The sequence below is a fragment of the Populus nigra genome, chromosome 8 (assembly GCF_951802175.1).
Source record: "Populus nigra chromosome 8, ddPopNigr1.1, whole genome shotgun sequence".
Lineage (NCBI taxonomy): Eukaryota > Viridiplantae > Streptophyta > Magnoliopsida > Malpighiales > Salicaceae > Populus > Populus nigra.
In genome coordinates, this window is record NC_084859.1 from 11385373 (window position 1) to 11528707 (window position 143335).

At 34.1% G+C, this 143335-nt stretch overlaps 12 protein-coding genes and 1 long non-coding RNA gene across 18 annotated transcripts; 5 read left to right on the plus strand and 8 right to left on the minus strand.

The window, feature by feature from the left end:
• Positions 1–5539: 5539 nt before the first annotated feature.
• On the minus strand, positions 5540–7998 carry LOC133701838 (BOI-related E3 ubiquitin-protein ligase 1-like). The gene is made up of 4 exons (XM_062125961.1): positions 7167–7998; positions 6983–7068; positions 6477–6835; positions 5540–6393 (listed from the first exon to the last, which is right to left on the minus strand). The coding sequence occupies exons 1-4, from the start codon at positions 7211–7213 to the stop codon at positions 5848–5850; spliced, it is 1038 nt and encodes a 345-aa protein (XP_061981945.1). The 5' UTR covers positions 7214–7998; the 3' UTR covers positions 5540–5847.
• Positions 7999–28115: 20117 nt separating this feature from the next.
• On the minus strand, positions 28116–34013 carry LOC133701036 (uncharacterized). Its single transcript, XM_062124800.1, has 5 exons — positions 33719–34013; positions 32706–32767; positions 29740–29830; positions 29117–29219; positions 28116–29013 (listed from the first exon to the last, which is right to left on the minus strand). Exons 1-5 carry the CDS (start codon positions 33880–33882, stop codon positions 28312–28314), a joined length of 1122 nt encoding a protein of 373 aa, XP_061980784.1. The 5' UTR covers positions 33883–34013; the 3' UTR covers positions 28116–28311.
• An 8771-nt stretch (positions 34014–42784) lies between these two features.
• On the plus strand, positions 42785–53085 carry LOC133701707 (lon protease homolog 2, peroxisomal). Of its 2 annotated transcripts, none has more exons than XM_062125740.1 (17): positions 42785–43126; positions 43306–43433; positions 43515–43645; positions 43745–43914; positions 44039–44130; positions 44370–44549; positions 44655–44738; positions 45667–45794; positions 46494–46695; positions 46787–46993; positions 48046–48176; positions 48490–48703; positions 49561–49863; positions 50493–50687; positions 50970–51215; positions 52057–52158; positions 52619–53085. In XM_062125740.1, exons 2-17 carry the CDS (start codon positions 43377–43379, stop codon positions 52700–52702), a joined length of 2526 nt encoding a protein of 841 aa, XP_061981724.1. In that variant the 5' UTR covers positions 42785–43126; positions 43306–43376; the 3' UTR covers positions 52703–53085. The 2 variants fall into 2 exon arrangements, with proteins under 2 accessions (XP_061981724.1, XP_061981723.1); XM_062125739.1 differs by having other exon boundaries at positions 43534–43645.
• Positions 53086–53866: 781 nt separating this feature from the next.
• On the minus strand, positions 53867–56574 carry LOC133701708 (ATP synthase subunit delta', mitochondrial-like). The gene is made up of 2 exons (XM_062125741.1): positions 56179–56574; positions 53867–54377 (listed from the first exon to the last, which is right to left on the minus strand). Exons 1-2 carry the CDS (start codon positions 56455–56457, stop codon positions 54033–54035), a joined length of 624 nt encoding a protein of 207 aa, XP_061981725.1. The 5' UTR covers positions 56458–56574; the 3' UTR covers positions 53867–54032.
• Positions 56575–59354: 2780 nt separating this feature from the next.
• LOC133701273 (uncharacterized) lies at positions 59355–79613 on the minus strand. Of its 3 annotated transcripts, XM_062125134.1 has the most exons (24): positions 79361–79612; positions 79173–79263; positions 77446–78470; positions 75951–76066; positions 75212–75420; positions 73083–73202; positions 71732–71860; positions 71503–71628; positions 70830–70885; positions 70618–70717; positions 69566–69683; positions 69212–69421; positions 68657–68981; positions 66630–66723; positions 65525–65633; positions 65164–65429; positions 64936–65060; positions 64291–64525; positions 62457–62645; positions 62085–62371; positions 61489–61717; positions 61147–61386; positions 60766–60851; positions 59355–59855 (listed from the first exon to the last, which is right to left on the minus strand). In XM_062125134.1, exons 3-24 carry the CDS (start codon positions 78300–78302, stop codon positions 59696–59698), a joined length of 4386 nt encoding a protein of 1461 aa, XP_061981118.1. In that variant the 5' UTR covers positions 78303–78470; positions 79173–79263; positions 79361–79612; the 3' UTR covers positions 59355–59695. The 3 variants fall into 3 exon arrangements, with proteins under 3 accessions (XP_061981118.1, XP_061981119.1, XP_061981117.1); XM_062125135.1 differs by lacking the exon at positions 79173–79263 and having other exon boundaries at positions 61489–61696; positions 79361–79613; XM_062125133.1 differs by lacking the exon at positions 79173–79263.
• Positions 79614–83760: 4147 nt separating this feature from the next.
• LOC133700355 (regulator of nonsense transcripts 1 homolog) lies at positions 83761–97193 on the minus strand. The gene is made up of 29 exons (XM_062123855.1): positions 96538–97193; positions 95373–95624; positions 95129–95299; positions 94958–95008; positions 94743–94835; positions 94418–94513; positions 94214–94264; positions 94004–94122; positions 93541–93649; positions 92707–92829; positions 92554–92625; positions 91223–91294; positions 91056–91122; positions 90473–90615; positions 90332–90403; positions 90126–90254; positions 88679–88834; positions 88260–88373; positions 88080–88178; positions 87920–87997; positions 87013–87147; positions 86749–86823; positions 86475–86592; positions 85909–86273; positions 85750–85812; positions 85583–85654; positions 85108–85239; positions 84899–85018; positions 83761–84711 (listed from the first exon to the last, which is right to left on the minus strand). The coding sequence occupies exons 1-29, from the start codon at positions 97066–97068 to the stop codon at positions 84580–84582; spliced, it is 3810 nt and encodes a 1269-aa protein (XP_061979839.1). The 5' UTR covers positions 97069–97193; the 3' UTR covers positions 83761–84579.
• Positions 97194–112537: 15344 nt separating this feature from the next.
• Positions 112538–113578, plus strand: LOC133700625 (putative invertase inhibitor). The gene has a single exon (XM_062124202.1). It carries the CDS (start codon positions 112794–112796, stop codon positions 113460–113462), a length of 669 nt encoding a protein of 222 aa, XP_061980186.1. The 5' UTR covers positions 112538–112793; the 3' UTR covers positions 113463–113578.
• A 2434-nt stretch (positions 113579–116012) lies between these two features.
• Positions 116013–116738, plus strand: LOC133701938 (putative invertase inhibitor). Its single transcript, XM_062126136.1, has 2 exons — positions 116013–116595; positions 116692–116738. Exons 1-2 carry the CDS (start codon positions 116013–116015, stop codon positions 116736–116738), a joined length of 630 nt encoding a protein of 209 aa, XP_061982120.1.
• A 1651-nt stretch (positions 116739–118389) lies between these two features.
• LOC133702183 (ras-related protein RABH1b-like) lies at positions 118390–122276 on the minus strand. The gene is made up of 6 exons (XM_062126442.1): positions 121900–122276; positions 121379–121449; positions 120610–120698; positions 120229–120340; positions 119839–119929; positions 118390–118876 (listed from the first exon to the last, which is right to left on the minus strand). The coding sequence occupies exons 1-6, from the start codon at positions 122014–122016 to the stop codon at positions 118730–118732; spliced, it is 627 nt and encodes a 208-aa protein (XP_061982426.1). The 5' UTR covers positions 122017–122276; the 3' UTR covers positions 118390–118729.
• Positions 122277–124812: 2536 nt separating this feature from the next.
• Positions 124813–129474, plus strand: LOC133700558 (nuclear intron maturase 2, mitochondrial-like). Of its 3 annotated transcripts, none has more exons than XR_009843433.1 (3): positions 124813–127500; positions 128420–128928; positions 129275–129474. XR_009843433.1 is itself a non-coding variant. In XM_062124125.1 (3 exons), exon 2 carries the CDS (start codon positions 125496–125498, stop codon positions 127497–127499), a length of 2004 nt encoding a protein of 667 aa, XP_061980109.1. In that variant the 5' UTR covers positions 124815–125113; positions 125462–125495; the 3' UTR covers position 127500; positions 128420–129101. The 3 variants fall into 3 exon arrangements, 2 of the variants coding, with proteins under 2 accessions (XP_061980108.1, XP_061980109.1); XM_062124125.1 differs by lacking the exon at positions 129275–129474 and having other exon boundaries at positions 124815–125113; positions 125462–127500; positions 128420–129101; XM_062124124.1 differs by lacking the exon at positions 129275–129474 and having other exon boundaries at positions 128420–129101.
• Positions 129475–133072: 3598 nt separating this feature from the next.
• LOC133700621 (uncharacterized) lies at positions 133073–133809 on the minus strand. Its single transcript, XR_009843448.1, has 2 exons — positions 133556–133809; positions 133073–133452 (listed from the first exon to the last, which is right to left on the minus strand). It is a non-coding gene; the product is annotated as an uncharacterized LOC133700621 (long non-coding RNA).
• A 323-nt stretch (positions 133810–134132) lies between these two features.
• On the minus strand, positions 134133–136836 carry LOC133700776 (haloacid dehalogenase-like hydrolase domain-containing protein Sgpp). The gene is made up of 5 exons (XM_062124438.1): positions 136694–136836; positions 135394–135508; positions 135006–135157; positions 134666–134927; positions 134133–134577 (listed from the first exon to the last, which is right to left on the minus strand). Exons 1-5 carry the CDS (start codon positions 136708–136710, stop codon positions 134401–134403), a joined length of 723 nt encoding a protein of 240 aa, XP_061980422.1. The 5' UTR covers positions 136711–136836; the 3' UTR covers positions 134133–134400.
• A 2615-nt stretch (positions 136837–139451) lies between these two features.
• LOC133700375 (expansin-like B1) lies at positions 139452–141293 on the plus strand. Its single transcript, XM_062123881.1, has 5 exons — positions 139452–139654; positions 139763–139869; positions 140035–140216; positions 140544–140676; positions 140918–141293. Exons 1-5 carry the CDS (start codon positions 139510–139512, stop codon positions 141119–141121), a joined length of 771 nt encoding a protein of 256 aa, XP_061979865.1. The 5' UTR covers positions 139452–139509; the 3' UTR covers positions 141122–141293.
• The last annotated feature ends 2042 nt before the right edge of the window (positions 141294–143335 follow it).

Sequence of the window (143335 nt, forward strand, 5' to 3'; positions counted from 1 at the left end):
CTCTTAAGCTACCTCTTTCGCAATCGCATGCTAAATACCCAATCAAATATGGGGAAAAACAAAAGAAAAAAAAAAGATTTGGGTCAACTTGACCGAGCAAGCTAAGTTATAAGACTAGAATAAACAAATAGATAATATAAAAAATATTTCAAAATCAAATCCCCAACAAATCTAGTGTTAAAAGCTGATATTGAAAAGAGAGTAAAAAAAAAATGATAAAAAAAACAAAACAAAGTAAAATAAATTCTACAATTCAGATCATGTGAACAAAACAACCATATAAAAGGCAAACCGAGACATATTATGCAGCTCAATTCCAAAACAACTTAATTCTAAAGGATAGAGCACAAAGAATATTAAGTTTAAAAAGAGCGACCCTAATAAAAAAAATAAAGTTAACCTAGGCCAGCCTAGAAAACTCATGGTCTAAGCGATGAGATCGAGATAGATGAATAGAAAGAAAATCAGAGAAAATCACAAAACCTAATATAAAAAAACCTCAATCTTGATTGATGGAATCAAAAAAATAAAATTATTTCCCAACAAATACACTATTGAAAGATGAAATTGAAAAAAAAAATATCAATTTAAAAAACTTGTTAAAGTAAATCCAACCACAAATGACAAATAAAAAGACCCAAAACAATCATATAAAAAGGCATATAAAGAAAAAATAGAGCCTAATCATTAATGATATAAATGATGAATAATAAAATTGAAACAATATCAGTTTAAAAAAGAAAAAATAAATAAACCAAGAAAATCACAGTAAACCTTCTAAACTTGTGCTAAGGTGTTACCTATTAAATCCTGAACTTGAGATGAAACGAGAAACTCAATTTCTAACTATTTAATGTTGATTTGCCAAAATAAATTCAATAAAAAACAACAAATAAAAAGACTAGAGAAAACCTAGATCATTTTTAAAATTAGTAAAAAATCTCATGTAAAGCAAATAAATAAAAAAATAAAGCTTAGTTTCCAATTAAATAAATATTGAAGGATGAGACTTAAAAAACATAAGTTTAAAAAAAGGAAAAAAATAAATAAAATATACCCTGATCGTTCAATTTAAGATGGACAGAGAGAGAATAAGAAAAAAAAATAGTTACCAGCGTCAAACCAAAGGTCCTTTTGAAGCATACACCGCTCCATCATGGAGGGGGAGTCAATATCTTTCAAATGCCACTGTGAAAGGTGGTGTTTGGTGATTGAAAGACCCCACATATGTCAATAGGTTTTTTTTAATAATATTTAATATATAGTCAAATACAATAATGCTTCAAGTAACCTTTGTATTAAAAAAACAGATGTGGTAAAATGACCAAAGAAAACTATGTACGAGAGTTTAGTTGATTTTTTTATTTTTAGTTGATTTTTTTTATTTAAGGGTAATAAAATAATTTAACAATTTAAAAAAAAAATGAAAAAGACCAGAACATCCATCAATGTGTTTTCTAGGTTCAAAATATTTTTTTAACCATAAATAGAAAATTTGGCACCCGTGTTTAATAAAATAAATTTAGAATTATATGTGTTAATAAATATTAATTTTTGTTTTGTTAAAGCTAATTAAAAAAATAAGTTAGAAAGCTAAAAGATGTAGATTAAGCTGTATGATCTCATGCCATGAAGGAGCCTTTTGAATTTTTTTTTATTAATTAAGTGGTAATAAATATAGAAGCAATAAGAAAATTACATGATTTCACTTAAGGATAAAAAATAAATATTTCTAATTAAACTCTTTTATCTTATCAACACACTCTATTTTTTCAAGTGTTTTTTTAGCAAAATATTTGTTTTTTAAACAACATCTTATTATAATCATGGATGAAAGTTTTCATTATAAAAATATTTTTATAATTTTGACGCATATGTATTAAAAAAAATATAAGAATAAAACACTACTCACGCGTTGCTATGGAAATGTTTTAGTAGTGTTATTAAACTTGGCTCGGATCAGCGGGTCAACTTGGATATCCACTTACACGACCCCTTGTCTAGTCTAGATTTCAAATTAAATAGGATAAAAATTGACTTGATATGACTAAATTGACCTGATTGATTCAAATACAACCAAATTAATTCGTCTAAAACTCGATTTGACTTAAAAAAATAATCCAAAATGATGTTATTTTAACATCTTTTTTTAAAAATTGAGATAACTATATTTCAGATCGATCCTAGTTAACCCCACAAACCCACGACCTAAGTCATGAATCCAATTAAGTTCAATAATATTTTTTTGAAATATATTTTTATTTAATTATACAACAATAAAAATAGATATATAAAATTTTGAAAACAAATCATGAAGGGATGTATAAAAATAGTTCTTGTTATCATTATAAAAAGAATGATATAATCTTATTAAAAAATAAATTTTAAATTAAATGGTACTTAGTAAAATCATATACCAAATATACTTTTAATTAATTTATTTTAATATTTTTAATTAAAATTTAAGAAAAAAAAAGTTAGCGCTCTTGACCATTAAGAAAAAAGGCCAGGTTAATAGGCACGTATGTTTGCCCTTGCTCTCTTTTTTATTATTATTATTTGTTTTCTTCTAAAAAACAGCATTAAGCAACTCACTTATTTTATTCCAAAAGTTGAGTCCTAACTGGATCTAAAAATCTTTTTTTTTATAATTTTTTTCACCTATAAATATCTATGAAATACTCTTAAAAACTTTAATAAATACATATCTAACCTTAATACAATTTTCAATCAATCAAAAACAAAAAATCAATGTAAATAAAAAAAATTATCACTCTTAATTTTTTTTTTCTCAGCAAAATATGAGGTCAAAAAGGTTTGATGGAACTCTTCTAACCAAGTGGATCCTATTGACATCAAGATAGTTTCTTATGGTTGTCGCAACATATACAACAAACAATTTTTAATATTCTGTCTTATTTTTTATTGACTCTCTCTTCTTACAAGATTTAGAAATTGAAATGTAAAATAAATAAATCATAGGACTGAAATGTCAAAACCTTAATAAATAAAGATCAAAATTAAAACAAAAACTTTTAGGATCAAAATTTTTTAGAAAACCTTATAAACCTAATTGAAACAAACTATCTACCTTAATTTCTAGTTAACATAATATAAAAAAGTTTCACGATTGAAATAAAAAATTACTTTTAAAAAAATATATAGTTTTCAATCCATCTATAAGTGGATATACAACGTTTTTCCCACAAAAATTATATTTCTTCTTAATGTTGCATTTACATACAGAATCAACTGTCTCCTCCTTTGAATGTCTGCAGTTCGCCCTCCAATCCTTAAATTTCCTCTTTTTTTTTTAATAAAAAAACCTTTAAAAAATGAAGAACCGTTAATTATATATCTTTGGTAGTTTTCGTTTCTAGTGGTGTTTGCTTTAATATATATATATATATATATATATATATATATATATATATATATATATATATATATTTTAAAGAAATAATATTTTTTATTTTATTTTTAGTATACATTAATGATCACAAGAAATTTTGTAAATTTTTTCTTTTATTTAACCCCTAAATATTATTGCCGTCATCTAGCCACCATGATAAACCGTGTCCTTGTTACCGATGTAATTGCTATTCCATCCATCATTGCTATAACTATCTCTACCTTATCATCAATGTGATCTCTATAACAATCACCATTTTATCATCATGATCATGATCATCATGATCACCACTTTTCTTCTATCACCATCCCAAAAAAACCCATCATACGACCACATTAAGATCCTCGATGATGCCACCACCACATGATTGTTATCCCCATTTCCACCACCACCATCCATACCTTCAATGCCACTAGTTTTTCCTCCATCATTTTATTTATTACCATCCTCGGTATAATCAGACGATGGATGAAAATTGAATTATTCTTGGAGTATTAATTTGTAGACTTGATTAAAGAGAAGGTTGTTAATATAATATAACGAAACATGCTTTATGCTAATGCTACAAATTCAATATCTTATTTTTTATTCGGAATTTAGGGTAATATATATTGTATTTTTTTCTTTTGGGTTTGATGATTAGGGATATCTTTTGTCTTGTTTGCACGTCAAATGAGACTACATCTTCCCACTAGATAATCTTAAAGCGCATCCTCCGTATTATTTATTTATTAGATTAATAAATCATTTAGATCATTCATTCATTCAATCACTCGTATATTTCTTTTTTTCTTAAGTGTAGTCCAATGATATAACAAAGTAATTCGATAAGACTTGGTATTTAGGAAAAAAAAATATATTAAATTCTTTGAATACACCAAGCCGGTGGAAGGCACATCTTTAAGACTATCTAGAGATAAGACTTAGTCTTTAATTAGAGTTTAAGTTAATCCGAAGATACTTCTTGCCACCAATTAAAAAAAATCTATTGTTATCACTTAGATCAAACCATTAATTCCCAATTATATATATTTTTTTACAATTGATGATAATACTATATTTCCCAAATAATTATATTAACCATTAGTGTATTCTTGAAAATATAGCTAAAAGTAGCAAGTTTTCCTTTTTGTAATTAATATGGTCGGGATTTACACCCCCCCTTTTTATCATTACCTATCACAAACTTTAATTTCAATATTTTTTTTTGTATTTTCAAATATTATCCATCAATAATGTATTTATTTTAAAAAATATAATGGAATAATTAAAATTTAAAAGCTTCAATTTTTAAATATTTCTTGTTTTTAATTTGAATTAATTAGAAAAAACATTTTAAAAGAACTGGATATGTTATAATTAATAAGATAGTACTTTATAGTAATTAATTATACCAAATATAAACATAATGTAGTTGACGAATAAAACTTGTAATAAATGCGGAGCGAGATTAATGGTTTATGGAGGGGGAATAAATGATAAACGACCATCCCTCCCTCTCAACCCTAAAAACAAAGTTATAAGGTTTTGGTAAGATGACAAATTATGACAGCTACGTCCAGGCAATGAGAAACAGATACTTAATTCCCACCCAGATTCATGTGTTCTGGTCTTGTGATTCGATCATAGCTTATAATAAAAATCCAAAGACATCAGCTGTAACACATGACAATAGTGCTACTTCGGAAGCATTTAAGAATATTATAACAAATAAAACCAGCACGGGCAAAGGAAAATTAAGATTTTTTTTTTGTCCTTTCAGGAGGTTATAGTATAACAGATATTAATCAGATGCGATTTTCATTAATTTTCTAAAATGTGCAGTATAGTAGTATTTACTTTTTAAATTATTTTTTATTTAAAAATTAACATTTAGTCAATTAAAACAATTTAAAATTAAAAAAATCTTTTTAATTTGAAAAAAAACATTTTAAAAAACAAAAATAAATAAGCTTTAATAACACTTTCATGTTCTACCACATTCCCATGATCATGGATAGATAACCCATCTGCAATTTCTAGGAATGTGAAACTTTGTTGCATCTTCTTTTGTGCCTAAGCTAAACTAACAAACGTCACCAACAAAATCACCATTGTCATCAAGAGATCAAAAGAAACTAATGCAGCTTCTACTAAATAAAAGAATTTATATAGGATTGAATTTTTTTTAAAAAAAAGAATAAAGACAAAAAACTGCTCATGAGGCCATGTACACTACCTCTAGGTAGAGGTACTTCACTCCAAGAAAATTTGGGTTATTTTAAAATACCCCAAAAAAAAAAAAACACAAAAGAAAGAAAGAAATAAATTGTGATTTATTAATTAGGCATTATTTTTCCTGTTTTTCATTTTTCTTCTCTCTTTGTGGCGTTTGCCCACATGTGGGCTGGGCATTTTGTATGGGCCTCGACCATCTGCATTGGGCTTAGCCCTCGTTAGCAAAGAAATACCTCAACACTGGAATTTCTAACATGGAGGCATAGTGGGCAGGCTGGGACCACTTGGTCACATTCTGTACAGACACAAAGATGCCGACATGGCAGAAGCACCACAGAAGCCATCCGTTTCCGACACGCTTTGCAGCTCGGTCCGCCTGGCAAGACTGTAACCCGGTCCGGGTCAACATAAGCCGACTCAGCATCCTCAGCCTGGGTCTGGCCTTCTACTCCCCCGGGACATCCTATTCCATCGTCCCCTCTCCTGCTATCTTGCGCCAGCCCCCCATTCATGATAGCTTGCTGCAGTTGGGCCTGCAAGGAAGCTGCTGTTACCTCCTGGGTCCTGACCTTTGCCTGCCAAACCTGTGCATCGATGCTAAGTTGTGTAGCACGTGCTTCTAACTCGGCGTTTCTGCGAGTGGCCTTCTCAATTTCCATTTCCTTTTCCCTCAATCTCCTGGCTATTGATTCCTCCGCTGCTCCTAATAGTGCATGGTAGTGCCGCTGTCTTTTCTCTGCTAATGTGCGCCTCAGCTGCTCTCCCTGCATAAAGCGAAATCTTCTCGTTCATTTATGCACGGCCATAAAAAAAATCTGCCCCATCTGAGAAGAGAGAATTTTGGTACCTGGGCTTGAAGGAATTGATCAATTTCATCTCGTTGTCGTTTGATTTGGATGGAGAAATCTTCTGATGATAACGATAACAGAGCAGAGGATTGACATGCACCGGTGCCAAAATTCTGCTGTTGGTAATGATGATTCTGTTGTTGTTGGTCACCAAAAGATAAACGGAGGCCAGTAGACACGACATTTGGATTTGGTTGAGGCTGATGATGACGATGATTGTGGAGTTGAGAGAGGTCTATTAACTGAGTTGTTGACAGAGGCTGAGGCTGAGGTTGCATACAGAACTGATTGATTGTTGTGGTTGTAGCAGTAGTACCTGTTGGCGCTGCTCTTCCTCTCTTGCGTTGATTATTGCCACCTGCGTCAAATTTGATGTTATCAGATTTATATTTATATATAAATATAAAAACTTTGCATGAATTTTCCAATCAATGTTGGTATTCAAAATAAGAAGAATCCCACTAAAATCAAAGCATCGATTAAGAGGACTGGGCTAATCAGGTACCTCCATTGTTGAGTAACATAGAGGATTGATCAAGATATCCTCCAGGCCGTGGTTGCAATGAATAATCCTGACCCTCTTGCCCGTTTCTATATACAAAAGGAGGAAATGAAGGAAGGATTAATTAGCGGAAGTTTTGGAAATGCAGAGAGAGATTTTAAGGATTTTTTTAAAGCAAGCAAATTACCTGTTTAGGAGGAGGATATTAGAGGGATATTGAGCTTGGACAGCCATTATAGATTATCAATCAATAGATAACAGCAGCGAGATAGGCCAAGGTTGAGACTTGTGAGAGAAATGAATAGGTTGCAGTAAAGCTAGAAATATGTGTTTCTGAGCTGGGCGTGAATATGTATAGAAGGTAAAGAAAGGTGGGAGAGAGAGAGAGGTATGGCGCGACTGTGATGAGCAATGAACGCTAGCACATACGAAGCATGAAAAGATGCCCCTCAAGCTAAGGCAGACTCTTCAATGAGAGGAAAACGAATGGGACATAAAATTGCACTAGTCCAGCAACAACTAGTTCTCAGAATCGAGAATCGAGAATCGGAAAAAAGAAGGAGAAAGAGAATCAATGAAAGAATCAAGAAATATAATTATGTTATATCGAGGAGAAGAAGAGACCACCACCACCACCAAAAACTAGAAACCAATACGCACTAGCACTAGCTAGATAATAGTAATCTTCATCATCACTTAAACCCGTTTATCTGCCGATCATCATCATCTTTTTCTTGGTTTTGATTTACCTCTTGTAGTCTATGCTTTGTATTTTCTTCTGGTGTTATATATCTTTCTTTCTTTCCCTTCTGTCTCTCTTTAGATACAAGGTGGATGGATGAAAAGAGAGGGAGAGATGCGATTGAAACGAATCAGTCCAAGAGAGAGACACCTTATTCTGCTCTTTCTTTCATTGTTTTGTTGGCTTTGCCTTTGCTTAATTCTCTCCTCATCTTCGCGTGGGGCTGGCTTTTCTTCAAGGGGAGTCTCGTGTTTGTCACCACCAACACCATGACTACTCCTACTTATTTAATTTCATTTGTCCTTCTTTCCACTATTTATATATTTAAACATTTTATTTTCTTTTTTACTTTATTTTTTTCCCACCAGAAAGAAAACAACCTTGATAACTGTAACGTTGTATTTTTACCTTTGTTTTCTAAGAAAAAAGATGGAAAGCTATTAATAAATGTGTGGAGAGGTTGAGAAAATCAATGGTGTTAGTTAAATAGGATGATGCGCGGTTGTTGTGAGTTGGAGGGGTGTGTGTCCATCAGCACTCTCCTCGGTTGTTAAAATAAATAAATAAATAAATTTGGATATTTATTTAATATAGCTATATATACCCAGATATATATTATTATTCTTTATTCTACATCAAATAATACATATCAATGGATAATATCTGTAGGGTATAAACATAATAAAAATCTGATTTTTAGATATTCATTATCATCTCTAACCTATAGTTGCCTCTATTTTATTTTTGTATTTTTATTTTGTTTTTGCCGCCTGCTTCTCTAGCTAGCTTTCCCAACAATCGCAATTTTTTCTTTTTCCCTTTCCCCTTTCAATCTATTTTATTTTTATTTCTCTCTTTTGATAAGTTTTTTTTATTAATGAGAAACCGTAATTTGTAAGGAAAATCCCATGTACCAAAATAATAGAGTTTAATAGGATATATATATATATATATATATATATATATATATATATATATATATATGAAAAAAAGTATACTTGGTTAACTTAGCTTTGGGGTTTTTGGTAGTACCGAATTCATGGTTCTAGCTAGGTTCAAGGATTTGCTTTGAAATGGAGCACCTCTTTTATTTCTACTCCTTGTTGCTTTGTTGTCAACCCAAATCATTTCACTGTCTTATCGTCTTTTTATATTGCACAAATGAAAAAACTAAAGGAATCAAATACAATGGACCTTCAGCCATGAACACATCGCTTCGGGATGGGTGGCATGGATCATGGATGTGAACATTGTATTTGGCGTTGTACATCATTGAAAAATCTATTATCTAACCGATATTCATGGTTTAATTTTCTTGTTTTCATACTTATCTTAGAAAATATAGAAAAGATCACAGTTACCTCCAAACAAATTGCAAGATTTTGGCTCTTTTTTCTTCTTTTTTTTTCCTTTTCAAATGGTTGGTGATTGGTAAGTTTTCTCCTCCCGAGACTACATCAAACAACTATTTTCTAGCCTTTATGCACCTTGATTTGAGGATGCGAATGAGGAGGTTTTCAAAATGTGTACAGATTATGAATAATATAAATCTTTATGAGAATATTTACAGTTCCTCTTCCTCCTCTTCTTTTCTTTTTTTATCCAGAGGATCTTTAATTAGTTTGCCGCTCCATCTCTTATTTTTTTACTGTAAGAATGAATTAAATTGTAAACTATAAAAACATGCAAGTTTTACTCTTCTTGTAACAACTCAAACCTCTTATTTTTCCCTTGAAAAGGTCATGAAGAGGCATGTAAAATTAAAAAAAACAAAACAAAACAAAAGAAGAAAAAGAAAGAGAGCCGGGGGGGCAACTGACAAAGAGCATCTATATATATATTTTTTCCAATGACAAGAAAGAAAAATATAGAGAGGGGGGCATATCGAGTGAGCCACACAAGAAAAGTTAAGTTTGTAGAGGTGATCTTCCTCAAAACCAAGAATGGGGTGATAAAGAAAGAGGGAAGCCACCAAAAAAGAGAAGGAAAGGAGAGGAAATGTGAAGGAGAGTGCTTCGTCTTTGTCTCTCATTTGGCCCCACCTCATGTAAGGGTCGGCTCTATTACCTCCTCGTCTCCTCTAATCGATTCTCTCCTATCCTAGTAATTCAATCCACCACGGCAATATATTTTTGTGTCCATTAAAACTCTCTAGCGCCCAGCTGAGACCCATTGTTTTTTTCTCCCCATTAATGCATCCTTTCGTTTTCTTCGCATTCGTTTGTTTGTTCATTCGTTGATCCTGGCTTGTAATATTGGGCTAAAAATACAATTGACTTGTTTATTTTACTAGGGTTGCTTGGGCATCAGCAACTCAACATGGCCCTAGTTGGCTCCCATTATAAACCAACAGGCTAACACACGTAATAAAGTTCAAATATAACCATACATGAGTTAATTAGGCAGTGTGAATTTGGTGAAGGTAATTGAATTGACCATTTATTTCATGGGGTCATATTATGCATAAAGATTGATTGAATTGAACCTACAAAAAAAGATTGATTGAGTCAATAAAAAGCCAAATCTATTGGTCTCCCACCTAGTTTTACTTTATAAAATGAATCAATAATCTTTAATTAGCCTTGGGACAGCCAAGTCCTACATATATAACTTGGCATAATCCAAACATATAATTCGCACAATTAGGGCGACTAAGCTGAACACTTGAAGTCTTGAACAGTCTGCTGACAACCCTTCATTCTTAGTATATGGTAATGGTACAATGGTTAGCGCTTATATATATATATTAGCTATCTTTGAGGGTGTATTTGTGGTTGTAAAATTTGAAAAGAACAAAGGAGATATCGAGTCAATGCAGAAGAAGACAAGTCAGCCCAATTAACGAGCACTGTTCAGCTTTAGAATTCTGAGCTGGTACTTGCATCTAACATGTTCTTTGAATTCTCTTTTGGTTTTGTCTCCTTGAATCTAATGAACTTGTGCTTGGGGCTCAGGCTTGTATTGCTATCTTCATGTCCCGTTGGCTAGATGCTTTGTTCTTACAACTGTGTGTGTGTATTATTCTGTTTTAATATCTATTTTTCAATTTTTCTTCTTTTCCAGAGGTTGACCGACCAAGAAAATTCGCGCACATGACCATTCTGTTCAAATAATTATATAAAACACGTCTACGGGCCTTCAAATTTTCAAATAAAGAAAATTACTGTAACATGATATATAATCGTTGTTTTTCCTTGTAGCTAAAAATCATATGATAATTTTGAACTATTTAAAGGTAGTCTTTATAGCTTTGAAGACAACAGAAGAAATTAACCATTGAACCAATTAGTTTGGAGGATTTTCAAGTAATCATAGGAGTGTTAATTTGATATTAGAAATTGTTAATTTTTTTTTTTTTTTGGGAAATTAGACGCTACTTTGAGGCACCATCATTTTCAAGATATGTGTCATGAAATCAGGCGCACTTCCTTGGGATGAAGACAACAGCAACTTTACTTTGAGACATTTCTTTAATCCCAATCCAACCATTTCCCATCTGTAAACTTCTAATTATTTATTTTTATGTTTTAAAAAAATTTATTTTTTTTATTTCAAATTTATTTTTTTAATGTTTCTAAATCATTTTAATGTGATGATGTTAAAAATAAATTTTAAAAAATAAAAAAATATTATTTTACTTTAATTTTAAACAAAAATACTTAAAAAAATAACTTCATACGTAATTGCAATAGAATTGCGGGCTCCCCTCGCTTTGATATCTTCTCCGTTTTCTTTTACTTTTTTCTTTCTTAACCCATAATTTCTCCCCTGGAATACTTTGTTTGGTTTCCATGGCATCATCCTCAATTCACACCTCCACCACATCCCAACCCACTACCTTTGCTTTTCCTCACACCAGAAACACTCCTAACCCAATCCCAGTTTGCAACTCATAAAGTGAAAGCAAGCAATTGAGTTTCACATATATTTTTAATTTTAATTACTTGTGTTAATTTTAAACATTTCCCTAAGATAGACTCTAATATCACTCACTAATCCTTGTTTAAACAGTGGCCCGCGACAAATGACCCGAGAAATGATCACTTCAGGCGATGTTTTAGTTAGTTTTTAAAATTTCTTAATCTCATAAAGTAAAATTCTCGAAAAAGTATACATGGTGTTAGTGCCACTAACCTAGAGCTACATGCCTAATCTCCAATATAAGACCATATTATACAAGATCAAATATATATTATGTTATCTTGCCCTTCATCATGGACATAATGTGAACAAATAACATGGGGAGGGAATGGAGAATTATTTATTTATGCTCGTTTGTTTATTAGTGTGCCATTACCTAAATCAATAAAGGCCTCGGTACCTATATATGCACGTAATTAAAGAAAACAGTTCGTTCAATGGTCAGTATCTCAAAACCACCCTATATATTCTTGTTTTACACCTCTAGGCGGAAGATTACACGTTAATACCCCCAACAAGAATAGTTACATGGTAGGTCGATGTTCTGTAAATTTTTTGAGTATGGAAACAAACAAAAGTTGGTTTAAAGATGTTAAAATATTATTTTTATTGTGTTTATATCTTCAAGATATAACTAGAAAAAGAAAAAGAAAAGGCAAAAAAAATAATACGGTTTTTATATATATAATTTTTCTCCATGTGATAGTAAGTTTATATAGATTTTAAATATTATAATTGTTAATGAAATAATTATATATTTATTGCTATTCAATTTTATTCTAATATCGAAAATATCAAAATTAATTAAAAAATTAAAGAAATAAACTTTAAATGCTATCTTTTTTATATTATAAATAGTTATATAATAATATTAGAAATCTCACTACAAAAACTTATCTATCATTACTTTGATCTAATTTAATACATAATAAAGACTCCCACTTAATTAGAAGCAAATAGAATAGAGTATTTCTTTCTGATATAAAATATAAATCTTTTCCATCGTTGTTAACTTGCAAACTACACCAACAGTCAAATCAAGGAATCACATTACATTTCCAAAGACGGAGACCTTTTCTGAAAGCAAGGAAAATAAGTAAATAGTGAACGAAAGTTATGAAGATAGAGAAAAGAGGAGAAGGGTGGTAGAAATTTTATTTATGAAGATGTCAGTAGAAGAGGTTGGGTCGTATATATTTGGTGGTGCCATAATTTATGAGTCTCTCCATAAGAATGCTAGTACTTAGGCATATGTTCCTCAGATGCTATAATGGCAGTCACAAGAGGAGCAGCAGAGAAAAAGAGGAACTCAGTGCTTGAGTTAATTAGGAAGCAAGATCAGAGCGTGGGGTGGTGGTGGTGGTGGGTGGGGGTCTCTCTCTTTGTATTTGCTGCAAGAATCAAAGATCTCACTGCAAATCCAACCTCCCTCCCCGTATTATTGTGGGCACGCTTATGGAGCCATCTATAGGGCCCATGTTGTCGGGTTTTGTCTGTTGTCCAAATTTTCTTGTGCGTGTCTATTTGGAGTACTATGGCATGAAGATGTTAGGTGACTTCTTGATGTTGCGTTTACCATGGTTTGGTAATTTCCTGAATATATGCATAATTCTCCCTTTTGAATTTGGAATTTCAAAAGCGGGGACATGATTCGAGATAAAAATATATGTGTGTAAAAGTAGAACGATCCTATGGCTAGGACCTAGGATATTTAGGTGAGAAAATCAGATACTATTAACTATAGACACACACACAAAACCAAACCGCTATAGAAATGAATGAATACTGAAAGAAATTAATCAAGGCATGCATGAAACTACCTCATCTTTTTCCTTCCAGGACACCTAGTCGGTGTCGTTTGGGTGGTTTTAGAATTGGTCCCACGATTAAGATGATTGATTCAATCACTATAAATGCAAAGTGACCCACAATTAAAAAGAAAAAAGAGCTAACTAGAGATTTCCTCCATTGCAGCTTGATGAAAACCTCCAAAATGTATCACAGTCTTTCGTATTCTCTAGAGCAAAATACAAACAGCACTAAAATTTACGCCATAATGGGAAAAAAATAAAAATAGCAACTTTGGTTAATGACAAAGGTTATAAATACTCGAAATCAGTGGTCACAACAACAAGTTTACTCTGTACCTATCACATAAGCATAACTGTATTATAAAGCTGGCAATTTTCCACGCAGATATGGTGTATAGCCCTAGCCTAGCCTGCCAAACACCATTACGAGCGGGCAAAGCAGAGACTCTATGTGGTTCTGGCTCTGACAGCATCTCCTTGATTAAGGGTGCGTCTATTGGGACCAACTTTGAGGAATAATGACTTTTCCATTGGTGCCAGATAAAAGATCTTTGAAGGTTAACGTCACAGACATCACCATTAGTTTTTGAATTATGATTTGCATTAAATAAGAAAAATAAAATTATAATCACTGGTTGTTATCGTTTTCACCATATACCAGATTTTATTATATACATTCAATTTGATTTCAATAATTTATATTTAATTATAGAAATATTAAAACATGATACAAGTAAATAGGAGAGGATTTAAATTCAAATTTACAATGATTTTAATATTTTATGATTTGAATTTATAATAATAAAAAACCATTGAGTTTGAGTAAAATAATTAAAGATTTTATTAAATTCATGTAATGATTCAACCAATATCAACATTTTAATTAATGATACTTGCTTTTAGTAATTAACCTCTCAAAAGGTTTTGATTGGCCCATTCAGGAGTTTACAATTACCATTAGTTCTAGTTTAACAACTGAAAAATGGGATAAATTAATTAATTACTTTTACTATGCATTGTGAAATTAATTACTTTATTGAGTTTGAGTCTTTTCTTGATAGAAAAAGAAAAATCTGTTTCTAATTTTACCATATTTTGATGGTTTAATTAATTCTTCTTAGTCATGCTTAAAGTCATGGTCGTGCACTCCTAATCCTTCCTCTAAAAGTGTAGGCTGATTTTCAGAAGTGAAAAAATTGAAGCAACGTGATGTATGGTAAAAAGCATGATCAAACTCAAACGTATTGTCCAACAGTAGAGCGGCCTCGGGTCAAAGAATGCCTGCACTCTGCATAAGAAATTGCTGGCAGACAGTTTTGCCATTCTCGAGACTGACTTGAAGAAGAACGCGAGAGTTAATATTGCAATATCTTGCCCCTCAGAAGGTCTTCAACCTCCAATATAAAAGTAGACCGAAAAAAGAGAGGCGAAGAAGGCTTTGTCTATTTATTATAAAAAGATATGATTAATGAGTTGATTTATTCGCTGTTCCAAGAAAAAAAGGTGTTCAATATTCGAAATCGAGAATCGAAAACGAAATATAAAATCATCATATAAAATCATCATTAGTCTTAATAAAATTATAATCCGAAATATATAGTTCTTCGAGAGATAAAATTATCACTCACTCGGTACACCAGTCAAAGAAAGCATTGCTCCAAATGCATATGAATCGAAAATTTAAAGTTCATGTAAATCTCCAATTGTAAACCTAAGTCAAATATTGCAGAATATTCTATAGACCTTTCAAATGAAATTAATTAACATGCATAGGAATTCAATCTTATCTTAAATTTTAAACATGACGTGAAATAAAATATAATACAGTGGCTGACATACATGCATTACTGAAATTGATGGCCTCTTCACGAGCAATTCCAAATTTATGGCCGCCCCCCTAAACCCAAATCTTCATTAAGGATAACTAGGTTCGGTAAGCATATAACATTTGAAGTTAGCAAAAACAACAATTATTCTCCTCTTTGTAATTAAGCTTTCTTGGCAAGCAAACAATTATAGCAAACAATTACGAACGGACTGTGGCGGCTTTTTCATTTGTAGCCACCGGAGAGGAGAGCACGAGGCACGAACTAAGACCAATATTTCAGCTAGCCCCTTTCACACCTACACAAGGAAAAAATGCCATTCTGTACAAGGAGTCACGGTATTCTTTATGTGCATATATATTCCGTGTCTTTGCTCTCTTGAGAATTTTCCATGGATCATGGGGACCATGTAGCTTAGATATAGATGGGCTGGATTGATTTTTTATTATTATTATTTTTTTATAATAGTCGAATTTTATTGATGGGGTTGGATTGATTGATGAGGAGGTGGAATCAGGACAAGGGCTGGCATTTCTTTTGTCACGCTTGTTGTTGATTGGCACTATGTACGTATATCGATTGACTTCGATGCATACAAGAGAAGCTTGCAACATCCTGAAATCTTGAAAATTCTCAATTTGATTCTTGATTTTTTTTTTAATTTTTTCTCAGAATAATTAAGCATTTTTCCCCATCTTATATTCGTCCTCCTAACTCTTACTCATATAAACAATTTGGAATTTTGCTTATATTATTACTCCTATACGTCCTTGTCAATTTTTAACTAGAGATACAACACAATTTTTCCATCGTCATTGCTTATGTATATTGGGTGCTTCTCGTTAACAAAGCTAACACTAATTAAAAACTACAATTACAGCCACTAAGTAATTCCTCGTGCCTAAATATCAAAGAATGAACCTCTTGATTCTTTCACTGGCGCCTGGGTTTTCTCCATTAATCTCCAACACACGTGCCTTTCCATACAGCTTCGTTAATTTACCAAAACAATTAAGAAAATTATTAATCGAAATCACACCTTGCAAATTAAGGTTCTGCAGATATGTATAGCTTTCGCGTTGTAGAACTAGCTAGACACGAAGCCCATAAGTTAATTAGATAGAGAAATTAATTACGTCCTCTTACCTTGCCCTTGTCCGGTGATCATCGATTCAGGCGAAGCTATCACTTGACACCCAAAAGAAGTTATTCGAAATTCTAATATTCGCCAGAATATTATTTCATTATATGTCAAGTTGTAAAACCAAAATCATCAACATTCCTAAGATAAAGTCGGGAATCAGGGGCTAATATACATGCACATCATTGAGAAATAACATGAGCGCTATACGTGAAACTATATAAAGTGAGGTGCCTTCAATTATGCAGCATCAGTACTGTAGTAATCAAGTTGCCAAGATATATATATGCCCGGTCCCTAAACTCAAGACACCACAGAAACCCTAACAACTATACCTTAATTTCTTGACGGGTATTGAGTGTGTGTGTGTGTGTGTGTGTGTATGCAGGCTACAAATACCGATTTCTTCCCATCACTCTAATAATCTTGTTGTTCCTTTCTAATAAATCCTGTCAATGTGTCCAGTTCAATTAACAACATGCAAACGTTTTTAACTAGTAGAATGAGAAGATCCACACGCACGCATAATATATATATATATATATGAGAGAGAGAAAGAGAGATCGAGAGAGTTATCAGTTTAGTTTATTTAATTAGATACTTGCATAAATCTTTTTATTTATATTTTGAAATTTTTTATATAAAAAAACACATTATGTTATTACCTATTTTTTACCCCATAAAAAATCAAGGAAAAAAAAAGAAAAAAAAAAGAAAAAGAAAATCCAAAAATACAAGAGGATACACATGAAAGCCTAGAAAATTATCCAAGGGTGAATGACCAGAATAACAAATGAAAAAGTTGAAGGACTAGGATGTATAAGATTGGTAAAACTAGCAACCAAATTCTGATTGATAAAACACACATTCGGTGTAAATATTTTTATTTGAGGTAAATAAATATAAATTTAGATGAGTAAATACTTAATGAGGATTTTATAAGGCTTAATGAATTTTATTTAGGACTCAATTGCAAGAAAAATTACTTTTTTTAGTCAATTTAGGTGTTAATTGGATGAAATTAAAGTTTAGGGACTGAAATTGAACTTTGAAAAGTTTAATTGGTCAAATTAAAGGCTTAATTTTGAAAAACAAATAAAGTTTGATAACCAATTAGGGGTTTGATTAAAGAAATTCAAAACCAATGACCAAATCGTAAAAGACGCTAGGCTTCAGGACTGAAATTGACCAAATATAGGGTCAAATTAAAGACAATTAAAGGTCCAAGTGTACAAATCAGAAACCAGAGACCAATATAAAAATGACGCTAAACTTTAAGGTTGATGGTTGAGTTTGGCATTGATAAAATTGCATGAAACTAAGAGTTTGAAATGCAATTACGGGTGCAATTAAAAGCAATTGAAAAAATAGAGACTAAAATGAAATATGTCAAATCTCAAATTAAAAACCCTAATATCTAAGGGTTTAACCTAGATGACACGTTGTTCACCCACTATTCATCTCCTTCCTTGATAATTTTGGATGATCAGGTTGGCACCTTCTAAGAGCTCAATATGGAGTTCTAAACCTTCAAATAGCACAAGGTTTTTTGCAAATGAAAAAAAAATCGTTTTACAACCCTATTTTTATGAAATTGGATGTTTAGCTCCCAATTCTTTCATAAAAATCTCTAACATCTTGTCCCTGATTAGTCATTATTGCCTTTTCAGATTCTAAACTAATAGAGTTGGCACCTTCAAACATATGAATGTGAAGCTACATGCCTTATAATTAAGTAAAGATGGATCCATACAAAATATGTGCATCTTCTCTATCAAGTTCAAGTAGTCTCCTATGATGTTTATATCATAGTTGCTTCGGCAAAATATTAAAAGTGGCCACCTCAGTTAGCCTTGACTTAGATACCTATTTGCATAAAACCACCCCAACTTTTTCATGTGTTTAAACTTAGAAACTCCTAAAAGGTTGTTATCAAAGGCCATAAATCTTTCATTCAAGATCAGAAGGTGAGAAATATATGTCTTTGTCTCAAAAAAAAATCATCTAGGCAAAACCATCATCCTCAAAATCGAAACCAATCTCATTTTCATTTGATTTTGGCTTATGTAAGTTCTTATATCATAATTAGTAAATAATCTAGGGTTTTCATGTATCAATAACATGTTTTTATGGGTTTTAATACTAGGGTTTTGGTTTTGAACTGAAACTCTTTTTTGATAAAAAAACGTGATGTTTGAATAATAATTGAAGAAAATTGATTCTTGAACTATACTTGATTGTGAACAAAAACTTGTATTTTATTGCTTGAAATCTAGTTTGATTTGATGTTTATGTTTTTGAGTTTGAGTTTAAATGTTCTTCATGTTCTTCGTTTTCCTTGATGTTTGATATGTTTTCGTTAGAAAATTTTATGTTTTTTGTGTTTTTCTTAGTTTTGATTTGTTTCGGTTTAAATATCTATTTTGGTTTAATTTTGGATTCTTGATTTTCGATTCGGTTAATGGTTGAACTAGTATTTTCGGGTCGACCCGAACAAGTCAAAATCATGTCAAATACTTAAGGCTTTATTTGGTTTACGACTATTTTGATAAAATAAATTTTAGCTGAAGGGCGTGTTTGGCAAACACGTCCTTAAACCTGTTTTGACAGTTTCGTTTTTTTTTAAAAAAATATGGTTTTATCCAACGTAACCCTAAAAAAAACAATTCTTGTAAAAATAATAAAAAAAAATTATTTTTGCTTATTACATACTACTCAATCCGTATAACAAATTGTATTTTTTTATAAAAAAGAAAAAAAAAATTAGCATGGTTTTAGAAAATAACTGTATTGATTTTTCTTTGTATTTTTTTTATTTATACCAAGTTTGTAAAATTCTTTATAGATTTGATCAATATTTCATTAACTCTAAAAAATTTAATTCATGAAAATTAATGGTCAACATTCTAATATAAGTGATGAACCTATAAGTAGGTTGATATTTAAATATAAGAAGTTGACTAGAAAATTTTCAGGATTATTTAGAAATTCATCAATTTTAATTGGGAATAATTTTTACCATAATATACAAGTTCTGGAGAAACCTTATCATATGTGAACCCTATTATGGTACCTACATAGATCCTTCCCATAAAAACTTATCTGAGCATATGAGTCCATATTAAATTTAAAATGTCAGATTTATTTATAGGAATAAATTTTTATTTTGAGTTATAAATATTATATCGGTTAGGAATCCATTAAAATCTTTAAATCATATCTAAATCACACAATACAATGTGATTAGGGGTGTTAAATACCTTTCCTAATCATAACTAGTTTTTACATTTGAAATTTCTAATAAAATCTATACACCCAAAACTTTTAATGATCCTAAACAAAATAATTAGATGATTTCTTAAATCTCGGCATTGAATTCACCACACGCCCATGTGTTCGAGACATTAACATTAAAATGACCTACATATCCAGATTTTTTTAGTAAAATATATAACCCACGTAGAAAGTCTAAAATCTTACCTATGGATGTACTTTTGAAAAATGATTATATGGTGTATTATAATTAAGTTAAATATAATTTAAAAAAAATGCAATTTTTTCTTTTAGATTCTCACTTATCAGCTGTTTGTTAAAGTGGAAAGAGTGAAGGGCAGCTTGAATAGTGGAGTCCTATTGGAGCAATAATGCTTTGGTAAGCTGAGACTTTGAGACGTCAGAAACTGTGAGTATTGATTAATACACAAACACAGCTAGGCCTCTCTCTCTCTCTCTCTCGCTCTCTCGCCAAGCCTAGGAAAACGAGGCGCATTAATAACGTTCAGGCGTCAGACACACGCAAATACATGCAAGCAATAATCAAATATATAGAGCAAGCAATATATTCTTGTAGTTACAAAGAAGAAAGAACCAAAGAACCACACAAGTCACGCACGCTCTCCTGTTTTCTTTTCTAGCAGTTGAATGTGAAATCGTGAAATTAAAAAATTGTTACATAAAGTTTTTGTTGGAATAAAGTGAACGATTCTTATGGATGGATATGGAATAAGTCAGCTAACTAGTTCACATATCTTCATTTTCACAAGTTTTTCTTATTTCAATCCCTTAATTTTCCCATGCTAGCTTATTGCTGTAGAGGTCTCCTTCGGTTAGGCATTCTCCCATTAATTCTTGTTCGATTGGAAGCTCGGTTAATATTGTTTTCATGGAGATTAGGTCATTTTCTGATGGAGTACGCTGACATGTTTGGTTTAGGTCATTTTCTTTTCTTTAAAGAAAAAAGCCATTACTTATTGATGGGATGAGATTTGAGTCTCCATTTACTCACCCACACTCCATCCACGTTCACATCTAATTTTAAAGGGTGTAACTCAACTAGTTAGATTTTATATTTACTTTCTAGATATTACCAGTTCGAGTGCAACAAATCTTAAAGTTATTAAAAATTTATATGGTCGTTAACTTCAAGGCCTTAAAGAATTAATTACAATGCACATAAACTGGTCCAGACATCTACTATTAACAAAATAAAAATAAAAATCCTTGACACATATAATTGATTAGAAGCCGAGTAAATATCACATATGCCATGTGGCGTTTTTCCTCGCATCAAAATACTTTTTCTTTTAATTTCTTTCAAAATTGTTACGCAAAAGAGAAAGGAAAAGGTCCAACTTCTCTATATATTGTTCAAGAAATTAAGAGTTCAAAAGCATTATGGTTCTCATGAATTTAGCCGTTTCGTTTTCAATCAATTGTGATCCCGGCCCATATTAATTTTGACTAATCAAAGTATCCCAGCTTAAGGAAATTATGGATGATACGCAATTTCGCTTTAAAAATATCTAAGATAGGCATAGATCAGATTTGTTAATTAGTAGAGGTCTAGTCTTCTTGCATCAGCCAAAAAATAATATATATAAAAAAAACAGTCTATTGCGTAGTGCTAGCTAGCCATTTGGTGCGCTACCAAAGTCCTAGCCAAGAAATAAAATGAAATGAATGTCAACCAAATGGGTCGCCCTTGAAACAGAATTATGTGATACTTTGTAGATGGTTTGGCATGGCTCATCCTTTCATGCATGATCCAGGCATTAGTGCTAGCCAGCCACCATGAGTCATACACTTTGCTAACGCCCAAAGGAAATGTTGAAATATATATTGGTCTTAATCATATACCCTCTTTTTTTTCTCTTTTCTCAAATAATTTTGTATCTAGTGATTACCTAGAAACCTCATTTATCTTTCTAGTGAATTCTCAAAGATGTCTCTGTAATATTTCCCAATGATCATATAGCTAGATAAAGTTTATTTCGGGAGTTTTTCCAGCTATAGTCATAGCCTGTGAGTGTGTGTGTGTGTGTGTGTGTGATCAACATGTTTTGATTAGCTATCTGCTTGCAGGAAAGAACATGGAAACCTCAATTAAGTAATCAACGTCTTTCCTGGACTTCAACAGCAAAAGAAACTTCATTTGCAAGGAATAAGAAAATCTGCGACACTGGGTTTTTATTATTATTATTTGTCATTGATCATACTGATCATGAATAGGATGGAGAGGCTAATTGGTGCTGTATTTTTTACAGCGAGAGGGGAAAAACTTGGACTTTTAACTTTAATTCTACACCTATAAGAGTGGAGAAACTTCAGACAAAAGATAGATTCACTGTGATACATGAATAAAGGGGAAATGGGCATATAAGCTTTTGAATCAGATGTTTCTTTCGTATATTAGTTTTATGATCTTCGAAGATACATACCAATAATCCCTCCTCACACACGAATTACCACTCCAAGTGCTCATGAACCGACATTATTATTAAGTTAAATTAGAAGACGAACTATTACTATATCAAATTAAGAAAGTCCTATCTAGCTCGTAGTACAACTCCGCCCCACCTCAGCTCTCTTTCCATCTCTCAAAGCATATACATGTTGTCAGTGTTTCTTTCCTTTGCCTCCACGTCGCTTTGTTGCCCTGTTGAGTGATGACCTCTCCTACATGCATGCTCCATTATTTATGCTTCTTTCTTCCTATCCATCTACCATATTTAGTTTGGCACGTATCCCCATTTCAAATCACCTCCTGATGTCACTCTTGCATGCTTCCTTTAACCATACCTTGGTAAAAAGAAATGATGGAAAATAAAAGGAAAAGGACTGGCATTATAGAATCTCTTTTCAATCTAGCGTATTTCATGCCTGCTGATGATTTGTAAATGGGTTCTGATGCTTCGAACTTCCCTAGGCTTCCAAAGAAGTTTTTCCTCGACTTCCCATCACATGCATTGTAAGCATCTTCGCGTTCTCGTGCCCTCCTTTGAAGACTGGATCCATTTCTCAAGTATCCAAATTGACATTAGAGCCAAGTTTTAATTAAAGAAAATACCCATCAGGATTCTTTCTTGTAATTGATGCCCCGGTTTCTGTTTGAACCTGAAAATAATAATGAAATTGACGACGACGACAGCAATAATAATCATCATCGAGGGGGGAAGGTCTGCAAAATTTATTTGTAACTAGCTAGCTATATTATTGTACCAATCAATATCTGCGATGTTTTCCTACCATGTTCGACTCTCATAAGAGCTTTATTATTTCTCAAGTAAATGGCTATCATGTCAGGAGTTATTTAATAAGGTAATTAAAAGTAAGTTGCGCATGGATTTTTATTTTTCTTATTTTTTTAATTTTTTGCTTTGAACAGTAGGTATATGATCGTGCAAAGCAATAAGAACTTGAACTTTTCCTGATTTCAAGTTCTTCCATCCTTCAATTGTGAAATTCCTTGCAAGTTGTTAATCTAGAAATGAAAAACTCATATATTGTCATTCACGATAAATAGTTCCCGATCAATTATACATACATACATATATATACATATATATATATATATAGAGAAAGATTTAGATTTAATATGAATCAATCTAGTTATAAGTGAATAAAAATCATAAGGAGGTTCATAATATATATTTATCTATTTATTTTTCCTTCATAAAATTAAAAATTTCATTTCGAACCACATATATACATCCCTCCTCTTTATAATTATGTTTTTTTTTTTCTTAGAATTCTCATGCCATTGGTTTTTATCTTTGGTTTATTCTTCCAGAGGGGAAAGATAACTACGACTCGTAAACATCAAAAAAATTAAAATAAAAGGGGCATTAAATATTGGTGAAATAATATTTTGCTTGGCGTCCTAGGAATTAAAAGGGGCCCAATTATGTGCTCAATCGAAGGCATCTTAAGGATTGCAAATCTCTTACAGCAACTATAAAATAGGTGAGGTGGCAATTAAAATCAAGCATGTCATGTGCTCTATATGGACATGTGACATGGGACACATGCAAGACAAAGTGTTGGTACAAAATCTAGTAAATTTGGATCGATATATCGCTTTGCCCACCCTCTACTTTAGACAGGTAAGGTAAAGTAACATGCGTATATATTTTGATGTTAATCCTATAACAGCCCAATCTCTCTCTCTCTCTAGATCTCTGGCTAAACTCTCTCTCTCCTTTTCTTTTTCATGTCTTTTGCTTAGTTGATGTGCGGTTTTTTGGCTTTGTTATGGTGGACTAGGCCTTGTTTATATTACTCCTTAGTGATCATGATTCATGTCAACAACCCAAATTACAAGATTAGGTTTACTTGGTTGCAAAGCATAACATTACCTCTTTTTTTTCATTCTTTTTTAAAATTCAATACTAGTGGCTCGGACGACAGAATCAACTATAGCATGTTTGTTTTTAATTAGTGGCGTGGCCGTGCTTTTTAAAAATTCTTAATTTTTTTATTTTAAATTAATTATTTTTTGGTATTTTTGAATTTTTTGATATATATATATATATATATAAACACTTTGAAATAAAATACAAAACATTACCTAAACCATATTTTTGTTTCTTATTAAAGCTGTTTGAGGTCAAAGCCTTCTTGGCCGCTCTCTCCAAGTGCCCATATATATATATATATATATATATGTAAGTGCGCGGGCGCACTTGTAATTAACACAAACAAGTAAGGATCTCATGATCTAAAACCAAAACAAAACAAAACAAGATATTATTAATGATAATAACAAATCAAAATTGTCCACTTTTCTCTTTTTGGCATTTGTGGTTTTGTCCTTACATATCAAAAGCTGGACACAGTGACCGAATACATAAGCAATGACCCTAGGAGGGAGTTCCACACAAGGCAACAACAACACATGTGACCATGATGCATCCCAGAAAAACAAATCAAAAATTTAGCTAGCCAGACTAATCATACCAAAATTAACTGCTTATTCGGAGCTAGGTGTGTCTGAGAAGTCTAATTTTAAAGAGTTAATCTAAATGGAAGAGCATTTAGAAGCCCCATTAATCAACGGCATGCATGAATTGATCACAATCAAATATTTGCGTCGGCCAATTCATTAATTAATTTCTAACATATGGAACACCTAGCCAACTCTAGCTAATTAAGTTTTCAAATTAATCGACGGGTAGATTATAGCATGATTTTGCTCTAAAATAAAGTCTCGGGGTAAATTAGTATGAATGAAATGTGAATCTATCAAGAACAAGGAGGAAGAAAAAGAAAGGGAAAGGGAAGAAGGAAAGAAAGAGACGAAGGGGTAGAAGAGAAGCCAATTTACATGCTTGTACATATTAATGCACGTTTTGCGGTATATTATATGATTATTTGAAGAAGATGCTGCATACTATCCAAATCCTTAACCCATATGCATGTTGACGTGTCAATATTGCACTCGATCGGCTATTAATTATTTAAATCGTTTTCCTTTCTCGGCCGATCGAGGGGTTCATTGCCTTTGTGGAGGTGAAGAAGCTCTCGGTCGATCGAGGGGTTTATATCCCTGTCGTTACGCTGTTGCTCTAATTAAAATAAACATGCCAAGAAACCTCCTCCAAATAAAAATCTAAGTATGGAGGTTATCAAGCAGAAAGACTTAGACTTCACGAGCCATATATTATTATTGTTTAAGGCATATATCATGATCATCATACAATCGTGGTCTAATGGAATTGAGAAATTAACATGCTTGGCTGGGAGGTTACCTCTCGAAAGCTTGATTAGGGTTTGGAATTTCTTGCTTGGAATGGTCTCAATAAATCATTCATCACGGAACATTAAGCGTGTACTATCGCAACGTGTCATGTGGCGTGGATTGTCTGTCACCTGCCTCTCTTGACTAAATCCCACAAACCCCAATTTTCACCTCGTCAATTACGCATTAATATTCAATTGATTAAAGATATCTCGAACCGTTGGGCACAAGGGGAAGCCACTCCCCTTGGAATACATGTATGGTTGATGGCTCGGGAGGGACAGGTTGCGGCAGCAGCTACTTGGGGGAGTTTCAAGCCCATGTAGGGACCATGCATGCTCTAATCTTTTTCAGCATTATTTTCTTTCATTTGGATCATGTCCTCTGGTTAGTTTGCCTATCTAACTTGACCTAATTGATGGGTCGCTGTATATTTTGTCAGTGTCATGGTGGGTAGATTAATTAAGAGCTGTGCCTACGTCCGAGCACTTGTATTTCAAATTGAGGGGGCAAAGTCACCGTCATTCACACCCGAGAGAGAGAGTATATTAGGGAAGGCTTCCTTATTTTTAAACCAGGCATTAACCTAACCAAGGAATCAAACAAGCTAAGCATGGGTGGCCCTGGTTATATGTAATTATTACAGGGTTTGGAGTAGCGTGCCGAAACCATGTGGTCCTCTGCGACTGTGAGACTTGACAAGCAGAACAAAACCATCGTGAAAGCTTTAAGTGGCATGCATATATGGTTGAAATGGAAGGGCATCAATCACAGCTCGAACAGTGCCGAAATACACAATTATAGAGAAACCATGATTCTTGGCTGCACATACACATGGGGAAGACTTTTTTAAAAAGAGGAATATATATATATAACGGAACATCACAGAAAATGATGCTGCCTTGCCGATCTGAGCTTTCTTGACAGCCACCAGGGATCTACTCTTTTTTTAATACAAACAATCAAGGTGTTAGGAAATGACCATTACATGTGATATTCTTATAGCTTTAGTCTGTTTAATTAATCCTGTATCAAAAACATAATTATTACGGTGCGTCTTTCATGATCTGTGAATCAAGAAAGGTCCAGATGGAAAGCATGTGGAAATGGAACTCCAGGAAATGGGATATAGTTGAAGGATTTGATTTTTGCTTGTATATGCCACAGATCCATGCTTTGTTAAAAAAAAACAACAATTTGCTGACAGGACTTTGCCAAGTTGGATCTTGAGAGCTCAAGCTCAAGCTCAAGCTTTGGGGGAGGCAAATATATCTCACTTTCATCCTAAAGGTGGATTATCCATTGAGAATTCCCCACTTAGTAGTGGCATTTTATGTCACAAGGGAACAACTTTTAAAGCTTGGAAATGGATTTCTCTCTTGCATTATTATCATTGCCAAAAGTCATTTACTCCATTTTCCTTTTCTTTTATTGGCGAGCTAATAATTTAGTCTACAATGAACCAAAAATCGATCAAGAAGAATCATGATTGAGATCAACTGGCTGCCATGATAATGGGGTTGATAAAAACACAAATTAAAGGTCCTTGAAAAAGTGATGTTGAGATGAGTATAGCCATAGAAATTGAAAGCAATGACACCCTTATTTCAAGGGAAAATGATCAGGAGATATCCACCAAGAAAGGTGGTTGTGAGTCGAGAAGTGTATATAGGAGAATAAAGGCTAGAAAAAAGCAAAACCCATTAAGAAACCAACAAGATTTAATGGCTCGAAGAAGACCTTTGAGGGGAAATCTCAGAAAGTTGGGATTTCTTTGTCATAATGGTATGTATGTTCCTTTAGAAAGCCACCTCTTCAGGATTCGTTCTCTACAAAACCAGTATGACTTTGATTCAAAGATAAATAATTCAACAAGGGATTGTTCACTTGTTCCATATATAATTATAGATATATCAGATTAGACCATAGCTGTGGAATTTTTTATTTTCTGTCTCTCCGGGCCATTTTTTTCTGTCTTTGGTGGGTTCCACTGTAATGTTTTCAAAGCAAAACAAGAGGTTGAACCATCAGATTCTCTCAAGAACAGGACTCCACAAACTCAATTCATTGAAGAGAGCACCACCCAAACAAACCCTAAATTATGACCCGAGAGAAAAGCAATATTTTTTTGTTAAAGCTTTGGCATATGATATCATTTGAAAATCACGTATTCCAAATTAAGATTTCTTAAGATCAAGAGGTAAAGAAGACGAGAGAGATCAACCGCGAGTACTGCTGGATTATACAAAACTGCTGCTTTGAAAATATCTTGCTAAAGAAAAAATATTGCTGGCCATCGACCCAGTTTCCCTTCAGATTTCATGTCTACATGTACGTATGCTAGATTACTCAAAATTATCCCTAAGTTTTGGGTTAGCCTAAACTTAGTTTTTTAACTTTTTTATTATTATTATTTGAGTATTTCAAACATTTTTGGACCAGTCACTGGAGCTGCGTTTCATTCTTTAGGGCTGGTCCTGCTGGAGCCCACTGGGTCCAAATCCAAATATGAAGTGCAGCTCAGCTCCAAATCATCTTTCCTATCCCATGATCAAGCAGGTTCGGGGCCTGCTCCATTTTAACCTTTCCAGTTGCTTTTCATTTTAAAATAATAATTTTTTATTATTTTTTAAAAATTATTTTTAACCCTGATCCAAAAAAACATATGCAACGGGCAAATTGTCTATGCAACATGAATTTTACTAATTGCCATATCAACTGGAATAATTTTCACACAACGATGACATCCAAGAATGGACAAAAACTAAATGAGAAGTTCAGGCCACCAGAGTAGATCAGTATTAAAGCATAACTTTGAAACCTTCAATCTTCTAGACTAACCTCATCACTATCCTCTAAGAAAGACCTAACCACATCACAGATCTTCTATCTTTTCGAGGGACGAGAAGTGTGCATCTATGCTAGCCAGAGCTTCGTGGTCAATTTCCACTGCTCTAAATAATTTTTGTGAAAAAAAATCCATTTCTTTTTGGGGTGCCACGTCTTTTTTGGCAGTCTGCTCCCTCAATACCTCAAAATCTTTGATTTCCGTTCTAGACCTAGCGTGCTGACTATACAGTTGGGCCTTTGTCTCCGAGCAAGACTTTAGGTCCTCTTCATTGCGGGCTTTGTTTAACTTGTCCATCAGATCACTTAAAGCTGAGGCCCTCTCTGCCCGCAAACTTTTTGCCTTCTCCGGCCTTTTATCAACTTCTTTTTGGTTATTAACACTGCCATTATTCAACTCAAGTTTCTGAAGCTTCTTCAACCCCACATCAACAATTTGTTGTAACCTCTTACGGTCATTCTCACTCCTGCTCAGATTTGACCTAAGCTTCAACTTCTGCTCTGAAACCATCTTTTCTTCAGTGTCCTCTTTTGCAGAAGCGTGGTCGTGGTTTGAAGAGAGTGATTCGTCCTCAGTGGAGCCTTCTAGGAAAGATTTCAAAGAAAATACCTCCTCCAGCAGGCTAATATTGTGCATATACCGATCAAAAGCTTCATTTTCCACTTCAATGTTTCTGTCCCTGAATTCCTTCAATCTGGAAAACCTCCATTCATTTATAGCCGCAGCTTCCTAAAATAGATCCTTTGGATCAGGTAAAAAGAAAAAAAAAACCCTTTTTGCACCAAAATATAACACAATCAGCAAGATATAACATCAGCTTATTATAATGCACCTTTCTGGTCAGTGGCTTTCTTGAGCGGAGTGGGGAATGCAAATTGTTGAATTGAGAAAAATTGCTAGAAAGTTGCCGAAGTGATGCAGCTCTATGCGAACTCCTGAAACAAATCCCAATGAAAAGAAACAACCATGGTTCAAAACAAACAAGAAACCAAACCAGAAATAGGATACAGCGAAGAAAGTAAGCAATACAGAGTACAGACAACCGAGTCAAAGAAGTTAAAAAGGAAAAAAAAAGAAAAGAAACGTTTAGGGAGCATTTAGCAAACAAGAACTTTAGAAAAGCAAGGTGAATTTTGAAGAAACAAAGGAATTCAATGGAAAATACAGAGAATTAAATGATTCACTATTTCACATAACTAAAAGAAATATGCCCCATATACCTGTTTTGAGTCGCATGGCAATTTTTATGACCTACCCTCAGTTAAAAAATCATTAATATAGATATCTACAGTAGTAAAAATATCTGACTATCATGTAAGGTAGTTTCTTGCTTGATATTTTAATACTTTGTCAAGCATCAAAGTTACAACACGACACAAGAATCAACAAGGATGTATACAACACAAAAGAATCATGTAAGGTAGTTTCTTGCTTAGAGACAGGAATTTGACTTACACTGCAGGAGGCGCTTCATTAACCTGCTGCTCAAAGAGTGGGGCACTTGAAGCTGGACTCTTGTCCGGAAATGTTGCATTTGCTTTAAGAACTGCATTTAAAAAAATGAGGATGTAATACAGACCAAAAATAAAATGGCATGCAGACAATTTAGTAATTCTTTACAGATGGACTGCAGCAAACTAGAATTTAAATTTATAATGCATCATCCATGAAGGTGAAATTTCTTAGACAATTGCAATACTGAAAATATTAGGTAAAATTTTCTTCCCGCCATCAAAATCATGTAGCATCTGCATTTTTAAGTTCTTACAATTTGTGAGACAATGCATCCAATCTTGGCATCTAATTTTTTGCTACTATTCTACATATACATACACCCACACACAAATATGGGAACTTAGGAGTTGGGACTTTAAACCTGTGTCCACATGCAACATGACTTTGCATAATTAGTTCAAACATAAATCTAAAGTGAGCTATACGAATCCTTGTATCAGCTGTGGCAGCAGAGTCGCTAGGTGAAATAAATGATTTTATCTGCATGATAAGAGCTTGCATAATTCAGTTGTTTCTATATGTCCTGGGCATATTTTCTTCAACTTTGGGGTGGTCCTTTAAGCGTTTATCTTTTAGTTTTCAACTAAGGAATACTGAGCACGTTTAACTAAAGATAACTTTAACTCACATGACTTGCTTTTGTAGGTCTCTATATGTATTAGTAATGTTTTCATCAACTTCAGGAGATTCCTTTAGGTGTTTATCTGATAGCTTTGAACTAAGCGATCATTACACCCTATCTAAACAGTGAAAAGTACATAAGTTTTCGTGTGATCTTAAAGTTACGAGACTTTGATTGATGGAAATTCAACCTCTTTTAATTTAGGAAGAAATGTGTCCAGAGTTCAAACACTCTCTCCTTTTTTCTCTTAGTTATAATACCTCTTATTTAATTTTCTGCTGTTTTTATTCAGTTACTTCCAACCAAGGAAGCAGGAGGTGCAACAGAATATGACATGTTGATAAATGATAAAGTTACACCATGTCAAAGAGCTCATCTCTTCAAACATTCAAATGAAGCTTCCAGTAATAAAAATAAATATTAGAAACAAAAAATGAAAACAGAACATTCTTCTACACGGAATCTCTCCAAAATCATTCCCAAAACATCAACCAAGACCTATCGGCAAAATATTAATTACATAGTCTCCTTACCCTTTAAAACTATATATTATCATGCACTCAAGCCCCTTCATTAAATTAAGAACCTAAAAGCAATCAAGTTACAAGTCTACTAAGGATAATCTTGAGCTCAGAATTTTGCCAATCTTTACCCCTTTTTTTTCTTATCCTTTGTGTTTCAAGTTAAATTTCTCTTTATATCAAAAGTAAAAAATTTTAAAAATAAGAATGAGAAACTAATTCGCTAATTATGGGAAATTCTCAGACAGGGTTCAGAGTGTACCCAACTCATATCCATAGGCAGGCTCCTTATGTCATGTATTGGAGTATCCACATTTCATAGAGTAACATCCTGAACTCAACCAACAGTTTCTCTTTTACAGTATCAATTTTTCACTTCACCACCAGCCAGCCTTATTCCTCTATTTTCTAAAGCTCAATATCCGATTTCTTAAAACTCTTTTGGTATTTACATGATTACGTCACACCAAAAAAAATCAAATTCTGTTAGGACTTGCCAGCAACTTGATTTCTCAAGTATCATCTACCTTTCCCCTTTAAATCTTAAGCTTACTCAAGTTCTTTACAAGCCCAAACCATTCATCTATGAATACCCTAAAATCACATGAATTCAAAAGAGTAGATTACCACACAACTGACCTTAAGATATCTTAGGGTGTCTTTTTTTTCCGTGAGATTGACACTGATCAATAATCAATGCAACAAAGACCGGGCACCACTTCTTGTAAACTAAATGCATAAGGGGCATTATCAATGTCTATTTACTCCCTAGTCCATCCGAACCAACACAAATGGAACATAAGAAAGAAAATCCCATAGTTTCCTTTCCATGGACAACCTTTCATTGCCATCTTTCTAGAATAAAGTGATTGAACATGGAAGCACACAACATATTCCAACTGAAGAAATGATGGCAGTCCCAAACTACACCACCAAATTCAACTGAACTTAATCCAAGTAGCCAGGTGAAAATCAATTGTTCATGCATCTTCATCAGGGAGGAAATTCAGTCAGGGGCTAAACTTACTGTAAAATATGTGACACTAGATCATCTTATCACTTCAGCCCCAACTGTTGATTAACCAAAGATAAACCCTTTTCTTCAGATATCTACTATCAAATCAAGTTTAAGAAAGTTTATGAGGTAAAAAAGGCCCATCAATGTGTCTACATATAAATTGATCAATGCGCAAAATCTGAGAAGAAATTATCATTGTTACATCTGAAGATCAAGGATTACCAGAGTGGATTCTCCCAAAAAATCAATGAATATTCATTGCAATCTCAAATATGAACATGTACCCATATATGATCATTTAGTCATTTGAAAAACATACTTCCCAGATGATATGACATTAGCAATGGTGGAATGAGAGTATTTCCCTAACTAGCTAAAAAGAAAATGTGTTTGGATGGCTTGACATGATATAACATTAGTAATGGTGGAATGAGAGCACTTCCCTAACTAGCTAAAAAGAAAATATGGTTGGATGCCTTGACACTGTCATTTATCACCAAAAAAAAAAATCCTTCCAAGCTATGTTTAACAAAACGTATGAAGATAGATACTAACCAAGGAGTATCCTCAGATTTAGAATATTTTTTTAATGAAGAATCGTTACTAAGTTTGTCCCATAAGTTGCTTCTTTCCATAGTAAGACAAGGAACCTCCAAGAACTTCATTTTAAACTCAACGTTGGGAAAATAACATGCAAAACAAAAGAATAGTTGTCTGCATGATTTACAGAAGAAAATTGGCATACCATGAATGTGGCATGGATTTTGAGCTCTTGAGCAGCAACTCTTGCACGACTGATAAGGGCACCTGCATAGACAATTCCATTGATGAAAGGTTTAAACAATGGAAAAGATGTCAATTTTTTAAAGATATCTACACGATAATAAAAGGCAAGTGATTATCATGATAAATATGTACTTCTCTAACACCCATGCACACTGGAGTAGCATCTTCAACAATCACAAACCAATCCACTATGCATGCATAGTTTTAAATATCAGCACTAACACTAATAATGACATTTACTAAGTGACTCTCTAGAAATCAATATATCAAACACTAAAAGATAAGCCGATCAACACACCATCGGAATCTCTATATACCAAATTGAGTCGGTCAGTTTCCATTGGACTTGGAAAGCAAGTAAAAAATGTGCCTCTCTTCTCGAATAGCAATCTGTACAGACAAACCTTGTATAACCTAATAGTAAATACCCGAGGACAAAAAAAAGAGGGAAGCCTATCTCCAAATACTCTGTTGAGAACCCCACTTAAACTGGTTCACAGCTACATAACAGCATTTTTTAACCTATACACCTAGGAAAATCTCACCATGTTTAAAGATCACAAGCTCGAGAATGGGTATAAAATTTCACTAGAGATGGCTAAAATTCCCAGACAGATAATCATTCACATTATGAATTTTCAAGACGACAGAGAAAGTAAATCACCAATTCTTTTTCTCCCCAAGTGAATTAACTCCTCTATTGACCAGCGCCATCCAAAAGGATACACTGATATCAACCAATACAATACTACTAGGGCTAGGGCTAGGGCTAGACACCTACCATGCACATTTGTTTCAGTAACTATCTTCATAAATAACCCATACAATTTTCACCTCTTAAATTCAATACTACGATTTGTATTTTTTAAGTAATTCCAAGGTGAAACCAACAATACCTAACTGCAAAAGCGAAACGATATCGTATAACATTATAAAGTACACATATGCGCGTGCACATGTACATGTGTGTACCTGGAGCGGGCAACGTTGCCGCACTGAATACACTTGGGTTTGTTGAGGCCGCGGAGAGTCTTCGGTGGTGCGCTGAAAGATACCGTGCCTCCGGCGGCGGTGGAGATGGAGGTTTGGCCGGTGTCGGAGCTGTTATTGCTCATGACCGGAGAAGAGGCTGCCATTTAAGTGTGAGTGCTGCAGTTGTTCGGGTGGACTATTGTAATTTTACGGTTAATTTCGTTTGGGTTGCAGAGGGAGAGAGGGCGATTTGATTTTTAACGTTTTATTATTTCGTTTTTATTTATTTATTTTTATCAGGGGAGGGATTAGAAATGTATATGTATCGGGGGTGATGTTAGGAGAAATAGATAATGGGCCGGGTATGGGCCCTTAGGGTATAAAAGGAAATCGACCCACGAACACGTAGATTTCTAGATCCGTCTATTAATGGGCCCCTAATCTGGATGGGACTTCAATCGGTCTAATCAAATTTTATTGATATGATTCTCTAATTAATCTTTGTTTGTTTGAACTGGTGCTCGAGTTTTTGTCAAATCGAATATCTTCTATCTGCTGCTGCTGTTGTTTTCACTCGGAAAAAAGGAAGAAAATTTCTCAAATCCTCAGACACTCACTGAGAGAGTCAGGTCCTTCTAAACTCCCTACCACCACAGGTTCATTCTTCTTCTTCTTCTTCTTCTTCTTCTTCTCCAGATCCTTCTCAGTCAAACCTTAATTTCTGTTTTTTTTTTTTAGGTAATTTTCTGCTTAATTATTTAATATCATTCAATTTCTCTCGCTTTTAAGCTCACCACTCGCTATAGAAATATTCTTGACTTGGAAGTAAAAAATGAATACTTTTAACCAAAAAAAACTGTAAAAATTTAAAAATAAGGATCAAGATTTAAATAAAAAATAAAATAAAATTTTAATTAAATGATAAAATTAAAAATAAAAATTAATTTAATAAAAAGCCTAAAAAATTAAAAGAATGATGATTAAATTGAAAAAAATAAAAAGAAATTACAAATTGAGATTGAAATATGAAATTGAAAATAAATCAAAATTCTACAAAAATACCAAAGAACAAAAATTAAAAATAAAAATAAAAATGATCAAATTTGATATATTAATAAAAAAATGTACCGCAATACTTCCAATGACACAATAGAGTCCGGTGTTTGGCCATCAAGAAATGTCACACACACTGCTTAAAGAGCTTGACCATCCTCCCACATGCTAGCGCATGCGTTGCATGCATCAATAATTTTTTATTTTTTTAATAATATTTATATTATAAAAATATCAAATTATTTTTAATCTAATATAATAATGAAAAAAAATAGTGTAAAAATACTAAAAATATCGTGAAACTAGTTTATAAAATTTTACTTTTAAAAATATTTTGATTGTTTCATTATATTTTTAAAATTAAAAAATATATATCACTGATGAATTTAATAATAATAATAATAATAATAGAACTTTAGAAATAGCCTATTCAATATTTTTTTTTTTAAATGAACAAAACTATTTTTTATACTATTCCAGTACACATAGCATCCGAGGCTGCATGAATAATGCTTTTCCTAGCTGTGTTAGTTTTGGTTAATGTCACGTGTCGTCACCCTTACCTGTTCACAATCGTTAGATTAATTTATATCATCAGCACTAATCAAGTCTTCGAAAGAATCTATTTACCTAACCTGGATTTTACATTAAAAGTTTCAAAAATTTAATAACACAAAATACAGGATGCGATGATTCATTGGTCTGGATTTAAAAAATATATATTATCTATTTATTAGAGATATCAAAATCTTTTCACATGATCTATATTTTTTATATAAAATAATCTTTTATATCCTTCCTATATAAATATAAATTTTGAAATAAATAATAAGGAAACATTTTTTTTGCAGGTAAACCACATAGGTGGCAGTGAGTGGTGGAGTACAGTTGTAGTGATTGAAATAGTTATATAAATACGAGTTAATTATTCTTAATAACATATTTTATAAAACTTCACGTGCTCAAAATATTTTTAATGAATAAACTAATTATATAAATTGATTATAAAATATTTCAAGTTAATATTTCTTATATAAATTTTTTTATGCAAAACAATCATAGCAATAGAAAAACAATTTTCTTGTAAACAATTTCAGACAAAAGAAACGCTACCAAAAAGTTTACTTGATTGGAGATTTAAATTGTACTAATCATGGTCCCTTCCTAGTTCCACGGACGATTTTTTTGGCATCTGTACTTCGCCTGTTTATTTTTTATTTTAAAAAATAATATTTTTTTTATTTTTTCTTGTTTCAAGATATTTTTTGATGTCAAACAATACTGATCATAACATGCTTTGAGTTTTTTTTTTTAATTCTACTTAACCTTTTCAAATCAATTAAAAAATTAAAGTAATTATTTAATAGGTGATACAATAATAAATATTTAGAATTAAAAGGTTTGCTTTTCATATAATTTCATATTCAAGTTTTATGGTTGTTAATATAATAACTACTAAAAGTTTATATGATCATTAACTTTAGGATCCATAAAATTAGTCGAGGTATGAATAAATCGGTCCAAACACACATATTAATAAAAAAAAACAAAATCTAAAGTGAATTAATGTCAAACTTATATTTTTAACTAATGAGATGGATTTGACTAATCCTATGGTCAAAATAATAGTGAATCCACAGCTTTAGTACTCGTTCAAAATTGACGGCGAGATTGGTTTTATGGTAAAAAGCTAAGCAAATCTTTTTGATAGCTAAAAGATGGTTGTGAATTACAGACGGATCTCATGTTAAAAAACTAGAAATGTCAGAGAAGTTACGAAATTGTTTAAAAACAGAACAGTAATTTAATTTTCTAAAATAGTTAGAGTAAGATAAAAAAAATGAATTTCTGTTAAAATATAATATTTTTTCATTCAAAAAACTAAAATGTATGTATTTAGTTTGGAGAAGACCTTTTTAATGTTTTTGAAATTTTTATTTGAAATTGTTTTCACTAGTTTTTAAATGAAAAAACAAATATGTTGATGAACAAATGCTATTCTTCTTTTGTTTGAAGCATTTTTTTCGAGATAAAATATTAAAATTATTTTCCTTTGCATTTCCATATTCTATTATTGTCAAAGATTTGTTTTTTTATTATAAATTTAATATACAGTTTTTTCAGAGTTAATAAATAACTTTTTCGTGATAAATTCTAATTTGAATAAAATAATATAAATATTTTATAGTTAAACTATTGCAAATACAAAATAATAATAATAATAAGATGACTATTATAATATCATGATTTAGAAATTTTATAAAAAATAGTTATAAACTTGATGCATTTTAATATTTTTCTAGTTTCATTTTCCCTGTATTATTTGCTACATCTACTTCAACATTTTTTTAACCAAACATTACTGTATTTAAACAATAAAATATAAATATGGTCAAAGCCACAGTACAACCCCTAACCCAAACTGACCTTAAAGTGCTTAGTTCAATGGAATCGAAGAAAAAGATCCATGTATGATCGCATCATCAATCATCGTCAAACAACGACTTTAAATCATCGGTGACTTCAGTTTTTCGTGATGGAGCAGGCAAATGAAGTGTAAGAGATTCAAGTCACTTTTTTTGTGATGGAAAAGGCAAGTGAAGTGTAAGAGATTCATATATTGAAATCTCAAAAAAAAAAAAAATTAATCAAATATTAATTTAATTTTTTTTTTTCAAATAACTACCTCAATTTAATAATTTAAATGGTTAGATAAAGTTCCAGAATATAATTTATATTATTATCTAACACACTCCCTTTCTAACATACTCTCTCAAGTGAAAGTCATTTGGATTTGTTCTTAATTTTTATCAAATAAATAGGAATTGTGAGATTTGAACTCGTGACCGATTAGTTATAAAAGCTCTGATATCATGTTAAAGAATCATCTCAACCCAATAGCTTAAGTTGTTAGGTGATGTCTCAGAATATGATTTATATTATTCTCTAACAATCTCAATCCGACAGCTTTGATATGTTTGAAATTATAAAATATAATTTATATTATTTTTTAATATTTATTAAAAAATCATTTTATAATATAAATTATATTTTAAAAACTCGTATAAAGACTTAAGCTATTATGTTTAAATTTCAAGAAATAATTTATATTATCCTCTAATATTTATCAAAGAATTATCTTAACCTTTAAACTGCATCAAGATATAATTTATATTATTCTCTAACATATTTTTTAAAGTAAAAAATTTTTAAATTTGAAATTTGCACAGATTCATATTATCTAATGTTTAGTTTTTATCAAATAAACTAGAATGATGAGATTTAAAATTATCTGAAGTGTCACCTGCACTGCTGGCAACCATTGCTTGAGAATCAAGAGAAGAAGGTACATTAAAGTTCAATTAAGGCACTCACCAAATTAACCTAATTCGCTGGTGATGGGACACATTCCAAACAATTCACTGGTGACGTGTCCGTCATCTCACGCCATGTGGCAAAAAATGGATCCTATAGAAAATTATAAAAGATAAAATTGTAATTTGGTGCCTGATTCTTTATTTTTTTCCATTTGAATATCTCGCATTGAAGTTTACTTATTTGAGATAAGATCGTGAAAGATAAAGTAGAGCTGGATATTGATGCGTTAGTTATCTCATGACTCATGCTAAAATAATTTCAATAAGAAATTAAAGATCAAAAAATAAAAAATATAAGGTGATAGGCAAGTGAAAATTAAAATTCTATTAAAAATAGTGCCGATTTAATTTTATTTTCAAGATGCAGGTGTTTGAGACTTGAAAATTAAATTTGATCTTTCACTCTTTTTGTATTTTATTTTTGGATCTTTACTCTTCTTTTTCTTGTTTTCTTGCTTTGCATAAATTTTTTTTATTGAAACTCAGTTTTTTATCATGACTAATGAAATAACATAGATATTAGGACCTGATATATGAAGTAACAACATACAACCTAATATATAAAGTTTAATTGAGGTACGCGCAAGCTGACCTGGATATCTGTATTAATAAAAAAAAAAGTATTGACATACATATAATAAGATAAACAAAAATAAAGGGATATATCTATAATAAGAAAAATTAAAGACAAGACATTTAAATAAAAAATAATAAAAGGTTAGGTATACAATTTTTTATTGAAGGCATTTTGTCACGTGGTGAAGTTAATTTATTGATAAATCACATTAACACTTAATGGACTAGATTAACAATGGAAGCTAAAATATAAAAAAGGTTTGCAACTCGAATAGATGTAATTAAAGGTAAGGCAATAAAAAAAAATTAAACGGTCGGGTACCAAACATAGTCTTGTCATTTCGTTGTTGCTCATTCCCGTTAGGCGTTTAAAGATATATGATAAATCAACTATGGATGGGGCAAAGAAAAATTAAGTTTAATTGCATGTAAATCCTGTTTTGTTCTTCCTCTTCTTTTTTAAACCATTGCTATTGGCGATGTTAATTTTCTACCTTTTTAATACATACATATTTTTAATAATTCTACATCTAGGTTCTATCTCGGTAGACATTTAAGTTTTTTTTCTTATTATCCAACTTATATATGGTTCTGATTTTTTCTTACATCGTGAGGTTTCTTTATAGAGGTTAACTAGTAATCTGATATGCGTTCTGGATCAAATATTTTTAATTTTTATAAAAAAGTTATATATACAAGTTTTTTCAATGTATTTCTATAGTTTGAAGAATTTAACAAATTAAAAAGTTTATTCATGCATGTAATTAAATTAACCGGAAACTATATGCACTAATAAATAAATAAAAAATTATTAATGACACCTAAAAATAAAATTTAAAAAACCAAGAGACAAATGTAAATTAAGATATTTTATCTCATAATATAAGATATTTACTCGATTATTTTTGCTAATTTTTTATCATTAAAATATTTTTTATTTAATCAAACTATAATAGAAATAGAAGATCATATTAAATTTATTGAATAAAATAAAAGAAAAAAATAATAATATGTAAGGCTATATATATTAAAAATATCATCGGAAAATAAATGTTTTTTTTTTTAAAAAAACATAGTTCATCCATACAGAATATTAAAAAAAAAATCATAGATGAATTAGAAAAATCTCTTCAAAAATTAAACGCATAATCAAAAAATCATCATTATTTAAAAGAGGTCATCTAAATAAAATAAAAAAGAGAAGGGGTATTAATATAAATATAATAAGTTTTTTATTTTTTCAAGTAAAAATAATATGAAAATGAGTTTTTAGTGTCCAAAAGCTTGAACTTCTATTTTTCAGTCGTCAAAGATGATCAAAAAACTTTTCAGCAAGCAACAACTCAGCTAGTTATAAAAAAACCTCGGAGTAGATGATGCTTGAGAAAAAAATACCAAGCATGCCTAGGCTTTTATATTAGAGGTTAGGTGTGTTGGTCTAGCTTGTCAGGCCCATCAATACCTAGTTTATTTTTTATTTTTTATTCACATCTATTTTTTTATTTAAATATTCATTAATGCTCTGTCTCTTAATTCCTAAACCTTTTGGTTGAATTTTATTTTTAAATAGTGATTGATTTCTTCATATCTTTTTAGTTTTATAATATTTTAAAATATTTATTTTAATTTATCTTCCATCTTTTTACTTTTAAATTTTATATAAAATAGTTGTATTTATATGACATAACTATAAAAATAGAATTTTTATTTCAGCAACAACGATAATTAGAATCTAAGATAAAATAAAAGAAAATTTACCTCGAATTCCGTGTAGTTTAATCATTTTTTCACTTTATTTTTATTCTTTTAAAAATTATAGTTTTAAATCCTAGAATTTACAAGCTTATAATACTTTACATCTTCACTTATCCGGGGAAAAAAATCATCTTATTTTTCAAATTATAATTATTTTCCAATTAATAACTATTTTTTTATATTAAATATTATAATTTTACCATCAAATAGGAGAAGGAGGCACCTTCCACCTTCCTCGTCATTTTCTCCTCCACGAAATCTCGCTACCCAAACCTAACAAATCCCCTTTATTGAAACACTAATTCTCTAGAGTCCAGACCATCCATTATCTTCTCTGCAATTTTTTCTAGCCAAGAAAATTAGTGTTTTTTCTAGCCAAGAAAAAACACTATTTTTTTCCAAAGAAGCTCCACCTTGCAAATCAATCCCAGGACGTGTGGTTGGTTTATTGGTAAGATACCCATCAATGCTGGGCTGACATCCCTTCACCAACTGCAAATCCATGACATGGAAAAGCAACACGGGAAAGATAATATCTGGGTTTACTATCCATAAATCAATCAATGGATGTAGTATTAGAAATAGCAGATCATTGAAAATCTATCTAATTATTAATTTTAGACTTTCATTAGAGTAATCAAGTACGTGTAAGTTAGCTGAATACTCATAATTACAAAAAAATAAATAATTTATCACCACAATTACATGAATACTAGCACGTTTGAAAACGTAGTTGAAACCGTATTCTCTTAAAATTAAAAATATATTTTTTTTGTTATTTTTTTTGTATTTTTAGATTATTTTGATGTGTTGATTTAAAAAATAATTTTAAAAAATAAACAAACATCATTTTAAAACATTTCAAAACAAAAATCACTTTAAATAACACCGATACTACAATTCCAAACATGTGTTTTTTGATCATGATTTGTCCACCACATTGCTACTTCAATATTGATAAAACACTCGCTTCATGTTCAATTCCGTTTCGAGGCCGTGCTTGTTGCATCTCAATAGTTACTCCTCATGGGCAGCCAACTTGAACAGTTTCAAGCAGCGAAACGAGATCCTAAGATCCTGCAATGCTTTAAATTGCAGATTAACTTGGTTACCTTTTGGATCATCTATTCCAAGAGTAAAATACCCAAGTATGAATTTTTTTGGAAATTTCTAAAATTCATGATATGTTTTTTCTTCAAAATAAATATCGGACATTTGCTGGAAATTTATTGAGTCGAAGCCTAAGCTCTCCCTCTCTACCAAAACACCACTCAGATCTAACAAAACATCCCTGGATCTCTGTACTTGGTCATGATTTAGGTGAAACTATATTAGATTTTGATTTTTGTTAAATTGTGTTCGAGAAGAGAGATAAATTATGTACAAAGAGAGAAATTTCGTTAAACTAATGTCATTTGTGGTTGTTACAAAACATCTTTAAATGCTCTTACATGATTTTGATTTAGGTTAAACTATATTAGATTTTAATTCTGGTTAAAAAGTATTCGGAAAGAGAGAAATTATATTAAAATAATATGTTATTATTATACATGAGGATAGATTTATTTTTAATTCAAATTGAAATATTGCATTGATCTAAAATATAAATTGTAATTTATAAAAGAATAAAGGCAAAGTTAAAAGATAACCAAGCCATAGATTAATTAAGACAATTTTCCTTAAAATAAATGAAAACAAAGGAAGATAATGTAAATATTTGTATGTGCATCAAAATTTCCCTTTAACTATGAAAATTAAGATTTTATTTTGGTATTTATTAATATTAACATTTTTTAATTTATCATTTTTTATATATATTTTTAATTATTTTATAAAACATTAATAATATCTCTTATATTAGAAATTGAATAGAAACACGTGTAAATTATGTTCTAAACAAAAAAAAAATTGGAAATGTGATAATAATTACTTTTCAAAGTGTTTTATCTCATAAATATATTAAAATAATATATATATATATATTTTATTTTTTATAAATTATTTTTGACATCAAAATAATAAAAAAATTAATTTTAAATATGAAATTTATTTTTTTAAAAAATACAATTTCAAATATGTTTCGAAACATGATAAAGCTAGAATTAGCATAAAACAGTAATCGGAACATTCCATCTTACACATCTGAATAATAAATAGATATATACCCAAAATAAAAATGTTACATAAAATTGTGAGAAAATAAATAAACAAATAAATTAAAAGTAAAAGTAAATCCATAACAAAATTCACATGGTAGCTTTTACATGCAGATAGCAAAAAGGAGATTGAGAAGAGCTAGGGGCGTGGATATTTTCATTAGTTGACCTCTTGACTGATCACCATCTCTCACCAAACTCCGTCGCCCGCCTACCCGCCCTATTTCCATGATTCTTACTTTGCTAATATATTATCTGTCTCGTCCTTCTTTCTCTATTTTAACGAAACTATCTCTTTATAAACAAAAATCCTCTCCCTTGAAAACTGATTATTGTCCCCTCTCTCTCTTCCTTTCTCTTCTGTAATTTGAGCTACGAAAAAAAATGGCTGAATCGGTGGAGTTGCCAAGTCGGTTAGCGATCCTTCCGTTTAGAAACAAGGTTCTTTTACCTGGCGCCATAATTCGCATTCGCTGTACTTCTCCCAGCAGGTACTCATTTTCTTTTATTTGATTCTCTCTCTCTCTCTCTCTCTCTAATTTAGAACTACACTTATGGATTCAAGATTCTATATATTCGGAATTTTATAAATTTTTCGATTTTCTTCATGATGAATTGCGTGATTATTTATTTATATTTTTATAAATGGATTGTTTTCGATGAATTCTAGTGTGAAATTGGTAGAGCAAGAGCTTTGGCAGAGAGAAGAGAAGGGGTTGATTGGTATTTTGCCAGTCAGGGATGCTGCCGCTGCTTCCTCGTCGGAGACAGCATCTGTGGGCCCAACGTTATCCCAAGGCAAAACTCGTGATCCTTTTGGTTTTTTAATCTCTCTTTTTGGCAGCGTTTGACTTATTTTTTGTTATATATAAATTGAAGGGAAATATGATTTGTTTAGGTGTTGGTAGTGATTCCAGCGAGAGAAGCTCGAAAACTCAAGCCAGTACCTCGTCGGATAATGTCAAGCTTGATGGGAAACACCAACAGGAAGTTTTTCACTGGCATAATAGGTTTATACTTTAATTCCAAATTCAATTTCATTGTTTTTGCTGTTTTTAAATTTTAAGTTGAAGTAAAAGTAGCGACAATGGTTGGTGAGTTCCTTTTAGGGGAGTGGCGGCTCGTGCTTTGCATCTTTCTAGAGGAGTGGAGAAACCTAGTGGGAGGGTGACGTACATAGTTGTTCTTGAAGGCTTGTGCAGATTCAACCTCAATGAACTTATTACGAGAGGAACTTATTATACTGCACGGATATCTCCACTTGAAATGACAAATGCTGGTATGTTTTGAATTAATTTCCATGCTTTCCGCATGCATTGATACTGAGTCATATACCATAATGTGTTCTATATAGTGTCGTTGATCAGTGTGCTGAATTATTTCCTCTCTTGATATTTTATTAGAGCTGGAGCAAGTGGATCAAGATCCTGATTTTATAGCACTGTCTCGCCAGTTCAAAGCAACTGCAATGGAGCTGATTTCTGTTCTTGAGCAGGTAATTTTTCTGTTGTGATATTTGGGGATTAAATTATGAAATGCAATGCACCCCCCTGTTGATATGTGAACCTTGTCATGGTAAGATACGATCGTTGGCAAATTAATCAGTAAATTGAATGTGTCTCGTTCAAGAGCGTTGATTCTTTTATTACTTGAAAAGAGTGAGCTCCTTCATATTGTTTTTCATGTTTGAATTGTCATTCTGTCACTGATTGTTGTTTCATTTTCTGCTTTTAGAAACAAAAAACTGGTGGGAGGACAAAAGTCCTTCTGGAGACAGTTCCTGTTCACAAATTAGCAGATATATTTGTTGCTAGCTTCGAGATAAGTTTTGAAGAGCAGCTATCTATGCTGGATTCAGTTGATCTAAAAGTAAGACTGTCAAAAGCTACTGAGCTGGTTGATCGACATTTACAGGTAATCAGTTCATCCTCTGATAAACATCTAATGCTTTTACATGAAGTGTTCTTGATTATCCCTCTAGCCTTCAAAAAGTCATGTTTTAATGTTTATTTGTGACAGTCAATACGTGTGGCAGAGAAGATCACGCAAAAGGTTGAAGGACAATTGTCAAAATCACAGAAAGAGTTCCTTCTGCGTCAGCAGGTTAGCTTTTCTTCTTAGGTAGTATAATATGTAGGGTACAATATGCAGGTACTGTAGCATATTTGAAGCATCTACTATGGAAATGGGAGCCTTGTTTTCTGGTTTCAATCGTGCAATTTAAATGTTGTTAGATGTAAGCTATTGTAGATGCAAGCTATGTTTTAACCAATTAGCAGAGCTTCTTAGGAGGATTCATGCTACTATCATAAGCATTTTTTTTTTCCTGTGGGGGATGGAGGTTCAGGAAATCTACAAGTCCTGTCATTTGGATTTAATTTGAAGTGTTTTTTTTTTAAATAAAGATAAAAGTGGAAGGCTAGTTGTTCTACTGTGTTAAATACACTATATTTTCATCTTTTAAGTTCATTATTCAATGTAGCATTTTATAGCTGTATTTGGAGAGAGTGTTATGATAATGTAGTTTTTACATTTGCAAGATTCCCCAAAGTTATTTTGTGATTGAAGGGGCCTGAAAGGCTCCTTAATGGAAGGGTCTCTTTTGGGTATTAAATTGACATCGACTGGTGTAGCTGATGTGGAACTTTTCATGTTAGTTTTGTATGTAATGGACCAATGGTTATAGACAAAGATGCGAAGTGCTATCGGGCTGTGTCTCATGCTTAATATTTAGAAGTGTGTGGCTGATTTCCTTGCTAAGATGGGTTCTCACCAGGCTGCTTTGGAGACTCAGTGGATAGCCTATCCTCCTAGTCTGCATAATCGCCTCCTTGGTGACTTGGTTGGGGCTGTTTCTGTTAGGCCTTAGTTTGCTTCTTCTTTTCTGCTATTTTTGTTTTTTTTTTTTTTTAAAGTGTATGGCTGCAGCTATTCAGTAAATCATTTGCTTGTAGAACATTCTTTTTTAAATCTCAGCTAGATACATTAATTGTTATAATGTTTGAGCTAATCCATTTGATATATGTTCTAGATGAGGGCTATAAAAGAGGAGCTTGGTGACAACGATGATGATGAGGATGATGTAGCTGCCCTAGAAAGGAAGATGCAAAGTGCAGGAATGCCTTCAAATATCTGGAAGCATGCCCAAAGGGAGTTGAGGTATGTGTTTTTGGATCACAATCTTTTGATTGCTGGATTTAATGTGGCAATAAAAGTAGTTGATTCTTATCTAGCCAAGGATTTTACTAAAACCACATGTTGATGCAGTGTTAAAATATCATCACTTTGGAAAGTTTGTGTGGAGAAATGTTATCAGTTTCATATGTGGATGACTCCGTTTAGAAATCTCTAAAGTCCAAGACAACTTTTATGAAGACTTGATTGTGTTAGAAAACTTAAATGTCAACATGTACATCTGAGAAAACATCTACAGACATTCCAATACATTTAGTGTGGTAACGATTGTGCAAACCCTGACACCAAGCTATACTCTGAATCAATGTTTTTTGATGCTGGTTGGACTATCGAAGCTTTAGTGTTACCCATACATAGAGGCTAGGTGGATCATTCTTGCTGACCCATTGGGCTGCTGCATTTCTAACATCTCAATGGAATATCATAGTGCTGAAAGAGGTCCTTATCCTAATGAGATTTATTTTCAATACGATACTTGCAATCATAAAACTTTGTGGTTCCTGTGTTTTACATGCATTTCCTCTGGAAAGATTTAGACTCCATTTGAATTAGAGTCTTTCCTGCTCAGAAGTGTTCTAATGCAAGACCTGGATTTTGTATTCTGGAGTTTTGAATTTTCTGTTCACCCTCTTCTTTATTTACGCTTTTTTTTCTCTGTTTCAGGAGGCTTAAGAAAATGCAACCTCAGCAACCTGGATACAATAGTTCACGCGTTTACTTGGAGCTTCTTGCTGACCTGCCCTGGCAGACAGTGAGTGAAGAACATGAATTGGATCTAAAAGCTGCAAAAGAACGTCTTGATAATGACCACTACGGTCTAGTCAAAATCAAGCAACGTATTATTGAATATCTAGCTGTTCGCAAGGTTGACATATTTAAATGTTGTTTCCTTGAGTGCCTTTAAAATTTTAAATTTCAATTGAATTTTAGTCTTGATTTATTTGTTTTGACTGCAGCTTAAACCAGATGCAAGAGGTCCAGTTTTGTGCTTTGTTGGTCCACCAGGTGTTGGAAAGACATCTCTGGCTTCGTCTATTGCTGCTGCCTTGGGCAGAAAATTTGTTCGTATATCCCTTGGTGGCATTAAGGATGAGGCTGATATTAGAGGGCACAGGAGAACATACATCGGAAGCATGCCGGGGCGTCTTATAGATGGAATAAAGGTACAGCGTGTTTTGGTGGATTATATTTTTCCAATCTTTGCTGTCTCTTGTCAATATCTTTTTTGGTACGCAAGCCTCCAGAATGTATTTTCATTAGGAAAATAATTTCCAAGTGGGGTAGCTGGAAGTTTTCTATTATGCTAGGGCATCAGATTTTTATGCCCCAGTAATTTCCATATAGCTATCTCACACAAACTAGTTTTCATTAATCGCTATCTATTTATGACTGAAATCTCACACATAAAAGATTTGCCTTAGTTCTAGAGGAGAAGGCCTAGTTGCTTTAATTCCAACCAAAAAGTTCTTTTTGATTGAAATAGTTCTCTCATCATACAACATATGGGCACCTTAAATTCTGTCACAAGGAATGCAAAAATCTGAATTTCATTCTTTTAGATTGGTGTGATTAGTGGGAGATTATTGTCCTTTATTTAATGATTGATGACATGTAGAGGAAATGAAACACGCTTTCCATCTGGACTTTAATTTATACAAATAGATTTATCCGTAGAAGGAAAAAAAATCAGGTTTGCTTTGATCAGTAACGCAGCCATTGGCCCAGTTCATGCTCCCTGATTTGTGCCAAGAATGTGATGCTGATGGATTTTGAATAGACAAATGATCTAAACTGAAGAAGGCTCAATTAATTTTCATGCTTAACCATGGAATTATGCATCTATTTATGTACAGTGTGTGTCCTGACTCAGGAACTATGTGGATTTACTTAATTTGAGCGTTGTCCCCTCTCTTGCAGTTTTTCTTTAGAGTTATTTTTAGTTAGGATAATACAGCAAGTTGATAATTGTGACCTTCTGTATTCATGTTCCCGTTTTAGTGTTTTATTTCCTTCTGAACATGATCTCTCACATGAGGTAGCATAGAACTTGGGTGTAAATTAGATCATTCACTTGCTTACCATCCTGCAATTGATTTTTTTGGTTGCACAAGATTTGAATTTTGAAGTTATGAGCCAAATTCCTCTTCGCAAACAAAGATCATGTGACCAAGTTAGTGAATGATTTTATGTTACTTTTCTGGTATTTTGGCTTTAGAGAGTGGGTGTTTGCAATCCTGTGATGCTGCTGGATGAGATTGACAAGACAGGTTCTGATGTGCGTGGGGATCCAGCTGCAGCTCTGCTGGAGGTTCTTGATCCTGAACAGAATAACACATTCAATGATCAGTATCCTTTTTTTGGCTGCAGGATGTCTTTCACTGAATCTTGGTTTTCTCTCTGGGCATGCATTTGCATCCCTAAAGTTTAATTCCATATACATATGATATCAATCTAAAGTTTTCATCACTAATGTTAATGATGCAAATTCTATTTATTTTTCTTTTTATAGGACCAGGAGAAAAATTTAAGGCGTGAAGTTCATTTGGAGGTGTTGAAATTTAGATCTGATTGATGCCATTAAATCTAAACTCTGAGTAGAATAACATCTCTCTAATGATAAGTATGTCAGAATGGTTCTACCTTAACTTAAGGTCTGTAGCTATCTGAATGTTCCATTTGACCTTTCAAAGGTGATTTTTGTGACAACTGCAAATAGGATGCAGCCTATTCCTCCACCGCTCTTAGACAGGATGGAAGTCATTGAGCTGCCTGGATACACACCTGAAGAAAAGCTTAGAATAGCAATGCAGTATTTGATTCCAAGAGTTTTGGATCAACACGGGCTGAGCTCTGAGTTCCTTCAAATTCCAGAGGTATTGAATTTATTGCTTGACCAATGCTAATGATTTACAAGGATACCTTCTTAATTTATTGTTATCAATTTCATGCTTAAGGACATCTTTTTCCTTCACAATTGCAGAATAATGCTTGTTTGTGAGATGAAATTTATTATTTTCTTATTCTCACACAATTCAATAGTTAAGCATTTCATATTGGAGCGAACAATTTTTTAATTGAAGGTCATCCATGGAAGTACTCCTATTTTTCTTTCATTAATATTTATTGTTGAAAGTTGTCAACCAGTTACTTCATCAGTCATCAAATGCGTGGAATGATGTGGTTATTTATTATCTATCAAAGGATATCATCCAATGATTGCATTTCTATCTTTCTAAGTTCTATATCCACTTGTTGCATTTTATTTCGCTGAAGTAATTTGTCCAATAGTGATCTATGAATGCTGGGATGCTATGGTAATTGTGATAAGAATGAAGTATTTGAGTGATTAGAAGGAGAGGCAGACAAAAGTTTGAAGTGAAAAATACAGATTTAGAATCATGACAACTCACTGAAAGTGGGATGGGATCCGTGCAGGTACTCCATCTTGTTTGGGATGGAGATGAGTTGAATTCAGCGTCACCATCTGGCTAACATAATACTTTTGAAATTGTCTGGTCTCACATATGACCAACTGATAACTTCTTCCCAAACTAATGTGAATCCATGTCTTCAATATCTTCCCTCTTTAGAATTATGAAGAAAATGAGAAAAAAGAAGAAGATAGGACTCGGTGAGAAATTTTCTGGACAAGATATTGCATATTCTGTAATAATCTGCACATAAGTTGTTAATGAATATACATCCTGATAGCCTTTCCAACATATTGTAGGGTATGGTGAAACTTGTCATTCAGAGATACACAAGGGAGGCAGGTGTACGCAATTTGGAGAGGAACTTGGCTGCCTTGGCTCGTGCTGCAGCTGTGAGAGTTGCAGAGCAAGAACAAGCTGTCCCGTTGAGCAAAGATATGCATCAGCTTGCTTCACCATTGCTGGATAACAGACTCGCTGAGGGAGCTGAAGTGGAAATGGAAGTTATACCAATGAATGAAAACAGTCATGAGATATCAAACACATTCAGCATCACCTCGCCTTTGGTTGTGGATGAGCCTATGCTGGAGAAAGTACTTGGGGTAATAATTCTTTTCATTGTTTCTTGATTTTCAACGGGATGATTTATGTTTGAATGCTTCTGATCTTCTGTGCATTATTCAAGTTTATTTTAATGGGTTTGAGCTTTGTGATAACCATCTGCTTAGCAATTAGATCCAGTTGGTTTACTATTGTACATAAGCGTGTTAATCTTTTCTTGCTGGAACCTAACTGTGAAGATTTTCTTTACATTGATTATTCATGGGTTGCTCGCTTGGATGATCTTAAAAAATACATTGACATTTGGTTATGCTTTGGTGGTTCCTTTTTCCAAATTGAGAATGCTGAGTATTATTGTGGTTTGGGCATTTCAGCTACTTTGATAGAATTGGCATGTGCCAAAAGTCATGCATGGCAGCTACACTGCTGGCATCATGTTTTTTGTCATGCATTGAGGAAGTTCAGCTTGCTCAACCTTCCATTATGTGTCAGATTTTGAATTATAGCATGATCTCATATTTCCTTGCTGTTGCTATGCCTTCCCATGCATTGTGTGGTCTGAAGCGAAATTTTGTATTGACCAAATACAATGGTTTTCCCAATTACATAATGCAGGCGGTAAGGTCTGTTGTAATTTGACCACTTCTGAGGATCTTTTACTTTGATGCAGCCTCCACGTTTTGATGACAAAGAAGCTGCAGAGCGTGTTGCATCCCCAGGGATATCAGTTGGGCTTGTCTGGACTGCCTTTGGTGGAGAGGTTCAGTTTGTGGAGGCTACAGCAACGGCTGGAAAGGGTGAATTACATCTTACTGGACAACTTGGTGATGTAATTAAAGAATCAGCACAAATAGCACTGACATGGGTAATTCAAAATTTTCCAGATCATCAGTTCATTCTTTTTAGGATTATGAAATGACTAATCATCACTATTGATGAAGGCCGAGCTTTAAATTGCTTTTAAATCACCTATGAAATGCTTATTTGCCCTACATTGAAGGGTGTAGCATCTTTCTCTGTTTGAAATGCATGATTGGAAATAAAATCACATTAAAAATGAGATGTTATGCAGAAAATAATCCTGTTTTCTATTAATGAATTTTTTTTTCCTCGAGATACTTGTGTTATTGAGTCTTCTATGATGTAGGTACGAGCAAGGGCAACTGATCTTAAGTTGGCAGCTGCTAATGAAACCAATTTCCTTAAGGATCGAGATATTCATATACATTTCCCTGCTGGTGCGGTACCGAAGGATGGACCCTCAGCTGGTGTGACATTGGTAACAGCTCTGGTTTCACTGTTTAGTCAGAAAAGAGTAAGAGCAGATACAGCTATGACTGGGGAGATGACTTTGAGGGGCCTTGTACTTCCTGTTGGCGGTATCAAGGATAAGGTATAGTCTCTTGATTAGTTGGTCTTGTTATTTTTATCCATTAAAAAAGAGGATCCTAAATGTGGCGTGGCATGATAGAGCTGTTGGTTTAACCTCGAGCACTACCGTTTCTTTCTTTATTTTTTCCCACCTCAAGTTGGACCATATACCACAACAAACAACATTTGTTGGCATCTTTTTTCCATTTAAAGCTTAATAAATGGAGTTCTCATGCCACGTGACTGGTTGCTCCTTTTGAATTGTGTGCTTGTTGGAAACGTTAACATTTTTGCAGTTTTATGTGGTCGTATCTGTTCTTGCTGCAAATGCAAACACATTTGCTGTTATTGTGTTTTCATACATATCGTATTTGTGTTGGATTGTATTGTGACTTCTAATTTAGGTTTTAGTTTTATGCTTGATCTTCTTCCTATAATTGGCAAATAATGGTCTGTTCCATTCAAATTATTAGGATCACCCAAAACTTAATTCTGTGTTCAATGACAGCTACCTGGCTAAGCTGTTGGGAATGCTGATTGATAGTCTCATGCCAAATTCTGTAACATTTCTTAAGAAATTCAAATCTTATTGTAAAATGGAGTGTGGTGACTGGAAAGTTTTGTAGTTGGCTGGGGATGTAACCGAAATCTTGTGCTTGTTATGTCATATATGCATGTTTAATTTGATAGCTTTTAGCTCGCATATATGGCATATTTGATTAATGGACACACGGTATCAGTTGTAAAAATTATGGACTATAATCATTAGTTTGTGTGGAACACCATCTGCTTAGGCGCTCAGCATCTCTCATGTGTGGCATGCTTGTATCAGAGGTGCAGTTTCTTAAATTGTTCTCTTGCAGATATTGGCAGCACATCGCTATGGCATCAAGAGAGTGATTCTGCCAGAGAGAAATTTGAAGGATTTGGTTGAAGTACCGGCAGCTGTGCTTGGCAGTCTTGAGGTAATGTTTAAACATGAAGCATATTGTTCGTCTGCTTTATCAGTCCATGTTGAACAGAGATTTACTGGTCTACTGTGGAACCGCAGTGTCCTTTCTTGTCCTCTTTTAGGTTCATTTACCCCTCACTTTCCTGGCCATGTTAGAAGGAATTTAGATGGCTGATATATTCTTTTTCTTAAAATGATGGCTTGGCATTTGTGAATTCAATGGTAGCGTGGAAACAATTTTCACTCGAATGTACTTTTTGAGATGAGCACAGGTCAATAGCCAGAATTTCCATATTCATCTAATTTGCACTTTGGGAAGAGTCTGATCATATGTTCGAGTGCTTATCTCTCACATTAAGAGATCTCATCTATTTAAGTTTTCCCACCATAAGAAACTTAAGCATGGTGGTCGATGGTGGATATTTGTTGTGATGCTTGCCTCACCTGTATGCATCGAACTCTCATCTTGACAGATTTTACCAGCTAAGCAAATGGAAGACGTATTGGAGCAAGCATTTGAAGGTGGTTGTCCGTGGAGACAACACTCAAAATTATGACAACCCCCTAGGCATGTATCTAAGCAATCCCTGGTGACGTGGTCGTCTGGCTTGTCCCACATCCAATTGCAGACAGAGTTCACATTTATTCCGCTGCTGCCATCGTAATCGGAGATCAAAAGGAATGCTATAAGTCCTACTGGTCAGCGCTCTAAGAAGGAAAAAGGCAAGTTCAATTGCTGGGACCTTAACACTTGTAATCTTTGAGAAAAGTTTTCATGAATCCAGTCCTTTTTCCCCTTTCACGTGGCTGTATTCATAGCGGGTAAGCCACCGCTTTCCTATTATTTCCGCACCCTTCCATGTTTCTTCTGTCTGATTATAAAAATTGTGTACAAGTTATTTATATAATGGAGCCAGGCAACGCCAGATATTTAATTAAATGGAATGGTGATCGTGAGTAGTAAATTTGTTCGGAGGCTTGCCCAACAGGTTTAATAAAGTTTCTGATTATGTCAACCACTTAATGGTGTGTGGACTATACGTGAACGAACCTCTACATCTATCTTCAATAACTAATAGCGTAAGGGTAGCTTGTGTTTGATAGACTTTGGAAAATATTCAGCTGAGATGGAGTGGAGTGGCAAAAGTTCTAAAATCTAGGGCTCGAGGCTTGGGTGATTATTGTATTAGGTAGTTTTATGTGGAGGATGCAAAACAGTCCTTGGTAACTTGCTTTCCGTTCTATCTATCAACGTATAACACAAGGTAGATCTGCTGCATGATTTGATGAAATACGAAAAGGTTTCAACTAAAATTGTTTGTTTTGGAGGTGCAATCTCAGAAATCTGGGACTCTACACTGGACTTCCGTTGTGCTATAATATCACCGCATTATCAATCGGGGGTCTCAATGTTATCACCAACATCAGAAAAGAGAAGAAGCTCTGCGCAGTGCCTGCAACGGCATGCAAAATGAAGGAGAACACGAGAACTCTCAAACAAATCTTCTAATAATTTGTGTTATTTTCAATGCATACGCTTTTGTCATATGACCATTAACGATGAGGATTCATGCAAGACGCTAATGAATTCAAAACAGAGTCATCCAAATGATCTGGCTATATAATCAACAGTCTCAATTCACCAGAGAGCAATTCCATTTGTGTTTTAAGAAACAGATTTATCAGTTGGAAGGAAACATCATCCTGAGCAGAGAGGTGTCTTGAAGGAAGGGAAAAAACATTGGACTTCTTGTTTATAAGGCTTTATTTAGATCTCTGGAAATCACAGCAAAAACATATCTCGGCAGAGCTTATCAGTTATAGAGACAAGATCAAACAGACAGGGAAGAATTGTGAGAAAAACTGAAGACAGGACCACAATGACCATCAGCCTACCAAAGCAGAGTTGAGAGCGCTGTGAACATCAATACCAATCTGTGCCTCAGCTTTCTCCAACTCGGTTGTAGCTGAGCTGAGCTTCTGTGTGAAATCTGCTAGCCCCTTTTGAACCAAGTTCTGATCAATGTGGTCAATTGGAACAGCCTCAACAACGACTATATCAGCAACCGAGTTTGCGTGGACAAAGACAAACCCACTGCTAAGGAAATATTTTTTCACATCATTTCCTTCATGGACTGATAAGACCCCAGGCTTCAGTTCCGCAATAGTAGGTACATGCCCTGGCAAAACACCCATTTGCCCAGTTGTTGCTGGTATAATGACCATGTCAACCTGCATCACATCAATAAGCATGACGATTACGAATGTATATGTATTGAAAAAAGGCCTGTACATGAGCTGCAAACTTTTGGGAATCCCTCCATTCCATATCTAGGGTACGGCATGCAGATTAACAATCCTCTTAACATGCTGATGCAAGCACACCAATGTACCATCTGATTGTTTTCCATACAACAGCCAAAATCAAATTGCTGGGAAGTACATCATGCTATAACAAGGTTCAAACAAAGACAGAAAATGGTTATGACTGGGTGTGAAAATGTAGAAGATCAACTTAAACACTCCACCAAGCACATCAAAGGGCTTTGGTTTATTTGGATTATAATTTTGACTGTAATCGCTCTCCTCTAACATAGAAGCATGATCAAATTTTTATTTCGTCTCCTGCGTTCTCTTCTTAAAGTGAATGGCTAACTTAATAGTAAGAACAACTTCAGTGGGTGAGAAATTAGAAAGCACATGCACAAAATTACAAGCAGTCACTGACAGAATCACAGGGAGTTTAGACACATACAAAAGCCTAAAGAGGTAAATGGCAGACGGGCATGACAAAAAACATAGACAACTGATCATGCACTGTCATGTGTTAAACCACGCTTGACTAGGCATGTCGCCTTTTTATCCCCAATGCTACTGTTATTAACCTCATCATGAATTACTGGAGTCGACATTGGAGTGCATGTGGTAGAAAAGGGAACAACTTGTTTTAACTCTAAATGGTTCATTTCAAAGCTTGCACTCTATACCTGGAGAGATGAGATTCAGGGACAGAACAAAAATGCAATAGAAGAAGAAAAGGGAGTTGGACAAGGAGAAGAAATAAGAGGTTGGACTCACTGGGAAGTTTTAAGAGACGTTAGACACTGCCCCTGTTAGTACCAGAGGTACCAAATTCTGGTCAAGAAAGAACCTCAAGATACTTTACTTGTCTCAATCAAGAATATCAGTAAACTAAATAACAGATTGATTGAATTGGGGCTACATGGACAGTGACTGCTCTATCAGCATAACCATGAAGATTTCAAATCAATGCTGCTCCAAACTAACCCAACATCATATGCAGTTTCACAATAAAAATAAACTCAAAGCTGGGTGAAGAAAAAGACATCCCAGTTTACTCATTGTCAGCAACGTATCTAGATCAAAAGATGATCCTAAAGCCAAATGTGAACAAAAACAAACAACTCTAATTTCATAAGCCTTTTAGATCATTAAAGTGAAAATTGAAGGTGCTGCAAGGCACATAAATGAAAAAAAAAAACAGAATAAAAGTCAAAGAAAGGAATATAGCGACCAAGATACAAGATGGTACACAGAAACACCCCCCCCCCCCCCACTCAACCCTCTGAACTTACAACATCTAACCAAAGAAAGCAGGACATGGATTTCACGCTATAACTCTTCTAACATGCAAGCCAATGCGTGCATCAAAAAAAGAAGAAATTGAAGCCAAAATACCCGCCCGCAAACGAATACCATCCGGTACGCCAAACTTTAAACTAATTTACTTAACAAAAAAATCCGGTCTTAGCTAAGCTACAATATTTATACTGCTCAAATATCTGAGATCGATCGCATAATTAAAAAAAAAATCCAATCAAATAAACCCCAAGGGAAACAACAACGGAAACAAATTTCAGCTCGATAAAAGAAAATCCCAAATAAAAATGATAAACAAATTACTCAAATCAAATGCTATAATCTCCAAATCCAAAGAAAACCCATGTGGATTAATACACACAAAAAAGAGAGGCAAAACCCTACATAAGAAAATAAAAGGAAGAAAACAAACCTCCTTGGAGGTGAGCTCTGATGCATATGGAAGAACAAAATTGACAGTGATCTTAGAAGGAATAGTAGATGGAGTAGGAGGACGAGGCTTCATAAAAGCCGATGGAGTCTTTGGTGGATCAATGTTTGGTGCCACTTTTTTCCATGATTCAATAAATGCTGAGTCCTGGACGGGTGTGTCTGGCAAGTTCGTCGACATGGGTCGAGCCCCCATCACCCTAATCGGTTGTTGAGTGGTGGCGATGGATCGAGTCAGTAGGCGTGATGCTTGGCGTAACATGGTTGCTGCTGACGGCTGCTTTTGGAAGAAATAAAGGTCGGCCTGTGTCTCTGAGGAAGGAATTGCCGAATAGTAGAATTGCTAGCCTACTGCTGTAAGTTATTTTCCACCAGTGGATTTTATCTCACGTGCCTCGCGCGTGAATCTTATAGGGATTATTGTGCAGGTTCTAGGAGCCTAGAGACTGGAGTGCAATTGAATAAAAACTTAAGGGCTTAAACATAATTTACCTTAAATTCTCGGTTATTTTTTAAATTTTTTTAAAGAACTTGGCGATACCCAAGATAAACAAAAGGATATGCGATATTATTGTATTTTCTTGATAAAAGGATTTATAACATAATTGGAACTGGTATAAAGGCCGATAACAATTAGAGATCAAGGATCAGGATGATCGAAATCTTGGGAATTGCTTAATGGGCTTGGAACGCTTCATGGGCCGAATGATCTAGTGAAAGATTTTCTTGTTCAAGGTTGACTATTATTTTTCCTATTTTTTAGACAAGAACCAGGGCTGAAGAATAGTTTTTAAAGAACACGTTTTTTTATAATTCTTCGGCGTGCAATTTAGCTTTCTTGCAATTTGCTCTGTAAATTATTTATAGCTTTATGATTTATCTTTTATTCAATTTACTTTCTTAGGTTTATTGTTTTCTTTACAATTCATATGTTTATTTATTTTTACTATTTTATTTACATGTTTTTATTTACTTTCTTAACCAAATAATGTTTTCTCTTAGTCTTGTTGGCAAGAAACTTTACTAGTTCGCGTAATAATAAATCGTGATGATTTATTATGGGGACTAGCAATAGTTTCTTGCCAACAAGTAAATTTGACCAATAACTAATGTGAACTCTTCTAGTTTCATTAAGATTGGTTTGCACGATACTCAACAAAACTCTTGGTTTTTTTTTTTTTTTTGATGAATCAATATAGCTTAGTACCAGAGTAAACTATATATTTTTTTTTGGCTGAAGTAAAACTTAAAAGAACTGATGACCATTTGGACATAATTATTTAAGATTTAATGAGAATATAGGCTTGTAATTTGTTTACCTTTAAGTCCTTTGATTTATTTTTTTTCTCACTTTTCATACTTTCTTCTCTTTAAATTGAAATTTATTCTTGTAAATATCATGTTTTTTTCTCAACAAAACCAACTTATTATCTCATATACAGGCCAGGGCTTAAAAAATTTATTTCATCCTAAACCTATAATTTGTGGGAGCTTTACTTTCTCTAGAGAGGCTAGTTATGCTTTTTTGTAAACTTGTGCTTAATAATTTATTTCAAAGATAATTTATAAACCAGTTTTTGCTATTAACTTTTAATAGTTTCAAACAATAACTGAAAATATTGAGTATTGCTATTAACTTTTAATAGTTTCAAAAAATCCAAATGACCCACGGCGACCACACCCAAATTAATTATTTTGCAGTCATTTTGTAAAAAAATTGATCAAATTTTGTGGCCAAACAACTCATCTTCTTTGCCAGTAGTCTTGCAAATCAAATCTAACCAAGGTAGGAAAGGGCGCCACCAATACCTCAGTCACGTCTAAAAATAATGGCTTCAATTTTTTTTATTGTGGGTTTGCTAGAGATTGAAAAGGAAAAGAAAGAAAAATAAGAAGAAAAAGAAAAGGAAAAGGCTAGTCACAATGGCTAGGGATTTTTAGTTTAATAAAAAAGTTGTAATATTAATATTTTAGTGACTCTTTAGTCATTAAATAAAATATAATAAAAATTCTTTAATTTTTTTTGTTTTTTTTAAGCGCGAGCTTGAGGATGTAAATTGTTATTAACATATAAATTAACTTTACAACATAAAGTGTAATTTTTAAAAAAATAAATGTAATGTTAAAATATAAGTAAACTAAAAGATTTTTTTTAATTATCCCTATAATAATTTATACATTGCTTTTCTTTAAAAAGTTTGGTCTCTCACCAATTTACTATACTTTCAAAGTTTAAAAAATCTTTTATGTTAGGCTTCTAGATCTTTATACTTAAGTTTCTTATGAATATTTTTTTTCTTTTTCTCTTTTCCTTTTCTTTTTTTCTAGCTCTCTTTTTAAGGGGATATTTATAAAGTTTTTCTAGAATTTTAAGAGGTTTTAAGTCTATTTTTTACATCTTGATCTTAGGGTGATAAAAACCTATTTAGAAGTCTTTGTGTATGGGCACACGAAAAAAAAATTTGGTTATTGTATAAATATGTTTCAGTCATGATTGACTAAGTTGTCTACTTTCGAGATCTCGTCAAAGCAATTTTAACATCATCATAACTTGAGAACACTTGAAGATGGTATATAGATTTTACACATTTCATTTGGATCCAACCTTGTGCAATTTAGAGATGTGCACCTCCTCATTCATTTATTTAAAATTACCAACTCAATCAGCCAAAATTGTCAAAACAAAGATCAATCTATTGAACGTGTCACTTGTATTCTCTTCATTAAGTCTGTATCATTTAGGGTTTTTAATTTGAGATTCACAAATTTTATTCGAGTCTAATTTCTTTTAATTGAACTCATAATTGTTTCTAAACTTTTAATTTTCATTTAATTTCACCTCTACCAAACTTAATTGTTAGCCCCTAAGGTGACCGTCTTTTTCATTTTGATCATTGATTGTAAGTTTATACATTTCAACTCTAAATTGATTAACAACTTTTAATTTTTTCAATTTAACCATTGATTTGATCAATTCCAGGCCCTACATTCAAGCGCTTTTTTCAGTTTGGTTTTTGGTTTTGAATTTCTTTAATCAAGTCCCTAAATGCCCATCAAATTTTAATATTTATACAATTAAACTCCTGATTTGATCAAATTAACTCTTAAAAATTGCAATTAAACCCCCTTAACCTATTGTATAAGGCTTGGAAAGAGATCGAAGGGGTGGTATGGAAAACCAAAACGGTTTCTTACCAAAAAATAATCTTAATCTAGTGTAGATTCTACAATGAACTAAAAAATCTACTATACGACTGATCCTATCTTGCTCAACTTTTTTCCTCCAGTAATTCCTGTGGCATTTTACTTACAAAGACGGCAAACTGCACACCTATAATATAACCAATGCTTTACACAATTTTGAACGAATTTACACTGCAATGTTGTCTCACCTGGGGAAACAGCCTGACACAAGGTGAAAGCCTCTTCCACTGATCCTGTTGACAAGACAGAGAAACCAGGACATGTAATTCTTTCCATGTGCATCAGTTTCCTTGAAATCATGAACTAGATTCGTGGGCCCAAAAAGCATCTGGATCTGGGCAGAACAAGGAAAAGTCTTGGATTTCTAGATTAGCAATGTGCCAATCTACAAAACGAGCTTGTACTGACTTGAACAGCAAAAGGATAGTTGGCAACAGCCACCATTTATCGTCCTCCCTGTTGGCAAACATGATCAAAAGCTTTTCAGATTCTTGATAAAATATAAAAGACACAAAAGCAAAGAATGAAAAAAGGTAAGTTAATCAATTCCAACCAGCTTGGCTAAGAGATCACAGTTCAGTTTGATTACTGTGATCATTAGCGATGCAAAAAGAGGTAGCTCAATGTTCCTGGAAAATAATGTGTTATTTAAGGCATGCAACATAGGATGAGATGGTCTCTTTGGCATGAGTTAATAGATTACGTCACCTTTCAGACATATCAAGACAAAGGTAACAGATCAAGTCACATGATTCTGATTGATTTTACTATATCTCACATCTGTTGTCTCTGTTCAACATATAAAAGAAAAGGACAGCCAAGAAAACCATCTACAGAGTCTTTTCCAAAGAGTTCAGAAAAACTGGAAGAATTTGCATAAAATATACACATAAAATATACATGTAACTGTTGTTGGGTTTTGGGAACAACTGATGCAATTTTCTTTCTGCAAGCGCCAAATCTTTGTGTGGCCTTTCTTCAAATCCAACAGATAGAGAAACCAAGGGGCAGATTATTAAGAATTCCAAATGCAATAAGTAAATAAATTCCATCATTCAATATGAAATCAATATCTACACCAGCAATGAATAAAAAGGCTCAACAAATGAAACCAGTTATTTCACACCTTTGATCCAATACAAGCATTAGATAAGACAGCAAAGCATTTAGTAATCCATAGTATAACTTAATAAGACAGGTATAATTGTCATTGAACTTCCTCATATTGAGCAAATGAATGCTTAGGGACTCGTACACGTATATTGCATCAGCATGCAGCATATTACTTTGCATTGACTGGCAGCTATGATTTTTCATCTTACACTCCAACCATTTGTTTTAGGACAGATTAGATATAAAACCTCACCTTCTAATGTTCCATGTGTTTTCCTCATCAGGTGGTCGGAAAGAAGAAAATCCATAATGAAAAATACCACAAGTGAAAGCTACAGCCTGCAGGAAGCAACAAAACTGTTATATGAAGGCATTATGGGATATCAAGTCAACTAAAAGAGAGTAACTCGTGTAAGACTCGTGAAGTGAAAGCAGAGCAAGTAATTTAAGTTGAAGGCATTATGAGATATGAAGTTTGTGCCTTAGCTAATGGATTTAAAAAACTCTATTGAATGTCAACTAGGATTAAAGAGAAATTGTTTGGAAAGCCAAAGCTCTCAAGAAGCTTCACAGTAGCAAATTGTGACTAGCAAGTAATTTGAGAGAAAAGCACAGCACTTTTGGTACAACTTACAATGTTAGACAGAGATGTCGCATTCCATAATGTATATACACGAGCAAGTGAGGCTCTTCTAGGTTCCCTGCTGAATAAGGCATTCAAGCCTGCAGGGAATGGAGAAAGCAAGGATAGAGGAAGAACAAGCAGTACAGCAAGGAAAGCACCAAGAGAAATCCAATAGAACTGAAGTAGTGTGAGAAGTGTGACAGAAAGATCTGCCAAAAGCATGATAGTAATGAAAAGCTGAAGAGTATCCTGAAATAAAAAATAAATAAAAATAAATACAAGAATAAAAGAATTTGGTGAATAAAGAAAGGAAAACAAGAGAGTGGTGCTAAATGAATAGCCATCCAGTACCTGGCGACTGACAGGTCTAGTATTATGCAATAAGAGAGAGAGTGGAAAGAGAAAGTCCCTTTTAAAATCCAGAGATTTCAAGGTAGCTTCATTCAGAAGACCTCCATTAATTCCCCCCGTCATCTTTTTGCGAGATAAAGCTTGACTCAAGTATGGCCGCTCTTGCTGAAGCAGCTTAAGACTTCTGCTCGTACATGAGGCATTGTTCCTGTAATATGAATGATTGTTCCTGTAATATGAATGATGGTAACTGTATAAGATGACATATGAAGACTCAAGAACAATGAAGTCAATGAAGTCATTGCAGCAAGATGTTTGGATCACTCCATAAAAATAATATATGTGCAAGTTGCTTTGGATACAAGATTTTTCTGTCTTCACAAATGCAAGTTTTTCTCCATTTTTAAAGCATATTCCTCTATCCAATTAAAGACATTAAATAAAACAGTTTGAGAACTACTGGAAAATGCTCTTTACAACTTGACTAATCAAACATTATTCTATCTCTTGTGGCTGTCTCTGCAACTTCCAAATCGGTCTAAATTCAATGAGAACATGGACACTAACACACTATAGATTATAATTCTCAAAATTACCTTGCTGATTCACCATTGCTTTTATCTATGCAGTCAGACTGGTGCATAGAATGGAGAGAATAGTCACCAACCATTACTAAGACACCTAACTGATAGTAACCAGAAGCAGTAGCTTGGAACCATCCTAGCTCTATCTTAACTCCATGGAACTCGAGCTGGGGATTTCCATGGCTGCATATCCAATCAATTACAGGAAGTAGAGCAGAGCGGATAGATCCATGCCTCACAGTCCTCAACTGAGCATTTAAACCAGCCACCAAACGATTCCAGACAGTTGCAGGGACATGCTGCAATGATGTATTTCTGCATGTCAGAACAACTTTGGAAAAAAATAACATGGTGCTTAATCTTATTGTACATCAAAAGTCATACCTGACCAAGAAGACTGGTCAATAATGTGTCACTATGTAGATTATAAGGTGACATATAGCTCCCATCACCTCCAAATATTATGCACATGGGAAATCTCTTTTGTATCATAGACACTATATCTAAACGCTTCTCATCACCACCAAGGAAAAAGTCAATGTAAGCAACCATTAAGTCTGGTGTCGCCCCAACCTGCATCAGTTGCCACTTGTATAAAGACAATATGGGGGGGGGGGGGTGGCAGATATTCTCCCACTTCAAGAGAAAACGCAGATAAAAACTATTTGAAAAGATAAACTCAGCAAAAAGCTAAACCAGAGGCCATTTCAATTGACACCCTTGAATTGATTTTTTTTCTAATTTCAACCCTCCAATGAGAGTGTTTTGACGACACCCCTTTTGGTATATTGTGTCCAATATAGCCATTAAATATCACATGCAAATCACATGTTTTCCTTAAAAAATACTAAAAGTCAAAAAACTTTTTGAGGATTAATTTCTTGATTTGTAATCTTATTATATTATAAATGACAGTTTTATCATAGCATTAGCAGAGGTTAATTTTTTTAATGTTATTTCACCAATTATTTATGATATTTTGTAAGTAAACATGTACAACTCACATGCTAGTTAATGAAAAATACAAGGGATGTAACAGAAGCGATGTCAATAAAAACACTATAGTTTAGGGTTGAAATAAGAAAAAACAATTTAGGTGTCAATTAAATTGGCCTATAGTTCAGGAGGTGTTCGTACATATTAGCCTAAAAAAAAAAGAATCAATACGAAACACCCTAACTTGTAAAGGAGTACAATGGGCGGACCAGCCAATGGACAGCATCAATAAATTGCTTGGGCTGGGCTATGGTTTTATAGTACACAAACCAGCATGACAAAACCCATGATGGATTACCTTGCGTCCCTGTACTATATCGCTAATCTGGTCAAATCAGCTCCTCTACATGAATATGGGTAAAATTGACCTCTCTACCATATAAACAGGACCATTTCAACCCAGTTTTAGTGGAACTAGGACACTAGTCAACATCTAATTAGCTAGCAATTGGTCAACTGCAATTGCTTGGTCTAAAATGCTTTGTGGGGTCAATTATAGCCTTTTTCATGTAGAGGGGCTGATTTAACCATACGGTATAGTGATTTGAGCCTCAACCCATGATGAGCTTCTGCCAACACGGAATGGGGACTACCACAACATGACCCAAATATGTCATGCTTCAGCATAACATACTAATCAAAACAAAATTTACTTATTTCTATACACTTTAAGACATGTACGACTTATTTGTTTAAATTTTTTGATTAGCTCACAATTCATGAGTAATTAAAACCAAATAGAAAACCACTAGTAACCTATATGCATGTATAATTTGTCAACATATAAGAGGTACTTAGGTTACTTAGATTTGTATATTTTTTCTTTCCATTCAATTAAAAAATAACTTATATTTAAAAAAACCATAAAAAATAATTAAAGTGGGGTGGCACAACAAAGCAATTGCTCATGGGTCAAGGATAGCAGCATTTAACATGCATGAGCATTTCTTTATGAGCTTCACAACACAGAATTTGTTCATGAATACATTGTTTTTTGAACAAATTATGAGCTTCAAAAGACAAGAAAAACATAATTGCATGCATGAGCATTTCATATCGATTTGAAACCACCAGCAAGACAGTACTCAGTAAAGGGGTGCCAGTATCATGTCCGAGAAAATGAGAAGTGGCTGTTAGCCTGAAGTATTGAGAACTAAAAGGCCTGGAAAAAAGTGAAGTTCTGTAAATGGGACAACTGAAAAGTTAAGACAGCAAGTCAAACCTTCATCCCCTTGTATAGGGCTCGAGATCGACAAGAGCGAAGACACGAGTGGTCATATTCAGACTTGACATATTCCTGAAGTCGATGAATTTTATTTCTCTGCCGCCACTGTTTCCAGGACCATGCACAAGGATAGGCAACCACTGAAAGTATACTGTGAACCGACCCTTCCCACCAATCATAGGCAGCAACAGAATTTATATCATCAATAAATCTGTTAAAAGCATCTTCATATCTGCAAGCAGATCAAAAAGGTTTTCCCATTGTAAATAATAATTAGTAGATATAGAATACGATGGAAATGGTAGAGGATCGCACAATCTATGCTTTCACTTCTAGGGCTTGCAAAGAATGTCCAGGTATGTATTGGAACAATTCACAAAGGACCATATCTTAGTGCAAGAATAACTTTTATAGGATAAAGGTATACAGGACAGAAATGGAAAACTAGCACAAAATAAGAAAAGCTTTACAATTTACTTTATCATGTCAGCATCAAGAAGTGGATTTAGTCTACTCAGGTCAAGAATCTTGCATGAAAATATGTAATCAATGAAAATCATCTGAGGCATAAAAAATTAACCCCAAACATTATATTCAAAAATAGTCAATTATGCCATCCTTTGGTATCCTTGAATCACTTACACAATCTCAATAATTGCATTGGGAGGAGAATACGGAAGATGCCAGGGTTCCCTAAAAGTATTGGGACCCATAAAGTACATTCTGTAGACATGGCTCTGACTTTCTTCAGCTCTAGTTCCTCGCACCTAGGTTTAAAATAAGAATCAAATGTGAATTGTCAAAGTGCTGTATCCTGACCCATTTATAGCTGCAGATTATGTAGTCAAAAGCAGTTCACTATGGAAGTACCTCTGATAGGGAAAGTAGATGTGGAAAGTGGTGATGACTCTGATGCTCAACTGAACTTGCACCATAACAAGAACCTGATCCTACCAATTTGACTCTCACTGTACTCAACAATAGAGCTAGAAGCACCAAAAGGAAAGACAGAATGAGGGCAAAAGGCCAAGGGCCTCCAAATGTATACACCAACTCCTCAAGAGGAGTATAACAATTTGGCATCCTGTACTTGTCAGATATGCATTTATATGGACAAGATGGTTCACTAACTCCCCCTGCAGTGACCAGTGTCTTCAATATCAGACCACATCAGTTAAAAAATGGTAGAGATAGAGAGATTCGTGTCAATCAGTATAACACAAAAAAATACCTCGAACATATATAAAATTTGCACGATTAGGAAGAAGATCAAGAGAGCAAGGAATGCAAAGACTTTCATCAGATCCATCGACATCTTTGAAAGTACCGAGAGGGCATTCCTACAGATAAGTTGCATCATTAAATTATAGGAGACAAGTCAAGCAAACAATCTAATAATCAAGTGGGGGAAGAAAGTGGTCCAGTGAAAATTTTTCATTCATGCTTTCTATTCTTGGTACCAAATTCTTCATTTTGTGTACATATTTATGTATTGGTTTCTTTTAACTGATGGTAAGAGCTTAAAAAAAAGGTTTCACAGAATTTCTTCACATGATTCCTTTTATAATTTGATAGGATCAGAATAAGTAGTGTATATAATTGCACTAGGTATGATGGAGTAGATTTTCACTTTATCGTACAACTCTCACCAGAAAAAATAAAACATATGCCTGCTATCCCTTAAATGTTAGTGTGAAAAATTAGAAACATCCATTCTACCCTTCCACACCTATTCTGCAACTTCTCGTTTATCATTAAAAAAAAAAAAAACTAGTTTGTAACAATGACAAATTACACTTCAATGGTAGTTAAGACTAAAATGCTAGTTAGACTCGCAAGTGTTTGTGCATTTGAAAAATAGACTTCGGAGTTCATTTGTCCTGATTTATAACCTTTACATGATTCGTTGAAAATATATCATATACCCAGATTCCACTGAGTCCATTTTTTCAAGCATGATAATATTTTTGCATATTTAATTATTCATATGCCAACCATTTTAGGTTAAAGAAATTACTTCAGCATAATAATCAAGCGACCAAAGCATGGGTTACAACCAAGTTTGTAGAGATTATTTGGCTCTTCCTAGTCCTACAATTAGGAATCCCAAATAGCACCAAGAAATTAAAGACTCAAAGCTAAAGAAAACAACAGTAAACCTCTTAATGCTCCTAGAAGACTCTACATTATCAAAATCCTCTGAAAAAAATGCAGGAATTGCACATATTGTTGACCTGGCCCTGCTTATAAACTGCCCTGATTACATTAACTTCAAGAATGAAGCAACAATGAAGCAACAGACAATCACATGAAGGTTGTGTAAGAACAAAAAGTACCTTGCAAAATGTACCATATAGGCCCTTTGGGCATTTTTTCCCAGTGACCGTGCCTTCCTCCCCAAAAAGACCACCATTTTCTCCAGCACCTCCACTGTTGGACATCATGAAGTAAACTTGTTTGTTATACGTAACTCCAAATAAGACATTCCCTTATCAGAAAATTAGTTATGATAAACTGTCAACATATGTTGCATGAGAAGAGAGAGAAGGCAAAAGTGAAATGCACTATCAGCATTTCCAGCCTTGATGAAGAAGTCCACATGGTTGTTTCTATATTGGAATTTTGTCTTTCATATAACATAACATGTCTATCATGGTTTGAATTTGTAAAATTGAGAGAAGATAACGATGGTCATGGCCTGATCATATATAAATTTGAAGCAAGTACATCAAGAATATAGTTTATGCAAAAGGTTTATCCTATGATGTCACAAATCACATGAGAAATTTTTAAGATTTTAACCGATTTGTTTATAAAATTCCATGTACTAAAATTATTATTCTATATCAGAAATGCAGGCTATCATAACATTATAGACAATGCCTGCAGTTAATGCTAAATATACCTTGGGAAATATTTTAAAAGATTGTTTGGATAAATAAAGTGATCAAAAACACAGTTTGGCATCAAATCTTTCACATTGTTCAATAAAGCACCCTGGTAATTGGCTTTCATGAGGAAAAATAGTTCTTTTGAGGTTAACAATTGTCTCAAAGCATGGGATACTCATTTGTGGAGCGAGTAATCATTTCCATGCCAATGAATGGGTATTCAATGGAGCATTTTTTTACAATTTCTTTCAACTTAAATCATGAAGAGTGGTAGAAGATGTATGAAGATAACAGATAGAAAAGAAACATTTCACTTTCACTTTTATTTTAATTTTATATGAAATCTTTTTGTGAAGCTTCACCAGAAGAAATAATGTCTAAATCGAGTGATTTCCTGTGAAGTTCAGAAAATCAAAGTCCCCTCCAAATTATTTCTATTAATTTATTATGCACTTATTCTTTTATTTTCTGTATAGGAGAAGGCTTGAATTACAATTCTTTTTTTTTTAATAAAACAAAACGGCTGATACTATAACAAAGTGAAAGCTATACAAAGGAGTAAGCATCACCTGCAAAAAAGAATATGAGGATTTAGATATAAGAAAGGTATGATTTGTAAACCCATTTTATCTCAACTAAAGAAAGATTTGACCATTACTGATCTAAAAGAGAGGGGAGAGGTGTTGGTGGATCAATGATCTCTTTGTAAGGAAGCAGCTAAGGATCCTTATCTGATGTAGAACAGAGAAAAGAAGAGAAGGAATGCAAGAAAGGAGGAAGAGGAAGAGATGGAGAAGGACAAAAGAGAAGGACATAGAGAAGAGGAATTTGTTAATTTATCATTCAATATTGTCTCACAACAGAACTATTATGTGCTTTATATTGAGACAACAAAGAAACCCTAGGTCCTCCATCATTATAAGCTCTCACTACTTTGTTTTGGTGCTGAGTGCCATGGGGAGCTGGTGTTGAAGCAGTGGGTGGCACTGCCTATCAAGCTCTATGAAAGAGGTAACTGCTCAAGAGGTGGAGGATGTTCTAGAAGAAAGAGTTATGAGCTTGCAAATAGCTATTTTGTGGTTTGTTATGCAAGTATCAGCACAAAACAGCATTGCCAAAGAAGAGCCAGCCTTACCCTCTTTATTTCTAGCACACAAGGGAATCTTCACAAGGGTAGATGGTTCTGGAGTTTGTTGAATTGAAATTTTGTAGTTTGTTATGCAAGTAACAGCACAAAACAGCATTGACAGAGAAGAGCCAGCCTTACCCTCTTTATTTCTAGCATACAAGGGAATCTTCACAGGTGTAGATGGTGCCAGAGTTTGTTGAATTGTAATTTTATATCTATGTTTTGCTCTCCGTACATAGAATGCACCTTATTGGTGCCTTTTAATGGATTTTGTGGGTTTTGTTAGCTTAAAAATATATACATAGACAAGCACACACATGTAAAAAGAAAAAAAGAAGCATACCTTCTGTTAATTAAACCACTTATACTTGCAACTGGAACATATTCATCCCCAATGTCTATTTTATACCAATGAAAATGAACTCTTCCACCCCCACCTCCTCCACCACCAAGAGGACTGCCATTGCCCCCACGAACAGATAAAGACGAGTTTTCTGCAAGCATAAGCTCTTGCAGGAAAAGAAGAACCGTCCCTCCAGAACCTCCACCAAGTCCACCAATCAAAGAAGCATTACTATTTATTGATGCTTTATCAAAGCTTTGACCATCTACTCTCAAAGATCCATAAAGATTGAGCTTCAACAGCGGCCACTGGATGGATCCCATCACTAACAAACATGAAGCACAAGTTAGCAAGCATGATCTGGGAATGATGTCGAGCAGTATGCTGTAAGTGAAGAAACTCAAAGCTCACAGAATAAGATTGCTAATATCTATGGATAAGCAGACTACTGTTTAGAAATATTCAACATCACAATCAACTGTAAGCAAAAAAAATAACAACGTGAGGTAAAAATGAAAATTTTATTGCTAAACTTGTGATTTATGCAAATACTACCAATCATTCCCCCTCCAATCACATTGCCGTAGGACTGATTGGGACCTTCGGTTCCGCTTCCCAATTCACAAGGAAGATCAGCTTTACCATATTTATTGCCGCCATTACTCACAATCCCATTAAAACAACCTGAGCCCCCTCTCCCCCCATGTCCAGCACCACTACCAGCTCCTTTGGAATAGTTCCCTTTCCCAATACCACCACTGCAACCTGAAGAGGAGCTCTGCATATTAGAATTAAAAATATACAACTGTACACCAGGGATGCTCTTTAAAAAGAGCAGTTCAATTAGAACAATGATCATGCACCAGCCAAAGAAAGCAATGGAATAATGCTGGGAATACTCTTTACTACCTAACTCTGATGCAGTAATCAAGCCATCAGCATCAATAATGATAGTTCTTGCCCTGTGGATGTGGATGATACTCCCCTTTACAATGCCATTTACAAGGAGGTCCTCGACACGACAAATCTGCCAAATATAAAGTGAAATTTTTTTTTAGAGATTTCACAACTAAACACTGATAGAAACAGAAGAGCTGATAAATCAAAATAAGAGTTAAAGCCATAAAACAGTTGCAAACTAAAAGATTGCACAGAATAAAGGACCAGACAACACAGAGACATAAAAGAGAAATGACGACGTGGTTCATAAACTGATTGAAGAAATCTAAACTGTTAAAAAATAGAACTGTTTCCATCATAATGAGATAGTTGATGAGACATCAAAGAAAATTTTGAGTCCCTGAAACCAACAAAAATCCAAGAATGACATGCTGAAGATACTGTGGAACACATGCTTCAATATATGCCGATGTGAATTATATAAAGATGGTTTCCAAAGAAATGCAGCACTTCAGCTACTATTGTGGCGGTACCAAACAATTCTACCCTGAAAGCATTATAAATGGACAGGTTTTAAGAATAAATATATGTTATTTGATGCCAAAGCTGCTCAATTTATCTATGATACCAAACAATTCTACCCTGAAAGCATTATAAATGGACAGGTTTTAAGAATAAATATATGTTATTTGATGCCAAAGCTGCTCAATTTATCTATGATAGTGGCATGCAATGTGATGTTTCGTGACATTTCCAGCCAGTCTTTGTGTTGAAACATTAACTTGTTCTTAGATGACTCCACAAAACTGCAAAAGTCACAAACTTAAGCTGATGTTGCATGTAAATGATGACAATAATTTTTGACGTTCTATTAAGGGTGCCTTGGTGTCATATTTCAACATTCTCAACTTCTCCTGTATTATATTCCTTTAATTCCTTATTGCTTAAATATACTTAAACATGAGCAAGATTAGCCTTGCACAAAAAGTCATTTTCTATCTGCCTCAAGCACAGACATATACTAGTATCTGAAATAATCATGCTTTAAATTTAACTCTTACCTGAAGTGAAAACGACAGTGTGTAATTAACATGGCAATCATCTGGGGGAGTTATCAAATCTATTGGACATGTCTGACTCTCACAAAGTGATTTTGTAACCCTGCAACAACAATAAAATAAAATAAATGGTTCAATGATAAAGGGAATATTATGATGCTTTAATGTTATTAATACAGCATATCCCAGTACTTATAATAGAAGTTCATACTCACAAACTTCTGCTAGCATTATCATCCAATGGAGCTTGAACTAAAGAACCAGGTCCAACCTGTATTTGACGAGTCATAAGCAGTTATAGCAATGACAGAAAAGTCACACAAGGCTTAAAAAAATTCCCATTCATATCTCGAAAAACAAACAATGTGCTTATGGGATTAGAACTGTTCTCAGACATCATCATGAAATGTCACCCAGTACCCATAATTTCTCGTTCATAACATCCAAGAATAAAAGGAATTCATATATAATTATATTCTAATTTGAACAAGGTAAGAGTGCAAAAGCAAATAGAATAGATGACACCATATGCCATTATGTCCTCCAATGTATCAACACAGTTTTCATTATGACTTTTTTTGCATAGGGCCCATATCCAAACCACACACATCTTTTTATCAATCTCAAATGTTTGTCCTCGCTACCTTCTAGGGGGGAAATATCAACCGTCTCAAACAATTCCTTGCAACCATCTCCCAGTTGTAGAGCTTACAAATCTATGTGTGTTGCGTGACTGTTGTATTAGGCACATTACATGCTAAGAAACATTCATTAATATTTAAAGCAATTTGAGTTTCAACATGGCACAAAGGTTACAATAAACCTTAAAGAAAAACACTGCACCATAAATAAAAATGGATCAAACGTATGCATATGCTAATGGCTTACAGTTATGTTATAAAAAAGAGACAAGGAAAGTCGCTGGCCTCTAATTGTATCACCATGACCCGTCAACTTCAGTAGTCCCTGACCATATAACCCCAAATTTGAATTTGAACTGAGGACAGAGCCTGCCTGCAAATACAAGCAGATAGAAGCCTCAAATTTTCAATTCGAAAACAAAAATGATATATGTTTGAAATAATAAACTGTGACAATGAGGTTGAAAGTATTGTACCGTTAGAACAATCAGATTCCTGACTTCAAGGACAGAAGCAATAACAATAGTATTTCCACCTCCATCTATTTCAATTTTGGAGTTCCACATGAGTAGCATTTTGATAGCAACTCTAAATGCGCCAAACACCTTCATTTTTTGACGTGGAAGATTTTAGGTCCTCAATAAAAAATACAGATAGATCTATGTGACATTTGAAGCATGGAAACTCAAAACAAACCCAAAAGAGAAGTTATTTGAAGCATAGAAACTCAAAACAATCCTTAAAGAGAAAAGTCTTTAAAACACACTAAATATTGCTGCAAAAACTGGCATACAAAGGGACTTGAAAACCCACTTGATTTGATTTCTTTCACTTTTTTTCCTTCTTTCATTAATGAGATACAGTGTTCAATTACTTGTATTCACTCTTATTTACAGTGTTCAATTACTTGTATTCACTCTTATTTATTCTTGATGAGAATATGTAGGGAATATGGCTGCAATAAATGAGTAGTAATTAAAAGGCTAGACTCAATTTTTTCAATTAATTAGACAAATTATTATGTGCACTGGTAATATATTATTTTGATGGAATAAGTTCATTGACAAAAGGCGAGAGAATACAAAATTGGGCATTAGTCATAATCCAAAGCAACACAAAAGATTTCCCTGGTCTCATTGCATATTCAAGCGTACACCTCTCTCAATAGCATGAATGGGATATAAGTTGAAGTTACTGTCCTTGTTTAAGCCCTTGCAAAATTAGATCTCATTTTTTTCCTTCTCTTTGTCGATAATCTATCCAGTGCAAATTGCAAAACGACTTCAATATTCATTTTTCTTGCCAACTAGGAGGAGGTGATGCCCCTTCCTCTATAGCCTTCCCTCACGCCAATCCCCGATTCATGCATCAATGTTTTCAAGAACTTGGAAGCAGGGTGCATTTCTTCAGACCTTCAGTTTTTCAGTCCCTTTGAAGATGTCAGTGTATCCAACTTTTGGCATGACAGAATGGAGAGGAATTTGGATCTTCAAACAGAACCTTCAATCTACTCCAAATCATTGCACCCCCCCCTGCCCCCAAAAAATATGAAAGAAAGAAAGAAAAAACAAGAAATCCATTTCCTTCTACTCCTCATTTCTCTTTAATCTTAGTAAACATCTTACAGATTCATGTATCCAGTTTTCACACAAATAACATTATCTACATGTGCATGACGCATATGGCTCTGAGTGTATATCTGTTTGTGTAACTTAAGTTGCATGTTTCCCGTTAAAGGTTTTGTTTATGGATCATTTCGAGACAAACACATGCATATTGATTCAGCCTAAACAAAAAAGAGACATGAATATTCTTCAACAAAGATACCTTTATGATAGAATCGCTCATCAAAAGCTCTTCTGCTACAAGCTCAAATTCTGATACTGGGAATTCAGACAATCCAAAGACAATGCTGCCTCCATGATATAAACTAATCTGGCCTCTGACCTACATTCAAGGAGTTGGAAACAATGCTAAAGTATTATTCTTCAGAATGTGAGAAATTCATCATGCAGCAAAGAACAGTTGTTGTGAAGAGCAGTTATATTGTAATGTCAAGGGTGCTTATGTAATCTCATGCCCTTTCTCAAATATATATATATATATATATATGGTGCAGGTTGGGAACTAATCTAATCTCCAGCCTCCTTTCCTTTCATCTCTCGTTCCCCTCTCCCCTTTTCTATTCCTCACATCTTTATTGTCCTTCTCATATCTTTCTCTAATTCTTAAATAAATCTTAACAATAATGGACATTTGAGGTAGAGGCCTTCACTGAAGCTGGTTGGACTGGATCACTAGATGACATGAGGTCTACATCAAGATATTGTACTTTCATTGGTGGTAATCTAGTTTCATGGAGAAAGAAGCTATATGTGGTGGCACAATCTAGTGCAGAAGCAGGGTATCGAGCAATAGCACATGGATTGTGTGAATTCCTATGGCTTCAAAATCTAATGCATGAATTAGGAATAACAAATGACGATCCCATGTCACTATTTTGTGATAATAAAGCAACTATCAACATTGCTCACAAGCACATTGAGATTGATAGGCACTTTATTAAAGAGAAGTTGAATAATAAGACTATTTGTATTCCCTTTGTAAATTCTAAGAATCAGTTAAATGATATGATTACCAAGGGACTTGGTAGTAAGGTGATTCACTATTTCACTTGCAAGATGGGCATGAGAGATATTTATGCTCCATCTTGAGTGGGAATGTTGTGGGGAGTATTTATATTATAATGTCAAGGGTTGTTGTGTAATCTCATGCTCGTGTGTACATGATGTATGTTGTGAACTAACCTAATCTGCAGCCTCCTTTCTTTTTCAACTCTCATTTCCCTCTCCCCTTTTATCTTTCTCGCATCTTTCTTCAACTTCTCATATCTTTCTCTATTTCTTGAACAAATCTTAGCAAAACAATGACAGTAACACTTTATGAAAAACAGAGGCGACAGAAGACCAAATTTCTCCACAGAGACCACTGGAAGGCAAAGGATAACTACTCAAAAAGTAGTAGAAATGACAGCATCCACGGGTAACTATGGCAGAACAAGGGTCAAAAATATACATTTAAGTTTTCCATGTTAAGTCCAAGAAAAAGTGTCTACTGGAGAGAAGTTAACGAAATCTCCTAGGAGAAGATGTCTCCTGAACCTATCACTTTCTAAACCAAATTCTACAACAGATTCATTAATCAACTTCTTCATTAACTCAAGCTTCAAAAATCACGAATGACACAGGCTAAAACAAGCATGGATTCAAAGGAAAACCTACTATGCTAATTCAGTTAACATCGTTCACAATCTACAACAGAAATAAACATATGTTGAGTAGATGTAACGTAACCAAATTTTGAACTTGAATAATCATATAAGATTAAAATTGAAGTAAAAAATAATAATTTCAAAAGTAGCCTTTCTTCATTTTCCATCAATATGATGATAACCCCAGTGAAACATATTTTTAATTAAAATCAATCAAGTTCAAAAGTAGCCTTTCTTCATTTTCAATCAATATGATGATTAACCCCAGTGAAACATATTTTAAATTAAAATCAATCAGAAAATGGATTACAACGCTTGTTGGCATGTAATGTCAAGGTGAAAATTCGCCTCATAATTGCATTCATGTCTGGCCCATATGACAAGTCAGATATTGGGTTGCAGAGAACTAACAATGCATTGACATGTTATCTTTTCAAGAAGAACCTAGTCATCAATTACCAGGGAGAACAACCAACAAAGCACCAGTGCATCTAAGAGTTAGAGCACACAGCTTCACTTGAGAAATCAATTCCATTTTTTAAGGAAAGATCAACTTTGGGAGACGATTTATGTGAATACTAGGTGCTAAAACTTGTTGATGTCATAAGTAGGCAGAGAGCACAAACATGAGACCAATTCAACAAAATAATAAAATATGTATGCATGAAAAGACAGATTACACAACCTGAATCCTGCTCCAAACCAGGGGGACCAAAACTTTTGCATAATTCTCCACAAAAACATTTGACCATAGAATCGTGGTAGGAAAATCAAGCAAAGGGGTTTCTGTTTCTGTCATCACGTAGTCATTGCTCACTCTTAAACTGAGTAAATCTGCGTTAAAGAATGTACCAGCTGCTCCAGCATTCCCAGGACAGCCAATACTCAAACCACCTGCCACAAGAAAACATACCTATCTCAAAACAAACCAACAAAAGTTCCATCTTCTTGGAAGAAGTCCATACATGATAATAATTACAGAAAAACACATTAGCTGTTGTTCACGGTAAAGATAGAGAAAAAAGGTTCATGACTTCCAAAGGAGAAAAACAACAAAAATAAAAAGATGATGAATGCATAAGAAACTAGAAATACTAGTTAGAAAATGAGACATGAAATGTAGTGAATTCAGCTCACAGCCAACAGAACTCTTAGTACCACGCCCAGCAGGGTCCCATAACAAGAAAACTTTATTGGTTTCACATGTACCCTATTGGCCATGTATAGATCAGCTTGGCACCTTTTTATCAAATCATTGAAACAAAAGTATAGTAGCTTTTGAGTCCAAGGCTAGTAGGTAATGGCTCAATCTCATCAAAAGGAACTTCCAATATGCAAGTGGAGCCTCTTGCACATAAATGAAATATTATAAGTTAACTAAAGTTGCTTATACTACTAGATACAGATGTGTGATCAGAACAAACCATGTACAGTAACTTTCACATCTTCCTGTATGCTATAACAATCCAAAGAAATTCTTCCACCGCCACCTCCACCCCATCCCCTTCCACCTGCTGCACTGATAGTTCCATATCCCTTCCTGTGCAAGTAAAAGACGATGCAAGAAGTTGCATAAAAGAATTAACCAGGAAAAAAAAAACCTGCAAAAAAATTAGAAAAATTCTTCCCTAATCCTGATATGATAAGAAATGCATCATATAAATCTCAACAGTTTAATGCCCCATAAATAGCTCAAAAAAAGGAAATTCCAGTAAATAAAATCTCATCATTCAGCTTCCAAAACCTTTTTAAGGAATTAAAAATCTATATTTGAAGACAGTAAGAGAAGCATAAAAAAAGGGATTCTATCTTTCCATCTCTTTCGAAGAAAAATAAAAAATATTATAAACATGACAACGACAATAACATGAATTTACTTGAAAGATAGAACAAACAATGCAGAATCTGAGCTGCCTACAACCTTCTATACAGACACCTTTTGATAAGACCCATTTTGTTCTACTTATTGGAACCTTTGACTGTATTCACTGCCTTGACCTAAAGGGACAAGAAATGGCCATTAATTGATAAAACATGGTAAACTTTGACCCAAAAAGAGAGTGTTCAAAATATGATTGAAGATGTGCTCTGCTAAAATGTCACTGAACCAGACATCCAAATCAAACTGCTGCAAGCTACACAGAATTGAAGGCAAAATACTCTAGAAAATTATTTCTTGCTAACTTGAACGAGGATTAAAAAGAGGATGAACCTCTTAGACATCATAAAGCAAGAGAAGATCCAGTAAAAAAAGATGCATAAGAAGTGTCAGATCTAGGATCTATCCAATCCCCCTCCACCACTCTTTGTTTCAAACCTTATAGCCAAAGAAGTGTATGACTGGGGAGCAAAACCATGGAGGCTCCTATAGATTTGTGCAAAGTAGCAGACAATAAGAGAGAGATGATAAAGAAGGTGGGCAAGCATGCCTTAAATAGCCAAGCCAATTACATCCATTTCTAGTCAACCTTCTAAGAGTAAATAGATGATCATAAACTTTTTCTATTTCTCTGTACTCTAAAGGAATGGGGTTCCCTAATTCTTATTATGACTATCTAATAGGGATACTCGCGCACTTGAGAAAACACTTCAAGCTCCGCAACACTAGTAGAATACTCTAGACATGAATTTTTTTATTGCATTGCTCAGTTACTTGATAATAGTGTAGTTACTGATAAACCTTACTTTCAATTTGCTAGAGAATACAAAGAAGCCTATTCAAAACTCGATCTTACTTTGACAAAGTTATTTAAGGAGTTCATACAAGAGGCCTGTTGACAGTGAAAAGATAGTGAAGCCCACTAATGATGCCTAGCTATCCAACAAGTAGGTAACATCAAGACAACAAAATCCATTACCACAACAGAAAAAAAGGGCATACAAGCATGGAAATAGTCTATTCAAACAGCGAGGACTCACAGTTTCACAGCATGCACAAATATGCTTCCACCAGACCCACCTCCCCCAATCAGCCCCCCATCCCCACCTTCTGCAGCGATAGATCCATTCAAGCACACAATCTCCTTCACTTGAATCTTGATGCGTCCTCCACCATTCCCTCCAAATTTATTCCGAGAAGATGTGCCACCGCCCTTACTACCATAGCTCCATGGCTCAGCCAAGGTTGACCATGCATAAACATCACCACCCCAATTACTTGTCTTGTTCCTTTTCAAACAGGAAGCACCTCGACCACCATGCCCACCACCACCTCCATCATCCCCAACTGGTGTACCACTAGTTTGGGGTGGTGGTGATCCACCCAAGGCTGTTGTATTTATAGAAGAGTGACTATCCATGGTCAAGTTGGCAACAGCAAAAACAACTGAACCAGCAACAATTGTTGCATATTGACCAATGTTAACATTGCCAGTCATATTGATCGTCACCATACATCCTTCTATTGGGCATGCAATTGAAACATGTGGAAGTATCTCTAGGTTTCCCGTTCCATAAATATAAAGATCAGAATTCAAATACAAATTTGAGTTTACCAAGCATGTGGTATCAAATGATCCCACTCCTTCTAGGTCCTCACAGGATACAGAACTGTTTAATGGCAGAGAAAATTTTAATGTCTTGGCATAGCTAGAGATGCCACTTCTAGAGTGATTGCTTGAAATTGAACCGGAGTTATGCAACTCATTTCCTGACCAAATGCCACCCACCCCATGCTGCCCTGGCCCAAACGAAAAAGTGGACACACAAAAATTCCCTAAAAGAATGCACCAGCAATGGTACCATAGCATTAGCAAAGGACACATTACCGCCCACATGAACAAAGTACCGGGGCTTCTTTCCTGCACTTAAAACTTAAGTTCCTGAGGATCAGTTGGTTCAGTGTGGTCATACACATGCGTGGTGCAGTCATTAATGCCCCAACTCTTCAGAGATACAATTGTTTCATAAAAAAAAGCCACTGCTACGACCTGGTTGCAGTTAACCTGTCAAGTAAACAAAGAGTTTATAATAAGATTTGAAAACAACAAAATGAAATCGGCAGTCAGTCTAGCACGCTAAAGTGTGAGATTTGATTATTTTCAATAGAACATTTCACAAATAAACTTTTCAGGAAAAGTAACCAATAGCCTTAAAAATATAAAACAACATTCGACCACAAAAAAAGGGGGTACAACAACCGTTTTAAGAAACAATATTTCTCCTCGTTTATGTAAGATTTTTTCCGGTGTAAAAAAACTCAAGCATCCTTTTAGCATGTTATGTCGAGTTCAAAATGATAACTATCGTATCTTCCCATCACTGACACTTTGGCACTGGCAACACCATTTTTCATCTTTTTTTTCTTTTCAGAATTGATTTTCAACTGCCTAGATTGCCACATTTTGCTGCATAATGTTAAAATATTCTCATCCCTAATCTTCTCTATTTCGCGAAACAAGTCAACTTTAACCGCGATTCAGTAAGCATAATGTGCTTTTGATTTTTTTTTATAATTATTATAGAAAATCAATTCTGATAGCATTTCAAAAATTCAAATATGGAACTTCCGCTAAAAAAAAATACCAACTGATCATTTGAATTCATTCATTCACGCAAATCTGATCGCAAATTCAAAATTCTTCACACAGAACAAAAAAAAAGAAGCTTTAATAGCAAGAATCCAAGCTTATAAAGTAGAAACTCACATTCTCACAGACCTTTAAACAGAACAAGTGAGATTCTACTTCGAAACACTAAAACGACAACGATCTGCCGTTACAATTCTCGCTTCCAAAACTAAAAATCGAACATCAAGGACCAAAATTAAACAAAAAACTCACTTGAATCCTTAAATGGCACAGAGAGAGTACAGTGAGTGTGAGAAAGGAAGTACCGTGTTTGGCGAGAGAGAAAGAAGCGGAAATTTGTGGTGAATCTAAAGGAGCAATGCTTCGCTATTTTCGTAAATGGTTCTCTCTTTTCTTTCTGCTTAAAGCCTGTAACTGTTGTCTGTTTCTTTTGCTTTAGATTACTACCCTTTATTAGAGTATATATTTTTATTTTTAAATTGATTTGATACTGTTTTTTTCTACAAGCTGTGATAAGAGAGAGTAATACGAGTCCAAGCTACGTTTTTGCATAGCTGGCCTGAACTCTCCCAGATTTACGCCTATTTTATTTTTTATAATATTTAAAAAGCGTCTAGCTCGGAAGTACCCTCTTGTTTGTGTCAAAATAGCGAGATTGCCCCTGAAAACCCCAAGTCGGATGATATCAATATGATATAAAATTATTAAAAAAAATTAATTAAAAATAAATTAAAAAAATATTTTTAAAACATAAAAACAAATATAAACTTGGATATTTTTCAACCTGCTTTTGTGATGATAATGTTGAATCCAGGGTACAAGAAATATTTAAAATTTAAAGAACAAAGAGTAAAATATGAAAGCTTAAAGGATATCTCTTTAGACTTTGTTTCGAACATCCTATCTGAATAAAAAATGACCATATGGTCAGCATATTGATCGGATATATTAAAATCAAAAGCTTGGATGCACAAGTTGAAGCATGAACCGCATGTTAAAATTATAATATGCAGTTCAACCCTTAATTGGATGTTCGATTCTGGAATTGGTTTATTCATGTTTTTTTCATTTAAATTTCATGGTTTTTTAAGAATTTATTGCATGTTTTTAGATAAATAATAGTAGTTATCATAACATACACGATGCCATATGATGAAGTTGCTTACTATAATTAAATGAAGATTTTGAATTTAATTATAAAATTATGATTATAAAGTTCATGAGCTGCTATATAATATAATATCATTAGAAAATCTAATAGTCTGTGAAAGTCTAGGTAAAATAACTAATTATGTAAGGAGAAGATGTATTATTCCCAGTACACCCGATCCAAAAAAAAATTGTATTGTTAATTAATTATTTTTTAAAATTATATTTTTATTTATTAATTTCATATAAGATTTAAAACAGATCTCCTTTAATAATAAAAAGACGTGAAATTTAAAGTTCATTTAGCATGGCTTATAGAATATGACTTTTGACTCTAAATTATCCCAAATGTTAAAAGTTGGGTCATTTCAAGTGGTACGGGTAAGTCCGGTGAAATTGACATCTCTAACAATAAGCTCACTGCATGATAGATATATAAACTAATATGATTATTTCCTCAATCACTTAACTTTATATGAAATTAATTTGTTTCTAAAATGCAAATATAATTTACAAATATCTCAAATTTTATGATTATATAAAAGGAAAGTGAAGTTAATTATACATAAAGCTAAAACATGTGGTGTTTTTAGGATTTACAAAAACATTATTTATCATTTTCATATTTTTACATGGATTACAGTAGTATAATTTTTAAAAAATTTAAATTTAATTCTTAATTTTTTTTTCCACAATTGAGCCTCTTTAAGATTAAACTAGAGCCTAATTGCATGTGTGTTTTTTATAAGAAAGGGTTAAATTAAAAGAAATAAAACTAAAGTGAAAACCGATTTACATAGATGGCAAATTGAAATTTTTTATTAACAATTCATTTAAGTTTCTCATCTTTCTTATGTTCCTAGACTTTTACAAAATTCAATTTGGCTAGAAAACTTCATTGTAATTATTTTCAATTCTTTTTTGGTTGATGGAGAAAAGAAGGTTGTTATATTCCGGTTTAGAGATATATAATATATTTTGGTGAGGAATCCAGCTATCAAAATGCTTGTTTTTTATGTCAAATAGTTTCATATGATTAGAAGAGTTAAAATTATGTGAGTTTTTTTTTTAACCTTGAAACACCTAAAAAATCAAATATAAGCTCAAAAATATTTTTCTTGTTTCAAATGGATTTTGAGTCTTAGGGTGGTTTTTAATATTTTTTGTAGTCATGATTTGGTTTAATAAGGTCTCTAGTTTTTAAAGAGATAGGAATGATTCATTTGTGGTCTTTCTTAATGTTATATAGATTAAATTAGTTTTTTTATATTAATTCATTTTATAATATCTTTCATATGTGTAACATTGTATTTTTTTTTGTTTTTATTCAATAAATTTTATATGCATGTCAATTTCTATTACAATTATTATGTTTTTTTATTAAAAATTATTTTGATAGAGAAATGTATTAAATACAACAATATAAATTACCCGTGTTGCGATGTTAAATATTTTGATCTTTATTTGTGGTTTATTTTTTTACAGCATCTCAGTATTAGGTTGGTATTTTATTTTGCGATCATATTTTTTTATTATGTAGTTAAATAAAAAATAATCTTGAAAAAAAATTATAAAATTATAAAATATCTCAGTTTTTGATATTAAGGTATTATTTGGTTATCAATAACCAAAAATATAACCAAAATGATATTTTAATTTTGATACAATGTTTGGAATAGTAACAAGAAATCTGAATAAAATTTAAAATTCTTAATACCTCAATTTAAAAATAATAAAAAATAAAAATTAAAAAAAAACATTTTCATTTGCAGTGGTAATGATAAAAAAAGATTATGATTACAGTGGTGAAGAAGAGGAGGAGAATTAGATGGTGTGATAGTATTAATAACAAATTTTTAAAAAATAATGCCTGAAAAAAGTGATGAGATTGTAGAAGAGTGGTGGCTCAACAACAACAAAAATAATATAGTTTGTTTGGGAAAAAAATGTAATACCACTATCTATAATTATGGATGTAATTTAAGATGGTAACGGTAATAAAAATAGTTAATAAATAACGGATTGAAATAATATACCATTTTAAACAAAATCTTATCTCATTCTTTGTTTATTTTCACCTTCTCTCGTAGGAATGAACCATGTTTGATTTTCTCTCTTATTCACACTATTCATTCTCATTCTCATATTTCATTCTTTGGAAACCAAATACACACAAAGTGAAAACAAAACTTTCAATTTAATTTCCATCACTCCATTCCATGTTACGAAATAGCATCAAAAAGTCATCCACATGATGCACTTAAATGGATAAACATAAATATAAAAAACAATTTGTACCATTTTTTCTTGTGTTAAGCGCTCGTGATGTGGTTTTCAGCTATATAATATAGTTGACAAAGCCTCAATTGCATAGTTTTCATAGTTAAAGAACTGAGTTTTGGGTTTTGACCAGATCACCAGATCATTTTTTTTTAAAATCAAAACGATGTCATTTCAGTAAAAAAACAAAAATCAACGGGTTATAGCTAAGTTTTTGACCGGGTCAACCGGGTCACACCGGGTTTTTTCTTACCCTATTTTTTCTTCAAACCGACCCAATTCCAGCCCCGGATCGGCCGGGTCCCAAGTCGACCCACCGGGCCGGGTTTCAAAACCATGCTCCATTGTGCATCAAAATTATCCCCATGCCAATCATGTGAAAAATTAATAGATTTATTTATTATAGATTACACTATCATTAATATGTTCTTTGCTATGAATTGGATGAAAAAAAAATCTAGAATTTGCTAATATATTTTTTTAATAAAAATAAATAAATTATATGGTAATTAATTTGATATAATTTAATTAATTTGATAGGTCTTAAAACAACATGAATAATTGATAAAGACATAATTTAACTAAAAAAAATCAAAATTATATTTTAAGAAATTATAAAGACAACATGATATAAAATTGACCTAAATTAACATGCCAAATCAAGTTATAAAATCTTGATAACTTCATAAAAAATAAATTAAAACAAATCATAAAATCTAATTTTTTATCTACCTAATATTAAAGGATGAGATTGACAAAAATAAATAACCTAAATCAACATGTACTAATATGTCAAACCTGCAAAACACACCATAAAACTAGAATAATCTCATAGAAATATATCAAAATAATTTTTAAAATTCAATTCTCAATTAAACCAATCTCAATATTTAATAATGAAATTAAAAGAAAAAAAACATTATTTTAGCTTTTATAAAACCAAATTTTATAATACAAAATCATTGCAAAAATACAAAAACTACTAGTTAAGGAAAAGAAAAACAAAAACTGCCACAATAACAATCCCTTCCTTCTGTCTAGACATTTTACATCACGTCCTCCCACCCTTTCGTATAAAATTTAAAAACTAGCGAGCACAACCCATTAATTAACGTTGACTTTAATACATTAGTCCTTTTCTACCCCCGAGTAGCGGGTACCTAGGAGGACCCCAACCCGCCTACCCGGGTGGTGACTTTATTTTAGCATTCCTTTTTTACCCCTAAGATACCCAGGCATTCTCATACGGTAAATTTACTAGCCAATTAAAGGCATCTTCTGATCAATCCAGATATCATTTCAATCTCGATTCCATCAGTAATAATAAGGGCGGGAAATGTAAGATTACAAGTTGAAACCATCGCCACTATTAGTCAGCCTCCCAAAAGTAGAGTCTGTGACCACGCAGTCCCAATAAAACTACGGGACAAAGCCTTCAAAACAAGGCTAGTCTAACGTAAAAACCAATTCCACATTTGAAACAACATCCCAGCTAAGAGCAAGATCCCCCTGGCTGCACAGTATAAAGTTCATAGGAGATATCGTCAGCGTCTAACTACTTACAACAGAGTATAATTACATGTCAGGAAGGGCTGAATGTGTTATCCTGCGCACTTGGAAAGGGCTAGTGACTTTCCCATCGCTGTACAAAAACTTTCGGGGGCAACTGCTTTTGTATAATTATTAATAGGGGTCTCTCCCCTTTAGATCAAGTATTATATTATGTACCCCTCTCGTCTTCACGTCCACACCCTTCCAACAAACCATGCCATGTAATGCTCCTTCGGAACTTTACCTTCTCAAAACACACTACTTTATAAGCGGGCACCTGGGTTTTACCCTTTCTTTCTCAGCCTTGGATGTACGGCCCACATTTGCTCATACACCCCATTGCAGAGCTATTGCCCACTCTCTTTTATTCTTATCACCCACTGTATTCTCTGGCTTATGAAGTATACCAAACTGACCTCAAAAGCACGGCAAACTCTCCTGCCCTTTGGGCGGAGATATATTTAGGCACACATGACAGCACAAACCAGGTTGCTGAATGCGAAGATCATAACCCATCACAGCCAAAAAACCTCCCATGCACTGTTCAACCATTGTAATGGATTTTCTGGTTTTGGGTACCCTGACCCTGCTGAGGCTGCTGTTGTGGAGCCTGCAAGTTCAGCTGCTGAGTGTTGTAGTGGCCAAAGGGCTGAGAGTAAAGAGAATTCATCAAGCCCTGCACATAAAATTGACCACTGTTTTATATACTGACAAACAAAAACTGCAAAAATTGACAAAGCTGCGAGCATTCCATCAACAACGTGCAAACATACATGATGCTAAATTTCCTACATTTTGCAGTTTTGGTAATTTTTCCTATTGCAACTTCTTTATGGTTTAGTGCTTCAGGTATCAGAAAAAACCTGTGATTGAAGCTGGTTAGGGTTGGCTATGCCAAAGTGGCTTTGTGATGCATCATCTTGCGAGGGATCATTATAGCCAACCTGAGTGAATAGACCTTGTGATCCATGAGCCATGTAATCCTGCAATAAAGAGTTCATCAAGGATCAGATAACCAGCAGTCAATTGATGATTCAGGGAAGGAAAAAAAACATGTTGTCAAGAAGCAAACCTGAGACATGAAATCATTTCCAGAACCAAAACGAGAGTATCCAGGTTGAGAATTCTGATTCAAGAAGTTGCCTGGAAACCCACCTTGTGCCCCTTGTGTAACATAATCGACAGCATATCCACCTTGAGATGCCTGCAAAGAATTTGGCATTGCAATAAATCTAGCAAAACAGTAGTGACATAATTTACTACTGCAAAGTAAAACCCTGTTTAGCTGAAGCAAAACTTCAAACCCGGAAGTTTAGTGACAAATTACTCTTCTCAATTTGCCTCATTTGCTGCCTTGGCAGTGCCTACTATTATCAGGGCATAACTTCAAAGCAAACCTAGAATGGAGCATGACTAGCCTTTGGAATATAAAACTGAATATTCTGACAAGGACAAAATCATACATTCCTTTTCCATTTGCACAATATATGGAAAAAGAAAACTACAGGACATATAAAATGATCTCTACTATAGCAGGGCTTATATACCTGAGTTGAGAAATCAGCAACATTGTAAGGAACATGTGATCCCTGGCTTTTGAAGTCATCGCCCAAGAACTCCTAATTGATTTCCATTAAAATGCAAATTAGGAAAAAAAAAATGTAAAACCAAGACATGGAAAGTAATCTTTAAGCATGAAGAGCAGGGAATATACCTGGGACATACCCCCCATGGAAAATCCATCACGGAAGGTTTGGCTCGACCCTTGAACTGGAATCTATTTATGCAAAAGACACATTCATGACACAATAATACTATAATAGCAAATACAAATCAAATAGGTCAAGCAAATTGTCAAGAAACCATAGCTTACATTATTAACATATCCAGGCTGAGATAGGGGACCACCCACAGATGGCTGGCTATTTGGATTCTCTAGGGCAGGAAAGTTGAAAGATCCAATATTCCCAATGCCTTGCTGGTTGCCTTGCTGGTGAGAGAGATGACTTCCAATAGGTGCACCAGCATTGCCACGCCCAGCACTAAAACCTCGACTTCCAGGTGGAGGGACTTGAGGAACAGCTCCGATGGGCCCATGCACAGCTCCACGAGTAGGAATAGCATATGGTTGAGAAGGTGGACCATCATGAAATGGTGGAATGGGGACCCGAGGCATTGGAAACCCAGCAACACCAGGCTTATGGGTACCATTCGGTGGGCCTGGTGACAAATAAGAACCTATATTTGGGACAACACAAAATCTGACAAGTTAACATAAGGACAACAGAGTAGCTAAGCAGAGGAACTTAACTGAATGAGTGCTTTAGTCTTATTCTACTTTTGAGTATGCACACACTTGGGGACTTGTGGGACTATAGAAATGCCATCAACAAGTAAAAAAATTATAATTTCTAGCAAGACAGGTGAAATGTAGCATACCCCTGGCACGGGAGTTTCTTCTATCAGCATTTGAGCTAGCTGAGGCAACAGACCCAAAACTATCATTTGGGACAATTCCAGGTCCACCACCCAAAAACAGTCTCCGATCGTTATAAATCTGTGAGAAAACATAGCCAAACACAATCAGTTTGTATTCATTCCTGATGAGTACTTCATGATATGCTGGACAAACTAAGATAACACAAAAATAGAAACTTGGATAAATTTATCCTTAGTCAGTGACACTGCCCTTGCCTAAAATTGAACCCCATACCTTTTTGGGCTTTTGAAATTGAACCATACTCTGCTTTAAGTTATTCAAAGGTCCTTCAACCAAACATTCGTGTTCCTGGTGAAATATTCAAAGCAAAACAAAAGTTTCAGAAAAAAAAACTATTATTAGCATGTCACACGGATACGTGAAACTGAAATTTCCCAATCAATCTCAGCATCATATACTAATGCCAACATTAGCAAATTCCACCAACCAAGCAAATGAGAATTCCTAGAAAGCATAACACCAGGTAAGAAGACATACCTTGTAGTGAGTTAATAAGCTATTCCACAAAGGCTGCTTGCTTAGAACTTTAGGGTTTCCCAGGATGACAATACCATATCGAGCACGAGTTAGAGCAACATTCAGCCTCCGAGGATCATTAAGAAATCCAATGCCCTAGAAAAAGAGACAGCAGTCAAGCACCAACACGTGATCATAAATGACAATTGTTTTTATCTACTACCAGATACAGCTTTGATGGTGAATCAAATAAGAACAGGCTTAACTAAGTCAGAAAACTGCACCAAATTCTGTCCATGTGATAAAATCGAAATGAATTTCAAGAAAAAAATTTCTAGTACAATGACTTGGCAATTCTCGACATAACAGAAATATTTCCAATAGCTGAAATATGAAATTCAAGTATCCATCAAGCAAGTTCTTCTGACAATCACTCACATATATTAAGTATCAGACATATCAGACAAGTGCTTTCACATGAGCACTTTGTCAAAACTAAGATCCTTCATTCTAACATGCATGTGAGAGGGAAGAGGAAACAGCGACTACAAGGTGACCACAATGCAAATGTTAAAATGCTGAATAATAGGACCAAACCAAAATTCTCCCTTCTAAGACCACAATTTGAGAGCCACATGACCAGACATCGCCTTTTTTATTCATGTGATTACCAACAAAGGGTTTGACAATGGTCTCCATCACTGACACGATGTCAACATGCAGAAATGAGGATTGTATCCATGATAAGACGATACAGCAAACATAATAAATATAGAGCAATAAATAAATGAGCACAACCCAAACTTATAAAAATAGAACACGAGAGCAAGATAAAGCTCATGCTCTGAATATTCAGCTTCCTCATTGAAATTAACCACATAATTTTTTGTGATCTATAGAATTGGGGGGAGGGGTGTAGAGAACCAACCTGATGTTCATTGCTCCTAACACAAGACAAAATAATGTAATCTTTTTCTCTTCCTTGAAATGAATCAACACTTGCAACCTGCAAAAAACATAAACTATGTAGCAATTGCAAGTTAAGATTGAACAACATCTAGACCCAGAGTATAGAAACCATTTATGACCTCAATTTCCTTGTATAGTTGCTGTCTGAGGGCACCATTTCTTGACATATAGTTCACAATATATGCTCTCTGCCCCTCATAAGGTGTTATCACTCCAATCTGTAAAGTGTTATGAATGATAAAAATAATGTATCGTAAAAAAGAACTGCAGCTATGAAAATAAGTAGAGAAAAAAAGAACCTGGCTCGGGACTACACCGCTCCTCAAAAATGTAGTTACAATTTTTTCAACATTTGCAGCCTCCGTACGATTTAGATAGGATGTCCCACTGGCACTTATCTCTTCTTGTCCCATCTAAAGAACAGCTATCTAGTTACAAAACACATCCTTGGAAAAATATAACATCATATAAACAAATGAGACCCGTGATTGGGTGCATTAAAAGCACTTGGCGGAAAATTCTTTAAGCTAACAATTTATAAGCATATTAAAACATATATATTGTCATAGTTACTTTTTGGTGGAAGATTACACAATTCCCACACTCATTATCAGCCCAACAAAGAGAGAAAATAAGAATAAATGCAAAGAATCTACGTAATTATTCTTTTTGTTTAAAGTGATTGTAATGTAATATAACCAATAGGCAAATAACATACCTGGACATAGAAGAACATAGGACGATTAGGCACAGGCCAAGGAAAATCAATGCCTGACGATTGTCTCTCATTGACAGTCACTCCATTTTGTAGAGTGCCTTCATAAAAGTTGTTAGATGGAAATTCAGAAAGACACGGGTGCATGCGATATTGAACCTGAAATTTGAAAGCAGAAAACATAAGTACCAGCCTAGCAGCATTCTATGAACAAAATTACATCTGCCTTGATACACAATATGTGAAATTGATTTAACCTAAAAGGATCTCGGGAAAACTGAAAAATAAAAGACAACATAATTAGCATTTCTTGATAACATCCTCACCAATGACAAAAATGAGCATTCATCAGCTAAGATTTCTTGACTAAAGAAATTATCAATTGTACCAAAATTTGGAGGCATAAAAACTGGCATAAATGCAGTAACAACTTGAGTTAAGCCAAAAATCTGTTTGTGAAAGCAAAGCAAATAACAAACATCAACGATGTTTCTTTTTTTTTTATGAAGATAGTAATCTCTCTAGACTTCTTTACATGCTGTTTGGAACCTTGGAATTGAATTCTTGTGTTTGGAACCCCTTTTGAAGGTATTGATGGAATTCCAATCATAAGAAATGGACAAAAACAAATTAGAGGGGAGACCCTCTGATTGCTACTGTAATTCCAAATCAAAAATACTATTCCAAAACTACCCCTTTCTTTTTTCTCAAAAACCCTACAACTTCTCTTTACCAACACTTTCTATTCTTCAACAAAAGCTTTGGTTTTTTTGCTCAAGAAATTGCCTAAGAAGTGGAAAAGCAAGACTATAAAGTTAAATATGAATAAGGCTTTCATACATACACAAATAAAGTACTGTTTTACTCTGATTCTTCCTTTACCAATAGAACATTATCTTGACTTTCAACTTTGCACACTTAACCGTAACATAGCTACGGTAAATGAGAGCATGAAAATGATTAGAGGTGGAGGCTAGGCAGTAGGAGGAAGCATTTTGGGAAGTACAGAGTATACTCTTGCTTAAGAAGCAGTTATGGTCAAGGAGGGAATGATCTTGGCAACCCAAAAACAAACCACACTTCTAGACTGAAATTTTTGGAACCCAAAAACAAACCAATTCAATTCCACAACTATTCAAAACAGTATAATTGAATTCAATTATGTGGTTTAGTATTTTAGTCCAGACATAAAAATTGTCATAGTTTATGAATTGAAGTCAAAACACATGTGGAATTGCAAATCCACATGTGATTTGGTTCCAAACATGCTATTAGGTATATCACATAAACATATACTCCAAAACTCCTACACATCATACAGGAAAATTTATAATAGATAATGCACAGTTCCTCAGGACCAATTCACTTCCTCCAACCAGGATAAATGTGATCACCAAATGTACATGAGCAGACCACACATGGTGAGAGAACTGTCAAACAACATTATTACCTGCAATCTAATTGGTTTCACACCAAGTAAAACAAGGCGTTCAAAGAGAGACTGGGCTAACCCAGCACGAGCAGCTTTCTTGCACATAATGACAGGACCAAGCTGGCAATGGTCACCAACAAAAACAACCTAGCAGATAACTTCTCATTAGAAACTGAAGCATGTGATAGTAAAACAGGCAAGTATATCAAAATAATATCAAGTACCTGCTTCGCCCCAAGTACCAAAGGAATAAGACACTCTGGTTCTGTCGCTTGAGTTGACTCATCAATAAGTACCTAAAACAAGGTTAAGAGTGTAAGCTTCTGTAAGTCCAGCAACAAAAGGCAAATAAGGCACATTTCTACCTGGCGAAACCTAAAATTTGCCAACCGAGGATCTCCAGCACCACCACAAGTGCAACAGATGACATCAGCGCTTTGAGAAATTTCCCTTTCAGTCGCTCGTTTCAGTGCTTTGTATTTTTTCTCATCACTGCTGGACAGTTCCCCTGATGATAAAGGAACAGACAACAGGCGAAAGAAAGAAAGAAAGATAACAATATTAGAACAAGCCCCAGAGGCCCACCATAGAACCATATATAAAGACTTATACATCCAACCAGAATAAAGTCAAATCTACAACAGATACAAAATAAATTATGTTGTCAGTGAACTCCTATTTGCACATCTTCTAGTAGCAATGGGTTCAAATCCAGAAGCCAAATATAATTACTTATATGATCAGTAAGAATAAAATAAAATTCTAAAGATTGAGTGACAAATTAACAAGGCCCCAAGTCATACAATCCCTCGTATTTTAATGTATATGGATGTGTGGGTGGGTGCAAGCCTATCCAGAAACTAAGCTAATCAACCCTCAAATGAACATCTTATTTGCAACTCCTAATTAACAACTAATTTCATTTTAAATAATTAAGAAAAAGGCCACCTTGTTCATCTTTCAATTGTTGCAACTTGTGAAGTTCACTTTTCTCTGAAGTGTCCAGATGTCTGACCTGTAAGTCACTAGTAATGAGAATATATACCAGGAAAGCATAAATATGAGAAGTGCACAAATGAAAAACAAAAAAGCAAGGTGCCACTAATAGACAAAACCTGATAGTGAAGGGTGAGATGCTCAACAGGAGAACTAACAGCTTCCCTTGATTTTGCACATAGCCTAACCACCTTGGTTGAGGAAATACAATCCACAAAAACAAAAACTCAAATACATTTACTTGTTAATTTAAATGATCAGGATTACAAAAAGATTTAATTTAAGCACCCAGACGGTCAGTATAACATATAGTACCCATACATTGTTTTGTGTTACTATATAAAAATAAGAAAATACCAGCATATATTTCTAAGGACTGGTTTTCTTTTTCCAAAATTTAATTTGAACCTTCAACAAGACAACCATCAGGGAACAGCAAAAAGAGAAACTTCACGGATATAATTCGCCATGGAATTATCCACACAAATAGGGATAAAATAAAAATAAAAATAAAAAAGGCCCAAATAGTATAAAAGCCACACCGCCTTTCCAGAATCATTGTGTGCAAAATGAAAAAAAGAGAGAGGGAGAGAGGAAGAGAAAAATGCAGAACCCTAAAGAATCTTTCCAAATGGGTTAATCAGAAAACAAGTATCAGACAGCACATTGTCAAGGAGGAAGTGAGATTAAAAGGTTTGGAGATGACCAAGGACATGGCTCCTGGTCTGAAAGCATCACTATAACTTTTTCTAGTCCTGCAGGGGTATGACTAAGAAGATATCATCAGTGGTGAAGGAAGCATGGATTCTACTTTCTTGATGTTGATTCCTAAAAAATAGCTCTCCTAAAGTTAGGAACTTTACACATTTCAACCCAGTCACCAAAGTGTATAGTTTTTCACTAGCAAGTTTCGTCCAATAGGTCATAAGCAAAATATGAGGACACTATTTCTTACTGTGCAACTATTTGTAGGGGTAGATGTTATTGAATAGAGAGGGGATTTGCTGCCCGATTATTCATTTTGGGAGGGCACAGAGTGCAAAATCTTTTTTAAGGTGCTATGTTGCTGTATGTTGGATTAGATATTAAACGGTCACTTCCTCTCAAAGTAGCTTTGGTGGGATAGGATAATTTTCTTAGCATCACTTGTCATTCATGGAATCTAGAAGAGTGTCGTTAACTAGTATTGGCCAAGATGGGAAATCCCTTCTATTTTGGTCTGAGTATCTGCACTTTCAACCTAGAGGATGGTTTATTCTCTTTCTTGGCAAATCTTCTTGTCCATTCTAACAAAACTTTTTTTACTCCGAATTTTCAAATTTAGGCTCAACTAATGTGAGCTTAAATGACATACTTTGACTTTTTAAGAGACCACGCGACACAACAAAAAATTGCCAGGGAAAAATGATATGAAATTAGTAAAACAATAGGCAGGGCTTTGCTTTCTTACCTTTAAGCCAGTGGCACTTATCTTCTCAGCTAGCTGATCTACAGCCACATTACTTGGGGCACACACCAAAACCTAAAGCAGGAGTGGGGGGACCTTAAGACATACAGTCAAGTATCTGAATGAGACTGATAGAAAGCATTTTCAATGGCCTACCTGCCCTTGGCCCTGTTTGGCCATGTGATATACAATGGCTGCAGAAGTGACAGTTTTTCCTGTGCCAGGTGGACCTTGAATCAAACTAATGGGCTTTTGGAGGACATTCTTCACAGCAAGAACCTATCAAGTGGAGAAAGGTAAGGATCATTTACAGCATTGCACAATTAAAAAAGATATTCCATCAAAACAATTGAATGTCAGGAAAATGGTAATAAGCAAAACTAAACAGAGAAAAATCACAAGTTAATACAAGTGATGACAGCAATTTGCATTCCCTTATGGACACACAAATATCTCTGGAAATATCTAAGCTTCATTAAATTCAAAATGTTACAGCAGAAAGTTCATGCCATGGAATTATCTCGCATGTAAACAGCAGGGAAGTCGTTCATTTGTCCACAACAAATCAATGGAAAAACAAGGATATGCATCTGATTATCAAATATGATACTGCTCCTGGCAATAACCCTTATTTGTTCTTATCACAGATAAAGACACCTTCAGTGCAGATAGAGAGTTAAGGACAGATACCCCTTAAAAAGCTAACAGAAATAAGAAGCAACATAAAACTAAAACAATGTCAATGGGGACTCAGGACAGAAATCAATATACATCCAATAATCCATGGGACTTCCCCGGGCGTGTTAACGTATGTTTTGAGCATTCAGGAAACTAATGCACTTCTTGTCATAACAACAACATGAAACCACAGATTTTCAAGTAAAGGGATCATCTCAAGAATCATTAGTAGCCTGAACAGGAAAATCCTAGTATGAGACAAGATGAACTAGTTTAAACATGGAAATTGAATGGGAAATTGAGACATCATACTTGGGATGCATTCAGCTCTGGAAGACCAGGAGCCCCAAAACGGCGAGGCAATGCATTACGAACTGTTTGATTCTCAACCTCATGGCCCAACAAGTGGTGATATATATACCTGAAGAAGGAAACTAGCATTATATAGAAATTCAAAAATGGCAACCTGTATTCAACACACAAGAACTCTACATTGACAGCACCAAGTGAAGGAAAATGATGATATATACTAGCTCAATATTAGCCTACAGATAGAAAATAGCAACTCGTTACAAGCAAATGATAACTGCCCATTAATCATAACATAATTTTGTATACGATAGTGAATTTCCTAGCAAGGCTACTCAGCCCTATTTCAGATAGACATTATCAATAAATTTGAGATAAACCAAAGCATGGCTCGTATTCAGTTCTCATTGTCTGGTGTGTTCACAATACATAAAAAACACAAACAAAAATGAATCAGCCAACCTACCCACTGACACTAGTTTCATCCACTGCAAAAGTCTTCATTGCTCCCTGCATCCGATCAAAGCTCGTGCTCTTCCAAACAAAATCAACACTAAAACCATGGTTCACGTCAACAGGAACTCCCTGGATACAAATAATAGCACTTAGCATTAATGTCAGCTTAACTTACAGAAAACCAGAAGTGAGAAATCAAGCATGTTAGTATCAGAGCCACCTGACTAGCACGAAGCTCAAGTGCAACCTCCTCTTGTGCAGTTAGCTTGATCTGAAATAGTACAGAAGAAACTTAATATCAACATTAGAAGCATTTGGTAATGTGTTGTATTCCTATGAGAGAGATGTAAATCGCCTATTAATAATGGATTAAATTGAAAGCGAGTAGAATTTCAAGCATTGATATCAGAAAAGAGTTGCATACCACATGCCCAACTGATTGCCATGCTGGATGAGCTGCATCTCCAGAATAGCGCAGTCGTAACTCATCACCAGGTACAAGACGCAACTCATTGTCCTCCTATAACAGCACCAGTCCAATGAAATGAAAATACAGACATGCAGAAAACAGAAATCAAGCAGCACATGGAAAACAGGAAAAGAAAAGATGGTGTCAGCAAGCTAAGGCCCATGTTTCTAGACCAGCTGGACACTAATAAGTTAAACTAAGCCCCATGTTTCTAAACAAGCTAGAGACAGAAGGGAGAAAGTTTAAGAAATAAGAGAACAAAAGCAAAAGAGCAAGGCACCTTTGGAAATACAAAATATGCAACACGCTTCTTGTTAAGGCCAATATCCCATCGAATAGTGACATTATCCTTGCTTTGAGACTCTTTCATCATCTACAATAAAAAAGCATTATAAGAAGCTGCACGATCTTTTTTAAGTGTTCTGGAAAGATTTTATGATGAGAACAACAAAATCAAAACGAGATAAAGAAAGAAAAGGAAAAAAGATTGCATACTTTATCATAGTCAGCTTCAAGCTTAATAAGTGGAGCAAATACATTTTGGTACTGCAAGAAAAGAAAACTGTCAACTCATCAGCTAAGAGCCATGATGAAATTGTTATAATTCCTGGCTCGCCCAAGTTATATATCAAACCTAATTTTAAAAACTATCACTAAACGAGGCACCTGATATGCATCTTCATACTTCAATGCCACAGGCTGTGGCTCATCATCAACACCAGGCTTCTCAAGATCTTCAAGGGTGGCATCAGGATTAGTTTTCCAAAGTTCTTCTACTTTATTTATTTGTTGAGCACTAATTTGGCGAGCCCTCAACTGCTCTTGTTCAGATGGGATCTACAAAATGCAACATGTAATTAAGTTCTAGAAATAATAGAACCCTTTACAGATTTAAAGGACAACTACCAACCTTCACAAGCCATTGTAGAAAACACCTATCATCAATAAGGGGGCACCACTGGCTCAGGTCCCAATTCATGTCCTTCAGCGCATTAACATTCAAGCAAGGCTCCCTGCAGAGGAGGACAACAACACTCTCTGTCTTGGCCGATATAAATCCAAGAAGAAACACATTTCGGCAACCACAGTTGTAGCACTCAAGTATTGTTTCTCCAAGAGGGCTGTCTTTATGGAGACAGACTTCTTTATGCTTTGCTCGAACCTAAAAGGAGATTCAACAGAATAAAACTCAATTCAAAAGCAATATGAAAAATTTTTGTACACAAAATTAACCAAGAAGCCGACAGGTAAAATAGAGAATGTCAAAATCAGCTGCTTTCATTAAGTTTTGCAGACTATGAAAATGCAAAGCATGGGGGGCATGAGGTGACAAATACATTCCGAAGTACAGCACTGAAATGATTTAGGACATTTGCAAGGGTCATTATGAACTACAAACTAAAATCAATGTCACATTACTAGTTTCCTCAAGACTTCTTCTAAATTAATTTCAGTTAAGTCTAAATCTCTATGCATGATTCCAGGTAATGAACATTCAGCTGCAGATGCCTAATGCAATAACATTTTTGTGCTAGACCATCAACAATTCACACATTTTCAAGTCTAAATAGCAAGTGAGATTACCTAATTACCATATCCCTCGTAAGTAAAACCCAAAGCAACCTGAAACCCTTCACTCGTAACATCTTGCATTTCCATTCTTAGATATTTACATATAATGAACTCTTTAAGAGCTCAAAATCATGTAGTATTACAAACAAATCACTTCAATTTCAATTAAATCCAAAAAAAGCAAAACCCAATGAGACTTAACACTTCCCTACTTGGCCAACCCCCCCCCCCCTTCAAAAACAAACAAACGTCCAAAACAAATTACCCTGATTCAAAAAAAGAAGCAGGCATAAGCTAAATGGAGCCAAATTTTAAGTTTCATTTACCTAAGATCTCACGCTTTCATTTTTAAAATCCCTTGAATTCAGATCAACGAGTCTCCAAACAATTCAATTTCTATAAGCTACAGTGTAGTCAGTAGCCACTCCAATTTCAGTCCCATGAACAACAATAAAAAACCCAACACAAAAATCAAACAAAGGCAACGCGCAAACAATACTCACCAGATGATTAACAATATGCGAACCAGATGTATTCCCTCTTGAATTACAGAACCACTTCCTACATGACGGTACATTACACCTCACAACACACGCAGGATTCGAAACCCCGCAGTACCTGCAAGCGTGCTCCGTAAAATCCCCTTTCCCAAACTCATACCCGTCATCATCTCCCGTCTCTTCAAAATTCAACCCTCCTATGCTCGCCACTAACCCCTCCACCACCCCCTGGGTCCCACTGTTCGCTCCACCGCCACGCGCAGCAGATTTTGACGCGACAGGAGACGCAGCAGGAGAATCAGAGTGGAGATCGGGGGTGGAAGCGGCGGTACGGTGGTCGGACGAGGTAGGGTCTACGGCGGAGGAGGTGGCGCCGAGAGAATCAGAAGGAGTGGGCCAGGCCACCGGAGAGCGGAATTCGGGGTAGTCAAAATCGGATTCGCCTTGTGTGTTGAATTCAAGGAAGGTGTAGGCGTCTGTGGCTGTGTCTGGCTGCGAGGCCGTTTCGTACAGGTTATTGTCTTGGTTATCCATGGAGATTATAAGAGATTATGATCCGATTAGGAATTTGGTCTTTAGGGTTAGGGTTTGGAGAGCGAAATGCGAGATTGAGATAAATGGGAGGGAGAGGAGAGATTTTATTCGGGTTTTTCGGGGAGGGGGAGAAACTGAAAAGACGCGCTACACGCGCTGGTTTAATTGGGCTGTAGAGTGCGGAACCCTTAGGGTTGGGGCACGTGAAATTAAAGGTTTTGGGAAAGGATGGGCACGTGAGATAGGCAAGAGGGTGTTTGGATACGGCAATTACGTTCGGTGTCCTGACCAGAGCGCGTGGGGCTTCTAGAGCGAAGTGGCTAATTACCATGCTTTGCTTTAACAAGCGTAAACGTATTTATTGGTTTTTTTTTTAATATTTTTGTTTAAAAAATAATTTTTTTAATTTTAATTTTTAATATTAATATATCAAAATAATTTAAAAATATATAAAAAAAATAAAAAAAAATTAAAGATAACTAAAAATTAAATGGGAAAAAATAAAGAGATAAATATGAATCAAAAAATTTAATTTTACAATACGGATCATATACCCGGTTGTTTTTAATAATTTTTTTTAGAAATAATATTTTATTTAATAAAACAATAATAAACAAAATGTTTAAGAAAAAAATTGAATAAAGGGATGGTTACAAAAAAAACCTCGTAGTTTGATCGCGTTTTATTTTTCCTATATATTTTGAGAAATTATACTTTATATTTTTAGTTAAATAAATTTTAAAAAAATAAAGAAAATATGAAATTGCTCTCATATGTGATGTTATAACTCCATTTTTTACCTAATATTTTTACATATTTCAAATAAAAAAGAAAATCCAAAAAAGTGTGCCTTTTTAGTAAATTTTAATTATTTTTTATTTTTATCATTTTTATCTTTCATGTGTCAAATTAAGTTAGAAATAATTATAAAAATCATAAAAAAATAAAAAAAACAAAAAAATATAGTTAGGGGAAAATTTAGATTAATAATTGAGTTTCACAAATCAAAGATGAAGTTTGAGAGTTTAGTTAAATTCAAAAATGGCATGGATTGTAATTGGAAACTTATTGGAAGAGAAATAGAATAATAAGAACTTAATTTGACTTTAACTCCGCTAAAAGTATAAAACATGATGAATCAATGTTGAATTTAAAACATAATACCAAATTAAAAGGTCATTTACGTACTTGTTTGAAGAGGAAAATCAAAACTAGGAGTTAGATTGGTCAAAATTGTAAAAATTTTAGAAATTAATGATGAATTTATAATAAATAGTTAAATCTAAAGGTTTAAACTGATTCAATTAAGAACATAATTGAAAAGAAAAATATGATTTATGAAAAATTTAATTAAAATGTAGGAATTTGGAAATCAATGAATAAATTAAAAGTGGTTAAATTGGAAAAATCAATTAAGGGACTAAATTGAAAGAAAATCCAAGATTTAAAACCCTAATTAAATGAAATTGAAAAATCCAAAAGCAAGCGACTTTAATGAAAAAAAAGAATTTTTTTAGGGCTAGTTGGTTATCTAATTTTTGTGTCAATCCCAATTTTTTCAGTCCAATTCAGTTCATTTGATTCAATTTTATCCAATTGATTCAATTTAATCCCAAATTAATTCATGATTTATTTCAATTAAGTCCAATTTAACCAAACAATTAGAAAACCAGTCTCTCAATTCAGCTTTTCAATCCTAAATACCAAATATTTTTGCAAGATCTTAGCTCAAATTGATAGGTTATAGTCAGTTATCGAGCAAATCAAGCTCAAATTGATTTCTTCAATTAATCCCTAAAAATTTGCCTTTAATTGATTTTCCAGATTGTCAGAACTCCAGAATCAAGCTTATAATGTTTTCTATGAGGTTATCATGATCTCATGATCCAGGTTGCAGGTTTGATTGGTTAGCTTAGATAGGGGATTTTTGTCCTTTTTTAATTTAATTTTTTTTTATTTTGTCCTTCAACATTAAGTTGAATAGGAATTAACCTTTATAATTTATTTTGATTTTATTTCAATAGGATTATCATGGTCACAAGATCCGAATCACATATTTAACACGTTAACTTAGGTCAATCCAATATATTGTTGTCTTATTTTTATTTTTTAAAATATCATCCAATAATATCGTCGTATTAATATTTTAAAAAGATATCATCCAATATGCATCTTATTTGATTTAATGATTAGAAAATACGTTGTTGTTACCCAATTATTTATCTTATTTTTCAAAAACAATTTAAAAAAAATAACAAAAAACCAAAAAATAGCAAAAAAAAATAAAAACCAAAAAAATTATGTTCTTAACGTATTTGCATCATTTTTAACATCTTTTCCAAAGAATTTAAGATTAAAAAATCTACTTTTGACACGTTCAGTTTTAACACGCTCATTTTAAAATTATTGATTAAATCTTCTCATCGAATCGACATTGATGATGCTTTTTTTTCAAAAATCAAAATACAAAAAAAAATGGACAATGAGATCAAAAGTGCAAGAAAAAAAATTATGGATTAAAGTGAATTTGATTTGCTTGGTCACCAAGCAATTAAGAGGGAAGAGATAAAAATTTTTGCCTATAAAATGGTGAAGAAATCTCACATAAGAAGGAGGGAAAAAAAATTAACTCGGGGAACCATTAGAAAAATAGAGACCATAAAAAAAAAATTCTCTCCCACATAAAAAAAAACTCCTTAACCCATTTTTATTCACCCCGGTCGCCCAAACCCTCTCACGAGCCATATTCTTAATAGCATCACCCATTGACACTTTTTTATAACAAAAACTTAAAGGGGGAACATGATCCTTCTTTGTGATCCTCAAAAACCAAAACTCTTTATCTCTTCTAAACCAACCCGACAACTTATCCTCTATAAGTTATCACCCATTACTAGTTTTCCATCCTTCTCTACCATGCTACCAAAACAACCCGCGACAAGCCTCCCTACTAGCAGCTCCCTTTCTCAACCACTACGTGATCCAACCACCATAAGTGCCTCAATAAATCATCTAAACCTGTCATTGCCTCACAACTTACCTAACCATTATGATACCTGTATTGTCAATCACCAGTTATGGCAACCGGTTTCCACCTCCTCCATTTCCAATCGTGACCTATAGAACCAACATTGCTTTTTCTCCAGCTAAGACAAACGTACCCACGGTACCTCTCCATCACCATCACCACCACCACCAACAACTATTTTTTCCAACCGAGAACTACATTGCCCCTCTCCCAGCTGGCCTACCATCAACAAACCACAACCACCACAACAACATTACTTGCCCTCTTATATGGTAGTGCCTCATGGTGTTTGTTGTGGGGGGCGTGATGTCGTCTGGTGATGGCGGAGGCTTTCTGTTGTGCCATAATACTAGATGGTGACGGCAGAGGCTTTCTGTGTGAGGTGTGTTGTGTGTTAGGAAGGTTTTCAGATTTAATCATAAAATTATGATTAATGTTTAGGAGTCGCCACCTAGTATTATGGTCACTAAGAACCTATGGTCTGCGAGAGTCTGAGTAAGGGACTGGTTGTGCAAGGGGAAGACGCATCACCCCTAGTGCACCCTACCTAAGGTAAGCTGCATTGTTGTTTGATTGTTTTTTTTTTCTAAGTCGAGTTTCTATTCGTTGGTCTTTTCTAAGGCTCAAGACAGATCTCTCTTTATGAGGGAGTCTCTACCTTATCGGGTTAAATCCTAACCATTCTACAGTCTGAATTTTAGCATCGCATTTTTACACTTTGTATCTTTAATACTTGAGGGTGTACTTTATCGTGTAATTTTACACCCCACAAATATTAAAGTTTACATCTAAATTCTAAAAAAAAAGATTGGAAAAATATTTTTGACATGTTGGCCAAATCCTAATGAATAATCATAAACTGGTTATGATATCCATTTTTTGATTTTTTTTAAACATGAAAAAGATGCAATTTTTGTTTTTTTTTTTTATGAAAAATATGCTTGAAAAATTTTTAGAATTTGGCCATATGCAATAAAATATTTTTTTCTTTTTGAAAATGTTTTGAAATTTTTTTTGAAATATTTTGAAGAAAACCGAGTATTTTAATATCGAATTCGTATTTTACAGTGTACATATACAACCCGATATTATAAAAAATTAGTAGAACAATATTTGAGAAAATCATAATTTTTTTGAAATGATTTTTTTGAAAGTTTTTGGATTTTTTTTTTAAAAAAAATAGATAGAGTCCACTGCATGAATAGTAGGACGTGAATTATAATTCACGCACTGTTCATGCGTGAACAGTAGGACATGAATTATAATTCACGTCCTCTGTTCATGCAACAGGGACAACGAAGAAGAAGAAGAAGGGGAATGAGAGAAAGGGCGGACAACCTGGCGTGGTGGTGGTCTGGCCGAGGACGACGGTGTGCTGCCGGTGGTTGTAATGGTGGAGGCCGGCGTCGGCTACGGGAGGAAGAAGAAAAAGTTACAGAGGAGAGAGAAATGCTAGAAGGAGAGGAGGGAGAGAGTCGCGGTGGCTGCTTGGTGGCCGGTTGGTGGTAGAAGCGGTGAGGGGCTGACGTGAGGACGGTGGCTGAGGCTATGACAGAGATGGTGGCCGGCGGTAGAGGAAGCAAATTAAAGAAGAAAAAACACGCGGGAGGGGCTGCAAAAGGGAGAGAGAGACCAATGGTGGCTCTTGGTGGTCGGCTGGTGGTTGTGTTAGCTTCCTGTGGTGAAGGTGATGGTGGGAAGACCGGTGATGAGGGTGGTGGTGGCTGAAGACCACGGTGGAGAGAGAGAGAAAGAAGAAATGTGCAGAAACCGGAAGAAAAACTGGTTTTTTGGCTGACTTTGGATCCGATTTTCTCCTCCCTTAGGCCATAACATCAGCCTCTATTTATAGGCGGTGGAAGAGGGTAATTTCGTCTGCACTGGGGAAAAATTTCAACCCTTGATTCTGTTGGGAAGGATCCCAACCGTTAGCTCAAAGTAGGCATAGTGCACTGTCAAATCTACAGAAAAAGCTGCCTGAGTTGACATGTTTAGGCCAGATTTTGCGCCGATGGGTTGTCATTCCGACTGAAATATTCACACCATGATGTAGAGGAACTGCAGAGGATCATTTTCGTGCAAATTTGGTTAAATTTAGTGGATGTTAGGGGCATTAAATGCACCTGCAAGGTAGGTAACCGGACCAGCTGTTTCAGAGATTTAAAGAAGAAGATGAACAGTACCAAAGTTCTGATTTTGGCCAAAGTTCATTTCAGTCCTCCCTCTTTAAATTGCTTTCAATTGAGCCTCTAATTAACCTTAAACTTTTTCAATTAAGCCCCTGATGAACTTTAATTTGAGCCCCGAAGTTACGCGCCTATTGCGATATGGTCCTTAGTCTCGGATTTCTTCAATTTAGCCCCTAATTGATCCCAAAACTTCAATTTTCTTGCAATTTGGCCCCTAATTTCAATCAATTAGCTTGGTAAAAATTAAATTTGGTCTTTTAAAATTCCAATTTTCTCAATTAAGCCTAAATTAGGCTCCCAAACTTAATTTTTCACCAATTAAGTCCCAAATAAAATTAATTTGACCCTTTTAAAGTATAATTAAGTCCCTGCACTTAATTAAATCCTTCAATTGGACCCAAATTAATTCTTAAACATAATTAAAATTCAATTTGGCCCATGATTAAATCAAATTGGCCTATTAAAAATTTAATTATGTCATTGGACTTAATTTTTATGCAAATTCATCCAATAATCATTTAATTTGACCTTGAATTTGCATCTTTTTCTCTATTTTTGGGCATAATGGGTTACAATTAGGCCTTGAATTTCCTCCAAAAATTGCAGCTTGATTTCCCGGCCTACTTTCTTCATATTGCCAGCCTTTATTTTATTTTATTTATTTTTATTTTGAAAAATAATAAATTTTTTAGGAATAACCTAGAATTGGGTTATGACAGTGTTGGAAGCTAGTAGAAAGAGAGAAACAACCCTCCTAAAAAAATTGATTGTTTATGTTGATTTCTTTTTTTTTTACAAGTAATAGTAAGATTCATTAGTGACATAGAATTGTAGAGTAAGGGGAGATTTACCGAATCCACCGGTTCTACCCTTTTAATGTTGATGATGTGTGTTCCCACTCGCAGCCAGTGGTGGCGGCGCTTGGAACATACGCGCTGCCACTCCTGCATTTCCAGTGCATTCTAGCAGCTCCTTTTGACTGTCCAATTTTTTTCCAGTCAAATGATTTAATATGTTTTGATTACATGTGATAATTGTAAATGCAATCATTATTGTGTAAATTAATAAAAGATATGAGTGCGTGTGTTTGCATTTTCTTACATGTTTTTGAATATTTAAAACCAAAAAGACAAAAAAAAAATTAAATGTTTAAATTGCATATGAACAAAAATCCTGAAAATCATTTAAGAATTATTTTAAAATCTAAAATATTTTGGCATGTTTTAAAAAAGATATTGCATAGATTTCACAACAAGTTTGTAAAATTTCAAAGGATTTTGACCTATATTTCAAAAATATTAAAAATTTATTTTTGGTAGGAGAATATATTATTCACTTTTAATATAAGGATAACAAACCCTACAAAATGGTTAATATGCAAAATATTATTAGGGATAATGATTTATTACTACTCATCTTTAATATAAGAATAAAAAACTTGTATGAGGTCAATATCCAAAATATTATTGGGAGTAATAAAAATCATTCACTCATAATATAAGGATAAAAAAAAATGCAATGAATCTTATATGAAATATTATTTGAAACGACCATATAACAAAAAATTCCATGTTTATCCCGAAAAAAATCTCAATGATAATTGAGAATATTTTATCATTCCTGACTAGGTTATTGACCTAGAAAATCATGGTTTGTTTATCATAGCAAACTCAACATAATAGACTGATAGAAACACCATTAGACAATGACAAACAAAGAAAAACAATATAACTTACCTTAGGTAAAACATATTAGAAACCAAGTTATGGTTTCTAATAACCATAATACTAGGTGGTGACTCATAAACCAACCAAAGCCCATCTCAAACACGTTCGGGAAGGGTCGCCCCAACGTTGCGCTCCCGGGAGAAGGGCATGACACACATCATAAACATTTGGATTTTTTTTTACATTTAAAAAAATTGATCTAACTCACAACGTAGCGTGAGCCAATTATCTAGTATTATTTCCATGTTACATTGCATGGTTTTATTACAAAATACAACTATATGGTTCAATTAAAAAATGAAAGAACAATGGTTGGAATTAATAAACAAATGGTCATTTTTTCATTTGTTCTGTTCAATGGGCTCAACGTTTTACACATTTTTCATATTTCTTTCAAAATTATATTTAGTTATAAAATCTTATATTTTACACTTTAGTCCTTAAGGTAATGTTTGGTTACATCCTAGTATAGAAGAGACAGAAATAGTGATGATAGAAACTTGTTGTAACCCATTTCTAGGTTACTCCTCTAAATTTACCCTTTCTTTTCTTTTTAAAATAAAATTAAAAATAAAAGAGTCTGGCAATGTAGAAAAAAAAATGGTTGAGAAAGGATTTCAGGTGTGCATAAAATCGAGCTAAAATTTTGGACAAATTCGGAGCATAATTATACCCTATTGTACTCAAGACTAGAGAGTCAATACAGATTCAAGATCAAATTAAATGATTATTAGATGAATCTGCATAAAAATTAAGTCCAAGGGCATAATTAGATTTTTAATAGGCTAATTTGATTTAATTATGAGCCAAATTAAAAGTTTAATTATGTTTAAGAATTAATTTGGGTCCAATTAAAGGATTTAATTAGGTGCAAGGACATAATTATACTTTAAATGGGTCAAATTAATTTTGTTAGAGACTTAATTGGTGAAAAATTAAGTTTTGAAGCCTAATTTGGGCTTAATTGAGAAGATTGAAATTTTAGAGGATAAAATTTAATTTTTACAAAGTCAATTGGTTCAAATTATGGGTAAAATTTCAAGAAAATTAAAGTTTTGGGGTCAATTAAGGGCTAAATTGTAAAAACTTGCAACTAAGAACCATTTTGAAAAGGCGCCGAACTTCAGGGACAAAATTGAAAGAAATCAGGTGTGAAATTGAAGATATTTGAAAGTTTAATGGTCAATTAATGGCTAAGTTCAAGAAATTCACAATTACGGACCATTTTGAAAAGGCATCTAACTATGGGGACCCAATTAGCTAAAATCGGGGGTGAAATTGAAGAGATTTAAAAGTTTAATGGTCAATTAGGAGTTAAATTAAAGAAATTCAAGACCAAAGACCAAAATGAAAAATGCGTTGAAATATGGGGCTAACATTGAAGTTTGGTAAGGACAAGATTGCATAAAATTGAAAGTTTGAAGTCAATTGTTGCTACCTAATTTTTGACCCATGTTTTCAGTAAATTTTCAGAAAAAATCCAAAAATAGCGAAAAAACATTGAAAATCCAAAAAAATACATTTTTGATATATTTGCATCGTTTTTAGCATTTTCAACGTCATCTCAAAAGAATTTAAATTTTCAAAGGTATTTGGAACGCGTTCAACTTTTAACGCGTATATTTTATGATCACTGATTTTTCTTGTTGAGTTGATATTGATATTGCTCGCTTTCAAAAATATAAAAAAAAAAGAAAAATCAAAATTTACAAAAAAAAAGAGGAAAAGAGAAGGAAAGGAATGGTTGAGGGACTAGTTTGAAAACCTAGCAAAACTTTTCCTATAAATACCATACTATACTGAATTTTCAAAGGGGGATATTGTAATTTGGGAGAGGCAACACAAAAAAAAGGGTTAAACTTAACTTTTCTTTTTCCTCACCCAAAAACCAGCCGCTCCCCCCGGGTCCAACACCATTTTTCATCCCTCTCTTTTGGCTGAAAATCAGGGGAGCAGCCTAGACAGCAGCCCCACTTTCTTTTCCATTTTCCAGCCGACAGGAAGCCCCTCCCTTTGGTTTTTCTTCTTCCCCACAGCAGCTGGCAACAGGACTGATGGTCCCTGGTCCCTCTTCCTTCCCCGCTGCTCCCTTTTCCTTCATATATGCAGACCTGACTTATGGGACAAAGGGAGGGGGGAAAGAGAGCTGATTCTCTTCTGGTTTCTTCCCCAGCCGCCCTCTCCAGAGGACTTTTTTCTCTTCTCCCTCAACCAGCAGCAGCTGGCACAAGCAGCAGCCCCTCTCTTGCAAAACCAAACCGGGGCAGCCCCCTCCTCGTTGGAAAATTTTCTCTTATTCTAGCCAGCCAAGAGCTTGGCTCCTTTCACTGCCGACACTGTTCCCCTCTCCATCTCACTTCCTTCTCCCACAACCAACAGACCCAGCAGCCCCTCCCATCGCCATTTTCCCTGCAGAATCAAGGACCACTCACACCGAAGCCTTCCCCAGCAGGGGCTCCTCCCTTGCTCTCTGCCAAGACAAACCAGACCAGCCTCCCCTTACAAATCAACCTCCACTGTAACCCCATCTTCCTTTCCCCTCTCCCAGCCGGTTCCACTCTCTCCAGCTGCCGCCTCCCGTGGCCTTAGGAAAGCCAATCGGAGAGAAACCCCCACAGACCCAGCAGCGCCGTCCACACTCCCTCGGCCAGCTATCAACAGCAACAGAGAAGCAGCTCCACAGAACCGGCCTCCACCGAGCCACAAATCTTCCCCCTGGTTTCGATTTTCTTTTCCAGCCGACCAACCCCACAGAGGCGCCCTCTTCATCCGGCAGCACCCCACAGAGACGCCCTCTTCATCCGGCAGCACCCAGCAGCGCCTTCCTCCTCCAGCTCCTCCCCCACAGACGTCGTCCCACACAAGCCGGACCAGAAGAGGAGAAGACGAAAATAAAAAAGAAGGGGCAGATCGGTCGATCTAAAAGAGAAGGTAGAGGAGAAAATCCAAAAGAGAAAAGCAAAACTAAAATCAACTTCTGTTGTTGCATTGTTTCCTTTGTTGAAGGCGACAGTGACCTTCACTGCCGGCATAGGAAGACAGAGAAGAGGAAAAAGGCCCCGATCTACTGGTTCTACCACCTTCATCAGCGGCGGCATGTGAGCCCACGCGCCGCCACTGTTCTTACTGTCCTTTGGCTTCACATAACTGGTCCCAGCACTGTTATGGATTTTTGAATGGCTGTTTTGTAATTTTAGAATTGTTTAATGTAATATTTGTTTAGTTTTGAGTTTTTGGAATTTGTATTTTGTAAACATAGAAGCAAAAAAAGAAAAGAACAAGAAAAGAAAAGATACAGTAAAGAAAAAGAAAAGAAAAAATACAGTGAAAGTGTATGTGTTTGTTTGTATTTTGTTTATGAATGTTTTTTTTGTATGATAAAATTGCAAGAATAAAGAAGAATTTAAGATTTTGATTTGCTCACGGATAAAGAAATATGAACTTACATGTAAGTCGTATTTCTAAAATTCGATGAAAGAACAGAATTTTTAAAACTTCTTTAACACATCAAGTCCACGAAGCAGCTTACCTCAGGTAGGGTGCGTTAGGGGTGCTAATACCTTCCCTAACCATAACCAGTCACTTACCCGTGAATCTCTGATAAGACCAGTACCCGGGTTTCCTAGTAGCCTTCAATAAATTACTAGGTGGTGACTCCCAACGATGTAATCAAAGCAAAACGCATAAAGAAAAATCGCCAAGCCGAATCGCCACGCGGATTTTTGACGTGTGACATCAATTAGGGGTGTAATTAAGAGAATTCACAAATCAAAAGACTACATTGAACTTTACCAAAACGACGCCGTTTTGGTTATCGTTCATCTTCTTCTTTATTTTTGCCTAAAAAGATTGTTCAAGGGGTTACTTTTCAGGGGCATTTAATGCATCATCTCTTCATCAAAATTGACAAAACTTGCACAAAAATGATGGCCTGACATTTGACTACATCCCAATATGGTCCTTTTTGGCCGATTGACACCACAACGGTTATGGCACCGACCCAAAAAAGTCAACTTAGACAGCCTTTAACTATCAAATTTGACAATTCATGATGACTACTTTAAGTCTTTCGGGGCTAAATCAAAGGTCAAAATTTGACACAATTAAATACAAAATATCTCTTTTCCACTCCTTATAAATAGGGATAGATTTCATGCTCTGATGATAAAGAAATTTGGGTGTAAAATTGATTAAAAACTAGCCTCCTTCCCCATTTTTTTTTTCTGTTAACAGCTCTCTCTTCCCTCCTCTCTCCCTACCGTCTCTCCAGCCACCACAACCTCAGAACCACCATGAACAACCACAACACAACCTCTCCACCAACCCATCTCTTCGCCGGCAATAAGAACTGTCGCACCCTCGCGAGCGGAGCCCGGCATCGCGGCGATCCTCGGTTGGTTTCGGGGTCTTTGTTTTGTTTGTAAAGGAGTCGCCACCTAGTGTTATGGTCACTAGGAAACCTAACTGGTCTTTCAGAGATTCTAAAGGCAAGGGACTGGTTGCGTAAAGGGAAGGTATTAGCACCCCTAGTACGCCCTACCTAAGGTAAGCTGCTTGGTGTTTGGTTTGTCTTGTAATTGCTATGGTGTTGGTGTTTTTCTAATCCCATCAGTTTTCTAGGTTTTGATTCAAACTAAAATTATTAGGATAGAAATCCAAGGAAGTTCCATGTGCTTTAAAAGCTCATTTTCCCCTTAGTTTTTCAAGAGTTTGCGACTTGCAAATCGCAAGGAGGAGGGACAAAAATTTAGAAATCTAGGGTGCTTTAAAAACCTATTTTTTTTTGTCTTAGTGTTTTATACTCTCGCATCTCATAAACCGTGGAATAAAAAATTGAAATGTCCTCGATTATAATCAAGGCTTCTTTCAAGGATGTGTAATGACTTAATATTCCTAGAAAAATATTTTGGATATTAACCACTTTGGGTTTCTTTATCCAAACATTAACAGCTAATAATAACAAATTATTCCCAATAATATTTTGGATATTCATCCCTTTGGGGTTTCTTTATCCAAACATTAACGGTGAATAATAACAAGTTATTCCCAATAATATTTTGGATATTCATCCCTTGGGGTTTCTTTATCCAAACATTAACGGTGAATAATAGATTAATTCCCCCCAAAATAAGATTTTTATATTTTTTTGGAATATTGGCCAATACCCTTTGGAGTTTTACAAACATGTTGTAAAATCCAGAAATGCAAGAAAATAATTTTTTGTTGTGTTTAAGAAATCCATGCGAAAACACATTTTCGAAACTTCAAATATTTTTTTATATAAAAAGAACGTTCAAAACATGTTAGAGTATTGGCCGTATGCAACACATAAAAAAAACATTTTTATATTTTTCTTTGTTAAAAAACGACATATTAATCAAATTCTTAAGGCTTTAATAAATCAGTTATTAAATCCCCAAAAATATATAGAAACATGTTCTTATATTTTCACGGGAAATACAACAAGATTTTATTTATCCCTAAAATACTTGATCATATGCAAATTAAAACATTAAATTTTTTATTTTTTTTATTTTTATAATTCAACAACATCCAAACACACACACACACATCCCCTATTTCTTATGTTTTTCTCAATACAGCCATGTTTAATTACAAATAACATAAATTCAAAACAAATCTAAACGCATAATATACAATTCAGAAATTGCAAAATAGACCCCCAAATATTCAGGAATGGCAGAGGAACACTTCTGGGAATGCAGGAACAGTGGCGGCGCGTCTGCTCCATGCGCCGCACCACTGGCGGCGCGTGGGTTCACGCGCCGCCGCAAGAAAAAAACAGGGGACGGGAGGATCTGGCTTGGTTTCATCCCTTCTTCCCTTCCTCATCGACGGTGACCTTCTTCTCTATTTCAGGCGGCTGGCTGGCGAATGGGTTTCTGTCGACGGCTGTGCAGCTGCTGGTGGCCGGTTCGGGTCTGCTGGGAGAGAGGGACGGCGTCTGTGAGAGGATGAAGGGACGCTGCAACAAAGAAGGAGGCAAAATGAGGGGGTTTCTCTCTGGTTTTGGCCCGTCTATGGTGAGGTGCTGAAATGGCAGAGAAGGGCTGTTGATGCGCCAGTTCTGTGGGTCTGGGAGGCTGTTTGGCGGAGAAAAGGGGAGAGATCGACTGGCTGAGGGACCGGTCTCTTTTTACTGGTTCTGGAGCTAGGAAAAAAATGGAGTGGCCGAGGGATGTTGATGTGGGTGTGGCAGCAGTGAAGGGGAGTTGCAATCGGGGAGATAGAGGGGAGAATGTGCGGCTGCGATGGTTTTAGAGAAAAAGGGAGATGGGGCTGCTGTGCTGCAGGTTGAAGATTGAGAGGAAATGGCAGGGCGAAGATTTGTTTGACCGGCTGAGAGAGGACAGAGGTTTGTCTGCCAAGATGTTGGAAAAAAATGGCGTTGGGAGGCGGCTCGTTTAGGTTTTAGCCAAAGGAAGGGAAAGGCTTTGGTCGGCTAGAGGGGGGAACGACTCCATGAGAAAAAAACGGGTTTAGGGTTTTTTTATCTTTAGGGTTTTTTTTGTTTAGCTCCCTTTTTCTGAAAAATTGCCTCTTCTGAATCTTTTTTTTTCTCTATGATTGAGGGTTTATTTATATATAAATCTTTATATGTGTTATTCAAGGAAATATTGCAATAATTATTGCAGAGATTAATTTTCTATAACCAGCACCAACAAATCCTATATATATGGTATTTTATATTGCATTGATTATTTTCCATAACCAGCACGAATCAAATCATATATCTATGGTATTTTATATTGCAGTGGTTATTTTCTATAACCAGCACGAATCAAATCATATATCTATGGTATTTTATTTTGCAGTCATTATATATGATTCAATAATTATCTCCTTGACATATTGCTTCATTAATATAAGCCTTGATGCTCTATGTTATCGCCATATGTAAACCCTTATTATTATTATTATTTTATTTTTATTTATTTATTTTTTATTTGAAAATTTATCAAAATATGGGTCAAAAATTGGGTAGCAACAAGAACCACCACTGCCAATCTTCCATTCTTACTCTCCACCGTAGGTTTCTTCTCCAGCAATTGACACTAGCCACTAACTCCTCTACTAACGCCACCACCAACCTCACATCGGCCTCCTGTAATGACCAGTCATACCACCAGTTAGGCACCCCGAAGCCAGGTAACACTCTCATCTTCTTATTGTAACCATGACTATTGCATGCAGAATATAAATTTGTTTTGCGTGCAGCATAATTAATTAACATAGTTGTTGGGCTGGGCCAGCAACCATGTGGATCTGGACAAGACTCGTTTTGGCCCAACCCAGGCCCGAAAGGGAGAAAGTCAGGTTTGTTGGGTCGCTTTTGGCCCAACCCGACTCAGTTGGGTCTGGCCCGACCCAATTTATTTAATAATAATATAATACTATTAAAATATAAAAAAAAATAAAAAAGAAAAAAAGAAAGAAAAAATTTCAAATTTTCCAAAGGGCTTTTAAAAATATTTTGGGGGGCCCTCGCATGTTTTCCAATAATTTTGTATAATATTAGACTGTAGACTTACACTGTAAGATACATATCTAATATTAAAAATACCCAGTTTCCTCTGAAATTTCAAAACAATAAAAAAGAAAAAATTCAAAAAATAAATTTTCATTTAAAAAAATAAAAAATATTTTGTTTACGTACATATGGTCAAATCCCAAAAGTTTTCCAAGCATATTTTCTAAAAGATAAAAATCACAACATTTTTATCATGTTTTAAAAATATAAAAAAATGAATATCATAACCAATTTATGATTATCCATTAGAATTTAGCCAAAATACAAAAAAACCCATAATAATTATTCTATTCGGAACGTTAGAAATTAGTTATATTTAGGAAATAAATGCGATGCTAAAACTCGGATCTTAAAATGATTAAGATTTAACTCAATAACGTAGAGACTTCCTTACAAATAGAGATCTACCTTGAACCTTTAACAAGATCAATAGATAGAAATATAATTTTAAAAAATAAATAAATAATAATACAGTTTATTTTAAATAGGGTACATTAAAAATAATACATCTTCTCTTTATATAACTAGTTTTTTATTCAAACTCCCATAAATTATTAAATTTTCTAGTGATTATAATGAATTCGAACTCATAGTCATAATTTTAACACTCTTAAGAGATAGATCCTTCATTGCTCGACGCCGCGCACACCCCACGTTGTGTCTTTCCTTAAAACTGATCTTTTACCTAATAATTATGTATTTAGTCTTGGAAAAACAAATAAAGAGCCTATTCTATCTCCCAGCTTCTGTCATCAGTCAGAGCGTTCACCCCACATGGCCAGCTCCCCGAGCCAGTTAATCCCATTTTTATATGCATACATGAAATATAAATGGTCAAAATAAAGCTATTTGAGAAGAAGAAACGATTGCCTAAAGAAACCCAAAAAGGAAGAAGAAGAAGAAAAGTAAACGAAGACAAGCCACAGGGCAAATTCAACTCTCACCATGTTACAAGTCAGGAAGATTGCATAATCCTACGAAGAAGTCAATGTCTGTATTATATTTGATCAACGATCGAGTAACACATGCGACGACACGGCCTTCAAAAGTTTGTAGTGCCGTATAGCCAACAACAATCCATACAGAAATCAAGTGAGAACGAAAGAGGGTGTTTGGTTACAAAATCTTGCAGTGCCGTATAGCCAACAACAATCCAAACAAAAATCAAATGAGAACGTAAGAGGATGTTTGGTTTTCTGCCCACAGAAATCAAATGAGAACGAAGGAGGATGTTTGGTTTTCTGCCCATATATATATATATATATATGGGCAGAAAAAAAAGAAAACCTTTACATTCTTCCAGTTCATGTTTGCTACACAGGGTCCATCTTCAAACTCTTACGCAAAGGAATATGAAGCACTCTTTTTCGTTGAGTTTCAACTTTGTTATTGTATTCCTACTTGTTCATGGTTCATTGAGCTTTAACAACTTGCATCACTATTGCGACGAAGCTGCAAAGAGCGATCCAAATCTGAGCTGTGACTTTTGTATAGCATCCCTTGAAGCCATTTCCAAGAGCAAAAATGCAAGCCTTGAAGAATTAGTGGAGATCTCAACTGTGCTAGCCATGTCAAAAGCTACAAACATTAGCTGCTACATTTCACAACTTTTGAGAGCCCAAAATTTAGACAAATACCATGCGAGTGCCTTACAAGATTGCTTAGAACTTTACGCGGATGCAAATTCCACGTTACATGATTCCATGTGTGATTTGAAGTCCAAAGATTATTCCAAAGCTAATATAGATGCCAGTGCCGCCATGGATTCTTCAAGTACCTGCGAGGATGGTTTCAAGGAGAGGGAAGGCGTGGTCTCTCCCTTGACAAAGGAGAATAGCACTTTTTTTCAATTGACCGCAATCATGCTTGCTTTTATCAACATGCTAAGTCGATCATAACTCTCATATATTCATGTTGGATTCGCGGGTAAACCTCTATATGTTTATGATACCATATTAATTACATAATTTTCGTATTTCTCTTTTAGAATTAATTAAATAATCTTCTTGTTTTAGTGTGGATTTAATTATTTGCCTGTGTTTTTTAAATTAGCTATATATAAGCCTCATGTTATAGCAAGATTGGCATGCTTTCGTATCCCTAAGAAAGTTTGTAATAATCTTGAGATATTATTATATAATAAACTTGAAAAGGTAATACACTTCCTTGTATTATTTTTCAATTAGTTAATTATTAGCCTCAATTTGATTAAAATACTTTTCAAATAAAGTTTGTAATAGTCCTAAAATAGTTAGAATTTAATTATAATGTGTTGAAACACACGATTTCGTTAAAATGCCCTTCGATTAAAGTTTATAATAACCTTGAAACGGTAATATACTTACTTGGACTCTTTTGATTAATCATAAAATTTTAATTAACTTATTTTCCTTCAATATCATAATAAAAAATAATATCATTTTATAATAAAAAATCACTTATATTATTTGTTTTTATTCTTACATTCATGTGAGAAAAAAAATATTTAATTTTTATTTTCATCCTTACTTTCCATTGTTATTTTCCATTTTTATTTTTTTCAATCAAATATCTAAAAAGCGATGATAAAACTTTCATTTTTTTTCTCACCATTCCATTATTTGTTACCCAAAATCGTCTATTTGTCCTTTTCATATTATTAGTCTTCTTATACACACACATATGCATACATACATACATACATGCAAGTAGATTTACTCAATTAGACATGAATTGGTCCATGAAATCACATTTATCTTGTCGTTTCATTTGCCTCTCATGCTTAGAGGTAACATGAGGATGCTGTTGAATTAATTTTTTTTCTGATATAATACTGATATGCATGCATACAGATACAGTCATTTTATGCCTACCAATTTGCAAGGTTCCTTCATTGCTTGCATCATCGCCAACCCAAAGACTTTATATATATATATATATATATATATATATATATATATATATATATATTTCCTTTTTTATTTTTTCAGATGTTATTTTTTATATATAATTAACTTTGATTCTTATTTTTATGATCATTGTTATTTGCTTTTTTTTATTATTTTTTTAATTGAAATTTTTTATCTATTAAATTTAGTCCTTATTTTTTTAATTATTACTTATTTTATTTGAAATAATTTATGAAATTGTAATTATTATTATTTTAATTTCATCATCTTTCATTTTTTTTTACCTGCTAGATTTGATCTCTATTATTTTGATTGTTATTTATTTTATTGGAGATAATTTATGAAATTAGATTTTATTTCAATTTCATTCTCATTCAACTTTTTAATTTGTAAGATTTATTTCTTATTATTTTAATAAAATTGAAAAAAAATATGAATAAGTTTTTTTAGCTCATTTTCCACAACAAAATCAAACACTGGAAAGTGTTTTCCAACCTATTTTACATGGCACCACTAAACATCAAAAAATAATTTACTTTTCAAAAATTTTTTTTTTAAAAAAATCAATTTTAAAAAAAAACTAGAAAATAAATATCACCTAAAACATAAATTAAAATCTAATCCCTGATGCGCCCTTCATCGTTTATAATCTTTGAGTATATAAACAATCATTATGATGAATCACACGTATATACAGCAATGATTTCACATGAACGCTTATTTCTGCGTCTTTTTGTGCGTGTTAAAATAGTGTAAAAAACTTTACATACTATAAAAAAACCTCTCCGAAAAGAAAGAAGATACAAAAGTAAAAGTGATTGTTACGATCAAGACCGTATGATTCATCGAAGTATTCAACAATACGTTCCTAAATTTCTCCTTGAAACACTCAAATGAACTATACAGAAGGATAAGACTGCTGGATTCTTAGTGAAGCTCCAAACCAGCACTTTTCGCCTAATGAAACTTCATGACTTCGTTCCAAGTTTTTTCCTAACTGAGAAGCTGCATAACACTAGCTTCCAGTTTTAAATTTGATAAATAATTGCGTACAAATTACTTCAAATTAGAGTCTACGATATCTGAGAACAAAGCAAATGCTTCATTAATGTTAGGGTAGCTAGTTGGCATTCAAGCATTTGCATCTTCATTCCTCTTGAAAAAACCATCCTCCCCTTTTTTTTAGTTCTCTTATACTTTGTTTTTACATTTTTCTGATTGCAGTTCAAGTTATTTCCGTATACTCTTTCGCACTAGCGACCTTCTCGGAAGCTTCCTTTATTAGATCTCCCCTCCCATAATAGACGTATTTATACCTGTGCATGATCCTGTGTCCAACAATTCTCAGAACTCATTCGGCATCTTTTCCTTTAAGATTTAGCTAAAAGCTCCTCATGTTTTCAAGTATTGGCCATGTTGTTTTCTCATCAGTAGAAAGGAATCGATTACCCTGACTGAATCGGAAGCTTCCCCTGAAACATTTTGCACACGCCACTCCTTGTCTAAAACCATATGCTTATATAAACAAAATAGACCGGCAAATGTCAAGTAGAGATCAAAATGAAGCACATCTCTTTCTCTTCCATTGCTCTTTGCTTCCTTTTCTTCTTCTTAGTAACTCCTACTCCTAACAATAGCATTTCAACCCTTGATGCTTCGACCATCGATATAACAAACCGAACCTGCAAAAAATGTGCGGAGGAATATTCCAAAACTTTCAGCTATGACTTTTGTATAAGCTCTCTCCAAGCAATTCCCGTCAGCCATGTGACAAATATTCACGGACTAGCAATAATTGGCATGGAACTAGCTCTAGAAAATGCAACCAACACCATTTCAACCATTAAGTACTTGTTGAGTTGTGGAACTTTAGACCGCTTTGCCTTGGTTGCCTTACAGGATTGTTTGGAACTATATGCAGATGCTCTTGTGACAATAGTAGATGGTGTGGCAGCATTTCTGACAGAACATTATAGTGTCGCTAACGTGAAGGTGAGTGCAGTTATGGAAGCATCAACCACCTGCGAAGAAGGGTTCTCAGATAAGACAGGAGTGGTTTCTCCATTGACAGAAGAGAATTACAATCTCTTCCAGTTATCTGATATAGCACTGTGTATCATTCACATGCTCAGTCTAGCTGCATGTAAATAATTCAGCTGCACTATTTATGCGCTGCGAATACCTCACCCATCAACGTTTATCAAAATAAACTTCTTATAAGTCCTTGCTCTGATTATAGTTAGCTCCATGGAGATGGCAATTGTTCTCAAATTTGCCAGCTTTTAGCGACCTAGCACTTTCTTCTTATTCATGGTCATTTTAAGTGATTCTATAAGGATCCACTATACTGGATCTTCGCAGGAGCTTTAGATGCTCTCGCATAAATAAAGAAGGAAAGAAAAAGAAGATAAGAAGATAGAATGGGAAATTCTAACTTCTAAGTTTTACGAATAGCAGGCAACAAGAAAATAGAAAAGAAATTCAGTAATATATAGAATAAATTACCTTATTATTACCATGCAAATCCTTTCTCCAGTGCAAGTGATCTCATGTTGCATGTACTTAAAACTTAGTTGACTTGTGTTTCTTCCTTAAAAGTCAAAACCATAAAATGGGTCTTTCTGCTAGTTACCATAAAAAAGTGACGTTAACTTTTGCAGACATGGTTAAAAAGAAGGAAGTTCTATAAGCTTGCCAAAGTTTGGGATTTGGCCTTGGTAGATGATGATTCAGAAAGAATCTTCAAGTTCAACTGCTTGATTTGCCAAACTTCTTTCTTTTAAAAAATGTTCTGAATATTCATGTTCTGGCTGGGGTCAGTTTAAAGCAAGAAAGGGCGAAGGACCAGAAAACTAACTTGGGAGAGAGTACGACAGTCACATGCGAACTTAAGGCAGAAACCCAAAGCTTCACACTGACCCAATCGAAAGCTAAATGTGTGGAGCAAAGAGCATCGGCGATAGAGAGAAAAAAAATTGACAACTATCTGAAGTTTGAAGAAGAGAATTAAAAAAAAGAGAGAGGCAGTTGTGCAGCTGAGAGTAGGAAAAATAATATTTATACAGGGTTTCTTACACTTACCTGGTGGGTTTTAAAAAATTCAATTTTATTTTATCTCAAAAATAATTTTTAAAAAATAAAAAATATTATTTTAATATATTTTAATATAAAAAAATATTTTAAAAAACAACCCTAATTACACTCAATTAATCCAACATCATCTATAATATTTATATTAACTAACTTTAACAGGTAAAATCAAATCTAATAATACAAATATTACTTGGAAGCATTATGCAAAGGTTTTAAAAGTGTGTTATATTATAATAGGTTTTGCGATTCTAACTTTTAAAAATATCTTTTTTTAAAAAAAAAAAATTTTGCTGTGATTTTAATAAAATAAATTTTAAAAAATATATTTAATTAAAACTGTTTCAAAATAAAATTTGACATGTAAAATAACTAAAAAAAATCTTTATAAATAAAAAAACATGTTATTTCATCTTTTATATAACTAAAATTTAAAACACCATTAATTACTTATAAAGTCAATGCAAAAAACAAAAACTATTCGGCCAAACAGAGTTTTTTCTTCTGTGATTAAACAAAATACAGAAGCGAACAGAAGCTTACTGTAAGCAGTCCGAGTCCTCTTTTTAAATATTAGCACGGTCCCTATAGTACAAGGTGCTGGTTTGTTCTCGACAACTTCAACGACGATCATAATTTTTATAGGACAAAGTTATACAGGACTGGAATCACAGTTGATCAAGAGGCAAATTTGAGCTATCTGCACAACATGGTTCAATGATCTAAAACGCCAACTTGTTTACAAGAAAGATGAAGCTGCCATTAGACTTTTGGGAGAGTGAGGTGGCATTGCTATCCACCACAGGTCCATCAGGCCATCAAGTTGTTGAACTCAGAGAGGAAATCATAACTCCAATATGCATGTGATGTACGGATAATATTACCAGATCGTTTAACATAACAAAGAAAGAAAAGCCTATTGAAGCCTGTAATTCCACTGCGTATTCCACAACATGACTATAACCAACCTAAGAAACACAAGAAAACCCCAATCACAAGTCTTTCTATTCCTAGTTTTCAACTACTCAAGTGTTACCAGAGAGTTCCTCAAACACAATGGAAACGCTACCCAAATAGAATGGGAAAAAAAGGATGAAGAAATAAGTCAGTCATTTACATATTAGTGAAATATTGTAGAAAATTCTGGCAGGGACGGTGTCATAGCAACGGTGCAAAGTTTCAGGGCATCAACAAGCACATCCACCTGACTGCGCCTGAGTCTGGGAGGCAGATCCACCAGTAGACTTTAGGTTCACATCAACCATGTCCTCTTGTTTTGTTGAAGAAAGTGCCTCCATTCCTGGCAACGCTGCAGCAATTTTTCGGAACAAAGGCTGCACCAAATTTCATCAACAAAGAGATAAAATACCAGCAATAATAAATATTTAAACAGGTAAGTGCTGAATAAGAAAACTGCAGTCACATCAGGGACACTAAGGCATTGAATCCAAAATAACAAATTCAAATTCCAAGAAAGTTGTCAGTATTGATCTCTTTCAACTCCTAAGGCAAAATTGCTTAACTGTAGCTTTCTTCCAAACATTTACCCCCCTACATATAGAGTTAAAAATATGTTGAGTCCAGATGTAGCTCAAATAATCATTAAATGCATGTTATTGGGCAACGACGGACACCTTCAAGAGATGGATAAATGAAAGATGGGAAGCCCATCCATCAGATTTCCTTCCTTCTCTTTGATATCCCAGACATGTAAAGATCCCTACCATTAGACAAGGTAGACATCTGGACTATATCTGGTTGATACTTCGTAACTGACGGAAAAAGTTAATAGAATATGCAATTAGAAGGGAGGAGCGTGATCTTGTAAGAACTTAAGCAAATCCACAGCCAGGTTTGGAGCATAGTTCTTTTATCCCAAAGAGAATAATTCATTAGCAAACTACAGATTTAACATGCAAGCCTACTTTCCTAATGGGTTCGCTGAGGCAAAGGGAGGCAGAGAAGAGACATGGAACCCTTTGGACAAGTGGTGAGGAATTAAACATGTCATTTCCGGAAAAAAATGTCTTGATCACACAGAGAATGGTAAAAAATGTCATACCCCTAATCTACTCTCCATGGATTGAAAACAGAAAAAGACATACGATAGACCTGCAACTGATTTTTCATCCAGCTCAGACTTTCTTTGTTTTCTCCCCTTTCTCGCTTCTCAAAGACCATTGGCCATTAACTCAAAAAACATATTGGGCAAAGAATTGTGTTCATTTTAGGCTCATGAAAAACTCAACATTGTCAGGAGGCCGTATAGAGGAAGACAATGTGCTTGAGAGCATACCTTGATATTAAAACCAGCTTTTGCACTAGTTTCAATAAACATGACATTAAGTTCACGAGCTTTAGCTTCTCCTTCTTCTATAGAAACTTGCCTGTCAAATCATCCATATAATGAAATGTTAATTAACATGAGGCAATGCAAATGAAAGACCGAAATGATCAGACTGCAGCAAGGGAAAACATCAAATAATTCACATCCCTCGGTATTTGTTAGGACCAAAAAATTACAAGCCAAAATGAGTGGCTAAGATCAAGCAAAAGTGGACCAGTAGGAAATTATTTCAGAAAACAGTGTTTCTGCTTGAGTGTGTGAGACTGTGACCCAGAGCACACAGAGAGCATCAAAAACAGCGAACAATGACCATGGTAATGCTTGTCATTAAGCACTCACCTTTTCTCCACAAGGTCAGTTTTGTTCCCAACAAGGACAATGATGACGTCGCTGCCCCTCTCAGTGCGAACCTCTTCAATCCATTTTGAAGTATTCAGAAAGGATTGCCGACCTGAATCATGAACTATCAAGTTAGGAAACATCCATGAGACATGGATACCTTTTTCCAAACAAATAGTTTGAAAGTTTGTTTGATGAGTATAAAAGAAAAAAAGACCAATGAGTCTTGATTGCAATAAGAGAACATAACCAAACAAGTTTATAACTTCACGAAACCAACATGCCAATCAGGGAATTAGCATCAAGATAAGTGACTTGACTTGATCTCTTGAAGCACCAATTTAGTTAAGATGGATAAATGACACTTAAAAAACTACATACTTGCAACGTCAAATACAATGACAGCAACTGAGGAATCTCTAATGTAACTTGGAATGAGGCTTCTGAATCTTTCTTGTCCAGCTGTATCCCTGCAAGCATACAGAAGCAAAAGGTCGATCATCCACAAAGGAGGAGTTTCCATGAGAAATAGTAGGCCACACAAAAATCAATAAGAATGAGGATCGATAATACATGCATGTGCATTTGTGTAACTATATATACAAAAAGATAGGTCTGTGCATACACATATACATTGGCCTATACAAAATACTGCAATCAGATTTATGAAGATAGTGATAGTAATATGGTCCCTCACATCTACTAATGTGCAAATCCCCATTCCTAGTTCTTTAAGAATGCCTATCCCTCACAAGGCAGTGCCACGTCAACTCTTGATTTATCTTCCTTAATGGTTTGCCATTCATTTTGACTCAATACAAAGCTTCTGCAATCATAAAATTTGTGCATATTTTTTGGAAAAGAAATAGCACTCCTCTAAAGCCCACAACATTATTTATTTTCTCTGTTTTACAGCATTTTGTTGTCCGTGCGGACATGAATGAGCACTAGAAATTCCCTTGCAACTGAACGCAATAACACATTGCTAAATAAATCATGGTACTGATATAGTTACGCAAGCCATTCAATATTAATCCTGTCCACCGAGAACTGATAGATAAAGCCCCTCTCAAGAAAAGAGTTCAGTGCAGGATTCACGCACAAAAGCAATAAAAACAAAAAATCAGTTCCGTAAGGTGATGGATCTAACCACAACTGCAAACGAATAGTTCTGTCTTCGAGGTACATGGTCTTTGATAGAAAATCAATGCCAATGGTAGCCTGTTCATCAGTTCCAAGATACATATAAGTTAGATCAACAGCACAGACTTACTTTCGAAATAACGAATAAGCAAATCATAGTGACTACAAAAAAGGCCCCTTCATCTGACCAACTTCCCAAAAAAATGAGGAACGAAAACACCGAGGCAGGAATAACAGAGATTGAACATCAACAAGGGCAAAGCTCTTAACTTATAGTTACGATTTTCTAACGACCAAGTATCCCCATTTTATACCAAAAGCAAAAACCCAGAAAACAATATGATTCCTTGATTGTTGTAAGAAGAAAGGTCTAAAACAAAGAAGATCGAGTTCAATTATGAGATAGTGGGATCTTTCAAAGAACAAGTAACTTCAAAACCCAAAAATGGGTATATCAAAACAATAGTACAAATCAGCCAACAAAAAAAAATCTGAGTGCGAGGGACAGAATAATGATATGGGTTTTACCTGGTAGGTGTTATCAAATTTATCATACATGAAACGAGTGATGATGCTTGTTTTACCGACTGATTGGTCTCCCAAGAAGACCAGTTTGTACTTTGCAAGAGCTGAGACTGGTGCCATTATTTATTTAATATTTTCAGGGATCTGTATAATAGTGGATCAGCCAAATCGGAGAGAGGAGGAGATCTATAGGAATGGGTATGTGCTTTTTAATATTTTGTGTCTGTGATTGGCGATGGAGCAGTGGAGAAGGTGCCTTAGGAAGAGAAGCCCGATTTTGGTATTTGATTTATTGCTAACAGGTCGAGTCGGGTTAGAGTTTTGGCTGTTCGGATCCTCTAGGGTCTTCACCGAAATGAAAAAAAAAAAACAAGAAGGGCAAAATACTGTCTCCGTCACAAACATTTTATAGCGGAAGGGATTTATTATTTTTCTTGCGATTTTTTAACTTCGGAGATACTACTTAGACAAAATTATTTTGAATATATTACTATTTTTTCAGAAAGCGTTGTTATATATAATTTTAAAATTCCTTTTTATGTTTGCTTGACATTGAAAAATCTCTCGTAACTTGTCTTTGTTCTTCATGGTTCAAGTAGTTAGTGTTTGGTTTTGTAGTATTGAATATTTTTTAAAGTTTTTTTAATTTATAAATATATTAAAATAATATTTTATTATTTTCAAAATTTAATTTTTAATATTAAAACATAAAAAAATTAACTTTAAACAAAAATTTTTTGATCAACCTGTTTTTTTGTTAAATTTTTAAAAAACATTATTCAAATTAAATTTTTTAATGTTTTTAGATAATTTTAATATATTAATATCAAAAATAATTTTTTTAAAAAATAATATTTTGTAAAATAATCATTACCAAATTATCAACAAATTATTACTAACTGCTTGTTTCGTCTCTTTCCTCCATCTTCCCTTCATTCCTTAATCAAAATTTACTGCTGTGTACTTTTTTTATATTAATTCAATTTAAGAATATTTATTTGTGAAACAAATACGAAATCTCAACTCACAAAGATTCAAATCCTAAAAAACTCTATTTGTTCGTTTAAATTTAGGGTTTCAGGGGCTTCGTTTCCAATGATTTCTCAAGACCCTAGTCTACTTTAATTTTTAATTTTGTTTTTTTAAAAAAAATTTTAAATTTTTTTTTTAAATTTTTTATGTTTGCTTGTCATTAAAAAATTTAATTAATGAAAATATTTTTTAATTAAATAAAAATTTAGTTTGGTTTCTAGAAAAATATTTTTCTTTTATTTTTTATAGAAAACACTTTCTAGAATGTATAAAAAATTTAGAAATATAATATTATTTGCTGATTATATCAAATTTGATTCTCAAACTTTTGATTGCTATATATATTTTATTTTGAATATTTTTTTTCAATTTCATCCCTTAGAATTTAATATTTATATTAATTTTGGTCCTTATTTTTATAATTGTTATTTACTTTTTCCTTATCATTTTTTAATTTAAATTTTTTATCTATCAAATTTGATCTTTATTCTTTTGATTGTTACCTATTTTATTTGAAATAATCTATGAAATGTTAATTATTATTATTTTAATTTCTTCATCTTTTAATTTTTTTATTTTTTAGATTTGATCTCTATTATTTTGTTTATTATTTATTTTATTTTAGATAATTTATGATTTTTTTTTCAATTTCATTCTTATTCAACTTTTTAATTTTTAAGATTTGTTCCTAATTAATCTTGAAAAAAATAAAACATTAATAAGTTATTTTTCAGTTTATTTTTCATAATATAACCAAACACTAGAAAGTGTTTTTCAATTTTTTTTTATTACATTACCAAACATCAGAAAATAATTTAATTTTTTAAAATTTAGTTTTTTAAAAAAACTATTTTCTAACCACAAGGCAGTTGTAACTTTCTAAAGAAATTTGCTTTGCTGTGCTTCTCTACTATGGGCACTGCGCCTTTCTTGGCATGAAATGACGGATTTCCATGAAGTGTAAATTTGCTATAGGCTCAACTATATTAAAATATATTTGATATTAATTATTATTTGTTTTTGTGTTTGGAATTACATTTAAGTATATTTTAAAATTGTGTTTGATTTTAAAAAATATTAAATTAAATTTTTTATATTTTTGGATGATTTTAACGTGTTAATATAAAATATAAAAAATCTAAAAAAAATTATTTTATTATATTTTTAAATAAAAAATACTTCATATCATAATATCAATCACACTTATTTTTACTAATACGAAGAAGATTCTGTTTGTTTTTAAATTTTAAAAGTATTTTAAAAAATAATTTTTTTTATTTTAAATTAATTTTGTTTTGGTATTTTAAAATTATCTTGATAGACTAATATTAAAAATAAATTTTTAAAAATAAATAAATATTATTTTAATATATTTTAAAATAAAAATACTTTAAAAATAACTTGAATTAAACAATCCAGAATAAAGCATGAATTTTCCGCAGAGCTGAAAACTTTGCCGTTCTATCTTGATTCTCGTTCAAGGTATTATAACCACTGCCAAAATTGTATAGAAAAAATAAAATAAAAAACACAAATCAATTCATGATTTGTTGAGAGAAATAAAGAGAATTAATGGAAATTGAATCTTGCTCGACAGAATGGAAATTCAGATCTTCACTTCATATAAATGGGTGATAAAACTTCAACTCATCATGTACATGTTTCAAGGGATGGTGAAATTATTCGTACTGCTGGGTATGAGAATCCGGCTCATTAGGTTGATATAGGAGACATTTTTCTCTCATGGGAGCACAGAACATTTTCTTCAGTTTAATGAAAAATCCGAGCCTGATTATATATTCACATATATTATTTATTATTGTATTTCATCGTGTATATTTGTCGAATCATTAATCTTTCAAAATAATATTTATATCTATATTTAATAATGTATGGAAGCTAATAGCTATGGAAAATCCAATAATTTATGGACATATATTGTATTAATTCTAAAATATCAATTGCAATTATTAAAAAAATTATATTTTTCTTAACGAGGAATCCCCAAACCTACAAGGAAAAGGAAGTTTTCAGGGTTTTAGCCAGGGTTTGGTTTTACTTTTACCTCTCAGATTCTCTCTTCACTTCATTGAACGCCCAGTTCCTCAAACCAAACCGAGTGGCATCACTTCATTTTAAGGCGTATCCAAGCTTTACACTGCACGAGGGGTTGCTTCAATTTCCTGTAAGAACTCGAAACTCGAAGCAACTTTTTCACTTCCCCCCCCCCCCCACTTTCTCATTGTTTATCTTTGAATTGGGTTTTATCTCATATTTGATGCTCACCTTTGTAATATTAATGTTCATTATAAACCCAAAAATGACCTGAAAAAGAGGGTTGTTCTTGATTTCACCATCACCAAATGCATCGTCGCCTTGCAATATTCACCTACAAAGTCCTCGTTAACACTAACCCTATTCCAATCACAACAGCCACCAGCACTACCCTTTTGTACTCTCAATGCAATCCCTTAAACCCTAGGACGAATGGGTTTGCTTTCTTTCGCTTACTATCTTTCACTCCGGGGCACAGGCGTGCGCAGGACCCTGATGACCCATCCAACCTGATGAAGGAAGATGGTGTCTCAGTTTGCTCTCAAATGTGGATAGAGAATTTTCGAGAACCAGATAGAATTGTAAGCAATTTGACCACTTATCTTCGCCGTTTTGAACTGTGGGTATTGGCTTATCAGAAAGTGTGTGCTGATGACATGGGAGCCTATATGCCCCGTAGTGCGATACAAAGGTCTGCATTGGAGGACTTGTTAGCTCTTAGAAATGCAGTTCTTGATAATAGGTTTAAGTGGGGTGCTAGGTTGGATTTTCTTATAAAGTCTCCGAAGGATAAGACTGACTATCAATCTTTGTCAAAGAGGAAGATTAAGGCAATTTTGACAACCACACAACCGGCAGCATTTCAAGATAAGATAGTTCAGGAGGTGTTATTTATGATTTTGGAGCCGATATATGAAGCACGGTTTTCACAAAAGTCTTTTGCTTTTAGACCTGGTAGAAATGCACATACGGTGTTGAGGGTGATTAGGAGGAATTTTGCTGGGTATCTGTGGTATATAAAAGGGGATTTCAGCACCATATTGGATGGAATGAAGGCGGGGTTAGTGATAAGTGCTTTAATGAGGGATGTGAGGGATAAGAAAGTGATTGATTTGATAAAGGCAGCATTGACTACCCCTGTGATCACGAGTCGCATGGAAGAGCCAAAGAAGAAGACGAAGAGGAAGTATCAAAAAAAGAGGGTTTTGGCAGAGGATGAGCCAAAGCCAGATCCATATTGGTTAGACACCTTTTTTGGGTTTGCACCAGAGGAGGCAGAGAAGATTCCTTCATGGGGACACTCTGGGATACTCAGTCCTCTTTTGGCTAACATCTGCTTAGATGAATTGGACCAGTGGATGGAGGGTAAGCTTAAGGAGTTTTATCGTCCTTCAAAGAGTGATGTCATATGGAATAGTCCAGAAGGGGAAGCAGAACAGGGGAATACATCCTGGCCAGAATTTGTGCCGACAAGTGGCCCAGACAAAACTAGGAAGATGGATTATGTAAGATACGGGGGTCACATCCTGATTGGTGTGCGAGGACCGAGAGCAGATGCAGCCACATTGAGGAAGCAATTGATTGAGTTTGTTGATCAGAAATACATGCTCAAGGTTGACAATGAGAGCCTCCCAATTGAGCACATAACTAAAGGTATAATGTTTCTTGATCATGTATTGTGCCGAAGAGTTGTGTATCCAACTCTACGGTACACTGCCACTGGTGGGAAGATCATTAGTGAAAAAGGTGTGGGCACCCTTTTGTCAGTCACAGCAAGCTTGAAACAATGCATTAAGCAATTTAGGAAGTTGAACTTTCTGAAGGGGGACAAGGATCCAGACCCACAGCCTTGTTTTAGAATGTTCCATGCCACTCAATCTCATACAAATGCACAAATGAACAAATTTTTGTCAACAATGGTTGAGTGGTTTAGATATGCTGACAATCGGAAGAAAATTGTGAACTTCTGTTCATACATTATAAGGGGTTCACTTGCAAAGCTATATGCTGCAAAATACAAGCTGCGTTCACGTGCAAAGGTGTATAAGATTGGTTCCCGGAATCTGAGTCGTCCTTTGAAGGAGAAGAAAGGGTCTTCACCTGACTACCACAATTTGCTACGAATGGGCCTCGCCGAGTCAATTGATGGGCTTCAGTACACCAGGATGTCTCTTGTACCTGAGACTGATTACACCCCATTTCCAAGTAATTGGATACCTGATCATGAGAAGGCATTGCTTGAATATATAAGCCTTGATGATCCAAAAACTCTCGAGGATCAACGATGTAGCATTAGAAAGCAAGGTCTGGTTTCATCTCAGGACTACATTTCAATGCTTGTTTGGAACTACAAGCGAAACGCTATTGCAATGGATCAGCTTTCCCTCATAAAAAGTGGTGGAAATAACACAGAAAAAGAACAACAGTTGCTTTTGGGCTCTGATAAAGATACTTATGATCAGAAAAGCAAAGAAGAGGAAGAACATGAAGATGGGTTTGACGTGGCAGAAATCTAAGGTAATTGTTGTATCATTCTGTGCTTGACTGGCAAAATTTCTGTTGTTGGATTTATCTTGTTAAGAGGAATAGTTTCTTCCGCAATAAGTTAAATTGTTTATGATTAGAGAATATGAACTTCTTGGATAAATTTAAATATATTTAGTCAATTTGAAGTGCAAAATACTCCATTTAATTGCCACTGGCTGCAATTTCATTGACTTTGGTTTTGCATTTTGCTTTGGGTCTTTTTGTTTGAATTGATGTGGATCATTATGATGAGGTTGTGAGATATTTGAATAACTCTACACAGGATCCAAGTTTGAACTTATTATGTATCTTGTATTTCTTACAGCAGAGCTGTTGTGAAAATTACTTAGCAACATCTTTTTCTCTTTTTGGAATTTTTAGTACAATTTCTGTTATGAGTGCCATTCATGGATTCTGTTTGAAATAGTAGAGGGTATGCCATTGATTTAAATCCTACTCTGCTTTCTTTGCCTTACTTCTATGCTTTTGTTTGTCACTACTCGCTTCCTTATTCACTCTCCTTTTTGTTTCCAAGCCTTCACCCCCTCTAAGATTTGTGTACTTTGTCCTATTACTGGTTAACCAATTTCATGGGGTGTGTTGAATTTTGACCCTAGGTCCATAATTTCTAACATCTTGGAATTATGTATTGGATTTTACTATTTCAGTTGTTCTTTTTGTTCATTACACACATATTGTCTTATTTTTACTCTGCAAATATTGAGGCACATTTAATTTGGTGACTTCATAAAAACCCTTATTGGGTTCAAGATCCAACAACACCATGGTCAATAGCTCTATGCCTCCAAGGAGGATTGTGAAATATTTTTTTTTTTATGAAATTAGGGTTCTAAATTCTGACATTAAATGCAAGTTATATGATTCTGATTTTGATGTTGTCTTATCTCAGGGGGCTCTGGTGTTGCATTTGGAAATTTCCTGGAGATAGGACCACATTTACTTGGGATAGTTCTTTGATGTTGAGTTGAGTTGTCACCTGAGTACTGCAATTTGCTAAGAATTGTCCTCATCGAGTCAATTGACAGGCTTCAGTGTACCAGGATGTCTCTTGCCAGACTGATTGTGTCATTTCCATGTAATTGGATACCTAATCAGGAGAAGGCTTTGCTTGAATATTTGAGCTCGATGATCCAAAAATTCAGGAGGATCAAAGATTTTGCTGATGTTGCTAGGAGAACAAGGGCTGGTCTCTCCTCAATTAATACTAAATTTTGATGCTGGTTTGAAACTACAAGCGAAATGCTATTCTGATGGATCAGCTTCTGCTCATTAAGTGGTGGAAATATCGAAGAAACAGAGCAACAGTTTCTGCTGGGTTCTGGTCATGATGATCATGATTAGAAAATCAAAGAAGCAGAGAGGAACACAAAGAAGGGTGTCACGTGGCAGAAATGTGAGGTAACTTTTGAATTATTCTGTGGTTGATGGGCAAAATTTTCAATAATTGGATTCATACTGTTTAGAGATAGCAAGATAGAACGGTTTTATCTTTAAGAAATAAGCTAAGTAAACTCATGATTAAGGAATATGAAGATTCTTGCATGAATATATTTTTTCAATTTTAAAGTTCAGGAGAGTCATTGAGCCTGTAGCTGCAATTTTGGTGTCAATTGGTCTTGCATTTTGCTTGGACCTACCTGTTTACTCTGACTGCATTTTGATGATGTGTTTGAGAGATCTTTGGATGATTCTAAGCAAGATTTAATTCTGAGCTTTTTAAATATCCTGCATTTTGATATTTCAGGTTGCGAGAAAATTTACTCTGCACTTCTTTTTGTGGGATCTGTCCTTGTATAACAATGCAGTTCATGGATGTACACAGTCATTACAGTCATACACTGTCATTTCCCTCCATATAAATTTTTGTTACAACTAGTGCTGTCCAAGGATTTTTTTTTCTAATTGGCTATGTATGCTAGTGGCTTCAATCCTCGTTTGCAGTCATTTTTTGCCCTACTCTTATGGTTCTGTTTTTCACTCTCTGCTTCCTTGTTTACTCTCCTTTCTCTCTGCTTCCTTGTAAATATCAGCTTGTTCGAACACCAAGATTCTAATTAAATCCACTAAAAATAAGATACAACTAGTAAATTACTCTTTTTTGAGGAGCTATTGCAGGTAAATTTAATGAAATTAAAACGTGGGTTGAATTTGAAGTTGAAAACTGAATTTAGAATTTAAGCTTTAGGGTTTATCATCATTCAACCTATCTTGACTTTCAAGAAATCACCCATCAGTGACTTGCACAGACACAGACGGAGCTGATGCTCCTTATATGTGAATTTCAGCTGTTCTCATTCCATGAAAAACTACGTACCAAAAACATTCCACGAGGACATTCCAAAATGGTCGGCAATTTTGTCCAGATTTGAGACAAGGTCATTCAGTAAAGATGCTCATCAGCCAATCTGCGGGCTAGAAATATTAATACCAGCTGAAATCAAGCGATCAGCAATTTAGAATAAACAGAGGAACACGCATGGCAAATAAACGGTTGCCCAACTTACAGTCAAATCTGCAAACGTAACAGGACTGAATATATATGAAACATATACAGGAGCAACTTCTCGGGCTTATTTTGTTGGCAAAGACGGGGGGGAAAAGGATCCATGGAGATCCAACATTTTAGCCATGGGCTTCCATTGATTCTACGCAGTCAATTAGAAAGGAATTGAAAGCTTGGGCTAGATGAAAAGCAGTTTATCGGCTGCGCCATGCACCCCATTAAAAGACGATCAAATTCCTGTTCTATAGCAAAGATAGCCGAGCTCCATCTCTAAACAAAGAGAGGGTCCGCCACGACCCTCAAAGGAAAGAAGGGGAACGACCTGGCGTGGTTACAAATAGCATGAGAGTTTCAGTGATTTTGCTCAGGATCGTGCTTCGATAAAGATAGTTCACTCGGCCGAACTCCATCTTATCGACTGAAATTGATAGACCATTTGCTCAACTTGATTGGCTTTGGACATTTTCTGATTTCGAGCTATGGGGAGTTTGAGGATGAAGATTACGTAGTTGTTGGTAACTGGTGTTATACAAAATGTTATGCATGAGTTCGAGTTATTTTATAATTATTAAGATTTATATAATTATTAATTTTAAAAATCATAAAATTAATTAGAATATACAAATTGACTCGGATATTTATATTAATAAAATAAAATAAAAATATCATTGGAAGCTTATAAATGCATACACTTGACCAACACTAATACAATTTCTAACAATAATTTTTTAACAATAATCTTCTTAGCTGTGAAGAGTATTATATTGTTTGCTTATAATTTTTTTTTTAAGAAAATATATCCACGTGTTTACAATCATTGGTCTTCGAAAATTATATAGTTTTTCATTAATGATTCATTCCACAACTACTTTAATATTAAAGGAATATAGTGCAAAGCTCTAAGTTTGCGTATAAAAATCTTTGCAAAAATTAATTAATAGTTATAAATTATATACAAACAGGGGCGGAAGCAAGGGGGGCAAGCAGGGGCCCGGGCCCCCCCTGCAATACTTGCCCCTGAAATATTTACCCCTGCAATCCTCTTTTTTTTTTTTTTCTTGTATTGGGTAATTAGATAATTAAAATGAAGAAAGTGTTATATTTTTTATTTTAAAAAGATGACTCTCCTAAATTAAGTGTGATTTTATTTTTTATTTTCTTTGAATTTACTCTTGACCTATATGGAAAAGAAAAAAAATATAAAGGTATTATTTTGTGAAATAAAAAACAGAGCTACCAATTTACCCTAATATCCTGCAGCCAATCAAAAACATAAATCACGAGCAAAAATTTTCTACAAAAAATTAAAGCAAAGCTACTAATTAATTTATGTTTCATCAAACAAAATAAGGTAACTTAAATTTAAAATATTTTTTTTTGTTTTGAGATGTTTGTTAATAATTTGATGAGGTTTTTTTAATAATTCTATCATTTTTGCTCTTTTTTTTCTTAGATCTTCTAGTTCTATCAATTGTTTTTTGAATTCTTGTTATATTGATTTTTTTTAATTAATTAGATATATTTTATTGGTTTGTTTTGATTATACATTGATTTTTTTTATATTCTGTTTTTAGCAAAATCACCAAAATTATCAATTTTTTCTTATAATATATGTTTTGATTTTAGGTTGAACCATGAAAAAAATAAGAAGAATTAATTCTTTTTTTTAAAAAAAAGAAAAAAATATTGATAACTCACAGCTTATTGAACGAGCTTTTTCAGCGATTAAAATTTTTAAAACAAGACTTCGCAATCGGATAGAGGATGATTTTCTTGCAAATTATTTGATTGTCTATATAGAAAAAGAAACTGCTGAAAGATTCACAATTGATATGACAATCGATAAATTCTATTATATGAAAGAACGACGAGCACAATTAAAATAAATATGTAAGAATTATTCTTTATTATTTTTTGCTTTATTTCAAAGTTTATCAAATATAAATAATGTTTTGTTTTAGCTAATGTTTCTTATATACTTTGTATGTTTATATTTGATTGGTATAAAAACCAACAACATTAAAGTGATGGATATATTATGAAGATGAAATTAACTTCATTATTTTGACTCAATTTGGTATTACTCAAAACCTTTTACCTTATACAAAGGTTATTATATATTTGTAATAAGTTATTTGAATAAAACTAAATTATGTAGGTTTTGTTTTACAACTTATGTATAATAAATTAAAACAAATATTATATCTTATTATATTAATTTTGGCCCCCCCTAACAAATAATCCTAGCTCCGCCCCTGTATACAAATATTATCTTTGCAATACTCAAAATAACAGGGCACATAAACGAGTTATTAGTCTAAGAATTGCAAGCTAATATAATAATAATAAATAAATAAACCCTATTACGACCTACATGAATCATTTTTTATTGTGTCTGCATGCACGTGTATGCAGGTAGTCTGTGATCTAAATCCTTGAACTATATTTTTTTTATTATTAGTATAGATATCTAGGTCAGCTTGTATGTACTTTAACTAATATCACGAGCTCTAAAATTAATAATTATATAAAATATGAGATTCCTATACTATGGATAATTATTGGCCTACAACAGGTGTTAATGCACAGTGTTGAAAAGGACAAGGACCTGTTGCAATATTTATAAAACTATAAGGACTTATTGCAATATTTATGAACTACAAGGACTGGATATAACTTTTACTGAAAAATCTCACCAGCTTCTTCCTCGTACAACACCCCTCTAGCCTCAAAACATCAATAAACCAACCATTTCCATTTTCTAAACAACATTAAAAGGCATTTTAAAACTCTAATTAAACACAAGAATATTAAATCCTAACTTTAAAATCCAAGATTTCCAAGTCTCATAGAACCTAAATTAAGGAGTGTTTAATATCAACAAGCTCTTTAATATGAAGAGTTTCATTTGGTTGTAGTTTTTCTGCTGGTGTTGGCCGAATGATAAAGAACCAACCATCTCTCTCCTCTCTCTTTTTGTTTAGTTTTTTCTTTGGAGTGTTTAATATGAACAGTGACTGGAACCCATTTCAAGCCATGATCTTCAACCCATTCCCTTATTTTGTATAAGCCATTTACAGCCGTGAATCTTTCTGGGGCCAAGCTGTTTTTTCCGTTGGAGAAATTCCATGTTAAGGGCTTCAGAAAGCTTTTAATTATATAAGATCGTTGACATTTTACCTCCGAGACATGGCTTCTTTATCAACAAGAAATTCCATGCCTCCTTCGATACCGTTGGGGAATAGAACCAAGGCCATGTCTTCATTATTCTTGCCAGAAAGTTTCTCTGAAAAGAACTTCTCGGCAATAGGAACCCCTCCATTGAGATTCATCTTTTACAAACCAAAGGAGAACTGATCAACGTTAAAATTGATCAACGTCGATCAATTCAATACTGATAGAACACCATTTCCGTCCTCCTAATTACCATCCATATAAAATTTTATTGCAATTTATTAATATACATGATCAACGTTTAAACTTGGAAACAAATATGAAGCACAAACGAGATTAAAAGAATACCTCTCAACTGAGTTTTCACGAGAAGAAACTGCCATTCCTTTGATGTGAAGCCTCAGACAGCAAAAGGGGCTGCTCTCTTTGAGATATATGAAGAATCCTGTCCTTCTTCAAGTGCGTGTTGAACAAGAGGTCTAGGCGCTGAAGATATATGAAAGACAATCTATGGAAGGGGAGCAAAGTATACGGGGATGACTAACCATGTTAATCACGAACCTCCACAGAGGTGTTTCAATGTCAAGTTATTAGTACGGCTGGGGCTCTACACTACAGGAGCCTGCACAAAGATTATTTTTTCCCTGGTTAATTCCTGATTCCTCTGTTTATTTATTTATTTATTTTAATATGCATGGATTATTTTATGGGAAAAAAAACTAGCTGACATTCTTTCAATTCTAACATATAATTTTATCCTTCTCTTTACGACTATAACTCTGTAATAGCTTGAATTATACTCGAACATGTCTGGAAAGACAAAAATATCGAAAGTGACAGTTCCAAATAGCAATTTTCAGAGAATGCATCATCATCATCATCATCATCAACAAATATAACTTCGATTTTAGACAACACGATCCGATCATAGAATACACTAATGAATTATGATTGCATTTTTCTTAAGTGATTGTTCCAATATTTTAATAATATTACATACCCATGTTTTAGTTAAATGTAAAGTAATGCCACCGCCCCTAGAACCAAATTGATATCGTCGATTATGAGCCCACGCGCTTGATATCAACCCACAAGCAGCTTCAAGGTGAAGATACATTGTTCACGTGGAAAAGAATTATTCAGGTAAATCATAATCCTTCTAGTTACCAAAGAAATTATTCAAGCAGCAGGTTTCACAGCAGCTCCTGCTTATCAAGTTCTTCCAGAGCTGTCCACAACTTTGGATCTTCATAATCCTTTATAATAAGTGTAGGCTTTGCCTCCACCAATAGATGCTCTGGATTTCTGGTAGTTAAACCAACGACAGGCATCCCGGCTGCCACTCCAGCTTTTATGCCTGAAACAGAATCCTAACCAAGGAAAAACAGAACACAAATTTAGGAAAATCTCGCAAGCTGCAGAAGCTTAGAAAATAACGCTGCCAGGAAGAAGGCTGACCTCGCACACAAAGGTATGGTCCTTTGACACATTGAGCACTTCAAGAGCCTTCAAGTAGGGTTCTGGGTGTGGTTTGGCGTGCTCACAATCATCCCCAAGGATAACAGCATCAAAAAAATCAGAGAGGCCCAGAAGTGAGATCATAAGTTCAGCATTTGCTCTTGGAGCATTGGTAACTGCAGCCCGTTTCAGCCCATGATCTTCAACCCATTTCTTCAATTTATATATTCCATTTACAGGCTTCAGTTGCTCAGATGCCAATCTGTTTTGCATAGAATAAGTTATACGATTTAACCAAGAGAAAATCTCAACACATGAACCTAACTAGCAGGTGATCTACCTTCGAAACATCGTTTCCTTATCGTCCATGAATTTTAAGCCTCGTTGGAGATCATCGGGAAAGAGGAGCAAAGCAATATCCTCATTATGCTTCCCAGCAATATTCTTAACAAAGAATTCCTCCGTAATTGGGACCCCATCATTGAAATTTATCTGGTAGACAATGCAAAGTGATTAAGTCTCTAATCTGGATTAATTTTCAAAAGTATAGCTCAAGTGAAAGGTCATATGTCTCTATCAATTAGACAGCATGATTTGAGATATTCTCACCACCTTAAGGAAAGAACATGTCCTCTTACACTTTTCCATGGTGTGATGCACAAGTGTGTAAAAGAAACATTAAGATCACAACACAATCAAGACCTGAGTTTTCCACATAGAAGCATTACCTCTTGAAGCATTTCTCGGAAGGCATAGTAGTGGAGGGGATCTGAATCGCATAGAGTCCCATCAACATCAAATAGTACAGCTTCCAATGGAGCAAGCTTGGAGAGAGAAATTTTACTGCTTAAAGACAACAGCATGAGATTATGAGCTAACAATAAAGAATCCCAGACCACAAAAAACACACAGCTTTTATCTTGACAAGTCTTGCACCAGCTTATCTGCCAGCTACTTAGGCATCGAAATAGCATCAAGAACCAGTGTTAAAACCACTCTGTCACTAGATTTGAGTCACTTTTCGTCATTCAAGTTTATTCACTTTCTTCCAATAGTACAGTATTTGACAAAGGGGAAAAAAAGAATAAACTTGTCCATTTCAGTTTGTTTTTGTCAGGTCCAACTCTGTGATAATAGCATAAAAGCATAATCAACCATGGAACTGGATGATGTTGACTCCTAACTATTGCACCCAGGTTTGGTGTTAGCTTTCAAGTAATAACAGGAAAGTTGCTTGCAGCAATCCATTTCCAGCCTAAAATTGAAAACGTCTCGCTAAAAGCATCAATAGTCATAGTTCCTGATAAGTTATAGTGAGAAGAACCAAAGAGTTGATACATACATATTTGGGGCTGGCTGTCAGGGGAAACTTATAAAACCAGCACCCTAGCACAAGCTCACATCTTCAGATGAGCCTAACTGTTAAGACCTCAGGCCGAAAATACTATTTCGATAATTAAAAATCAGGGGAGGTGGATACAATTTAATAAGTTGTGCCCTAAATACTCCTTCAATAAGTTTGGATCAAATAGTGAATATTATTATATCAACAGAAACCAGGCTGCCAGACTAATGTTGCCCTTTTTTGACATTTCAGCCATGACCCTTTAATATTTCTTCTTAAACATCAATGCAGAGAGCAGCCATGACCTTTGATCATGATAATTCCAAAGCCATAATTCCGCTCTCTTTTTTGATGAATTATACCGATATCATTGTCACAAGAAAAATGAGGCAAGGAGAAAAAAATAAAAATAAAAAACATTGCCTTGTCAAACTCGGTATATTCAGAGCAATGCATGCGATAATAGCAAACAGATCGCAGAAAAAACCAATACTTGTATGATGGTTCTTAAAAAAGAAATTATGAAAATCAAGTCCAACAAACCAGGAAGATAGCCATAAGCTAGAGAGATCATAACTCCAAGAAAAATAAAAGAGAAGAACACGATGATGATGATCCAACCAAGCATTTAAAAGAAGCCAATAAAATACAAACAGGAAGAAAGAGGGATGAGAAAAACTGACGTATCAGAAACAGTCATGATTTGATGCTCTTGGAAATACAGAAGCCTCTCTCTCTCTCTCTTCTTTTGCTCTTGAAAAACAACAAATGCCTTTGGCCGTTAATCTAAAGAGAGAACCAATGAGGAGATTCCAGACCAGCTGGCTACTTGCCTGTCATTTGCATTTGTTCTTCTGCTATTTGCCCACGTGACACTTATCTCTATTATTATTATTATAGCCCCCAAGTTTTCTACGAATGTTGATTGATCTCTCCTTTTCCTAATTTCTTTGGATTATAGGCAATTATAATTTATTTTTTTACCGAATAATCTTCTTCAAGTAAGTTGTTATTAATTAGTTGAAAGATCTCATAGAGCACCGAGTGAGTCCATTCAGATTATTGTTGAAATTCTTGGATATATAAATATTTGAAAAAATAAATTTATTAAACTTACTCACACCCAACTTGATTTTTTTTCTGAAATAATTAAATTATAGTAATTGTTAGTGAAAAGTATCGGGAGAAATAATTTTATTTTTAATAAAATTAGCATTGTTTAGAAACAATTCAATCTTTGAGAAAGATATTTATACAATTATTGTATAGTTGAAAATACTAATTTTTTTCTGTGTGTGAAAAGTACCCGATAAAATGTATTTTTATAAAAATTACTTGACATTTAAAAAAAATTAAAAATATTTTATTTCCACGTGATAATTAAAATTCAAAAGCATGTAAGAAACCTGAGAGGATAATGAAATTAAATTACTTTAATTAAAATTTAAAATATCAAAATAAAATCATTGTCTTTCTTTCTTTCTTTTAATCAATGAATCATACTAAGAGGTTTTGCAAGTGTTGACAATACTAATACAAATATTTTTCCATATTTATTATCACAAATAATTTTTAATTTATTTAATTATATGTACAATATAAAATTTTTAATTTATATTTTGAATTTTTTATAAATAAAGAATATATCAAAAAAATTTGCATATATAAATTTTTTTTAAAAAAAAATATCTAACCTGTGAGCGTAGCTCACGCACCATCTAATTATTTTTTAATTGGAGCACATAATATAATATAACAAAAAAATAATAAGGGCCTAATAAGGCTGGTTTGCTGAGGCAGGCCCGCACATGGCCCTAACAATGAGCCAGGGAACAGCCCAAATCACCCGCATTCAATGAGCCGATTATCACATTAAGAGCACCCTTCTGGGCCTAGGTGAAGTAGGCCATAGCGAACATGTCCAGATTCTTAACGATGGAACATATATACTGTTTATGCATTGCTTAAGAGTTAAAATCACGTCTCCTGGAGGATGGTGGGGGCGATCATTAGGGTTTAAACAAACAAGTTTAGGGTTCCAAGGACAGTAACATATAAAAACACTTCAGAGCTCCAACATGATTTCATGATTACATCTAACTTCTCATCAGACTTGTATTTCTCATGCATGATATCAGGGGTCCATCAAACACTAGCTCGCATCATGCCCCTGAAAGGCACTGCACAAATTGTTTAAAACCTTTTGAGTCAATTTTACGCCGGCTTGCTGAAACTAGTGCTTTACATGTCATGGCTGATGTAGTTCCATGGAGTATGGACTCCCTTCCTGCCAGTCTGCGTTGGTGTGCTGCTTACGCATCTTCTCGGCCTGTCGACAAGAAATGTGCAGTCAGCTTGGCTAAATTCCTACACTCAAGAAACACGAGTCGAACATCAGAGCTTGGTAAAATCAAGTACCATTGATCAGGAAAACTGAGGGTGCACTGAACTCAGGTTTTGAATTCTTTCCAAGAGATAACGTTGTTGAATTCTTTGGAACGCATTAAGAAATCGAAATGACAGAGTATGCCGGTCATTTCAGCGGTCTTCATCTCACGTTTTATGGTACAAATTCGATGTTTCGGGAGGCTTTGTTATTGCTCAAACTAGCTTCAATCCATGTCACCCTTGTTTATTATGTGTTTAGTATTACGGTTTACGGTGTTTTTTGAAATATTTTTTTAATTTAAAAAATATATTAAAAATATATTTTTTTCAAAAAAAAAATATTTTATTTTAGACATTACCATATCAAAATTTAATATTTTCTCAAATAAAAAACACTTTATAAAACATGTTATAACGCAAATACAGAGACTTTCTGATATTTCCTAGCACATTCCAACCCAGAGAAATCAAAGACGGTGACCGGTGAGAACACCAATAGATGCCTAACCCAAGGGCTCTTTGGTGGAAATCCACCAAACTGTCCCCTTCATTTTTCCAATCTCTCACGCCAAATTGTTTTGAAGTATCCCATATTTGAATTCAATATTCAGCCCAATTACAACCAACCCTCCGAGAGAGAGAGATCATTATGGCCGAGCAGCCTGTATGTGTGAATCAGCTAACGTATATTTCCAATAATGCATTATCTCAACATGATTTAGACAGGACAACGGTAAAAAGCTGCTAGATTTTCTTTGGTGAAAGCAGAATAAATCGCGACTAGAAATTCTTGCTAGAGAATTAATTATAATCCGGATACTTTTTGCTAATTCCGAAGACTTCATAAGTCGAATTTTCAAATGAGAGATTGCAGTTCTCTATATTTTACCAAAACAAGTAATTCCAAGTCTAAGATGGTACCTAGGAAACACCAGTAACAGATTTCCACGCGTTGAAAATATTGTTTATCTGAATGTCAAACTCGGCAAAGTTTACCAAACTAAAGAATATGGGAGGCTGTTTTTGCTATAAATACTACAAACCTTGTTCATTGCATGCATTACCACCTTACCTTCTTTGCTTTTATTATCTTATCTCTTTGTATCCAATAATGGCTCCTTCTCTGCGGTTCCTTTTGTTTCTTTCAGCAACCTTGTTCTTTATGCAGACTCTGGCAGAGGCTGCAACATGTAGCGACTGTTTCATTCATTCTCGGGCAGCTTACTATCCAAATTCTGATGAAAATGGAACTGATAGTAAGAGACCTCTACTAAAATATTAGAAGAATAAAAACAATTAAATTAACTGTGCACTTATTACCAATTGAGCAGGCATTCTTATGAGTCTCTTTTCATGAATTGCAGCTGGCAGATGTGGATATGGTTCATTTGGAGCAACACTGAATGGTGGGGATGTAGCAGCCGCATCTGACCTCTACCGTGATGGTGTCGGTTGTGGTGCTTGCTATCAGGTACCAATTAAAAGCATCATGATTGCAAACCAGCTTGTAACCCAAAAAAAAAAAAGAATTGCAAACATACATTTTTTTTTTCCTGCTATAGCATTATATGGCATGATTCTGTTATTGGTTCTCTTTAAGCGTCGAAATACTCACCATAATGGTTTACTGAACCAGGTAAGGTGCACCAACAGTTACTATTGCACTGACAACGGAGTGACCATTGTTATAACTGACCAAGGATCAAGTGATAATACCGACTTTATTCTCAGCAGACGAGCCTTCGGTCGGATGGCTCAAACCACAGATGCAGCTGCATCTTTATTAGCCCTTGGAGTAGTTGATATTGAATATAGACGGTAAGTTATACATAATAAGACTTGAAGCAAGAAACTCTTATTTTTTCATTTACAAGAGACAGGTGAAAGCAAGTTTAAGAATGACTAAAAAAAAAGACTACTTTTAATAGGGTGAGCAAAAAGAAGTATATTCTTGGTTTTAATCATCAGCAGAGCAAGCATTTCAAATAATCTCCCCAAAGATGAACTCTTAGAAATAGCAACTTGAGCATAGAAGGGTTATCAAGCATCCTTATTCCTTCGTTTTCATGATGAAAACTTCCCCTGCTCTTTATTTCATGAAGGTTTGTCATGTACAGTGGACTATTGAACTCTTTCTCCATGCAGTGTTTCATGCAGCTATCCATACAAAAATATAACCATCAAAATCGACGAGAACAGCAACTATCCTTATTATCTGGGTTTTGTCATTTGGTATCAACAAGGAAGAAGCGATATTACTGCTGTTCAGCTATGCGAGGTAATATGCACATCTTGTAATAATATCAAATGCACCTTTTATTAAATATGCCTAGTCAAAGATGACGGAAAAGGGAATATTAGCTGATATAACACAGGAAAAGAAACTGGATATAAAGAAAGTAAAATCAGCAACTAGTCTCTAGCTCATTGAATGAAAACAACCAAATTTAAATCATCCAAATTTTAAATGTTCTTTGAGTCACCGAAACTGTTACTAACAAAAGTTCTATTATGTGCAGACGCAAAATTTTGTATGCAAGCTCTTGGACAGAAGCTACGGATCTGTATGGACAACTACCTCTCCCCCCAGTGGACCCTTGTCACTAAGAATGTTATTCAGTGATGAAAATGGAGATGAGACATGGGTAGTTCCAGTCAACAACATACCTAATGACTGGAAAGCTGGAGAAACATATGATACAGGAGTACAAGTAAACTTATGAAGTCATGGGAAGCAGATAAATCTATCCAAATAAGCCCGCTGCACTTCGTTTATTTATTATTTATCCTTTATTTTTGTACACGGGTATAGGGTCTAAGAAACTCACGAAAGTAATCATTTTAATGTTGACTATAAAAATTCCTGGTATACTAATAAAATTTGATTTCTTATAACTTTACTTTCCTCAACATTAGCCAGAAAGTCTGCTACTAGTCAACATCACTAATCCCAGTAATGGAAAAGACTGCACCTGTCCCTTTAGATATTCTTATAAATTAATATACTTCGGTGCATAGCAGAGTTACTAACGAATAAAGTTTCCAACTTCTATAAATTGATCACTGTTGGCACTTGAAGGGGAGAATGGGCAAAAATTCGTGCGTAAGTGAAGTTCAACATCTGACGGTTAACGCTTATTCCATCTAACAATTACTACATAGCTGTACATATATAAAGAGAAAATCAGCTGATGTCAGCATCCTCATCTGATTGTACTAAATAGCTTGTCATTCTTTCATAATCAGAGAAAAACAGCATCAAGCAGCATCTTTGTATAAAATTCCACAGATAATGCAATCACACTGGAATCCTTGCAACAATGACATGGTGTCATGTTAGTATCGGAGACTTCATTTTGGTTAGAGAAAAACAAAGCTGTAGATAAATATGACAAGAATTATGGTTCTCCTTTCATGATATCTCTTTACCTTATAATTTCAAAGTTCTTTAGCATGCACTTAAAATCTGTAAATCTCTATGCCACCTTCAGAATGCTCCCATATGTATCCTAGAAATTTGCAGGAGGGATAACCTTTTAAGTGGAGAGTTTACTCTCATGCAATCCATCTCTAACTGTTAGCAAAAGCAATTAAGTTCAGCTTATCTAAAACCAAACGTGTGTTCATTTGAGCTCAAAACAAACATAATTTCAAACTAGAGATTCTGTTAGTGAGAGAACTAGCTTACAGCCTCCATTGCTATAGCTAATATTGTGTGTTCTTGCAGAAAGGAAGTCAGATTTGGCTAGAGTAACTCAATATATTACTGGTTTGCAGGAACTTTTGTGTTCCATTATCATGTAAAACAACCTTGTCATAATCCTGAATATTTCTGCTTCAAGTTTGGAAAGGTACAAATAAAAATTTTCCACAGTTTCCTTTAGTTTACATATGAACTGACAGAAGCATGTAATAAAATTCATGCCCACTTTCTAAAACTTGGGGGGGGGGGGGGGGGGGGGGGGGGGCGGGGGGATTCCAAGACAATCTCATGATTGTTTTACGTGCTACCCAAATGTTCATCCATAACTTGAAGGGGTGGACAACTTGAACCAAATCTAACTTCATCTGTGCTACAGTCACTTAATAATAACAACAGCAACAAAGGCCTTTAAGTATAGGATAGTTTTCTCACTCATATAACTCCTCGAGTGGAAGTTGCATTCAGAATCAAATAAGGATACAACTTTAAAGTTGAATTAACCACTTCCTCTGACAGATATAGATAATGAGTTGCATGGGAGATCAAGACTCCACTTATCTGTTAATTTGAAACTTCAGTTGACAGATACTATTGCCCCACTTTATGATATTGTTGATACTATCCTTTCTAATTCAAGTAATCTAAACCAAGTTAGATCTAAGCAGTTCTGGATCAAACTCAAATGTCGAACACCTCATGGAACTAGACACAAGAATTGATACCAATTCGGTTTAACGGCACCAATCACCAAACATTGTACACATGTTTCACATTACAAAAGACTACTATTCACAAGAACAAAATTTTAACTTTAGCAAAATTTTATCTTACTCTCACAAAGTTGCTATGCAGAAGTTAAATACGTATTCTGATAAGGGGAAAATATAAAAAACATAAAACACCCTTATAATGCTCCCACGATGTATAGGTCAACTACAAAAGTACACATTGACATGAATGGAGTAGAATAGTAGGACTATAAGATAATGAAACAACAAAGTATATTCAATGCTGAGTTTGTAACCAAAACCGTAGATAAAGGCCAATGGCATAATACATTTCATGCAAAACAAATGTGCTATCAGCTTATCATGGCTTTTAGAGTTCAGACTGGAAAACAAAAGAAATCAGTTTTAACACACCTCTTCAGCTACTAATCAGTGTGACCTTATCTTTACAAGTTGCAGCTGGATATGGTATCCTTAAACAGTTACAAGGTTTTTTCTCAGGGAAA

Excerpts from the sequence above, each read along its gene's own strand:
- LOC133701838 (XM_062125961.1), bottom strand. The coding sequence starts at position 7,213 with ATGGCTGTCCAAGCTCAATATCCCTCTAATATCCTCCTCCTAAACAG. Across the intron at positions 7,069-7,166 it reads AATATCCTCCTCCTAAACAG|AAACGGGCAAGAGGGTCAGG; the intron begins GTAATTTGCTTG and ends TTTTGTATATAG. Across the intron at positions 6,394-6,476 it reads ATCAATTCCTTCAAGCCCAG|GGAGAGCAGCTGAGGCGCAC; the intron begins GTACCAAAATTC and ends CGCTTTATGCAG.
- LOC133701036 (XM_062124800.1), bottom strand. The coding sequence starts at position 33,882 with ATGGCAGCCTCTTCTCCGGTCATGAGCAATAACAGCTCCGACACCGGC. Across the intron at positions 32,768-33,718 it reads GGCAACGTTGCCCGCTCCAG|GTGCCCTTATCAGTCGTGCA; the intron begins GTACACACATGT and ends TTGTCTATGCAG. Across the intron at positions 29,831-32,705 it reads AAATCCATGCCACATTCATG|TTCTTAAAGCAAATGCAACA; the intron begins GTATGCCAATTT and ends TTTTAAATGCAG.
- LOC133701707 (XM_062125739.1), top strand. The coding sequence starts at position 43,020 with ATGGCTGAATCGGTGGAGTTGCCAAGTCGGTTAGCGATCCTTCCGTTT. Across the intron at positions 43,434-43,533 it reads GGGCCCAACGTTATCCCAAG|GTGTTGGTAGTGATTCCAGC; the intron begins GCAAAACTCGTG and ends TGATTTGTTTAG. Across the intron at positions 44,131-44,369 it reads TGATTTCTGTTCTTGAGCAG|AAACAAAAAACTGGTGGGAG; the intron begins GTAATTTTTCTG and ends TTCTGCTTTTAG.
- LOC133701708 (XM_062125741.1), bottom strand. The coding sequence starts at position 56,457 with ATGTTACGCCAAGCATCACGCCTACTGACTCGATCCATCGCCACCACT. Across the intron at positions 54,378-56,178 it reads CAGAGCTCACCTCCAAGGAG|GTTGACATGGTCATTATACC; the intron begins GTTTGTTTTCTT and ends GATGTGATGCAG.
- LOC133701273 (XM_062125133.1), bottom strand. The coding sequence starts at position 78,302 with ATGTGGGCGGTAATGTGTCCTTTGCTAATGCTATGGTACCATTGCTGG. Across the intron at positions 71,629-71,731 it reads GGAATCTGATTGTTCTAACG|GCAGGCTCTGTCCTCAGTTC; the intron begins GTACAATACTTT and ends TTGTATTTGCAG. Across the intron at positions 64,526-64,935 it reads AATGCAATTATTGAGATTGT|ATATGAAGATGCTTTTAACA; the intron begins GTAAGTGATTCA and ends ATCTGCTTGCAG.
- LOC133700355 (XM_062123855.1), bottom strand. The coding sequence starts at position 97,068 with ATGGATAACCAAGACAATAACCTGTACGAAACGGCCTCGCAGCCAGAC. Across the intron at positions 94,265-94,417 it reads GGCAATCAGTTGGGCATGTG|ATCAAGCTAACTGCACAAGA; the intron begins GTATGCAACTCT and ends GTACTATTTCAG. Across the intron at positions 88,835-90,125 it reads TGAAACCAATTAGATTGCAG|GTTCAATATCGCATGCACCC; the intron begins GTAATAATGTTG and ends TTCAAATTTCAG.
- LOC133700625 (XM_062124202.1), top strand. The coding sequence starts at position 112,794 with ATGTTTGGTTTTCTGCCCATATATATATATATATATATGGGCAGAAAA.
- LOC133701938 (XM_062126136.1), top strand. The coding sequence starts at position 116,013 with ATGAAGCACATCTCTTTCTCTTCCATTGCTCTTTGCTTCCTTTTCTTC. Across the intron at positions 116,596-116,691 it reads CATGCTCAGTCTAGCTGCAT|TTAGCTCCATGGAGATGGCA; the intron begins GTAAATAATTCA and ends CTCTGATTATAG.
- LOC133702183 (XM_062126442.1), bottom strand. The coding sequence starts at position 122,016 with ATGGCACCAGTCTCAGCTCTTGCAAAGTACAAACTGGTCTTCTTGGGA. Across the intron at positions 121,450-121,899 it reads AATTTGATAACACCTACCAG|GCTACCATTGGCATTGATTT; the intron begins GTAAAACCCATA and ends ACTGATGAACAG. Across the intron at positions 118,877-119,838 it reads AAGCTGGTTTTAATATCAAG|CCTTTGTTCCGAAAAATTGC; the intron begins GTATGCTCTCAA and ends AATTTGGTGCAG.
- LOC133700558 (XM_062124124.1), top strand. The coding sequence starts at position 125,292 with ATGCATCGTCGCCTTGCAATATTCACCTACAAAGTCCTCGTTAACACT.
- LOC133700776 (XM_062124438.1), bottom strand. Across the intron at positions 134,928-135,005 it reads AAGGAAACGATGTTTCGAAG|ATTGGCATCTGAGCAACTGA; the intron begins GTAGATCACCTG and ends TATGCAAAACAG. Across the intron at positions 134,578-134,665 it reads ACCATACCTTTGTGTGCGAG|GATTCTGTTTCAGGCATAAA; the intron begins GTCAGCCTTCTT and ends TTCCTTGGTTAG.
- LOC133700375 (XM_062123881.1), top strand. The coding sequence starts at position 139,510 with ATGGCTCCTTCTCTGCGGTTCCTTTTGTTTCTTTCAGCAACCTTGTTC. Across the intron at positions 139,655-139,762 it reads TGATGAAAATGGAACTGATA|CTGGCAGATGTGGATATGGT; the intron begins GTAAGAGACCTC and ends CATGAATTGCAG. Across the intron at positions 140,217-140,543 it reads GTTGATATTGAATATAGACG|TGTTTCATGCAGCTATCCAT; the intron begins GTAAGTTATACA and ends TTCTCCATGCAG.